Source organism: Manis javanica, chromosome 6, assembly GCF_040802235.1.
Source record: "Manis javanica isolate MJ-LG chromosome 6, MJ_LKY, whole genome shotgun sequence".
NCBI lineage: Eukaryota > Metazoa > Chordata > Mammalia > Pholidota > Manidae > Manis > Manis javanica.
The window spans coordinates 26,351,042-26,472,937 of record NC_133161.1 but is presented as its reverse complement, the minus strand read 5'-3'; the positions used below and the strand labels follow the sequence as shown (position 1 = coordinate 26,472,937).

At 36.4% G+C, this 121,896-nt stretch overlaps 1 protein-coding gene across 4 annotated transcripts; it reads right to left on the bottom strand.

Moving 5' to 3' along the window:
- Positions 1-8,530: 8,530 nt before the first annotated feature.
- Positions 8,531-76,508, bottom strand: WASL (WASP like actin nucleation promoting factor). 4 transcript variants are annotated; one of them, XM_073238496.1, is made up of 14 exons: positions 76,116-76,377; positions 69,895-69,930; positions 69,682-69,759; positions 42,974-43,108; positions 41,102-41,188; positions 39,786-39,882; positions 36,020-36,043; positions 29,664-29,832; positions 28,601-28,643; positions 27,375-27,528; positions 19,529-19,546; positions 15,807-16,327; positions 12,224-12,332; positions 8,531-11,162 (listed from the first exon to the last, which is right to left on the bottom strand). In XM_073238496.1, exons 3-14 carry the CDS (start codon positions 69,688-69,690, stop codon positions 11,101-11,103), a joined length of 1,428 nt encoding a protein of 475 aa, XP_073094597.1. In that variant the 5' UTR covers positions 69,691-69,759; positions 69,895-69,930; positions 76,116-76,377; the 3' UTR covers positions 8,531-11,100. The 4 variants fall into 4 exon arrangements, with proteins under 4 accessions (XP_073094597.1, XP_073094598.1, XP_073094596.1 ...); XM_073238497.1 differs by lacking the exon at positions 69,682-69,759; XM_073238495.1 differs by lacking the exons at positions 69,682-69,759; positions 69,895-69,930 and having other exon boundaries at positions 76,116-76,508.
- Positions 76,509-121,896: the final 45,388 nt, after the last annotated feature.

Genomic DNA, 121,896 nt, shown 5'->3' with positions numbered 1-121,896 from the left:
TTGTGGTATACCCAAACTAGAAATTAGGTTTCAACCAAATTGTCATGTTTACCAAGTTTCTCTCAGCTAAATTACATGCCTGTCTGGACCACAGAGGGATGCATTTGCAAGTTGCATTTTGTAAAGTCCATACAATTTTCTGTTTCTGAATATAAAGACTGGGATGGACTGAGAGTCACAGGAGTCCATCCTGGCCAATTTAGTGTAGGCTAGAGAGATGTGGGCTAGATTAGGGAAGTCAGGGGAGCATGCAAGGATCTCAAGAGGTGGAGTCATGTCATGTTTATATAGGTTTTAAAAATATGATATGTGTAAGGGGCAAAGAATGGACTCAGTGAAGCCCAGGCTGGTGGCAAAGAGACCCGTTGGGAGATCACTGCAGTCTAAGAAGGACTTGTGATGCAGATTTGAACTGTGAGGGGGGCGATAGTATTACAGCAAACAAAAAAGACTTCATATTGAACAGCAGAGGTTACTGTTATTAGAAATCCTCTGGCTAACCCACCATCAGAGATCGTTTCTACTGGCTATTTTGTCTCACGTAACAGTCTGTGTTTTCTTGCTAGTTATCACCTCTTCTCCTCTCCGGATTGTGCCTCATTACTCTCCTCCTCCCATTACTCTTAGGAATTCCAAATTCTTTTCACTCTGTTATACACAGCAAATTCAGCTTGCCCTACCCATTTCCCAAAGAGCACCTCCAGTCTTCCTTGCATATCCAAACTGGTCAGTGTGGTGCAGCTCAGGAGAGACTTCTATTTAACAGGAGCTGCCCTCAAGTTATGCTTGTGAATAGAATTTCCCCTCTCTGGAAAATGGTATGGCCTCTCCTTGACCACAGAAACCCTCGCTGAGTCATTCACAATCTGTTATCTTGGGTGTTGCTTCTGAACTGGTTTCTTCCTGAGTCCTAGCCAGTTGCTTCGGTTTCTCTGTCTCCATTCTCACTCACTCCAATTTATCTTCAACATGCTAAGGTGATATTTTTCCGAAATGCAATTCTGATTGCGTCGGTCCTCTACTTGAAATTCTTAAGTGGTAACCCATATTCTGTAAGGTTCAAATCCCTTAGCAGGGCAAACGTGACCCTAATTACCTTTCTGCCTCATCTTTTGTCACTGGTGTTCTTGTTCCCTGTGTGGAAGCCATACTGAGCAAACTGCAGTTTGCCGAACAAGTGTTACATACCTTTTCACATACATCCTACCTGTCTGGAGTTCCTCTCCCACTCTTTACACCTGTTTGGTACCTACCTAGTTGCTTTTCAGAAGAGACTTATTGACCCAATGAGACAGGGAAAAGGGCCTGTTTTTCTCCCCACTTTCATCAGGTGACCTTGTTCAATCTTCTGTCTTTAAGTACCATGTGTACCACAATGACCCCAAATCCTTATGTGCAACACAAAGACCACCAAACCCACTTTCAAATGAACAGGCACCACAGACACAATGTATTAAAACTGGACTCATCTTCTTCCTCCAACACCTGCTCTTGTTATATTCTATATTCCAGTCTCACAGTACATTATGCCTTGTAAGATATACTATTTGTATGCATGTCTTAATCTTACTGTCCTACTGGATTATACATCCTGGAGATCAGGGACTGTGTCTTATCCTTGTGCATAATAAATAGCAAGCACTCAAAACCTCTATTTGAAAAGATATAGTCAGCTACCCAACAACAATGAAGAGATGGCATGGTAGCATCTTCTCCCTGCTCCCCCCAGGGTAGCCAACAGTGGTATGGGATTGAAAAGAATCATTAAGTCCAGGGGCAAGATTGGTCCCAGAGTCAAGGATAGGGCAGGACCTAGACATGGAGGCTAAGACCTCCAGGGAGCATATCACTAAGGGACAGCCAGTGGTAGGCATTCCATCTGTGCACCTCATAGGGCCAGAGTTCTAAGAATATTTGTATCCACTCTTGCTGGCTCTCCTCCCTCAAAGTCTCCACCCCTTGTCCATGTGTGATTTGGGGGTAGTGGTCAGGCTATGCCCATGAGCGGCTGTGCAGGCAACAGCCAGGAAAGGATTGAAACAAGCCAGACACCAACAACTGGAAAATGGATGCCCTGTTCTTTAAATGAATCATCCTGAGGTAAAATTAGCATAATCTTTAAAAACCCTAATTCTTGAGTTCATTAGACAAATGTACACTCTAAAGTGGAGGTTTTCACTTTGATACAGTATCTGTACATAAGCTATTCTGCATTAATTTTCACAGAACTAATCATTGTTCCAGATTGAAACGTCATATCTTTATTACATAAAGTTTCTTAGCCACACAAGGTATGCAAATTCATGTATTTCGAATTTCTGAAAATCAGGCATGTAAGTGAAGAGTATACCCATCTCCTCTGGCCCAAATACTGTTGCCACTAGCAAAAACTGCTAAATTCTCTCTCTTCCTGAATGACATCGCAGATGATCCATGTGAGTCATCTCTGCTCAGGTTGGGGCTGGGTGGGAGCAGTGCCCAGATTAAAACCAGTACATTCACCTGAACCAATAATCCAAGCAATAGCAACTAAGAGGAACTCTTTATACTGAAGCAAAATGGGGACAGTTAAGCTTTTTCTGACATTTAAAGCAAGAGTCACGGGGAAAATATTTACTTACACATATTTGTGAATGATTTTCTAAAAGTTATACTTTAATCTTCTGCAGCTCTTGCTTTATCAGCATGTTACCGGTGGGAGTTGACTGTGCTGGCGACCAGCCGAAAGCTGAAAATAGCACATTCAGGCGGAGCAGGTAATACTCCCCAGCGCCCTCATTTATCTCTAAACGCTGCCAAGAATTTTGGTGACTCTCTTCAGAGACACAGTTTAACAGGAATCTCGACCTGTCGGAACTTGTCAGAAGGGATAACTATGCCTTTTTTTTATCCCAGAAGCTGTCACTAATAAAAATTGTTTTTAAATAAATGCATTTTTTTAAACATAAGCAAAAAAAAAAAAAAGACAAATCCAGCTTCTCCACACATGATATTCATAAATTAAAGTCACCATTGGGGTGGTAAAAAAAACAAACTAAATGTTAAATGCTTATGGGAAGAAAACACACGGGCAGAGATTACTTGAAGTTCAAAGAGAGGACTCTGAGGTAATTCCAAATACATTCTTGTGTAATCATTTATTAAGTATTTGGGATTACTCAAACAGGCCAGTTAACCTAATCTAATATTTCAAATGGAAAAGGTATTTTTATGGCGATGGATGCGGGCATGGGCATGGGGGATGAGCAAACAAGGCCATTCCGGTCGCCGGGCACTCGGAACCCTGAGGCTGTGCGGATCTCAGCACTTGCCTTGGCTTGCTTTAGTGGCTGCTGGCTTAGCCGTAGGATTGTAACATTATATCCCTTCACACTGCATTTTCTTCCTGAAGACAGAGAATGACATTTCCCTTTGGATCTTTGCATGTGCATAAGGAGAAAAAAAACCTCCAGCCTTCTACCTTTGAAGTTAAGATATTGGAGTAATATTTAATTTTTCACCCAGACCATCATGGATGTATTAATCCATCTGGGAGGGAGGGACTATAAAGGGCAAGGGTACATCCTTTGTAATAAGAGAGACCTAAGTCTGAGGTCTGCCACTTACTAGCTACTCAGCTTTATGCAAATTACTTAGCCTACATGTCATTTGTCTTGGCTAAAAGAATGGGATAATAATTGCTTCATGTAAAACATTTCATGCAGTGCCCAGCACTTAAGAATTCTAATAAATACTGGTTAGAATTATGGCTCCTTTTAAACATGGTTTTTCTCAAAGGAAAAATATCTCAGTGATGAAAAGTCTAGTAGTAGAATAAGCATGCCATGGGAGTTTTGGGATCCCCTTTCCATGGTTTCATCATTATCATCAAAATATAGCCCTGAATGCCCACATTATAGTACCATCTGCAGAAAGGAGACAGGGCCAGGGGGTGGCCCGCTGAGGAAGTCAGAGCAGTCTACACTAGGAATTGTTGCAAACTAAGTGGGCATGTGTTGACTATGCCCTCCGGGAAAAGCATTCATTACAAAACCACTTATATGGGCTGGTAGATGTATTGTCAATACAAAGCAGGACCAACATTTGGAGTTCAAGTTATTACTTATAAGAAGTCCAAGGAATTTTTACTTCACATACCCCTTATCAACTCATGAGTTTCAAGAGCCCACAAGCAAAACTGAATCTTCTGTGCATTTTATAACCCCACCACTCTTAATTACCTGCCAATTGGCATTAATTTCTCTGGTGAGGGAGGGAAACAGAAGGGGTGACAGGAACCACAAAACCTTGTGTTTTAAGACAGGTTTGGAAGTGGCTCACAGGGCCTCCTCAGCCATCGGTACCCACACAAGTGTATCTCCAATATCGTGTCAAGGTTTTTCCAGCCCTCCTTTCCTTTTGCCATTCTTTCATAATTGGTCATGATCACACCTATTACTCTGATATAGATATGTCAGTACTAATATATGAAGATGTATTAGCACATAAAGTAATTAGAGGTCTGTTTTATCCTGGGACCTACTTCAAAATTAGAGTACAATCATCATCTCATGGTTTGGTTTAGTGCAGGACGTTAGGATGATACACTTGCACTCAAGGGTATTCACCTAGTAGCTCTGAAAATAAGATATCCGGGAATTGCGGAAGACTTGGGAACATGATATGTGGAACATTTCCTTATGTTCCTATCCCTTCTTGCTCTATTCACCAGTTCCTATTTGTATTTAAGAAACAAGTATTTGAAATTATTTAGGCATAAAAAAATTCCTTTCCAGTTTTTACAATGCCCATGCCTATCCTCAAGTTTGTGATAAATCTTATCAAGTATAACAATGATTTCCACATGTTGAAAGATATTCCAGTTGTATTAGAATGCCAAGCAGTTCATGAGTGGGGTCATTATTGCAATTCCAACTTAGCATATACAGCAAACCAAGATATGAAGACACTTCTACATGTTAACCAGTCATGCAGTGAAAATACAGCCGCATTTTTTCCTTACAAGTTATCCTACCTTTCCCAACAACTCACCAAATCCCACTTTCCAACTGTATATAATTAGATAAGTAAGCTTTATAGAATCAAAACAAAACTCAAATGCACAATGTATTTATTTCTCCCTACCTCTCCTAAGTGGATTATCAGAATAGCCAGAGGAATTGTGTGGTTTAATATTGATATAGCTGGGAAATAAAGAAATATATGACTCCCATCAAACCAGTTTTTCTAGAAAGCAAAGTGATGAAAATGCGAAATAAAAAGGAGGCTCAGGTGGTGCATAGGATTTCTCTCTGCACAGTCTAACTGGCATGAACCCCTCCAGGCTACCCCAGGCAAACTGGCTGTCGGAAGTTTTGGGCACTGGTGCAGATCTAAAACAATCTTCTGGCTCAGAATCTACTTGAACTTTATAAACATTTTTAGGTAGCAGGTCCTTATAAGTATGTTCTACAGCATCCAGACATTCAACCAGGGCCAAACCTAGGCCACTTAAATGGAATCATAAGGCGCTCTATTTGCAGGTGACTTGGAAAGAAAGTAGTTGCAGTTCTAGGACTGTGCTTATTAAATAAGACTCTCATAATTACTTAAGTATTAATGTTAACTACATCACGATCTTTGGCAAATACCCACAGCAAAGTTCAGAAGAGTTCTTACAAATAAGTTTTAAAATTTTCCAATTTTCCATTTGAATGGACTGGTGTTGACTGAGTTGAGTGTGCCCTTCTACATGTACACCTTTGCTCAATGAACAAACAAACCCAAATGTTTTATTTCATCAGCTTCTTCCTAACTGGTTATCATCCCTGAAAATGGAGATCGTAATACACTTCTTCAGTTTCACTTGCTGAGTGTTCTCCCAACCCCAATCCTAAAACAAAAATCTGCTGGCAAACACAAATCCTCCTCTTTTCTCTGCCTCCTTAGCCTCACCTCCTAGCTTTAAAAAAAAACGTCAGAAAGAAAAGGCTATTTCTTAGAAATCAGCTCAGAGGCTGATGAAAGGGTTGAGGTGTTTTACACACAACTGGATTTGAGACACGAACAGCTCTGTTTCTCTAGATTCGATGGGACATAAAGTCTTTTCCTTTCACTTGTTCTTTCAAAACCACAAACACTAGATACAAGTTTTATTGTCTGCCTCTTTTCCAATAAGGGTTAAGTACATACAACTAAATTATAATCCTTCTCCCACTAATTAGAAAACCAGGAAGTTGGATTTAAAGTGTTGTCTGTCCTCCTGCTCCTTGGAAGAACTCCCAGTCTTTGAATTGACAGTGCAGCTGTTGACTGAAAATTATACAGAAAGATTAATACATTCTCCAACTCATTTTCTGCCAGGCAAGTTGACAGTAAGGGTTTATAAAATACTTGTATTTAAATAAAGGCAATGCCCATTTATATCCATAAGAAACTAACAAAAATAATTTAGATGTAGAATGAAAACCTCAATTTTCATTTCAACTCAGTACTAAATGACACGAGTGTCCTGTGATGACCAAATGCTTGGACAATGTAGGGTGACTGCCATCATTGAGCCAAAACATGATCACATGCTTCACTGGCTCCTCAAAGCATGTTAGCTCTGCCAGGCAGACGGGAACAGGATGCTGGTGGCTTCTATCAACACCCAGATGACATGTGAGAAAGAGTGGAATTTACAGCCATAAATCTTTCAGAAACAAAGTAAATCTGCAACTTACCATAATTTAGGAAAAATAGAGAAAACATGTACAAAACAGTATTATGGTGCAAGGAAAAGAACTGAACTAGCAGTGAGATGTGGCTTCTGGTATCAGCTCCTGACCAACCTTGGGCAAGCCTTTCAACCACTCTGAACACGGGTACCCTCACCCACAGAACTAGAGTAGGCTTGACATCACTCAATGGTCTCCAACTGTCTTTCACTGGGGATTAAGTATTTTAGATTTAAGGAGGGAGGGGATTTTACTCCACTGTCATATTTTAATGCCCATTACACATTTAGTCTCTATAGCTTTTTAAATATGGTTGATACTTTGAAATCCTTGCATTTAGGCCTCAATGAAAATCCTCACACAACTAACAATAACTAATATATTTAAGACAGAAAATAATGTCGATATTCTTCAACTTCTATAATGCAAGCTGATACTGTTAAAACTGAACTTTCTCTTAAATAGAAAAAAAAAAAATCCTTGCCAAGGTATCAAAATTCGGTGGTTGTTAAGGGGTCACTACAAATCTGCTAGAAATTTCCCAATACACAAATATCTGAACTAAAAACTACCCATAAGCTATCATGTTTTATTCAAAATAATCATGTGCTATTTATATCTTGATTTGAGAATCTTTACGGTGATACACATGACCAGTTTGGATTTACACTAGAATTGTGTGAAATCTAATGCTTGTAATAGTTAAGAATGACCACTGATAAATACTAAACAACAGTTCAGCTGATTTACCTAGACGTTTGCTGTAAAGCCAAAATTTTCAATGGCTCCTTCATGTTGACAGAGTAACATGTATTACATATATAAAGGCAGTCTTAGCATTAACTGTAAAGTATGTTCCCCATCATATTCATAACAGCCAATTTATTACACCTTTTCCCAGTGGTTTCACTAAAAAGTCGAGGTTAAAAAAATAAACCACCCATGAATGAAAGACCAAGAGATTACAAGACAATACTATGTTTGAGGTAAGATGTGACCATGTCAATAAAATAAGTGTGCCAAGTAAAATTTCTCAATTTTTCCACAAAGAACTTTCTTTGTACTATAAATAGGCTTTTCTCTAAACTTATCCTTTGAAAACTCCACTCTTAAAGCAGAATAAGTTATTTCAGGAATTTTTCTTCTGATTAGAGAAATATGTGACAAGAACAATTCTGAAGCACTTTTCTCTTAAAAAGCTTTGGTTAATATATTCTTTAGTGTCCACATTTGTACACCAAAAACAAAATTTTAATATATTATTCTTGAAATATTTAAATTGGATAAAGCTCTTAGAAGGCATTTTGTAGCATCCTACACACTAGATTCCATTACTCAGTTTAATCTTTAGACACCTACTTGTGCCATGGTCTGTAGGACAGAGAATTCTATTAAAAACTGAGTTTCTTGTTTAAAGTAAGCACCATCTTTGATACTGTTTATTAAGAGCTATTTAAGTCCCACATGAACAGCTATATTTGACTTTTACTGAAACTACCAGTAAATGCCAATATCATTCTGATTTATGAAACTTCAACGTTTTTGGTATGTGAAGGAGTTCCGGTTTGACCTTGCAGTGTGAATGCTGTGTGCACCACAGCAGCGGCTTCCCGGGGAGTTGCTCAGCAGCTGTCACATTTCCCAGCAGGACAGGGTGTAACATTCCTTCCCTCACTGTGTTTATTTAACGCCACACTCTAACTCTTAGGGCATGCAGTCTGCTAAAAACTTCAACCAGTATCATTCCCTGCTGTGTACCCTGTAGTATACTCCACAGTTTAAGTATTTTTATCATTATAATCTCTTAATAACAAACAAATAAAAACACACTATTTTATGCTATTTGGGTCAAATTAATTTTATTATGCTCCATGATGAATTGCCACCAGTGCAACATCTTATTTACTATACATTTCAAAAAAATTCACATACTAAACAAAATTTCAGTTGATAAATGGAAACAAATGATTGAAAGTCTTTATGAATCTCATACATACAATATGTGGCTAGCTGATATTGTCTATCACGTAGCATCTAGATATAAAAAGCCTCATGCTAGTTTGTTAAACGCGAAGGCTGTCAGACAATCATTTAGCTGGAGCATATGTGGGAAGCTTTCAGACGGCGCACAGGTAGAGTGCTGCCCGCGGGGCAAGGCGGTGGAGGGCTGACACATGCAACCTTTACATAGAAAGTGGATTTGCTCTTCGTGCCTGGACTGAACTCACAGCTGCTGTGTTTTAACCAATAGTAATTTAGGCTTTGTGCAACAGCAACAAAAAGTCTTTTTTTCTTTAAGAAGAAAGAATAAATTCAATTACCTTTGAAAAATTTTATACCCATCTTACAGGCTTAAAATTGTGCTTCCAATTTAAAAATTATAAGTAACTCCAAGAGAACTGATGTCTCTGCTCAGAGCAAGCTCCTTGTAAATATTTATCGTACCAAAGTTAGCTGGGAAACCCTGAATTCCTTGGACAAAAGAGAGAGATCTTAAATTGGCATTACCTTAAAGACATTTCTGGGACACTTAAAGTGTTTTTATAATGTCAAAAAGAAAAAAAAAGTGAAGTGTTTAATATTACTCAAAATATAATAATGTTCTATTTACCATTTGCACAAATTCCTAACTTTATTGGCTAGTAGTTGTTCAGCCTCACCCACACCAGACTCACTTAGCTCAAGCCACAATAAAAATGGGAGTAAGCAGAAGAAGGTTTCCAGCAGCAGAGGGCACTGTTTTTGCAAGAAACAGAAAGTCTGGACTCTTTCCCATGTGCTTAAATTACTCTTGCAAGGAAGTTAACATTCTTTGAATAACTTAACTATTTTACTGCACCACTCACTGCTTTCAACAACAAAACCTTTTAAATTATTTCTTACGATAACTAGATGCATGATCACTAGAGATTATGTGCTAACTGGTTAAAAACTCAAGCCACATCTTGCAGGTCCAGCCTGTCAAGATCATGCCAATACTAGATTTTGGTCGGTATAATTCTAAAGAGCTTAATTTTTAGTTGGATATTGTGACTACAGTAATGAAATACATTTGGAACTACATTCTGCATATGACTCAATGTGAGAAAAATATGTATCTGTATTTAAATCAGATTTTTCTACCTATAATTTAAAGTAGGTAGGCATATGATAATTAGCACTATAAATATGAAACAACCACCTTTAGGCAAATTAGTGTACTGTAGAGAGGCAAGGAAACCCTAATGTCAACACATCACTTGGTATATATAACAAATGTGCAGGTTGTAAAGTTTTATTTTTAAAAAAGCTTATCATTCAGTTATGTGTTTCAAGAAACTTGATACTGGGATCACCAATCTTTTAAGAAAAACTTAACCTTTCACCTGATATTTGACAAAAACCTTGAGAAATTATCAAATTAAAAAAAAATAGATCCAGCATTATAGTATTTGTCAAGAAGATTAGATTTTATGGTTGGTATTTCTGAACACCTCAATCCACACAGATTGCAAAACTAAAATATATAATTTTAAAAAGGTTGATTTTATGATATATTTAACCAAATAGTGAAGTAACCATAATATATAGCCTGCTTCAGATCATGTAGAATGAAATTACTCTGGAGACCTCCCAAATCCCAATAACTTAAATAACTTTTCTGTTTTAGAATACCAAAAATATTTTTTTAATTTTTGCCAAAAAGAGCCTGCCACATTTGCTATAGCATAAAAATAACCTAAGTCAAGTACAGATATGCAAGGGCTCCTTATGATTCCAGCCTCCACATGCCACTTCTGTACAACAGGCAATATTGCTGTAAGAGGTGTGTTACTGACTTTCCTGACTGGCATCTCTGTAGTAATTTTATGTAGAGCATATTGCTAAAATTTGAGAAATAGCATTAATGTAGTGATGTCTAGAGAACTGTGCAATGTATCAGCTTTGACATTCATGTAGCAGTGTGTTCAAACGGAGGGGCTAAATAAACTGAGGTTTGTATCACTTAAAAAAGAATGTAGTGCTATACTAGATTTTAATAAGAAAATTTTAGGTACAGAAAAAGTAGGGTATGAAAATAGTGTTTTCCTTCTGGCATTATAACTAAATTACATTAAGGTTTTTGTCAGTCTCACATATAATATTTAAACTCCCTGTTGATGGAATGAAAAATATTCACAAATTAAGTGAGCATCCTGGTGTAAACTTGCACACAATTACAGGGAGTAAGTAGCTCTGCAGACATTATGACAAACCTTTACAGATTAAATGAGGTATTGCACAGATTAATAAAAAAAAAAGCAAAAAGGCAACAAAAATATACAGCAAATTGGTAAAACATTTACATGATAATTTTACAGAATCCATAGACAGAAAGTAGTGTTTAGTATTTCACCTTAAAAATATATATATAATATATAGATCAGTCTTCCCATTCATCATCATCCTCAAAATCTTCTTCATCGTCTTCATCCTCATCTTCATCTAGAAGAAAGTCATTGAGACAGACAAAGCACATGTATAAATAGAAGAATACCACATAATTGTTAGGCGACTCTCCAATTATTCAACTTGTGAAACAAACCATTTGATTCTTGGAGGAACTTATTTATTAAGATAGTTTAAAATAAATCTAATATACATGTAGAGAGGTGACGGTGAGCTAAAAATTAGAACAGGAGTCAGAAAACTTGGGTTCTAATCCCACAGTATCAATGTAACAAATTTCAAACTGTTTGTGTAAAATCACATTTGGGTTGGCCTCTCTGCATATAATATTCTTACACTGCAAACCCAATGAAGCCCCCTTTAATGATTTCTTTAAAGAAAAGTTGTAAGGAAGATAATCGACATACTGTTCAGCTACCAATTCCAGTTACAATTCCACTGATAGGCAGGAACCTCAGTGATGCTTAAGCCATAACAGAAAAAGAAGGCAGTCCCCAAATCCAGTCTCCTTTCTAACTTCCACTTCTCTCTTGAACCAACTGACACTGGTCGTTCCAATGACCTTTTGTTGCTAAAGCTAAAGTTCAATACCTGTTCTTGTTTTCTTGATCTATCACACATTTGATCCAGATGATCACTCCATCCTCCTTCAAACACTTCATCTGCCTTCTAAGTTACCATATTTATAACCACTTCTTTGATGATCTCATGCGATTACCTAGTTTCTCAGCCCCAACTCTCACAAATGAGGGAAACCTCCTGAATTTCTGAGATCACAAGAATGTCACAGGAATGAGTCCAGAATCCCAAGCCATTTGCCTGGTTGTTTTCCAGGCATTCTATTTGTATTTCCAGTACAGGAAACAAAACTTCCATTTTTCCCAAGTTGTTCTTCCAACTTATGGTTACAGCTATGGTGTCCTGGCATCCACTAAGCTTCAGGTAGTCTAGTCACAATGGCAACAATTATTTAAACTATGTATGAGTAAGTTATTTAACAGCAGGGAAAAAAGCTAGCCAAGTCTGAGTAATGAAATAAAGTGTAAAACTTCAAATATTCAAATTTATTAAATATACATATACACATGCAAATATACCTGAAGAATGAATGGCTTTGCTCCTTTTCTGCATCACTTCCATTAACGCACCCACAATTCCTGAAGTGGGTGCAGGTGTTGGCGGTGTAGATTCTTGGCCATCAGATACCTTAGAAAAGAAAGTTAGAAAAAGTGAGCAATACTTAACAAGAAAAAGAAAAGTATATCTAGCATATTATGCTGAAGTCTCCAAAATTCTTACTTTCTTAGAATCACTTACAATAAAAGAAAAGAGGAAGAAAAAGAAAATAAAAGGGAAAGAAATAGAGAAAGAGAAAGAAAAGGGAAAAGGAAAAAGGAAAACAAAGATAAGAAAAAAAGGCAAACAATGAAGCCCAGGACAGAATTAACTACATTAAGAAGAAATAAACTCTTGCCTTGAAAGAATTACTGAGGATTTATTTCCTCTGCTTAGTGCAGAAGCCATAGGCACATTTCCAAGTTTAGAATAACCCAACCTTCCCCTGAATAACACTTGCCCTTGTAGCTGGGTTACCTCTGTTCATGCTAATACACAACGCCTTAGCTGGTGAAACATTAAACTACTATCAAGGGACTAACTTGTAAAACTAAAGTAATATTTACTCTTAGAGTTGTTGGGTGAGAAGCACCCTTAAGATATCTAAGAGCAATGTTGTATTTAAACTTCATATGGCATAGTTATAAATAAACATAAATGATAAATATTGTAATTCAAAATGACCTTTCTCATAATATATAACTTCTCTTCAGGGAGATTAGTTGGGTAGCTTTCAAAATATACTTACTTAGAAGGCAACTAATTATCCCTAACTAACATACTTCTATCTAATACAAACTATATTTGGGGGAAACAAAATCAGTATCACAGGGTCTCATTAGAATTTAACATCTATACAAAATAGTCCCTGATTACAACACTCATTAATAAAGAGAGGATACAGGAACTCTGCAGAGATTCAGGGTTAAAAAAAATTATAAAGTTCTGCTCTTAAGTATACTTAACTAAAGTAAGCAGTCACTTACGTAAAATCTTTATTTTGTTCAGTTTGTCTCTATTCTTATATTATCCATGTAAAGGTTTAATATTACCAATATTAAAAACAAAGCAGCATAGTTGTTCTAAATAATGACACATGTATGTATATAAACCATTTCCTAAAGAAAAATTATTAGGACAAACTTTTCATTTTGGTCTTTACAACTCTTCTAATACTACCTATCTTTCTAGACATAAAGATCTTTTTTTCTTTTAGAATTATTCAAAGTAGTTCCCTACAAGATACAGACTTATTATTAGTATTTAGGTCTTAGAGACTGCATATTAACTATTAATAGTATAGAAGTGCCACAAATGAAAAAGACAAAAGAAATCATTGCAGAGCTTTGAATTTTAGCCTGAGGCTCTCAGAGAAGTTTAACAGCAGCAGGAAGAGGCTTTTGACTCGCTTTAAGCAATCCGGTAACACAAAGCTGAGAGCACTGCAGGAGCCCAACGCTGTCACAAACACGTTCCCTGAGGCTCTTGGACATAGTGCTAGCTGAGGTACAAGGGATACAGGATTCACAAGGTATGTAAGTGAATACTTACGTACTTCCTGCCAGCCTTTTAAAGTAAATCTGTCGCTTTATGTTACTCACACTCACCATTGAATAAACTGATAATTTATATAGACTATTTTAAGAAACAACTAGGAATTTCAACCAGAGAATGGTTATTTTTTTGAAATAATGGACTCAGATCACATGTATAATGTGCCAATAATTCACTGATTATGCCCTCTACAATAATACTCTGAATGCGATCCAAAAGTAAGTGATTAGCTAGAACAAAAATGACATACATTTAGAATGGAAACTATTTTTCTCTCTCAAGAAACTTACAGAACAATTTACAGGGATTTTGTTTTTGTGGGATGGACTGGGATAAGAAGTGATGATGGGGAGAGTAAATAAGAAATTTAACTCACCAATTTTTAAAATTAAGAATGCAAAAGTTAACTCATTAAAAAATAACACATTATCACTAAATCAGAGAAAGAAATAAAAGTTACTTGTGGAGAAGAGAGGAAAAGAGAAACAAATGGTAGGTTAGGAGTGGGAGGTGTGGGAATGAGTGACACAAGAGCTAGCACAGATTCTAAGGTAAGCACTGAAAGTACATGACCGCATTAAACCCGCTATTCACCTGGGCTTTGGTCATTTTGATGCTAATTCTCCATGCTAACAACTATTCAAAGTTCCTCAAATCCTCCTGAGAAATCTTTAGTCTGAACTAAACAAGCAGGAGGAGCAGAGATGATTGCTCACAAGCTATAAGTTTCATCCTGAATACGTAATCAAGAGGAAATTTAAATATATTTTAAAGATCAGAAGGTTTTTTAAACCTGTGCTGTGCTAATGTTTAAATGTTTTCATTCAATTACAGATGGATAGTGTTCTGTATCCATCCCTGTCTTCCTAGCCAAAGCTTCTGAGATTTAAAGTTAGCTCAATTCCCCACATCACAAAATTATTTTCAATTAAAATCTCATTTATTCTCCATATACTACATAGAAAAGTCATTACCTTCTGAAATTCTGCAAAGCAGAAGTTCCTCTTGGAACTGACAGACTACATATAAAGGCCCAGAAGGAGGTATGTGAATGTGAGCAGGTCAGGCTCCAGGGCAGGGGTCGGCAAACTACCGTCCACAGGCTGAATCTATCTGCCCAGTTTTTGTACAACTTTTTAAAAACTACGAATGATTTTTAAATTTTTTAATGGTTGAAGGAAAATCAAAAGAAGAAATTTTCTGACATTTCAAAATTACATGAATTCAAATTTCAGTGGCCATAAATAAAGCTTTATGGAACACAGTCACGCCCGTTCACTTACATACTGTCTATGGCTGCTGCTTTTGTGGTACTGCAGCAGAGCTGAGAAGCTGCAACAGGCACTATATGGCCTGCAAGCCTAAAGTATCTACTATTTGGTCCTTTAAAGAAAAAGGTCTGCCAACCTCTGCTCTATAAGATTAAATGATCAACTCCTTTTCCAATTCAGATTCTAAAATTATCTGCCATCACTATCAGATTTTCTGTGGAGTCTGATTGTCTATTAATCTGAATTTCAGAATACAGAAACTCTGGAATATCGTTTAGTTTTCATGAAGTTAATAGTCTGAATTTACCAAGGTAATTACAACTGGCTTCATGAAGGGCTATTTTTACTTCTCCATAGTTTTAATAAAGATTTTTCTTTAAACATACTTTTATTTAAAAAGTAGGTCTAAACCAATGAATTGCAAACATACTGTAACATTCCATTTATATGAAGTTTGAGAGTAGGCAAAACTAATCTATGGTTTCAGAAAACAGATCAGTGATTCCTTCTGAGAGGGGGACTAACTGGGAAGAGCCATGAGGGAACTTTCTGGTTGATACTGTAATCAGGCATAGGCATAAATTTGTGTATTTTATAATATGTAAAAATATCAAATTCATGGGGTTAAAAAGGTGAACAAAGAAATTAAAAATGTATATACTTTTCAAAGATGCCTTATAAGTAAGTTTCAAATTCCATTAGGACAAATAGTCTAGACTGAAAAGGACAGCTTACTTACAGATTTCAGCTGAATACCCTGCCGTATCTGGTCTAAAAGTGCATCCCTTCCAGAGCAAGACACTGGTCGACTGTTCTGTTCCACCTTTTTTAGTTGAGCACCCTCTCTAATTTGATCTAAAAGAGCTGCTTTGCTTCCGGCTGGAGCTGAAACTGGCTGGTCACCATCAGATGGGAGGCCAGGGGGAGGCGGTGGCCCTGGTGGAGGCGGAGGTGGAGGTGGGGGTGGTGGGGCCACGGAACCAGCCGCAGACAGGGGTGGTGGTGGTGGCGGAGGCCCTGAAGGTGCGGAAGAGGGAAGAGCTGGAGGTAGAGGAGGGTACATCCTATTTGGTGGAGGTGGAGGGACTCCCACGCCCGGCCGGGAAGGCGGCGGTGGTGGAGGTGCAGCGGTGGGGGCTCTGGACGGCGGCGGCGGAGGAGCGCCTCTTCCCCTGGCTGGAGGGGGAGGAGGGCCTGAGCTATGTGGAGGGGGAGGAGGAGGCGGCGGCCCTCCCCTCGACGGTGGTGGAGGTGGCGGTGCTGAAATAAAAACAAAAAAATAAAGAGTGCTTTCTACCCGACAAACATCATACTGACAAAAGCAACCCATTTCAACATGCATACAAAAAAATAATGCAAGAAAAAAAAAGACCTAATCTTTGTATTTTATTTTGCAAAGGTATCTGAGCACAGATGGTATCTCACAATTCTATTGGGGAATACTCAGCTAACAATCATTTTCCTGTTGTTCCTTTAAAATATACCAGCTAAAACTGTTGAATTTAGTTTTTCGGAATCAGTACTACTTCTGAAGGTAAGGGAATAAATACTTTCTTATATTAGTAACAAACATAACGAAGTTAAGTATTTTGGTCAATGAGCATTACTTTCCATTTTAATAAAAATTAATGGGTACTTTCCTTTAAAGAATCAAGTCTATTTAGTTGTTTTATGAAATTAATTCACATTCAGAATAAAACCAATGTAGCATAACCCTTTAAAATATATTTAAGTTAATCTGAGCTAAACCTTAATATTTTTTCTTTTAAAATGTAAACCTTCATAACCAAACTTACATTTGTACCTTATAAAGTCCTTTATTTTCTGCATATATAGAGTATCTATAATATTATATAATATGTAATATGCAACAATATATAATATCCTGTATTTGTAAAAGATGCTCAGCATTCTAGTGATGGCATTAAGGGAAGTTGGTTGCTCAGATGAAATGTTCAACTACTTATTCAGGAAATGTGAACTTACTATTAACAAAATAAAAGGTAATTTCTACATATTTTAAAATTAAACTAAACTAATAAAGTATTAACATTCTTCTGGTAATAATGATGCTGACTAATGACATTCAATATCTGAGTAATGATATTCTTTTCTACTTATGTGAAAACTTAAGATATAACAGAGCAACAAATTCAAAGTACATATGTATTATATTTCCAGAGGCATGGTTCTACCAACAGTATACACATATTTATGTAATAATGAACTTCATTTTCCCATTCAAACTGAATAGAAAAATTAACTAAAAATCCTAGAATCCCTAACAGTTATTGGTATTTACTGATACAACCGATAATATATTATTGATGGATATATTTCTAGTCTATACAAATACAAATATCTACCTTAATTATAGTTAACAGTCTTAGATGCTTAATAATGCAATGATAAGAGAAAGGGAAAAGAATTCCCACATTTCAAAGGAAATAAAACAGTATCTTCTAATTTCATTTGGGACAATCATGAGAAACATGCTATAAAATACACTATCAAATATAATCATAAACATTAGGTAAAATATGCAGAAAGGTCAATATGCATTAGGGTATTGTCTCCTGGCACAGGAACTTTTAAAGCTGGAAATAATATATGGCTGCAAACACAATAGTTATCCTACTTAGATGTAGGCTATCACAGAGGGAAGCTCCCACGATTTATACAAAAGGCATATTGGAGATATGGTGTTGGAGGTAAGGTTTGCTCAATTTTCTTACTGGATCCAAAGCAAGGAAACTTAAACTTACTAAAAGCAAAATCCTTTTCTAACATACTCATAATTTTCTAATAAGAGGGCATGGGGTATATGTATTACATATGCTCCCTTGAATAAGACAGTACATCAAATTCTTCAAGCAGAAACAAAAACTCCATTTTAAGCAGTTTTAGGTATATTTCAAATACTGATGGTATTTGTCTAAACTGGCATATTTATGATTTAGTTGTTTGTTAATCAAGAAAAAAAGGACCCATCTATTCTACTACAAAAGATAGTATAGTCAGTCCTTTCTTGTGGTTTCACTGAGGACTCTGAATCCAAAATCTTCAATGTGCAAAATGATGTATTATTTCAGTAGAAAGAATTGAAGTTCGTTTGAACTTGTAGTAAGTATACTTATTGGAATAATTTGGGGCCCAGCTAATATCCACTTAGATAGACAGTAAAGCATTGCTCAGGGAAAAGGAAAACCTTTATTTTATAGTGAAAGAACTACATTTGCATCCAGTTTCAGTACAGCAGAAATTTAGCATTTCTATTCTTTTGAAAAATGACTGGAAATGTTTCTATATTTTTGTAAAGAAAACACTTATTACCAACTTCCTATTTTTATAGTCTGTATTATATCTACATAAGAAGGGAAATATGCAAAAGACATGCCATATCCCAAGGTAAAAATGTTATTAAAGAGTTAAGACGGGAGAAGAAAGGAGAGATAACATGTTAGTTAGGTTCACATGCACAAAAGCATCTGATAAGCAGACACAAGACACTACTGTGAGGAAGTTGGATAGCCTACAGATTTTCAAAACTCGCAGAGTGATCACAAACAACAGAATCAGAATAACTAGTATTTCTTAGATCTTTAAAATAGAAATAAAGTGAAATACATGAAACAAAAGTTGTAACAAAAACTTACTAACAAAACTTAGTTAAAAAGGAAGAAAGCCTGATGCTTATAGAGAAAACCTTGTCTTGATGGTACACTATAGAGAAAAGCTGATATACCTAAAGATAATTATTACTTCAGATCAATATTAAGAGTAATTGGTAGATATTGCTCTAGGTATTCAATTTTTATCTGGAATTATAAATAGAAATTATGAAATAATTATAAGCATAAATTTTAAAATAATTATAAAATAAGAAAATACTATCAATTAAAGACATACAAACCAGTACTGAAAAGAAATACAATATTATAAAATTCAGGGAACATTAAAGAGCTGTTCCCATACACTCTCATCAAGATAAAACAAATCGAAAAATGTTATTCAACACAAATTTAAATTTATGGGAATACTGACAGATCCCTAAGAAGGCATTTTTATTTACATTTACATGCTTACATTTAGTCCTCCTCATTGCCCCAAAATCAATGTAAATATAGGCTAATGAAATGTCAAGTATGAAAAGCAATCACTAAAAAAATGTATAATAAATAATAATAAAAACAACAGTGGTGCTGTGGGTTGAGTTGTTTTTAATAATCCAGAGGATTTCAAATTATCTAAATTACAGATGAAATAGGAGCTCTAACTCACACAGAAATAAATTTTCCTTTTACTTTAGTATCTATATGCCCAAACATTGGTATAATACAGGGCAGAAAACGTTACTGGATGTTAGATCTGGAGGCAGTTACTTGTTACTTTGTCTGAAAACAAACACATCAAGCATGCAAGATTTAGGTCATCAGGTCAAACAACACCCCACATACATACCACTCCACTGTGGTGGACCTACAGAGCAGATTATGATGAGTTAATGGACTTGGAGTAATTGCACAGACACACAGAAAAAGACATATCAGAAATCCCAATTCTACTATATTTTATAAACCTGATTACATGCTTTCACAAAATGAGATTCAAGAGATTTGATTTTGTAGGTTTTACAAAACATATTTTAAAGACTTCATAAACTTCTAATTTTTTTTCACACTTCTTAACATATTATATTCTTGCCTAGAAAACATTTCCTTAAAAATCATTAACTTGTTTTCTTACTCCTCCTCTAAAAAAACTTACCTTTTATAAAATCATTCTTTAGTATATAAAAGGTTCCAAGCTGGGAGTTAGATTCTTGAGTATAAGAATTTAACTTTGTTTCCAAAGTATGTTTTTTTAATGCCTATGTATTTTTGTCTGTTATAGGTAATTCAATTGGGGAGGGACCTTGTCTAATTTGATGTTTTTAAAACAACTAGAATAAAAAAGCACTAATAATAAAGTTAAAAAACAAACCCAGAGAAGGCTTTCAAGGATTGGATTAAAGATGGCGGTGTGAGAGGAGAGACAGGGGCTTCCTCCTAAAACTGGATACAATTAGAAAATATAGTTGGCACAACTAATCGTGAGAGAGCAACAGGAAAGAGGATGGCGTCAGACTGCACACACCTGGAGAAAAGAGCAGACCTCAGTGAACGGGGTAAGGTAACAGAGCAGCAGCTCCGCGGGACCCGAGCCCTTCCACCACCCAAGCTCACTGCAGGAGGAAGAGAAACAGAGCAGGGAGGGAGTGGAGGCCTGGGACTGCTGAATACCTAGCTCTGGAGATCTGCTCGGGGAGCACAAACCTACATTTCATGGTGCTTTCATGAGACTTGCATGACTACTGGGTTGGAAAGTTGATACAGGTGGAGTTCCTGGGGAGACTGGGATTCTGGCCGCTTGTGGAAAGCAGGGATCCATATCCAGCTGCTCTGGGACAAAAACTTACACCCGTGTGACTGGCCCACTGGCTCAGGCAGTGGAGATAGGCACAGCACCCGGGAGGCGGGGAACAGCTCTTTCGTCCCCCGAGGCACCAGTACCGCTCCCCTGCGACCCCCCGACATTGCTTCAGGCGCAGAGCAGCTCCAGAATAGAGCATCTGGACACTAGAGGGCGCCATATACAAACATGAAAGGCCAAAGGAACCTTGACCAGAGTAAAATTATTAATACAACTCCCAAGGAAGATTTAAATGATATGGACCTTGTGACTATTCCTGAAAGGGAGTTCCAAATAAAAATAATCAGCATTCTAATGGAGGTACGGAAGAACATCCAAGAACATAGGAATGAATTCAGGTCGGAGATCCGATTGTTGAAGAGCACAATGGAGGATACTAAAAGCAGGCTGGATGCGGTGGAGGGGACAAAAAATGAAATAGAAACTAGAGAAGGAGAATACAAAGAAGCGGAGGCACAGAGAGAAAAAAGAATCTCTAAGAATGAAAGAATATTGAGAGAACTGTGTGACCAATCCAAGCGGAACAATACTCGCATTATAGGAATACCAGAAGAAGAAGAAGAGAGAGAAAGGGATAGAAAGTGTCTCTGAGGAGTTAGTTGCTGAAAACTTCCCCAGCCTGCGGAAGGAGATAGTCTCTCAGGACATGGAGATCCACAGATCCCCCAACACAAGGGACCCAAGGAAGACAACACCAAGACACATAGTAATTAAAATGGGAAAGGTCAAGGATAAGGACAGACTGTTAAAAGCAGCCAGAGACAGAAATAAGATCACATACAAAGGAGACCCATCAGGCTAACATCACACTTCTCAGCAGAAACCTTACAGGCCAGAAGGAAGTGGCATGATGTATTTAATGCCATGAAGCAGAAGGGCCTGGAACCAAGATGACTTTATCCGGCAAGATTATCATTTAAATTTGAAGGAGGGATTAAACAATTTCCAGATAAGCAAAAGCTGAGAGAATTTACCTCCCACAAACCATCTCTACAGTCTATTTTGGAGGGACAGCTGTAGAGGGAAGTGTTCCTAAGGTTGAATAGCTGTCACCAGAGGTAATAAAACCACAGTAAAGAAAGTAGAACAGCCAATTACGAAGCAAATGCAAATTAAATTAACTGTCCCCAAAGTCAATCAAGGGATAGACAAAAGGTACAGAATTTGATACCTAATATATAAAGAATGAAGGAGGAAGAAAAAGGAGGAGAAATAGAAAAGAATCTTTAGTTTGTGTTTGTAACAGCATACTAAGTGAGTTAAGTTAGACTCTTAGATAGTAAGGAAAGTAACCTGGAACCTCTGGTAACCACAAATCTAAAGCCTGAAATGGCAATAAGTACATACTATCGAGAATCACCCTAAATGTAAATGGACTGAATGCACCAATCAAAAGACATAGAGTCACTGAATGGATAAAAAAACAAGACCCATCTATATGCTGCTTACAAGAGACTCACCTCAAACCCAAAGACATGCACAGACTAAAAGTCAAGGTATGGAAAAAGATATTTCATGCAAACAATAGGGAGAAAAAAGCAGGTGTTGCAGTACTAGTATCAGACAAAATGGACTTCAAAACAAAGAAAGTAACAAGAGATAAAAAAGAACATTACATAATGATAAAGGGCTCAGTCCAACAAGAGGATATAACCATTATAAATATATATACACCCTACACAGGAGCACCAGAATATGTGAAACAAATACTAACAGAACTAAAGGAGGAAACAGAATGCAATACATTCATTTTGGGAGACTTCAACACACCATTCACTCCAAAGGACAGATCCACCAGACGAAAATAAGTAAGGACACAGAGACACTGAACAACACACTAGAACAGATGGACCTAATAGACATCTATAGAACTCTACACCCAAAAGCAACAGGATACACATCCTTCAAGTGCACATGGAACATTCTCCAGAAAAGACCACATACTAGGCCACAAAAAGAGCCTCAGTAAATTCAAAAAGACTGAAATTCTACCAACCAACTTTTGAGAACACACAATTATAAAACTAGAAATAAATTGTACAAAGAAAGCAAAAAGGCTCACAACATATGGAGGCTTAACAACATGCTCCTAGATAGTCAATGGATCAATGACCAAATTAAAATGGAGATCCAGCAATACATGGAAATAAATGACAACCACAACACAAAGCCCCAACTTCTGTGGGACGCAGGGAAAGTAGTCGTAAGAGGAAAGTATATAGCAACCCAAGCATATTTAAAGAAGGAAGAACAAACCCAAATGAATAGTCTAACATCACAATTATCAAAATTGGAAAAAGAAGAACAAATGAGGCCTAAAGTCAGCAGAAGGAGGGACATAATAAAGATGAGAGAGGAAATAAATAAAATTGAAAAGAATAAAAAAACAGAAAAAATAAATGAAACCAAGAGCTGGTTCTTTGAGAAAATAAACAAAATAGATAAGCCTCTAGCCAGACTTATTAGGAGAAAAAGAGAATCAACACACATCAACAGAATCAGAAATGAGAAAGGAAAAATCATAACAGACCCAACAGAAATACAAATAATTATTAGAGACTACTATGAAAACTTATATGCTAAGAAGGTGGAAAACCTAGAAGAAATGGACAACTTCCTAGAAAAATATAAACTTCCAAGAATGACCAAGAAAAAAACACAAAATCTAAACAAACCAATTACCAGCAAAGAAATTGAAGCAGTAATCAAAAAACTACCCAAGAACAAAACCCTCGGGCCAGATGGATTTACCTCGGAATTTTATCAGACATACAGAGAAGACATAATACCCATTCTCCTTAAAGTTTTCCAAAAAATAGAAGAGGAGGGAATACTCCCAAACTCATTCTATAAAGCCAACATCACCCTAATACCAAAACCAGGCAAAGGCCCCACCAAAAATGAAAATTACAGACCAATATCCCTGATGAATGTAGATGCAAAAATACTCAACAAAATATTAGTAAACCGAATTCAAAAATAGATCAAAAGGATAGTACACCATGACCAAGTGGGATTCATCCCAGGGATGGAAGGATGGTACAACATTCGAAAATCCATCAACATCATCCACCACATCAACAAAAAGAAGGACAAAAACCACATGATCATCTCCATAGATGCTGAAAAAGCATTCGACAAAATTCAACATCCATTCATGATAAAAACTCTCAGCAAAATGTGTATAGAGGGCGGTTACCTCAACATAATAAAGGCCATATATGATAAACCCACAGCCAACATCATACTGAACAGCAAGAGGCTGAAAGCTTTTCCTCTGTGATCAGGAACAAGACCGCAATGCCCACTCTCCCCACTGTTATTCAACATAGTACTGGAGGTCCTTGCCACGGCAATCAGACAAAACAAAGAAATACAAGGAATCCAGATTGGTAAAGAAGAAGTTAAACTGTCACTGTTTGCAGATGACATGATATTGTACATAAAAAACCTAAAGACTCCACTCCAAAACTACTAGAACTGATATCAGAATACAGCAAAGTTGCAGGATACAAAATTAACATACAGAAATCTGTGGCTTTCCTATACACTAACAATGAACCAATAGAAAGAGAAATCAGGTAAACAATTCCATTCACAAATGCATGAAAAAGAATAAAATACTTAGGAATAAACCTTACCAAGGAAGTGAAAGACCTGTACTCTGAAAACTGTAAGACACTCTTAAGAGAAATTAAAGAGGATACTAACAAATGGAAAGTCATCCCATGCTCTTGGCTAGGAAGAATTAATATAGTCAAAATGGCCATCCTGCCCAAAGCAATATACAGATTTGATGCAATCCCTATCAAATTACCAACATTCTTCAATGAACTAGAACAAATAGTTCAAAAATTCATATGTAAATACCAAAGACCCCGAATAGCCAAAGCAATCCTGAGAAGGAAGAATAAAGTGGGGAGGATCTCACTCCCCAAATTCAAGCTCTACTACAAAGCCACAGTTATCAAGACAGTTTGGTACAAGCACAAGAACGGAGCCACAGACCAGTGGAACAGTATAGAGACCCCAGATATTAACCTAAACATTTATGGTCAATTAACATATGATACAGGAGCCATGGACATACAATGGGGAAATGAGAGTCTCTTCAACAGATGGTGCTGGCAAAACTGGACAGCTACATGTAAGAGAATGAAACTGGATCACTGTCTAACCCCATACACAAAAGTAAATTCAAAATGGATCAAAGACTTGAATGTAAGTCATGAAACCATAAAACTCTTAGAAAAAAACAGGCAAAAATCTCTTGGACATAAACATGAGCAACTTCTTCATGAACATATCTCCCAGGGCAAGGGAAACAAAAGCAAAAATGAACAAGTGGGACTATATCAAGCTGAAAAGCTTCTGTACAGCAAAGGACACCATCAATAGAACAAAAAGTACCCTATAGTATGGGAGAATATATTCATAAATGACAGATCTGATAAAGGGTTGACATCCAAAATATATGAAGAGCTCACGCACTTCAACAAACAAAAAGCAAATCATGCAATTAAAAAATGGGCAGAGGAGCTGAACAGACGGTTCTCCAAAGAAGAAATTCAGATGGCCCACAGACACATGAAAAGATGCTTCACAACACTTGTCATCAGAGAAATGCAAATTAAAACCATAATGAGATATCACCTCACACCAGTAAGGATCACCACCATCCAAAAGACAGACAACAACAAATGTTGGCGAGGTTGTGGAGAAAGGGGAACCCTCCTACACTGCTGGTGGGAATGCAAATTAGTTCAACCATTGTGGAAAGCAGTATGGAGGTCCCTCAAAAGGCTCAAAATAGACTTACTATTTGACCCAGGAATTCCACTCCTAGGAATTTACCCTAAGAATGCAGTAGCCCAGTTAGAAAAATACATATGTACCCCTATGTTTATCGTAGCACTATTTACAATAGTCAAGAAATGGAAGCAACCTAAGTGTCCATCAGTCAATGAATGGATAAAGAAAATGTGGTACATATACACAATGGAATATTATTCAGCCATAAGAAGAAAACAAATCCTACCATTTGCAACAACATGGATGGAGCTAGAGGGTATTATGCTCAGTGAAATAAGCCAGGAGGAGAAAGGCAAGTACCAAATGATTTCACTCATACATGGAGTATAAGAACAAAGAAAAACTGAAGGAACAAAACAGCAGCAGAATCACAGAACTCAAGAATGGACTAATGGTTACCAAAGGGAAAAGGACTGGGCAGGAGGGGTGGGAAGGGAGGGATAAGGGCATGGAAAAAGAAAGGGGGCCTTACAATTAGCATGTATAATGTGGGGGGGGGCATAGGGAGGGCTGTGCAACACAGAGAAGACAAGTAGTGAGTCAACAGCATCTTACTAGGCTGATGGAGAGTGACTGTAATGGGGTTTGTGTTGGGGGGACGGTGAAGGGGGGAGTCTAGTAACCATAATGTTCTTCATGTAATTGTAGATTAATGATAATAAAATGAATATAAAAGAACAAAAACAAAAAACCCCCAATCTAATTAAATAATCAACTCTTAGCTACATGTACTCAGGTGACAGGGCATCCATGTGGATGACCTAATAAATGCCAAGAGTAATTCATTAACTTATAAATTCAGAGAGCTCAGAGAGCCCCTGAGCATCATTTGGTAGTACAAGGTGAAGGTGGGGAGTAACAGTGGAGAAAGAGAGTGTCAAGGAACGCATTAGGGTCCTCAAGACCACCCGTCATCTGCACACTAACAGTAACTGTGATGATTTACTCTGGGAACATTGAAAAACAATGGTGGTGTATCCAACATGTTTTGATTCAAAATACGAACTTGGAAATGTAATTTTTTCACAAGATAAATTAGCATCATACTAGTTTCAGTGGAATTGGCACTATGTTTCTGCAACAGCAGTTATGACCATACACTTGTTTATATATTTCCACACTAGACTAGATTTCTGAGGAGAGAAACCTTATCTCCGCATCTAAATATCCTGAGTAGAGACCTCAGTGCTAACATAATAATGTTTACCAATGAGTGAATCAATCAATGAAGAATGAAAGATCAAATTAACATCAGCAGTAAAAAAGATAGAGGTAAGTCAAATACCTACTTTACAAGGACAGTTAAGTTCTTCAGAAGAATGCTTTGACTAACTGGAGTTTTTGCTTTGCTGTAATATCTATTATGAGTATACAAAAACTAGGAAGAAAAGCAGCCCAAATGGATAAGGTGGCAAGGAGATGACATACTGGCAAATTTCAAGTTACTGTATTTGCTTTTTATTATGATAATTAAGATACAACTAAAATACAAGATCCCTTAAGTAAAATATCACATCTTCAAAGCTTGCAAAGTGTTTGTGATGTCAGGTACCAAATGACAAATTTTGTACTTTATCCAAGAAAAAAATATTTGTATTTCAAAATAGATTTTCATTACTTATATTCTGAAAATGCTTATGTATTATTGACTAGATAGTGACTGTATTTAAATTATTTCTTCTGAATTGTAATAAAACCAAGTTTAATGGTGATTTCTAAGACTCATTAAGTAATGTATCAGCAGCTATAGTACTTATTTCTAAAGTAGAACAGCCAGAAAGTTTTTTAATGGATTTTCATGAATTTAATATAAGACATTTTAATAATAAGCAAACCTTGTCAAATTTTTTAGTTATACCAGAAGAATGTTGAACATAGTACCCTTGGCCAAATTACTTCATCCATAACTTCATAGAATCTGATTAAGCAAAGTTCACATGAACGTGTGTAGCTGTTTTCCATAAAATTCACCTCAAGATTTAAAGGAAAAAACAGAACACTTAAATAGAAAAAAAAAAGTTACCTTGCCTTCGCAGTTCATTTTTAACAGCTTCAACACCTCCTGTTTTTTCAATAAAGTCATATATAACTTTTGATGTTTCTCTGTCTTTAAGTTGTGCCTCTGAGATTCCACACATATCAAAAAGATTCTTCAATTCTGGATCCAAATTATTCAACTGCAACAGATAAAGTAACTAACTATAAATCCAGCTCAAAAAATAAGCATGTTAAAATTCTTATCTGAGCCCTTTATGAAATTATCTTATGAAATCATTTAAGGTTATAAACTTTTAATATGGTTGTATTATTTATATGCTAACTAGACTTTCTTATAAAAAATAGAACAGATAAGAATAATAGATTTTATATTTTAATCATATTTTTTTTGTTCCCTGCCTTTGAAAGAACATTTCATTCATTTTTTTATTAACCCATTCATGATTCATACATCTCTAATGCTCACCTGTTCCACCTTGTTATAAATAAGATTTATGTTTAATCATAAATAAAACAAAAAAGTAAATCGATTTGAAAATTCTAGGTCAAGGCCCTCCTTGTAACCTAAGCATCCCACAGTGCGCAACCCAAAGAAGAATTCAATAAATTTTGTGGAGTTATAACACTGTAGTTATAAGAAAAAAAACAAAAGGACTTGATTCCAATCAGAAATAACATTTCTCTTCAAAATAACTTTTCCAAACCCTGATTATCTATCAAATGTGAATAACATATTACTTAGGTAACCAAAATAGATTAAATGCTAAATAAACAATTATTTTTGGCAGCAATTTCACCTACCTTGCTCACAGTGCTATAAATTAATGAATGATGAAACTGCCGAAAAGAGTTATAGAAGAAGATCTAGACAATTTAACAACTGGATATTAGAATTTGATTATACTATTTTGATTATAGTATTTTTCAGTAATTTGGAACATATTCTCCTGAAGTGATTATTTAGTATTTAGCAGAAATAATTTTCTTCTCTTGGCTTCCAAAACACAAGGATTTTACATTATAGTATATAAAGCCAAGGAGTACAAAAACTTTGTCTTTGGGGGCTTAGCCATGAATGACAGAACAAAACTATGGTTTCAAAGCTCAGTGATATATGTACATAAATTTGAGCACATTCAGATAAAATCAGAATTCACAAAAATGAATAATTAAAAATAAAAATCTAAAGAAAAGCGATAATGTTCCCACATATTTAGAGTAAAAAGGTTTATGGCTTGTGAAAACACTTACGTCAAAACCAGTATTTGGATCCCAACCAACATGTCCAATGTGCCTAAAGTTGTTGGCAGAAAAAAAAAAAGAGAGAAAGAAAAAGAAAATACATAAAGGGCATTAAAACAATATATATGAAATCTAATCCATCCAATGAATTTTTGGCCTGAATTAACAGTTCTTAAAGACATTCAGAGAAAAACTGTATGAGTATTTTGGAGATCAGGATTCTAGTCCTGATTCTGATACTAATTAAGTATTAACATTTTTGCATAATATTTCTGAGCATTCATCTTCTTAACTATCAAACTAGCATAAGAATATGAGCATCACATATGAAAGGACAGGAATTTTGTAATGAGCAAGTGAAATGATATAAGAATACTTGAATTATGCTAAAAAAACACCAAAGGTTTGACATCTGCTTACACATAATGTTCCTATGTTAAAATCTAATCCCCAATGGGATGGTATTTGGAGGTGAGGATTTGGGGAGGTAATTAGGTCATGATGGTAGATTCTTTTAAGAATGAATGACATTAGTGCCCTTAAGAAAGAGGATCCAGAAAGCTCCTTTGCCCTCTTCCAAAAGGGGAGGACACAGAGATGGTTGTCTATGAACTTGAAGTGGGACTTCACCAGACATCAAATCTTGCCTGCCTCTTCCCAGACTCCAGAACTGTGAGAAATAAATTTCAGTTGGTTATAAGCTATTTCAGTTGGTTATAAGCCATCTAGTCTATGGTACTTGGTTAAGCACCCAAACAAACTAGGACAATGCCTCCAGGCAATTTCCAAATACCATTTATAGAGAAAAGTGAGAAATCATTTTTATGTACAATAATTAGTTGAAGAAGCAATTCTGTTTTTCTTTTCTGATGGCTGGAAAAGTAAATAAACTGTTAAGATTCAGAGAAAATTACTGAGCAATAACAAAACAAAACTCCACAGCTAAACAGATATGTAAATGTAAAAGTAATAAGAGTCCTCCTAAAAATAAAAATTTCTAACAAGTTAAAAATCAAGAGCAGCAATAAGTAAACTGAAAGTAAAGAACAGAACAACAAAAGAACTGTCTTACTGGAAATTGCTTGGTGTTCCAATATCTGCCTTGGTTATCCTCTTCTTTTTAGTTTTTCCTTTTTTCTTTTCTTTGGTATGGGAGATATTGTTCACTGGTGGACCATAAAATCTATTTGTTGTGATTTCTGGATTTTTTATGTCAACTGTTGCCATGGGTAGATTAGGACCTGCAAATAAAGTCGAAGTAATATTAAAGAGAGATAATTTAAGATAACAATTCTTACAATTATAGTTTATAATTTAAATATCTTTCTCTGAGGTAGGACCACTTCATTACTATAAATTATTTACATTTTAAATTTGGATGGTAATTTTTAAATAATGGAAAAAATACAGCCTAAATTTCAAAAGCCTAAAATAAATTTTTGGATGCATTAACATAGACAGCATTATTTCAAAGCAAACTTAACATTCTTATAACATTAAATCCCATGAGGAATATGAATTTTTAACAGAAATTTAAACCTAATTGATCTGGTCTCTTAAATTCTGACTATAATAGCCTCTCAGTAAAAAGGTATATATCACATAACATGAAACAGTAAAAAAAAATGTACAAGAAGCATTTACTTTGTTTTAAATCTAAGAAAGAAATCTAGTCTTACTTTCCTGATTCAACTTTATTAGTCCATGAGGAAAAAAGTACACATTTTACTACTACTTTTTACCAAAACTAACATATTTAAACCCAGTAATATTTTCCCCAAAACATTTTCACCTTTCACAAGGTTCAACAGCAAAAATGCTTCAGATATTAACAACATCTTCAGGAATGATACAAATAGAGCATAAAATCTGTTTTATAATTCACAAAAATATTCTTGGTCTTAAAAGTATGAGAGTCTGAATGAAATGTATTCAACTTAAAAATTCTTATAAATTTAAAGGGCAACACATGTTCCATAGAGATTCCATTTTAATGTATGATTCTCTGACAAAACCTATCAGAGCAAATTTCCGAGATGCTTATGCTAATTTCAAAATGTTATATAAAATACAATCCCTATCATGCAGAAAAACAGCTAACATAGCAGGCCTGAGATGGGTACTCTTAGAAACAACTGCTTGCAAAGCTGGCCTTTAGCTGGCATCTGGGAACTACGATTTGAGAGGGTTCCCTTCATTCTCTGGTAAGATGGGCTCATTGTGCCTCAACTGTTTGTGCTAACACAATGTGGTTTATGCCAAACACCTGTTCCTTCTGGGTGTCTAGAATCTAAGTATGTGCTAGACAAAGGATGCCTACTGTCTAGCCACCCCCACCCAATAAACCTGGGGCACCTATCTCCAATGAGCTTCTCCTTTAGGCAATATTTCACACATTGTAATAATTCATTATAATTAGGCACATCCACTGTGACTCAAAAGGGGCAAGACTGGGAAGCCTGTGTATGATTTCTCTCAGACTTAACCCCATGTGTCTTTCCCTTTGCTGATTTTGCTTCCTACCCTTCACTGTAATCATATTTGCCATGAATACCACTATGTGCTTGGTCCTGAGTCCTTCCAGTGGATCACCAGCTGCAGGGGTGGTCCTGGGGAACCCCCCCAATAATTACAGAACAGCAAACAGAAATCCCAAGAAATTATAGGCTAATGTATATTAGATGATCACTTAATACTAATTTCACTTTAATTCTTCAACTGTACTGAAAACCTCAAATGTACTCTATTCATTAAAGTTATCTAAAAGAAAAATGTTTACTTATATATAACCCACTGTTCTCTCAACTCTATTAAAGATGAAATATAGCTAAAATAAAATTATGAAAGCCATCTGCCACCTTATCAGAAAAGCAATTTGAAAAGATGTGTATTCTTAGTATCAAAATTCAGTTATTTTCCCTCAACAGTCAAAGTTTACTTATATGTAAGTATAAATGCAAATGTCTAAAAGTTCTTTTTGTAATTTCATACAAAATTCCATGGGAAGTTGTTCATATTGGCAAGAAATAAAGAAATTCTTGGAAAATATGGAAGGTAGTGAATAATATGAATAAAATCATTAAAAGCTGATACAGTGTCAGGGAATAATCTGGAAATAACTGGATCAAGAATTAAAGGTTACTTAAAGCAATAGAGATGGTTTATTAAATAGATAAAGACTTTGATTTTCCAATTTGTTCAGATATCAGATTTCAGTGTTTACAGTAGTTTCATAAAATTAAGGGACCTACTAAGAATATCCAGCATTTGAGTGTTAGAGGGTTGATGGAAGGTTACACGCATACCTTCATAGACATATCTAATGATCTGTTTTTACTTCTCTTTCTTTCCTTTCTTAATATAATTTATCCTTACCAATCAATATCAGCACCACCATCCACATAAAGATGCTGCAAATTACTATTTACTCTTTTATTTTCATACTTAATAAAATTCAAGAACTAACTTTAGACAGACTTAGGACTGTCAGAGTTAGGTACTCTCTTTGTATCTAGTACCCTTCCTGAAATAGGTATTCAAATAGCTAATATAAAAGACCAACCAGATAGACCACTAAAAAAATAACAAAAGAAAATTAGCAACTATAATTAGCTTTTAGGGAAAAAACAAATACAAATATTTCTATGCTGCTTTAATTTATATAAAAGTAATCTACTATACTATGTATGTTCTAATTACAATTGGATAAAAGCAAACTTAATGGTTTAAATTACCCAAGCTAATAAATTCTTTCTGGGGAATAATAACATTAAGGTTCTTGTAAGCCTGATTTGTAACTCACTAGAGAAAACATCTCAGCCATCTCTTAAGAAATTTCAAGGATGAAGAGGACAGGAACAAAGTGTAAGTGGTATGTGGAATGAATAACCAAATTTAACTCAAACTAGTCAGACCGATTTTCTTCCTACCTTTACCCCCAAATCAGGCATAAATACAATGTTACTCATCTGCCAAGCAGTTTATAAAGTCTTTGCATTGGTATTTAGTGTCATTACACTTCAATATCATTAATTCTGGCTAAAACATTTTTTATTAAGTCAATAGAGGAAAATCCAAATGATAAGAGATATATAGAAAATTAGTATTAGCTGGGAAATTAGTTTTTTTTCTAAATCTTTTTTTTTTGATGAAAACTGTGGGCAGGAAGAGTAAGGTGATCTCTCAAGTCACACAATTAGCGACTAAGGCAAAGGTGAACTGTTACCACGGTTCCTAGTCCACTATCCTTTCAATTAACTATTGTTCCTTTTACACAAAAGTCAAAACATAAAGTGATTGACAATTACAAGTGTTATCATATATCATTCTTTACCAATTTATTAGTTCTCTGAGTTTATGATCCAACAGTTCATCATTCAATAAATATTTACTGATAACTTTCAAAATTTAGAAAATGGGTTTTTCGCATGTTCAACAGATTAGGTACCTGGTTATTTCTGTTGGCCGTATTCCTTTACTTTAGAGTTTGAAGGTGTTAGAAAGTAAGTTTAAAATGGTGTTCTAAAGTCCAAACAAATATTTGTTTCAAAAGTGACACACTAAAAATGTGATAACCTGTTCAAGGCACAGAGTCATTTTTTAATAAGTTTATGGAAGATTTGGTAGCAGAGATATTATTAATCATTTCTAATAAAGTTTAATTTAATTATTCCATTTATGAAATTACACTCATCCTAAGAACATGTACTAAGTAAATATATAATGGAGGGGATCTTTCCCCTATTTTTTCAAAAGACAGTCAAATGACAAATGACCTTCTTCTGACTATCAACTGTCAATTGAAAAGGTCTTTTAATATTCTGACAGCTTTTCTAGTAATTTTAAATCTAAAAGAACTAATTGAAGTCCTTCCCTTAATTACATATAAAGTTGAGAACTCTAACCAACGTAAAATAGTTGAGAAACAGGTGTCCCAGAGGCCTCAGATGTCAGTCATGAAGCTGAGAACAAATCCTTGGAAAAGCATCTGAGCTAAAAGATGAGATTGATCAATAAAGAAAAAAGATGTATGGATTAGGAACTAGTGAGGAAGACACTGCATTGCATTTCAGGAATATACATTACTTCTACATAATGTGCCTTTTTAATAGTTACAGTTTGAAAAGCTCTGCTAAACTGATAATCAGCACCTGCAGGGACATTGCAAGGCAGTGAAGATGCCCACTGCCACCTAGTGGTAGCACATCAAAACAGTTAAGTATTCTGCCACCTTGGAAATGGTGGTGGTGGGGGATGTCTCTGCACAGTGGGGAGCACAAACAACCCACAGCAAGAAAAAATATTATAACTTCCAGTATATCTATCTCTTTCTCTATGGCATATGTAATATGTGGATACCATACTATATATATATTTTATAATTAAGTATACAAATATTGGCAATATATGCTCATAATTTTGCCTTTTAATACTACTATTTTTTAAAAACTTTCTTTTTATTTAATGAAAAAAGCTTAGGACTACTGCACCAAAGGGTTAAAACTATACATGGAAGGATTCAGAAGCAAGAGTATCTCAGAGACAATAACTACATTTAATTATGATTTTCTTTCTTACTAGGGGTAACAAAATTGTGAGACATCACTGTCACATAAAGAACAGACAAATTCTACCTATTCACGGATTAAGTGCCTCTTCAGAAATACAATTTGTATGTGCTGAAAAGATTGAGTTAATAAAAATAAAGTATTTACATTCTTAACTTTAATTATATTATTTATACAATATGTACAGTTTAAAATCTCAGGTCACTTTCCTAAAAGTGCTACCACTAGGCAGCCTTCCCACAGGTACTCAGTATACGGCCACAGAACACAAAGTAACTTCAAAAACTCAAAAAGAGATTACAGCATTGGGCACACAATAAGGGCGACAAATTCTAAGACTGCATGCGAAGGTCACAGGTGAGTGCCTTCTGACTCAGCGGCTTCTGCTTCCTTTGCCTCTGCGCGTACTGGCTGTGTAACTCAAGACGTGTTACTCACCTCTCTAGGTCTCAGTTCTCCTTCAAATTCCTGACATAGCAGAAGCAGTTAAGAGGCCAGGCTCTGAAATCACTGGAGACTCAATTCTGCTCTACCACTTCTAGTTTTGTGACCTTGAGCAAGTTCCCTGTCTGTACCTCAGTTTGCTCATCTATAAAATGGAGATAAGAGCAGCTACTTCCTGAAGTTGCTTGACAGTAGCTGGCAGGTAATAAATGATTATTAAATAGTAACAACTATTATTATCACTGTCATTGTCTTCATTATGATAACTAATATTTATTACACACTATGCTAAAAGTTTTGATTACTTCATTTAATCTCCACAGCAGTCCTACAAAGTATTAAAATTTCCTTTTAAAAGAGCAAGTCAAAGTATACAATACTTGACACACGGTAAAGCACTATTGAAGGTAGACTTTTAAAAAATAATAAGGGAAATAATCCAAAATTAAATACAGCAATATTTGGCTCATGTTTTTATGTCAAGAAAACAAATTTAAGAACAAATCAGAAGACAATGTAAAAGAAAGGAACCCCAACAATCACCGATGGTTGTCCTATTTAAGAATTCTGTATTATGTTGTTTCCCTGATGAGACAATTAGAGATGCTTTTGAAGAGCAGGAGAGAGATTCTCCATCATAATGAAGGCTCCTGGAGCAATGGTTCTTCACCTTCATAGGGTCAGATACACCATTTAATGTGATAGAAGTCTTGGATCCTCTCTCTCCAGCAAAAAGAACAAAATACACCTAAACAATTTAGCAAACAATTTCAGGGAGGGTTTAAGGAGTCCAGGATGAAAATCTCTGCCCTAGAGATATGGGACCTTGTTCTTTATATCTTGATATTCTGCATTTATGCTCTGGTATACACTATGTTTTTAAATAAATGAATATATAATACTTAAGTGTTCACTGTCAAATTAAGGTGGGTTGTGTATACCTAACTATTAGTTTCAAACATCACAGTAAGGGACCATTCTGAAAGGGACTAGTTTCATATTATCAGTGTGAAATATTTTGAAATAAAAAAAAAGACATATTTTAGTAGGAAGCTTTAAAATGAACTTGTTAGGCAAATATTTTTGAATATGCTGGACAAAGTATTGTACATGCTAGACAAAATTTACTGACTTTAGGGAAGACATTAAGACCAGAGTGTACAGTTTTTAAACTTACACAACTGTGAATACACAATTAAGATATAAGTAAGATATATCTACCCCACATAGTCTTCCTTCATCCTAGACAAAAGCCAAAGAATAGTATATTTCTAAGTCTCATCTGTTATTTTAAAATAAGAACAGAATGATAGTTGACCACACATAAAATATTAGGTATTAATGTATGATATATGTTTCTATGAAGATAAAACTATAATCTAAAATCTTTTAAATCAATAATTATCCAAGAGCTTACCATTTGGGGGATCTCGTCTTTTTTCTGTTAGAAAACAAAAGAATATTGTTAGACATATATAATATAAAAATCAATGTAAAAAAATTAATTCACCTAAATCTGCCTTATTCCTAAATCAATAATATATAGGGAATTAAGAAAGGTTTCTCTCAGGAACTGACCTTATGCAGACATCTGAATAAAGCAAGTGAAGGAATACCACACTCGAAGGCCCTAAGGATGAAACAGCATGAACGAGCATCATGAAGACTGGACTGAGTGAGCCAGAGGAAGAGTCGAAGTTGTTGCCAGGGACTGGATCGCGTGGGGTTCCACAAGTCATAGTAAAAATATAAATTATATTCTGTGCATGACAGGAAGTCTTACAAGGTTTTGAATAGGGCAAGTGACATGATCTAATTTATGGTTTTAGAAGTTTATCCTGGCTACTCTGTTGAAAAAAGGTAGGGGACATAGAGGGAGACTAGATGGGAGCGGGGTAGCCCAGATGACAGGTCACCGTAACTTAGATTAGGGTGGTAGCAGCAGAGGTGGTGAGAAATAAAGCTGGACATGTTTTTGAAGGTAGACACAATGGGACTCAACTGGTAGTATTTGAGGGACCATGGTGAGCCAGTGACAAGGTGGAGCAATGCCTTTCATTGAGATGCGGAAGACTAGGAGAGGAGTAGAACTGGTCTGGCTGGGATTGGGAAACATGGATCAAGTGCTCTGCTCAGACATATTAAGTTTGAAGGCTATCCTGGCACCCAACTGAAGAAGACAAGTCTGAAGGTCTGGGGAGAAGTGAGTAATGTAGACAAAACTTAGGGAATCATCAGCATTTGGACAGTATTCAAAATACAGGACTGAATGAATGCACAAAGGTCATGAGCATATCCAGAGATGGTCTGAGCACTGGAGAGACCAAAATAATACTGAAAAGCTATAGCCAATTAGGTAGGAGTAAAAGCAGGATAACTTCTACATCAGTCCTTTGCATTTGTACTCTTATATACCACGTCTGACACAATTTTGACTTCAAGATAAAGTTCAAAAATGGCTGAAGAATTTTAAACAAATGTCATTTCCACAGATTTTCTAACATAAAATTTTCAAAGATTATAAGAGAAATACCCATCTATAATGATATATTAGTTTATAAACAGCCATAAACCAAAACCAACAGGGTTTAATTGGGGGACAAGTTAAAAATCCTGGCAATGGGAAATATATGTATTACTGCATCTGGTGGTCTGATAAAGTAATTTTCTGAAATATCTGAAGTAGGCAAGGTTTATCTAAGTCAATAAATATCAATCTCCAGTTTCCAAGGTAATGTTATCTCTGCATTCAGAAAGGAAAACACTTTTTAAATTGGTCATGACACAAATATGGAAATATACTGAGATAAATACAAAGTTTAGAGTGTAAATTCTGAGAAGCAATTACAGTTGACCCTTGAATATGGGTTTGAACTGTATGGATCCACTTATGCCAACTTTTTAAATAAGTATATTGGAAATTTTCTGGAGACTTGTGACAATATCAAAAAACATTTCTTTTCTCTAGCTTTATTACAAAAATACAGTCTATAGTACATATACAAAATATTGTTAATTGACTCTTTTAAGTTATTGCTAAGGCTTCCAGTCAACAGTAGGATATTAGTAATTGTTTTTGGGGAGTCAAAAGTTATATGTAGATTTTTGACTGCACAGGTCAGAACCCCTGCATTGCTCAAGGGTCAGCTGTACGTAGAAATGTGATACTATTCTTGGCTTCAGAAACATTCATGTGAAAAAAGGGAGGGTTTGGTTGAACAAAGAAGAATGGGAGATAATGGTGTGAGGTATTTCATAGAAACAGTGCTGAATCAAATCAAGAGACTTAGTATTACAGGACTAGTCAGACTACTTTTGGAGTGTTGTGTTCAAATATAGACCCCAGATTTGAAGCTGGACCATTATTTCAAACCTGGACCATTTGAAGAAGACATAAAAATCTAATGTGGATTCAGAGCACAGTACTGAGGATGATGAGTCTATAAACTACATCATGTGACAAACGAGAAACTAGAACTTGTGCAAGAAGTAAAGGCATGAGGAAGACATGATAGATGACCTCCTACATTAAATGGCTATGGGGAGGAAAAGAAAATACTCTAATTCTTTGTTGCTATAAATGTTGGACTCCATGCATCTCGGTTAAAAAGAGGTGAGGTTGGAGTTTGATGTAGCATGAAGGGCTATCCAACAATGAATCAACAGTCTCTCTATGTTATGATCTTCTGCTTCTAAAGCACTATGTATAAAAGCTTAGAAACTATATAAAACAGAATTCATTTATTCTGTTAAATGCTGAAAGACACCTATAGGTGACCTGTTTATTTCAAAGTCAATTACTCTATACTTCAAGAAGTATTTTTTTTTTTACTTTTTTATATTGAAAATGTCACATATTTTGACTAAAAGGAGCCCCAGAGAGCCCCTGGCCTAGCACAACAATGTATCCTTGAAATAGACATTGAATCATAAATTACTCCATAGCATTAAATCCTTTCCTAGGATGACATCAAATGGTAAATGACCTTGGCTCCAAAAAAGAATAAAAAACAACAGGCCCGTAATAATTCTCCTAGTCACTCATTTCAAGAGGGATATTATAAGATGGCAATAATGAGGCAACGACTTAGTTCACTTTACTTTCATTTTTACTTCACTGCCCCCTTGGAAATCCATTAAAATAACAATGTATCCATTAAAATAACATAATAAACATTATCTGTTATATAATAATAATAAATTAAGATCATTAATAACAATAATAATAAAAATCCATTAAAATAACAATGTATAAAAGAGTGTATAAAATGGAATACATGCTTTTACATTCTTGCTTCCTGGATTCAGTGTGTTCCTTCCTCACGGCTTACTCTCTTACTGGAAAAGCACATCCTGAATACAATGATCTTCAAATTGGGTAACACATACCCCTGGATGTAGAGAGACTTTTCAAGGAGTATATGGGCATGGCTAATTTCAAGGGGATCTATTTGCTGATATCAACTTCTTTATGTTATTTCTATTAAAACTGATCTGCTTAAGAAGATTATTTTGGAGAGGCTCACCTTTCTTATCACATTTCTCCCACTTTACAGAAATGCCTCATACACTGTTGTCAAACAGTTCCATACCAATGAATTTAACACTCTATACTATCCAGCATCATTCTCTAATTGTTTTATATGTATTAGAGTCTTATGCATTAAACTAAATTTCTTACATTCTTACAATATACAATATTAGGGACAAATAGAGACGAGGCAATATTAACAGATCTTGTTAGTAACTCTGCTTATTTGCTTCTGGGCTTGTCTAAAGTCTTTGTTCACAAAATATAAAATACTGTTAAAAATGTAAATTATGACAATGCCATAAAAAATGCAAATTTAGGAGTCTGTGTATATGGAATTTTATAAACAAAAAAGATTAGAATTCCTCAATGAATCTAAATAAAACTAGCTCTCAACGAAAAAAATATTTGAAGGTAAGGACTAGCAATAATTTTGTTGTTGTTAGAAATGGCCAGATAGTAAATATTTTAGGCTTTGTCATAACTATCTAACTGTACTGTGGCAAAAAGCAGCCATAGATAATATATAAATTAATGGGCCTCTATAGCTATGTTTCAATAAAACTTTAAAAAAAAATAGGCAATGGGCCAGTTTGTCCCATGAGCCATAGTTTGCCAAGTCCTGTTTAAAATAATTTTTTAAAAAATTTACCAGATTTCCTTTGTCGTCGGCCCAACAAGTCTGTAACTGCTTTTCGGAATTTTTTTGCTTCTTCTTCATTGGCAAAATTAAGAGCAACTTGACAAGTCTGAAATATTTTCATCAAAAAAGGTAAAAAACAAAAAACATAAAATTAGCTTCATTTAGTGAAAAACTTGATAACCAACAGGAGTACATATCTGAAGAAAAAAAGCTTGACTTTATTAGCAGACAAGAACTTATTTTATGACCTGAATAATTTAAGAAGGCAAAAAGCATAGAGAATATAAAGACTAAATTTAGAAAGGTTACCAGTAGACACTCAAATTTTTAAATCAAATACTTTATCTTCAACAAAAAAAACAAAATAGTAAACTGAATCTGACCTTTCATTAGAGCTCTGTAAATAATTGGATTAGAAAAGGAAAACACTGGAAAAGTTGGTCAAATGCAGGTCAACTCTTTCTTTACTAGTTCTGGTTTGTACTTTACAGCTTAATTAAAGGTATTTAAATTATAATCTTAATTCGGGTAAATTCTTTAAAATGTGGAAACGCTGACATTATGACACCATTTATTATTATGGCATTTAACGCATACTTTTATATATGTGTATGTATATTTATCTTATCAAGAAAAAGGTGAAAAATAACAGTTAGAGAAGAACATACTTCCTGAAAACATGGGTATGTCATCTAATGACACATTTTTTTTCTTTCACTGTAGAGAATTTAGGAAATACAAATATGAAAACAAAGAAAATTAAAATCACCCATAATCCAGTCACTAAGAAAATATCTGTGAGTACACTGTATAGAAATCCTTGCAAGATTTCCCCATGTATATGCAGTGCATTTAAAAAATTCTGCTTCTCTCCCACCTTTATTGTGTTTCAGCCCTCTTCTAGGTCAGGAACTATTCTTTCACAAAATAATTTTAATGGCAATATAATATTTAATATTTAAAAGTTACCATGGATTATTAGATAATTAAAACTTCATTTTCATAGATAAGAAAAGTAAAGCACAGAGAGGTTGAACTATTTGCCTAAAGTCACACAGAGGCTTATCCTATCTGTCCCAAGACAGAGTGAGGATGAAAAAAACCTCTTTTCTAATGGCAGATTACATTTACAGTACTCTTTGAAACCTTTTTTTTTGGCTCTTAAAATCTTAGCTCTTTGTTCCTACTTACCTATACCTATGAAGAAGCTTTTAAAAAAAACTCTTTATATTTTATACCATATTTACATAAAAAGCTCATAACTGCTTTCCACAAATATAAAAGCAATTATATTCAACAGGGCAATGAAGGAAAATATGACTTACATCTCCAGCAAATGTATGAAAATATCCTCTAGGACTATTATATACAAAATTATTGTATAGCTCTTGTTCCCACAACTGTTTGCCATCCTAGAAAAAAGTAAAGGTTAAAATAATAGAGTTACCAAAAAAACATAAGCTCTAGGAGTAAAATACAATAGATGGCTTGTATTAAGGGAATTGTTATTAACAATAGTTTTACATACATATATACCACATACAATATGTAACAGATGACATAATTTAATCAGTAATTTCTCAATAACATAACAGTAAATTCTGTATATTCTTTCTTTCATAAAAACTACTTATCAAGTAAGTTTAATACAGTACACTAAAATATACTGTCACTAGCCAAACATTCCCAAATACAATTATGTGGTTAGATACATAACTAGAACAAAAAACTGGATCATCAATATTAGATAAAAAGAACAGGATACTTTTTGTACAGTGCTGATTATCAATGCATAGTTCCATAAGCAATATTTAGACTGTGTGCTATCAAATATTACAGGCTTATGTCATGCTCTTTTCCTCAGTTCTGTAGATGCTGGGATGGTCAAATATACCTTGTCTGTACTGTTCATTAACTATCTTTGTATTCCTAATTTTTGCAGAGTGGTCTCCTAATTCAAGACTGGTGTAAGTAGTATCAATTATATGCAGAAAGCGACTGATGATTAAAATGCACCATGGTTAATCAATGGTTAAGAGGACCATGGATGATTGTTACATCTATGGCCATTGGGTAAGAAATATAATTAACCTTAATACCAAAGCTAATTGCAAATATTTGGCAATGGTTACCTGAAAATAAAGTAAGTGGTTAGAGAAATGTAATCACTGTCCTATTCTGAAACGTAAGGTTCTACGAACAACATAATTTAAAAATATTTACAATAAATAGTACAATACATTATAACCTTTCTTCTCAGTGGTATTATACATATATTCAATTTCAAAAGTTTCTCACTGGTGATGAGAAGTATGTGTATGCATTTATTCCCCAGCCCCCAGGATCACTGCCACAGTAAGCCACTGTTAGTAACAGGCATATGCCCCATGTCTCAGCTGTCTTGGGATATTAAGAAATGAATGTTAAAAAGCACTAATTTACAAAGTGCCAGTAACTTAAATAACAGTCTTACTACAATGTACCTGACCATAATTACCATCCAGGAGTTCAGGGTCAGTTTTAGTTTTTTTGTGATTAAAACGTTGCAATGCTTACTGACACATATAAACATTCAAGGAGGCTACCTACAGAAAAGTTTTAAAGGATAAATGGAGACTTCATCTCAGCAAAAAGATAATTACTTTTATGACATAAGAGATGAATACCTGACAAATGAAAATCTAGGACAATGGGGATTAATGTTTGAGAGTGAGGGATACAAAGCTGTGAAAACATGAACATAACCTATGTTAAGAAACAACATAAGGAAAAATGGGTAGCAGATACATTACTACAGATATTGTATAATGCTTTAAACCTATGCTGAAGTAAGTAACAGGATATATACCAAGCTAAAATACACTTAGTTCCCTGAAAGGACTACGTACTCTAGTCTGTAATGGACAGGATGGAATAAGAGTATCATTAGAAAAGGAGATAATGGGGAAAGCCCAAAACCCGAAGGCATAAAAAAAATTTTATTTTGATGTGTGGTGGCACTGGAAAAGTAAAATAGGGACTATTTGTGTTCTGGCTCAGGACATGTTCCCATTTGGTCACCATGTCCATGCTTCAATGTCTAAAACCAAGCTTCACTCTTCTAATATTTAAGTACACACAGCATAAAGAAATCTATACCAAATTATAATTGGGGTAGAAAACTAATCACCTGCAGTTTCAAGTGGAAACAAACTTACCTTGATATCAAATATTCTTAAAAAATAAGATCTTTGTGGATTGTCCTTAACAAGACAAGCAACACCACTGCACTTCTTTGACCACATACAGTTCCGATCTGCTGCATATAACTGTACTACTGCTGAAGACATAGTCTACAAAATATAAAATGTATAGCCGTTATGTTTAAATGAACACTCGGATGACCAGGGCCCCTGCTGACAGCATAACTGCAAACTCATGAGGGACACCAAACCCGAAACACCCAGCTCAGCTGCTTCTGAATTCCCGACCCACAGAAACAAGGAAATAATAAACATTTATTGTTATCTTAAGCCACTACTTTTTGAAGTAATTTCTTGTTTAAAAAAATAAGTAACACAATAACTATAACTAAACGTAATTATTCAAAGTACTTATTTGTGGGGGATGGAATTGTTAATGACAGGGCCCTGTCATTAACAATTCCATCCCCCACACTGATTGATGTTTAGTATGTGTTAGGAAAAGTGTCAAAGTATAACTCTATTTAATTTTGCTATTATAGCCTCATTTTATGTTTGAGAAACCCAAGGTGAAAGAGGATAGTTTTCCCAATATTACACAGCTAAGGGGCAGAGTTAAAATTCCAATCCAAGCTATTTGTGACTTCAGACCCTGTATTCTTACTCCCTATAATATACAGTAGTTCCCCCTTATCTATGGGGGATATGTTTCAAGACCTCCAGTGGATGCCTGAAACCACAGATAGTACTGAACCCTATATTTACTGTTTCTTCCTATATATACATACCAATGATAAAGTCTAATTTGTAAGATAGGCACAGTAAGAGAGTAACAATAATAAAAAAATACAATTATAATAGACTCATCAAAGTTATGTGGACTCACTCTCCCTCAAAATATCTTACTATATTGTACTCATCCTTCTTTTTTCTTGTGATGATAATAGATAAGAAAATGGGTGTGTGATGAGATGAGGTGAGGTAAATGATGTTGGCCTTGTGACCTAGCATTAGGCTACTACTGACCTGCTGCTGTGTCAGGAGGAGAAGCATCTGCTTCCATACCAGCTAAGTAAAACTGTGGAAAGAGGAACTGCAGATAAAGGGGGGACTACTGTACTGTTTTCCAATAAGGTGAATATTTTAGTGATGAAACAGTAGTACTATTAAAAGCTGACTTCTCTATAGCAGTTAACCACTCTAGTATAGGTACTAAGTCTAACTTGAAAGCAAGGTTTATGTTCACTAACAATAGTGCTGGACACTGAACACATTATTATTATCCCAGAAAGTAGATTCTAATATCTCCTTTTTAAAGCTGATAAAACTGAGAGAAGGAAGATGTTAAATGACTTGTGAGACTACACAGATTGAAAGCTGTTAAGATATGAAAAATGATTTGAGTGACTATTGTCCCAATTTTCCCAAGGATATACTTCAGTAGTACTCTTTTAAATGTATAAGAAAGAAGCTAATTAATTACATGCAGTGGACACCACAGAGTATTAAGGTTTTCCAGTATACCATGTTGCCACCTCTCATTACTGTATCATGAAATAATGGAAACTTTCATTTAATTCTAAATTAAGCTACTTTTATATTATAATCAAGAATACAACTATTTAATCTTAGTTACTTTAAGAGTGATACACTGGTTCAGAATTTACAAATCCTCTGAAAGCAATACTCATGGCTTCTGATCTAATAATCTCATACTAAAGTAGAATATAAGGAAATAATTTAAAATAAAATAATTCTTATTTTTAATATAAACATAAACAACAAAGTATTTATATGAATATACATTACTTAGGGTTCTTTTTAAATAGAAGGAATTCAAATAACCACAAATAGATGATTAATTATGGTACATCAGCTCAATAAATACAAAGCATTATAATAGGAAATAGACTGGGTTAAGATTTGGAGATACTATTGTTTTAGATTACTTAACCAAGCCTGGGGGAATACTCTCCTTTGATAATAAGATTCCAAAGGATTATTATACATATAAGTCTTTTAGAATAAAGTCAGAAATATAAGATCAGTTACTGCTGGGGACCAAATTTCCTAAAGGCTTTCCTAGATAACAGTACTCCATGCTGTTTTTACATTTGACAATCCAACATCATCTTTGAATTTCTGTTATGAATAGGACACAGTGCAGCAGACATGAGCCATTAAAAAAATTATGAAGATAGCTTAGAGGCATAAAAAATGTATATATTAGGACACTGAGTTTAAAAAAGGAGATTAAAGAATGTTGGGTATGCCTTTGGCCTGCTCAAAACTGTGTTCTACAAGTGCACAATGTAAGCATGACAGTCCATAGGTTCCCAGACCTCAAACCCACAGAAAAGTGGATTTTGCATATATTGTCCAAAGGTATTAGAAAAAAGGCTGAAGAATCAGAAAATCAAATGAAAAAATTTTCTAAGGAAAATTCTTATAAATGACAGCCTTTTAATATAGTGTAATCAAAATGCATTCATTCTTAAAAGAAAAGCAATCAGGAAACTAGATACCAAGAAAAAGTTCTAAAAATCCTCTTTACTTTTTAATCAGAAAACAAAAAGTAACAGCTAACCAAAGAAAAAACTGTGGTATTAAATAATCTGAAATTCCATTATGGAAATCCCCTTGCCAAAGGACTAAATTGCAAAACACTGTAAAACATTGTTTGGATGTATATGTGAACTTTAAAAAAAAGTAAAAACACACAACTAAAAATCCATATTTAAACATTTATATAAATCTAAATTCTTAAGACATCTTAAGATCTGTGAAACAAATTAGAAAAAAAAGATTTGTGAAAGTTTAATAACTTTCCACACAAACATGATTGGCATTGTAAACCTTATTCTAAAACAATTTATAAAAATTTAGTACTAAAGAATCCAAATAATTAAAAGCAATTTTCAGTAACTGGATTTTTAAAATTTTACTATAATCTTATTGTCTAACTACATGTCTATTTCAATCCTTATCTTAAACTGGCAAAGTCTGAAAATTATAGACCATAGCACTTTGTAAAGCCTTTTCTGATTAATACAGAATTATAGTGAATACAAGAGTAGCTTACACATATAATGCTTAATATATAAATCCTAGAAATACAAAAACAGTGACTATCCCTTAAACTAGACTGACAGTGGCTTAATTAAGCTTTTAAAAACATTCCTTTCATTCCTTAAAGTAATTACAGCTAATCACAACTCCATTACTTCTTGTCTTTCATAATCAAGCAGGTATTACTGGAAAACAACCTAAGGAGACAAGTGCTTAGGAAAGGACGTCTATTTCTTATTAGCCCAATGTTATGGATAAAATTTGTTGATTAAAAAGAGAAAAAGTACTGTTATCAACTTTTATAGAAATAGAGCCTATCCTATTTTATGTATTCCTGATATTGTCAGTACTGAGTTATTGCCAAGGCATATTCATCCTCAGAACTTTCATTGTGAAGGACAGAAGAAAGATGAAGGGTGAATTCTGGGAAGTGACTCCCTCTCATCCATCCTTCAGCAGGGCACTTCCAACCTTGCTGGAATTGACTCTGCATCAGAATTTCTCTGATCCCCTAATTGAAATGACTCTGCTTTTGTTTGTATTTCTACAGTATATTTTTGTCTATCTTGTGTAAATCTTGATACATCACAGATCTTAATCTAAAGTAGAATCATTTTCTGTATTGATTTACTACCCACTAAGCAGAATGTACTTCCCTTAAGCATCTAAAATACTTTTACAAGGCTAATACCTCACCTATACTTTGTCCCAAGTAAGCAAACATTTGTTAAATTAAAAATTATATATTCCAATTTTAATAGAGATACTATAATAAGTAGTAAGAGTGGCCTTGATTTTAAGATACACACCCTAAAGTATTATAAAGTGGCATGATATGGGCAACTGCCTTGAGTGATTCAGAAAATTATATATATATATCCAGAGAGACAGAGAGAGAGAACTATGATAAAATGTTACGTTTGACAAATCTGGATGAAAGATATACAAGGTTCTTCGTACATATTTGCAACTTTTCAGTATGTAATTATATTGAAATCAAAAAAATTAAATGCACAAATGTTTCATAAAAATAAAAGACTCTTAGCTCCCTGCCACAGCCATGACAGTCTTGGGAAGGTGGCTCTCTTCTCAGAGCTAATGCTACTTCTACAGACACTAGCTGCTGTTACACTGACCCAAAATAAAGGAACTGCCACTTCTTCCAACTCTCTCTGTACTTACACCATCTTTTTTAAAAGAAACTTCATCCTGAGTAAGACTTAAATAAAAAACATCCACCACTTCTATAGTTTGAATTCCTTTCACATGATCAGAGCAACCATGTTATACAACAGATCAAAATAAGAATTTTAGATCATTCACTTTATCTGGGGTGGGGGGAGTAAGACGGGAACAGGTGGTGATGGAAAACAGAGGACTGTTAGTACACCAGAGAAAAAGGACCTTTATTAAAAACATCAAACAGATTTAACTTATATGTCCTGGACACACAGGTAGATTTGCCATGAAGTCAATTAAGCTTCAGGGTCCTTTACTTGGAAGAGTACCTTATGAGGCTGGTCTCGTTCTCCTGTGGGGACACATGAGGTGGCAGCAACCCCAGCCTCCTGCCAGGTGGGGCTTCTCGGCTACCCCGAGGGTGATATTGGTATTCTCACCAAGGATGCACTATCTGGACAGTTGCTCGGGCCCAGCAAATAACCTGCCCCCTTGAACAACAAGATGTCTCCAGACCCAATCTTTAACCCCAAAGGAGAGGGTCTGAATGAGAGCTGTGCAGGTCCTTGCTGGGGGTGGCATGCTATCACAGACTCCATGGGCACTGCTGGGGGAGAGGCGTGGGCCAGCCAACTGAGATCAAACAGCTGGAGCTTTCCCCAGGCAACAAGCACCCTCTAAGCAAAGTGAAGGAAACTCTAAGTGTGCCAGTGCCAGTGCCAGTGACTGGATTCAAAACATTTCTTTCAGCTTCATTATTATCAGTAATAAAAAATAAATTTTGATCAAATGTAGTATATAGAGCAGAAGTCTTTTTCTGTAAAGTGCCAGATAAATAATTTAGGCTTTGTGGGCCATTTGGTCTCTTTCAACTGCCACTGCACTGTGCAAAAACAGCTAGAGATGATTTAGAGATGCCTATGTTCCAATAAAACTTTAAAACACAAGCAGGCTGGATTTGGTATATGGGTTATAGCTCGCCAAGCCTTTGTAAGAGGAAAGATTCTCTCAACAGAAGATATAAAATTGTCATGTGAAGAGGCTAAAAATGAATATGGTCAAAATAGGTAGGAAAACATTATCAAGAAGGTACATCAGTCAATTAATAACAGAAATAAGTTGCAAAAACAATAAGCTATTTTTATGGATTTTGTATTTATGGTATTTTTCTGTTGTGATATTTTCTCATATGAAATAATCATTCATTTTTATGATTTTGAATTCTTTTTAAAAGAGAGCACCTCTGAACTGTGCAAGCTTCAGGCCACAAGACCTGATCAGCCTTACTTGGGGTGAGAAAATTATGTACAAGTTAGAGCAACAGAATTTTTTATCTAAAGAAAATGATGTAAGCCAATCTATTCCTTTTGCCAAACCAAACTTAATGTACTATTAACTTTTTTACAATGACCTGACCCACTTAAGAAAACTGGCAGAGCAACTCTAAAAAAACCACTGAATAAAATTGGTAGGAAAGGCCAATGGGTATGGGGGGAATGGGGAACAGTGGGGGGCTATTTTAGTCAGTCTTCTGTTCAATGTAAGAATCCTTATAGCATTTTTAATAAGATTACTACATAGCATTTGCTTGAATGCTTGCTGTAATAGGGAGCTTAGAACTTGAGGGAATAAACTATTTCATTGCTGAGCAGCTTAGTTACGAGAAAATTCTTTTTCTTTGAGGGTAAAAATTTTATTTTATTGAGTTTTGTATATATGTAATCATGACATAAATACATAAATAATAAAATAAATATCACAGTACAAAAAAAGTAATCAATAATTATCTACATTAATGTATTTTTGAAAAAAATTGAAAAAACCTAGGCCTATATATTGGTTTGTAGATGCATACTACTACTTTATTTTTTTTAACTTTATTATTTTGGGAACTAATTCACTTTGACTTTTTAATTGTTTTTTTTAATTTAAGTATAGTTGGTATACAATATTACATTGGTTTCAAGTATGTAACAGAAAATTCTTTATATTGAACCTAAACCTGTTTTCCTGCAAGTCCCACTCATAGGTATTTTAATCTGTCATCACTCTTTAATATCTCTCGAGCATTTTCTATGTAATAGGCACAGTGCTAGGTACTGTAGCCACAATGACCCCAAACTGGAGATGTATACCGTTTCCACTACTGACAGCATACTTATTTCTGTGTAGTGGCAATAACATTTTCACTTTCATAGAAATGTGCCCCCAACAACCTTATTGCTAAGGTCATCTCTTTTTAAGCTAAATTTATTTTGATCACTTCTCATCTGACCTGATTTATGGTTTCCTTATCAGTCTGACTGCCCTTAACAGTCTAAAATAAAATGAAGTAGATATTTACATGTGGCCTGATCAGTACAGATTAGAAAAATTAAGGAGAAATTATTTGTTTCCAACCACAAAAAGAAATGCATGTGTAGTTTCATTCTCACCTTTCACACTATATGCTAAAAACACAGGAGAGTGTCTTTCTCAAACTCAATACCCTTTCTGAAATCCTGATCTTCCATTTTAATTCTGTGCTCGCAAGGGTGAAACAAACTCTCTCATCCTTCTTTAAAAGGACTGGGCTAACTCTGCTCACCTCTCAAACCCCAGCTCAGATGTCATCTGTTGGATCCCCTTCCTTACTCCCCAAAAATGTGGTAACACTCAACCTACTGTTTATGAGAATAAGCAAGATGATGTTGCCTAACAAGATATTTTGGTCAGCTTCAGTCATCAAAAATCAGAGGAAAGGAGTTCCTCTTTTCACTGAGCCTCATCCAGAAGATTCTCTCAAAAGCAGTCAGTGGGCTGGTTAGGTAATTAGGTCCTCTCAAACTACACAAATGGTTCGGTTAAACATTTATTAGTGGTCAGGAAATACTGAAGAATAAGATGAGATACAGAGTCAAAAAGTCAGTAAGAAGCAAATATGCTGAGAAATTTAATGTTTATTTGGAAACAAGAAGCTTAGAACAGGAAAAATCATGATCTCTGATGCAGCTAGTACAGGGGTTTCCCGTTAGTACTGGCAGATACTATTAACAACTCTCCTGGAAGGAAGCCCAACTGAGTGCTTCCTCGACAGCACAGCTGCCACAAATCCTCTGCAGTCCAGACCATGTACTCAGAAAATATAGGCAAGCATTACTCAAACAATCTTGCTTGTGTGGAATAGTGATAAATCTACAAAACACTGAGATAAAAGTTTCCAATATTAGTTGGGATGAGAAATATTACATAATCAAAGATAATATATAGTGTGAAAGAAGGGCTGTAACTGGCAATAACCCTAAAAGTTAAGTCTTGCTATGGTCAAAATGGATAATGTCAAAAGAGGTAGCATTGTTAAGACAATCTGTATCCAACAGTAACAATAAACATTAGAGCAAGGAAAGAGAGCACTGTGAAATACATGACATTCAAAATGTTCACAGATGACCTAGTTTATCACATAAGGATAAAAATAAGTTCAGTAATGTTTGTTCTAATTAACTAAACGAGAGAGTAAAGGAATAACACGTTTTACCAAGACTTCCATCAAAACCATTAAAATACTTCAAATCTTACCTTCATTAATTCAAAATTTCAGAACCTTATTATTATCCACTTACTCAGGCAACTGGAATTTTCTACGTCATCAAGAAAGATACCCACTCAACTCATTAAGTAAAGCACAGTTCAGCTATACAATGGGATACTATACAGCTGCCAGGAAAAAAAAAAAGAAGAGGCTCTTTAATGATAAAGATACTCAAGATACACTGTTAGGTGAGAAAAAAGCAAGATGTAAACTGAAGGGGGTACAGTATGCTAACATTTGTGCACAAAAACAGGAGCAAGAATAAATCATTTGTATTTGCCTAAGCATGCATAAAACTGGAGAGAGACACAAAACCCTAGTAACAGTTGCCAGCTCCTCAAGGGCTTTGTGGGTGCCCATGTGTGTTGTCAGGAAAGCAAGGACTGGACAAGGTAGGTCAATATGGAAGAGAAACTTTTTACTTTCTTTTTGTACACTTTGATTTTAAGCCATGTGAATAATTTAGGTTTTAAAAATATTAAATGTTGATTTGAAAAATACACATATAAGAGAAAGAGAACACTCAAGTCACATCATGGCATAATTTTGGGGGAAAAAAAGATCATCCTTCTGACCTAGAAATCGTAACCTAGGAAGAATTTCTACTACCTTCTAAAAGACTTCCTTTTAAAAATTAAAAGTGAATATTACTAAAAATAACATACTGAAGTGTCTAAAGGCATAAATAATAAAAATGTAAACTTTGGCTACTATAATGAGACAGCCTATGCAATAAGGGCCAAAGTCTACGATTTCTTCACAAACTTTCCCTTTGAGTATTTTGAACTCTTAAACATACTCAATCAGTATAAGCAAGTTTAAAATTCAATTGTATTTATCCTCCATATTTGTCTACATATTCTATATGCAGCAACTCATAATTATCTAAACTTTTAAAGACAGCACTGGGATGTGTATACATACAAACACATTTAATTTGCTTGACTTTCATATGTACAATCAAGGTGGGAGAAGGACATGCAAAGAGTTAACCTGAGAGTAATAGTTTAAATTCAACATTACCACCTAACAAAAAACTTAAGTACAACATTTGAGACTCTCCCATATATTAAGTATAAGAATTAGATAGAAAAAAAAAAGAAAAAAAAAAGTAGGCATGAACCTTTCTGAAACTGCTTTTAAGATTTATACTTTATTTACAATTACAGGGACTTAAAATCATAACGTTAAAAACATAACGATTTAGTGATTAATTTGAAAAAATTGTATATTCAATAAACTTAAGTTTTATATAGTTCCTCTGGAAGTTCATTGTTGCTAGTTCCAAAAGGCAATTTTTATTCAAATGCACAAATATTTCTAACCCTGGTTACTATTACTGAAATTGAATGAACACACGTAACTGGATGTTTGAGGGTAACCTCCACTAACCACAAAGGCGTAGGAAGCTGACTGTATTAAAACAAAAGGCAGATCATGTTAGTTTTTTTCTTTGAAAAGATCTTTATCATTAGTAAGTCAAGAACTTGGGGCTAGGGAGCGAGGCTTTTATGTGACACTACTCTCTAAAATTACATTATGCACAATAAAGGCAAAAACATAAGCTAATGATTTTCTCTTTAAATGAAAAGTTGACTCTTAGATCCCATGTACATATTTAATAACTTGAATGTTCTATATTATTTTTTTAAGGTGTAAATTATTTGGGAACTAATTCACTTTGACTTTTTACAAACAGATCTTTTACAATGTTATCACCCTTTCCAGGTCAGCCCCTTATCTTGGTGGCAGAACGGAAGGTGGAAGGTATGAGGGAGCTCTAAGCTTCTGTAATCTTCCTTCTGCTCTTTGGAGCTGTGCTGTCTAGTAAGGTAGTCAGTCCCTAGCCACACATAGCTATTTACATTTAAAGTTCAAAATTCAGTTCCTTGTCATATTAGCCACATTTCAAATGCTCCAACAGTCACAGGCCACCACTTATTAGATGGCACAAATGCAGAGTGTGCCCATCATCATAAAAAGTTCTATTTGACAGTACTGATCCAGAAAATACCAGAGATGAGATTTTATACAAATATTTTCTTAGAATAAGATGTGAAATTTATAAGGTCAAGGGTAGGAAAGATTTGGAATCATAAGACAAAGGAATATTTGTCATAAAAGCAATTAAAATAATTTATTTAGAAAAATGGCTAACTTAGAGACAATTTGAATAGGGTATTATATTCAATTTAACAAATATTTATATGTACTAACAATAGAAAAATAAAGGGTGGCCAAGTTGTAAATAATAATTTACTAAAGGAGTAACGTTTAAAAAATAAGTCTAATAAAGTATGCTACAGTCTAATAAACTACCAAAATGAAAGCAGAAATAAAGTGCTCTGGGAAGGCTGAGAAGGAAACCCTGAATCCTGAGGACAAGGAAGGGAGAAAGGGACAATTCTGGGGACAAAGTGAGGGCAGAGAATTAGGGATGCTCCAGGGAAGAATAGTGTGAGGACCTAAAGCACAGACTCTGGGATAGATTCTAGTATTTATTAACCATGTGATTTTAGTCAATTACTTACCTTCCCTATCCATTTCCTGATCCGTAAAATGGGATAAAAAGACTAACTTCATATTGGGTTTTAAGATTAAATTAGTTATTTATGTAAAGTGCTCTGAACAGTTCCTTCCTTATAGGGTTATTAAAATTAAATAAAATAATATGCAGAAAGTGTTTAGAAAATTGCTTGGTATTGTATGCACTTATTTGTATGTTAATTATTATGGTATTCATATTATCAGATTTATCAGCTGCTGTATTTTCAATCAGATCATTTTAAAGCTCTACTACTAGCTTATAGAAACTAGTAATTGGAGGACTAGGTATTTCCTCTGTTCTCAGCAAGTTGGTCAATTAAAGAGAACCAGGAAAAAATCCAAGCTTCCAAAAACACAAAACAGACCATTACACCTTCATTGTGCAAATCTGGATTGTCTTCATGACTAAAAAGCACCCAGAACAGTACAAAGTAAATATCTTTAACAATGGCGCCTAAGCAGGTTTAGTTCAGTGAGAGACCTTATAACCAATCATATACTGTACTTAATAGGATTCTCACTAGATTTTACACCTATCTTGAGGGCAAGGTTCTGTTCCCCACCCGCCTGTTTAATGTTAGAAACCTGTTTCTGCCTCTTTCCAGGGATAAAGCCCTGGGGCCAAAGCTCAGTCAGTAAGATTCTCTTCTGGGAATTTAGATTCCAACCTGACTCACACTACCTTACTGTGAAGAGTTTTTAAAACAAACCACCAAACTAATTACTTTCTATGTTTCACTCAGTCCTGTTTGTAGATCTACTTGCAAGGCAAGTAGATAAATTAGGGGGAAAGTCTCAACTAATAACGAATATTAATGCAACTGTCTTACTTGTTTTCTTTGAAAGGAATCATAATACTCCACTTTACAAGGGGGATACGTAAACTTGATGGCAAAGTGCATTGCTATATTCATCTTCTTAGATGATCTTCATAACAGATCAAGTATGTGAAGATAGATGGAATATAACATATATTATATATATATATATATATATATATATATATATGTACATGCACACAACACTACGTTAGGGGGACTAAAAAGATAAATAATCATCCATCCCTAGGTAATTGGTAAATCCACATAATGTATTCATTAAAAATGGTATATTTCCTAACATTAAACAATGATAAAAAATTAATGTCTGCTTGTGGGAATGTGTTTGTTGAGAATAAGTGTATGTGTACACATTTATCATTCAATAATTCATGCAAAACAAAACCCAGAAAGATAAAGACAAAAATGTTAATGAGTTATTTCTGGATGGTAAGATTTATAAGATGGTTTCCAACTTTATCATTATTACTTTGCAAAACTGCCTACATCTGCACTGTTCAACAGGAATATAATATGAATCACATAAGCAATTTCAAATTTCCTAGTAGTCATATATAAATAAAATTTATACGAAGTTCACTTAAAAAAATTTATTTCACTGAGTATATTTTTACAACTATCATTTCAAAATGAAATCAATATTAAATTCTTAATATTTTACATTCTTTTTTTTGTACTAAGTCTTGGAAATCCTAGGTGCAATTTACACTACACATCTTAATGTGAACTAATCACATTTCAATTTCTCTTACAGACACATGTTGTTAGTTACTGGCAAGTACTTATGGGACAGTGAGAATCTTAACCTTTAATAATGAGCACTATATTTTAGTGAGAAAGAAAAGTTATTTTTTAAATAAGAAGTTACTTGACTATTATCAGAGATCTTCTTCCAAAGTCTCACAGGTAGGTATTATATAATTTTTTGGATTACTTCAAACTGTTCCCTAGCATTCTGTGGAAGTTTCTTGTTTTTGGAAATGAACAGGTTGGTCTGAGCTTATGGGAGAAAGAGATACAACACAAGAACCAAATAAAAATGCAGCACTATAATGTATGCAAGGTGGATGCATGCACAACGCCAATTCCTTGATTTCCACATTTTCTAACAGTGAACTTCTGCTGGCTAAAGTAAATAATATTTACCAATTAGCTACATATTATGAGCATTATTTTGAGCTTAATTTTGAGACTAAGAGCATTCACAGTATGTTTAATCAAATAAGAGTTAAAATAACTTCTTCTCAAACTTCTGAGTCTTTCTCAAAAATGAGAGAGATCATAATCATTAGGTGTATTAAACATAGGCTCAAATAATTAAGGACTCATTCAGTATGCCTTCAAATAAACTTAAGAATTCCTCTTGGAGAAATTTTCTCTGCCTATGGCGGTGTGAGTAAAATTGTATTATTTGCAGAATATCTCGCCTGGCTTTACTGCATCTGCATATCAACAGGCATTCCTCAGGGGTGGAGGTTGTAGTTCATCTCCATATCAATGGGTAATTACCTGGGCAACTGAGGGCTTATCTGAACCTTAAAGGTTAGGGGGGAGGGCTGGTTTGCTTCTGCCAGAGCAGGAAAGAGAAACAGCCCCAGACTGCAGTTTGTAAGCAATAAATGGGTTTTAAAAACTTTCTCCTTTTGACTAATTTCGGTTTTGGAGGTTTTTTGCCCCAGGATTTCCCTTCCCCAGAGTTAGAACTGGCTATAGTCGGTAGGATCTCTGAATTTGAAATCTGTCATAATGGGTGTGACCTTTGGGAGGGCTACCCCTAGAGATGATGGGGAGGAGTGGTGCTTGTGCCGAGGGACTTGTGTTGGCACTCGTATGGTCATGGAGGCACCACCACCATTGCTAGCTGCGCCAACCCTGGCCATGGCCTGAGCCAAAGGCTGCTGCTGCTGCCGCTGCTGCTGGCTGCAGCACTGCGGGTCGACAAGACTGGGGAGAGGCCCCGAGCCCGTGGAGGAGAGTGTCTTTTGTCCTTTAAGAGAGACTTACACCGAGCTCTTCAGCAACATGGGATAATAGTTAAGGGGGCTGATAGCCCTTCTCAGATGGAAGATAGACTATACTGGCCCTCTGCCCATATCAGAAGGATATCAGTATGCCGTGACTTGTGTAGACATGGCTACTGGACTATTGGTTGCTTTTCCTGCACGTTGTGCAGATCAGCAAACCACCAAGAGGGGCCTAGAGCATCTCTTTGTAGCCTATAGCCAACTGTAGGTGATTGAGAGTGATCAAGGCACCCACTTTACTGGGCATGCATTACAAGGATGGGTGCAGCAATTAGGAATAAAGTGGAAGTTTCATGTACCATACAACCCTACCACGGCAGGCATGATAGAGAGGTACAATGGTTTGTTGAAATCTGGCCTGAAGACGGACACCAATAGTCTACGGGGTTGGTCAGTTCGCTTATAGAGAGTGCTATGGCATTTGAATGAGAAGCCCTGAAAAGGAGCCTTGAGCCCTGTGGATATGCTGATGTACCTTGCTACCTCTCCTATACAACCATATGTGCAAACCAAAGAGGAGTTATTGAAGCCAGGATATGGCCAGCAGAGGAACATCCTGTTGTCAGCTCCAACTGCATTAAACCCTGGAGACTCTGAGTTAATGTGATTTCAACACACGAACCAGTGATGACTAGCTCTTCTGGCACCTTGGGGAAAAGGCCTGGAAGCTGGCCTCCTGTGTGTTCCTGGAGTAACAGCATAGTAGCCCCCAAAGATCACGGTAGTGTACCCAAAACATCTGGGAGGTAAATGCATCTTACAGGTAAGTTTTGTTTTATCTTCATGGCCAGTGCATATATCTCCTATAGCCCTATATATTGACCCATCTGTAACTCCCACAAGGAGGGGGGTGAAGGTCTGGTATACTAGACCAGGATGAGATCCCATTCCTGCCACTGTCCTATTCACAGGACCACTCTCTTGCATGCATCCTACCTGATAGACAAGATCTGCCTATGCCGGTGTCCTTAAAATATGTATGTTATCACTCCTAAGGTTATTTTCTTCTATAGTGTTGGCAGCCGCGCTCAGAAAATAGCGCCCAATGCAGGGCAGCCGGAAGGCCCCGAACTTCCTAATGACAAATCATCCCACACCACTAAACTACATGCTAATTGCGCCTTGGCATAAGGACCAATGAGACCCACCAAATGGTTATGCTAATAAGGCATATGGAGCCGCACCAACCAGGTCAGAGCATGAGAACTATATAAGCAAGCCTCTCCTTCCCCTCTGGGTCCTGCCCAACTCATTTGTTTCACAAAGAGCTGAAGAATAAAGCTTTCTGCAGAAGAATCCTGCTGTTGTTGCATGCTGTTCTTGCCGGCGAGGACAGGGCACGCGACAAGTGGTGCCGAATCCCGGGAACCAGAACATCACCGGCACAGGGAGGACCCTTCAGACATCTGGAGAGGATTCAGAACTGCAGGTCAGAAGAAAGCCCGGAGGGGTAAGTTCCGAGAGGCCCCTGCTTTTTAGGATGATGGTTGATGGTTCTCTGTAAATAAGGAGGCACCATGGGGAATGCACCGTCATTAGTCACGGCGCTGCAGACAGCTCTCAAAGAGCGAAACTTGAAGGTCTCCAGCAAAGTCTTAGGATCTTTTGTGAAGGAGATAGACCGTGTGGCCCCCTGGTTCATTTGTTCAGGGTCCCTCTCAATCCCGAGCTGGGACAAACTGGGGAAAGATCTTGATAGAGAGGAGGAGGAGGGTAGCCTGAGGGGAGGCACCAGGCCCCTCTGGAAACTGATTAGAGCTTGTCTGCAAGATGAGAGATGTGAAAAGGTAATAAAAGAAGGTCAGAGAGCATTGACAGATATCCAAGAGAGCATGTCAGAAACGGAACGGGAAACAGAGAGAGCGCGCGGCCGAAAAAAGGCCACAAAAACGAAGGTAAAGAAACCTCAGAGTGAGGGAGAAAGCCCGCCTAGGGCAAAAGCGAAAGAGCCCCGAGAAACGAGTGACGATCGCCTCGGAGAAAATAGTAAATACCCCTGGAAAGAGTTGAGGGACCTCCAACTCTCCAATAGGGAATCTGAGGAGGAATTAATGTCCGCAGAGGAAGGGGAAGAGAATAAAACCGCAGAGTGCAGAAGTAAGGGAACCAGCAAAGTTGAAAAGCGGACCAAGGAAAAAATGAAAGCAGGGTGTCCCCCGACGCCCGTTGCCCCGCCACCTTACGTGAGTGGCGCACTCTCCTTTTGCCACCCAGATACTCTTCAGGCAATTAGACAAATGTTTCCTGTATTTGAGGATAATGGCGTACGCTCTCACCAGCCCCTGAGCCATAAACAAGTTAAGGAGTTAGCAGAATCCGTTCGGGCTTATGGAGTCAGTGCTAACTATACCATAGCACAAGTTGAGAGATTAACAGAGACAGCCATGACACCCGCAGACTGGCAATATGTAACTAAGGCATGCCTTTCTAGTATGGGGCAATACATAGAATGGAAGGCATTGTGGCATGATATCAGCATGACCCAGGCACACGCAAACGCGGCCGAAGGACAGCCTGCGTGGTCATATGATATGCTGACGGGCCAAGGACAGTGGGTAGCCAACCAGACCGCTTTCCCTTACAGGTATATGCACAAATAAACGCATGCGCCGCCAAAGCATGGAAAGCCCTCACCAACAAAGGAGAAGTATCAGGCAATTTGACAAAAATTATTCAGGGGCTGAGCGAGCCATTTTCTGACTTTGTCGCTCGTATGATGGAGGCCGCAGGCAGAATATTTGGAGATCAGGAACAAGCAATGCCCCTAGTGGAGCAATTAGTATTTGAACAATGTACCAAGGAATGCAGACAGGCGATAACACCCTGGAAACAAAAAGGGATACATGCCTGGTTGAAAGCCTGTAGAGAAATAGGAGGACCACTCACCAACGCGGGCCTAGCCGCAGCCATATTACAGAGCCACAAACAAGCCAGGATCACTAACAGAAGTATTAAATGCTTTCACTAATCTGTCACGAGGCCTGTCCCAGTATCTTTCAGGAAACTGGTCCCAGGACTTCGATGGAGCACTAGAAGAGCTGCGGCGAGAAATTATCCACATCAACTCCACCCGTCTAGATATCTCCGTAGCGGAAGGACTCTCTTCCTGGTTCCTCAGAGCTCTCTCCCACGTCAAGGAGTGGGCGGGCATGGCTGGGATGGGCGTGTTCCTGCTTGGAGGTCTCATGCTCTTACTCTGGTTGTTATGCAGACTCCGCAACCAACATAAGCAGGACAAGGTGATCCTTGCTCAAGCCCTAATGGCGATAGACGTTGGCGCCTCTCCCCAAGTGTGGCTCAACATGCTTAAGAAGGAAGCTCGGCTTTAGCTTGAGGTAGCTCTTGCACCCTGAGCCCATGTGGCACTGCACCAGGCCCGAGTACCTCAATGCTTAATCACAGCTTTCTTTAAGAAGCTCATGGTGCAAGAGGGTTGAGAAAAAGGGTCCAAACCCTTTGTACCAAGCGGTCCCAACGCCAGCCAGAGGATGCGAGGCAAAGCACTGCAAGAGGTCTTGGACCCCTCTGAGAGGCATGCCTGACTGCATAGGGGTAGATGCCCAGAACCCCTCTCCAAAAAGGGGGCATCAGGAAGTATGATGGAGGTCAGGCCTCTGTCTCCGCCTCTGCTGGCAAGTTCCGCCTTGAGCTTCTGTTAGACAAAAAAGGGGGAGATGTTGGCAGCCGCGCTCAGAAAATAGCGCCCAATGCAGGGCAGCCGGAAGGCCCCGAACTTCCTAATGACAAATCATCCCACACCACTAAACTACATGCTAATTGCGCCTTGGCATAAGGACCAATGAGACCCACCAAATGGTTATGCTAATAAGGCATATGGAGCCGCACCAACCAGGTCAGAGCATGAGAACTATATAAGCAAGCCTCTCCTTCCCCTCTGGGTCCTGCCCAACTCATTTGTTTCACGAAGAGCTGAAGAATAAAGCTTTCTGCAGAAGAATCCTGCTGTTGTTGCATGCTGTTCTTGCCGGCGAGGACAGGGCACGCGACATATAGTCCCTGTGGCCTGGACGTATCCCCTGGCTACAGCTGCTGCATGATGACTGCTATGAACTCCCTACCCATTCAGCTACTGACCACCTATGGAATAGGTGACCTATGGACTTAATCTGCATAGGCCTTTAACCTAACTGAATCTTCTCGCTTGAGGATTAACATGATTTTATTGCTTTGGTTATTGTATGTTATTAGTCTGGTTACAGTGCTCCAGTTTTCTCACACAGGGGCCATTGTGGAGATGGGGAGTGAGTAGATTGTGAGGTGAGATTTCTGGAGGGGTGGGCTGTGCGTAAAATTGCAGTATTTCCAGAATCTCTTGCCTCGACTTAGTGCACCTACATATCAACAGGTGTTTCCAAGGAGTGGAGAGAAGTAGTCCATCTCCAATATCAATAGGTGGTTACAAGGGGGAACAAGGGAATATCTGGACTGGAGAGGCAAGGTGGGGCCCCTTTTTGCAGCTGAGTCATGAGAGACATGGGAGAGCAGAAGTAGATGACTGCTTGTGAGCAGTAAATAGGTTTCTCCCACTTAATTTCTCCCTTTTACTGATTTTGGTTTCAAAGGTAATTTACCCTGGGCTTGGAACTCATTTTCCCCCCTGCAGTTACAAGTGGATATTAATCCAGTTATTCTAAATATAAATGGCCTGAATAGACCAATTATGAGACAGCAACTGTCAGTCTTTATTAAAAAATACAAAAGAATATGTTGTCTAACAAAACAACCCCCCTTTTAATTATAAATACAAATAAAAGCAAAGGGTTAGAAAAAATATACTATTTAACACTAACTGAAAGAAAGCTGGAGTAACTATGTTAATTTTGGGTAAAGCATGTTTCAGACCAAAGAAAATTATTAGGGCTAAAAGGCATTACATAATGATTAAGAGATCAATTCTCCGAGAAGATACAACAATCCTGTATGCCTATGCATTTAACAACAGAGCAACTAATTACATGAGGCAAAAGCTGATAGAAGTGCAAGAAGAAAGAGGTGAATACACTATTTAATTGGAGATTTCAACACTCCTCTATCAGCAATTGACAGATCCAGAGTTGAACTCAACAACATGCACCAATCAGCTGGTTCTAGTTCACATTTTTGGAATAATTTATTCAACAACAGCAGAAAACACATTCTTCTCAAGCTCACATGAAATAATCACCAAGACAGACCCTACTCTGAGCCATAAAACACAGCTTAACAAATTTAAAAGAGCATATAAATTATGTTCTCAGCAATGTAGAAATCAATAAAAGATAGCTGGAAATTTTCAAAATATTTGGAGATCAAACATACTTCTAAATAACACAGGGTCAAAGAAGTTTCCAAAGTAAATACTTCAAACTAAATGAAAATGAAAATCAAAATATCACTTACCAAAATTTGTGGGATGAAGCAAAAGCTGTGCTTAAGAGGGAAATGCATAGCACCGAATGTATATGTGGGAAAAATAAAAGATCTAAAATCAATAACCTCAGCATCTACTTTCACAAACCAGATAAAGAGCAAATTAAATCTAAAGTAAGCAAAAGGACAGGAAAAACAAAAACTATACCAGAATCAATGCAGCTGCAAACAGGAAATCAATAGAAAATGAAAAAAAAATTGATGAAATTGATAAATTTCTAGCCAGGTTAGCTAAGAAATAAAGAGAGAGTCACAAATTAAAAACAACAGAAATGAAAGAAAGTCATCACTACTAATCCCACAAATATTAAAAGGATATTAAAGGAATATTATGTAAACTCTATGTCCACAAATGTATTACTTAGATATAAAGGATCAAACCCTTGAAAGACACAATCTACCAAAATTCACACAAAAGATCTATCAGAACAGGCCTATATCTACTAAAGAAATGCAATCAATAATGAATAACCTTACAAATCAGAAAACTCTAGGCTCAAATGGCTTCACTGGTGAATTTTACTGAACACCGAAGGAAGCAATGATATGAATGCTCTATCATCTCTTCTAGAAAATATAAACAAAGAGAACCTACTATTCTGTGAGTCCAGAATACCCCAATACCAACATCAGACAAAGATAAAACCAGAAAGGAAAACTACAGACCAATAACTCTCATTACTCTCATTAACAGAGGCAAAAATCCTCAAGAAAATATACTAGCAAACTGAATCCAACAACATATAAAAAGAATTACTCCATGATTGAGTGTGATTTATCCCAAGTATGCAAGATTGGTTCAACATTTGAAAATCAATTAATGTAATCCATCATATCAACAGGCTATAGAAGAAAAAAAACCTTATGATCATCTAATAGATGCAGAAAAAGCACTGACAAAATCTACCACTCATTCATTACAAAAAAAACTCAGCAAACGAAGAACAGACGGGAATGTGAAGAACTACAACTACAAAACCCTACAGCTAACATCACATTTAATGGTGAAGACTAGATGTTTTCCCCCTTAAAATGAGGAACGAAGTAAAGAATCCCCTCTCACCCTTCCTACTCAACTCCATACTGGACATCCTAGCTAATGCAGTAAGACAAGACAAGGAAGAAGAGGTATACAGACTGTGAAGGAAAAAATAAAACTGGCTTTGTTTGCAGGTGACATGAGTATCTATGTAGAAAATCCCAAAGGAAACAAACAAAAACATTCCTGGAACTAATAATAAGTATAGCAAGGTTATAGGATACAGGTTAATGTAAAAAGTCAACTGCTTTCCTACATACAAGCAATGAACAAATATAATTTAAAATTTAAAAATAACACCTTCACATTAGAATAAAAAAAGGGAAAGAAATATTTAGGCAAAATCTAAAACATACATTATGTACAAGATCTATATGACCATAAAATTCAGATAAAAGAAATCAAAGAAAATATAAATATAGAGGTTATTTCATATTCACAGATAGGAAAATTCAATATTGTTACAGTATCAATTTTTTCCAACTGGATCTACAGATTCAACAGTATCCCAACAAAGTTATTTGTGGATATAAACAAACTTACTCTAAAATTTGTATGGAAAGGCAGAAGACCCAGAACAGCCAACACTACATCGATGAAAAAGAACATCAGAAGGCTGACACTATCAAACCTCAAGATTTGCTAAGCTACAGTAATCCAAGCAGTGTGGTACTGGTGTAAAAACAGACTAGAAAGCCCAGAAGTAAACCTCACAAATATATTCAACTGATCTCAGACAAAGGAGCAAAGACAATCCCATGAAGAAAGATAATCTTTTTGAAAATGGTGAAGTATTAGACATCCAAATACAAAAAAAAAAAAAAAAAATCAAGCTTGACACTAATCTTACACCTTTCGCAAAAATTAGCACAAAATTCATCACTGATCTAAACATCAAAAAGAAACAGAACTTTTGTAAGGTAACACAGGAGAAAACACAGGTGACCTTTGGTGTGACAATGACTTTCTAGAAATAACACCAAGAGTACAATCCATATATGAAAAATGATGAAGTGCAATCCATATATGAAAAATGATTAAGTAGGACTTCATTAAAATTAAAAGCTTCTGTTCTGCAAAAACATGCCAATTAAAGAATGAAAAGCCATGGACTGGGACAGAAATGTACAAAACACATACATGATAAAAAACATGTACCCAAATTAGACAAAGAAATCTTAAAACTCAACAATAAGAAACCACCAACCAACTAAAACTTCATCAAGGGATCTGGACAACTCACCAAAGAAGATATGCAGATGATCAACATCATAGTATAGCATTAGGAATTGCAAATTAAAACAACTGAGGTTGACTATATATCTATTAGAATAACTAACATCCAAAACAATGGTAACACCAAATGCTGATAAGTATGTACAATAACAGAAACTCATTTAAATATCACTGGTGGGAATGCAAAATGCAACAGCCACTACAGAAGACAGTTTAGCAGTTTCTTACAAAGCTAAACACAGGCTTACCATATGATGCAGCAATCATGTTCCTTGGTATTTCTCCAAATGAACAGAAAACTTATATCCACACAAAAACCAGCACATGAATGTTTATAGCAGCTTTACTCTATCTGCCAAAATTGGAAGCAATCAAGAGTTCTTTCAATAGGTGAATGGCTAAACAAACCATGGTACATCCATACAATATTATTCAATGATAAAAAGAAACAAGCTATCAAGCTACAAAAAGGTATGGAGGAATCTTAAATATATAGTGCTAAGTGAAAGATAAGTCTGTAAATACTATATACTGCATGACTCCAACTACATGACATTCTGTAAAAAGCAAAACTATAGAGAAAGGAAAATAATCAGTGTATCACAGAGTTAACACAGCAGGAGAGGAAAGGGATAAACAGTGGAGTATAGGGCAGTGAAATTATTCTGTGGACACTGTAAAATGATGGCCCATGACATACATTTGTGTAAACCACAACTTACAGATCTGTAAAAGGAGTTAAAGCTAGTGTAAACTATGGACTTTCGTTAAAAATAATGTATCAATATTGGTTCTTTTAATAAATGTATCACAGTAACATAAGACATTAATAATCGGAGAAACTGGGGGTAAAGGGAGGGAGACAGGGTATAGGTAAACCCTGTACAATTCTTTCTGCACAATTCTTCTGTAAACCTGAAACTCCTGTCTAAAATAGTGTACTAATTTAAAAAAAGAAAGAAAGAAATCCAAGGTGGTTAACTATATTGAAAAAGCAACACACTTCAAACACATTTTAATGAGAATTTGAAACGAGTAATCATATAATTGAGGAAACAGTAGCAAAGAAGAAAGGTACTACTTGAATATACATTGAAATTGTTTTTCAATGATGAGAAATTTAAAAAAATAAACCAGTATCTTCAGATATACGTAACTAGTTATTATTCCAACTAAAAGTGTGGGTAGAGCAGGCTGCTCTTAAAATACAGCAATTAGCAATTGCAGAAGATTTCGATAGAAAATAAAAAATAACACTCTACCACTAAAAACTCAAAGTACTGGTTTAATAGTCAGGATAAATTTCACATCTGGCATCTAGTCAAAAATTACCAAGCATGTTAAAAAGCAGAAAAATATGACCCACAGTGAAGACTACATTGAAAGAAACTGACACAGATAATAGAATTAGTAGACAAGGACATTAAAACAGTTACCATATCTGTGTTCCATATATTAAGCTATAGCAAAGACTAAACATGTTAAGTAGAAATATAGAATATATTTTTTAAACAATCCAAATTAAGCATCTAGAGATGAAAACTACAACATCTAAGACGAAAAACCAATGTCTGGAATGTATTAATGGCAGATTTGCCATTAGACAAAATATTAGTGACATTATGTGCTGCCCAGAAGAGACCTACTTTAAGTATAAAGACACAAAAGATAAAAGTAAAAGAATGCAAAAAAGACTGTATCACCAATCAAAAGAAAGCGTCAGTAGCTATATTAATATCAAAGCAGATTTCAGAGCAAAGTATATTCAGAACAAAGGGGAACATTTCATGATGGTCAATTCTTCAAGAGGACATAACAATTTTGTTTATGCACCTAATAAAGAGGTTCAAAACAAATAAAGCAAAACTGATAGAACTGCAAGGAGAAACAAATTCATAATTACAGTGGAAGGATTCAAAACTCCTCTTTTAATAATTGATAGAGCAAGTAGACAGAAAATCAGTAAGGATAAAGAATTTAAACTACATTATTGGCCAACTTGATAATTAACATTTGCTGAACACTTCACCCAACAGTGGAATCCATATTATTTCAAGTGTACGTGGAACAATTTAGACCACATTCTGGGCTTTATATAAAACACTGTCCATTAAAAGGTTTCACATTTCCCAAGAATAATGGAATAAAGTTAGAAATCAGTAACAGAGAGACATCTGAAAGATCCCTACATACTTGGTAGCTAAATTTCATACTTCTAAAAAAACCTGTGGGTCAAAGACATGAAAAGGAAAATTAGGAAGTAATTTAAATCCAATGGACATGAAAATACAACATATCCAATAATCCAATATGTAGGATGTCACTAAAGGAGGAAATGTATAGCACTAAATACCTATATTAGAAAATGAAAAAAGGTCTCAAATCAATTACCTCACTAGTTAGCATCTTAAGAAAAACTAGAAAAAGAAAACTAAACCCAAAGTAAGCAGAAATAATAAAGACTGGCAGAAATCAATACAATAGAAAACAAGAACTATAAAAATTAATTAAACCTGGGTTTTTTTTATAGAAAACTCAGTAAAATAAACTTCTAGCCAAACTGATGAGAAAAAAAAATTATATGACGTTTGGGATTTTCTTAAAAATAATACAGGAAAGGGAAAATAGATAGGGATTATAAAGCAAATACTGGCCATTAGTTGATATCCATGAAAGTTTGGTGAAGATGGCATAAAGTTTATTATGCTAATTTACTTGGCATATGTTTAAAAGTTTTCATAATAAAATTGTTTAAAAAAACACAATATGGATTCATATGTACCTCATATGAACTGCACAGAATATGACTCCTTTAAGGTAAAATGCAGACATACATATACATACATACACATGCATTTAAAAAGGATAGGAGTTAAAGCAAACCATTATAAAGAACTTTCTACAGAGCCTAATTGTATTAGGGGATGGAAGGGGTTAAGGGATATTTTAACTTTTAAATCTGTATAGTGTACTGTATGTACGCATATAATAATGTAAGAGAACTATAAAACTACAGAAGGAACTATGACTTGAATAGTTTATAAAAAACTTACTATCCAGCAGGAAGCTTCAATATGTCAAGTCTTCCTAAATTAACCTAAAAGTCCAATGCTATTCCAAACTGAAGCAAATATTTGGTGGGGGACAGGAGTGGGAGATAAGGTGTTGGAAAAGTACATAAAAACAGCCTGAAAATATTGAAAAGGAGAGTAATGAGGGACTTAACACTAATCAAACTGAATCATCATTATAAAGGTAACTAATGAAAAACTATACTGGCAAAACAAATGAAATAGATAGAAGAGAATGCAGAAATGGATCCAAGTACATCTGGTAATTAAGTAAATTAGAAAGGTAGCATTTCAAATAGGTGGAAGAAAATAAATTGCTCAATAATTGGTATTAAGAAACTAGCCATTTGTAAAAATATAAAGCTGGATTTTACTACATTTGTTTTCCAAAGTCACTTCCAGAAAGATCAAAGATAACATGTTCACAATAAAACCAAAAAGGACTAGGAAAATGTGAGTAAAAATTTTTATAGTTCTGAACTAGGACAGTATTAAATAAAAACTTGATATAAGAGAAAAATTATTTAACTACACAAAAATTTAAAACCTATGCAATGACCAAAAACACAGAAAGTACTTCTGCCAAAAGATAATGACAAAATGCCAAAAAATACTGTAATGTATAATACAACTACTATCCCTAAGGAGTTCTTCAAGTCACTAAGAAATAACAAATAACCCAACAGAAAAATGGTCTAAAGATAATTGGCAATTCACAGAAGAAAGATAAATGACCAACTGACTTGAAAAGATGTTTAACTTCACTAGAAACTACATACCAGACAATGAGATTTTTGACCAGCTGAAACTGTCAAAATCAAAAAAGTATTTTAAATCTTAGTGTTGAGAATAGTATATAGAGTTTGGTAACAGTTGTTTAATTCAGGAAGACAGTTCAGCAGTACCTATTAATATTTTTAATGCCAATGCACTCTGACTTTATTTCTTGGAAAATACTTTAGAGAAGGAATATGCATTTGAACGTTCACTATCGTACTTTCTAAAGGCATAAACTTGGAAAATAAATATACCCATTGTTGTGGATTACACTGGGTCTCCCCCAAAGATACAGTGTAGTCCTAATCCCTGTATCTGTGAATGTAACCTCATTTGGAAAGAGAGTCTTAGCAAATGGAAACACATGAAGATGAGGTCATTAGGGTTGACACTAATCCAATGACTGGTGCCCTTACAGGAGGAGAAGATGCAGGACAGTCAACTAGACAGCACCATGTGATTACACGGGTAGAGGGTAGAGTCACAAATCTATAAACCAAGGAACATCAAGGATTGCCAGTAAACTCCACAAGTCAGGAAAGAGGCATGGGATAGATGTGCTCTCTTTGTCACCATAAGCAACCAATCTTGCTGACACCTTAATTTCAAACTTCAAGCCTCCAAAAGTGTGAAAGAATAAATCTATTTTTTAAACCACCCAGTTTGCGGTACTTTGTTATGACAGTACTAGGAAACTAATACACCCTTAAATAAAGGTTAGTAAGTTACAAGAAAGTCTTAAAATACAGGATGCAGGAATAAAAAGTAAGCAATAGATATAAATGGACATGGAAATATATGAAAGATACAGTAATATAAGTAAAAAGGTTAACTTACAGAACACTACATATAATACCATTTTTCTGGTAAATTAAAGATAACATCTTTCTCCCCCTTCAGCTTATCATTGAAAATCATCCTTCTCAAATGCTGGCCAAGTCAAATATGGGCTACACTGCCTCCCTCTTGTAATCATGAACTGCACTGACACCAAACATCTAATTCCACTCTCAAGGCCTCAATAATCAACACTGAAAGGATTCCAAAAGCTCTAGTCCTACAATTTCTACCATCAAGCCATTTCTACCAGTAGGTTCTGTTGTCATCTGGAATTCACAGAGCCTACTAGACATTGCCAATGGTTTCTTCACAATGTTTCTAGAATATAGCTTTGGCACAGCAACTAGATTCCATCTATGTGAACTTGGACTGACTGGTAGTGGCTGCCTATAGGGATATGCTAAGTATCAGAGATCCACATCTGGAGCAGTAGGAAAATGCTCTGAGTGATAGGTGGTATCTGCCCTCAGCACAAAGACCATGGATTTATTATTATTCCTCATAATCTTCTTTTGTTTTAGTCTGTTACAATTCAGGTTCTTTAGTCAAGCCAGGTCAGCTGATAATGAGAGTGTTTACCAAACTTTCTCATTATGAACAGTAATTTCCAGTTTTCCCCATCTCTAGATCTTTCCTTTCTTGATACTTTTTGAATCAAACATCTTTGTGACTCCTTTCTACTTAGGGACTAAAGCTCAAACCCTAAGACTGAAATTCAAGGTCTTCTAAAATCTGGCTTCAATTTACCCTTCAAATTTATTGTTCACTATCTCCTCAAGCAAATATAATTCTCAATTCTAGCCAACCCAGTCTATTCAATATTTCCAAACACCCCATGCAAACTTCCTACTCTTAACTTGCTCAGCAAATTTCCCTATACTTCAACTGAGCCACTTCCTTGCTTCTGACACAAATTCTATAGGCCACTTAGAGTCCTCAAGTTCAAGGCCGACAATGTATCAAATCCCACAGTTTCATGTACCTCTCCAATTATTAAAACCTTTGTTTATGCTGATTTGTAAAACATCTTTTTGTGCATGACTTTTGTCTTCCCCAACTACATAATAAACAACTGAGGGATAAGGACTGGATCTTCCTTACCCCTTCCATGTATTCCAAGATATACTGGGAGGGTGTTAGGACTCAGTCAGTCCTCAGTACTTGGTGATGACGATATTTCTTTAATACAAACAGAAAAAATCACTTGGGCCTCTGATGACCTCTATGCAATGCAAACAAATAAATTAGGTCCTACGAAAATTTCTCAGGTATTTAGGCATCCAGTAATATTTTAATGGCAACAAAAGTACTCACCATAATGAAGGGAAGATTTCAGATAATTTTTCTTATCTGGAACCAAAAGTATGATAATGAACAACTTTACCTCTATTTTAATACTTAAAATTACTAGTTTTAGCTTCTCCAAATCTAATATAAAAGTTCAAATTTAAAATGAAAATAAACAAATAAATAATAAAATGAAACTTAAAAAACATTTCATTGTCCTAAGGTTACTGTATACTTGGGCTCATGATAATTTTGATCTCCTCATATCATTTTTACAGCATTTTATATTCCTGGATGTTGTATTTCCCTTTTGTTTCAATTTATCTCTTACCTAATAAGTACTTCTTTTACAGAGACAGATTCTTATAGCAAATCTTCAGGTTAAGTTATAAATAAGTTACAAAAATCACTATGGCACAGGAACCCAGGGGCCAAGGATACTGAGGAACAATTAAAGTCCACTAACCCAGTAATCAAAATATGAAGTTACTACTAATCTTTCATTTGATTCTGTTTACTAAAGGGGGCTTCTCTGGATTTGCTCAACATTACCTAATTATTTGGTCTCTTGTAAAAAGGGTCACAATTGTTCTACAACACATTAACTCTAAAGTAAAGCTCATGTTTCTAATTTCACTCTCCTATATTGATATAGTGGTGTGATTCTTTACTACTTCTAAGAATACTGATATAGATACAAGAAATTAAAACTGGATATGTTTTTGTTACACTTTATTTACGAATATACTATGAGAAATATCTCCTAATTATTAAATAATACTTAAAGATACTAGATTATTCAGTCATACACCAGTAAGAATTATATTCACAATTACCATTACATGTTATATACTGTGATAAAGAATGTATGAGCTTGTTTTGCTTGCAGAATCTTTTGGTATAAGTGAACTCTATTAATAATGCTGGGTTCTTATCTATTGTATCAAAGGGATGAATCCTAGGCAGAGTAATTTAAAACGAAATCCAACTCTTACCTGGTGTCTTAAACTATTGTAACACAGTCTCCAAAATGGCCAAGTCAGTTCACTATAACTATTGAGTCTAACACAAACTAAAAACTTAAGAACTTTTTGTTACCTTAGAAAATAAGCAGTAAAATGTAACACCCAACTATCATACAGCCAATACAATTTCATATAAGAAATAAGGTTCTAGATGGAATTGGTTAAGATAAATTATTAAAAATAACTGTGATAATTAAAAGATATAATACTTTTAATAAGCCAAAAATTATAATTATAAGGAATAATAATTCAAAATTAGTTAAGAGCTGATCATTCTATTGCTAACATACCTTTTAATAGTGAAATATCTATCAAATTGTGATGCTAAAAAAGATGAGTTACTAGCAAAGAAATGATTTGAGATTACCTACCTTTCACTTAGATATATACTATCTTTGCTCCCATTGTGCAAAATACATATGCCAAGATTAATCAAAGGGCTGTTTCTTGTTACAGAGTCTCTGGCATCTAGAATAGTTGGTGATAGAATATTAAAGCTGGAAAGTTGCATTATCCTGTTCAACCCCTCATTTTCATATTAGGAAACTGAGATTCAGGAAGGTGGACATTCTTGCTCACATTCATATCTAACTGGTGGCAAAACACGGACTAAAATCCAGGAACTGTAATATTCCTTTTTCCTCTTTGGTCTGCAACCAAAGGCTGCCCAGAAACTCCCCAAAGAGACTTGTTCCAGTTGCTGCTTAACTCTTAATTTACATACTCAATAAAAAACTGACTTTAAAACAAAATTGTTAGAATTTACCTAAATCAAAACAAATACAGACTTCAAAATGTTACTTGAAAACCTCCCTGCCAGTAACAGGAAATCTAAACCAAGTTGTGCATGGCATTAATCACATACTCCTCCAAACTCCCAGAATATAGCATTATTCTCTGAAAGCCTTGACTAAGCCCATTTTACAAATCTAGACACTAAGGCTCGTACTGGTTAAGAAATTTGTCTATATGATAGAAGAATAAGAAACAGGATTTATAACTCAGATCTACTATTTTCTTCTAAATCTCCTCCCGCGCTTATGTCCACTTGTATGACACATACTTTTGTATACACCTTTTTCCTATATACAAGACTGCCTTCTCATTTTTGTACATTCCAGATCCTGTCAATTTCAACCTTTTTTCTCCTTCCACATGAAATACATTCCCAGCCCTAATTTCCCACCAGTACTGCCTTACCAGGCCTTCATTAAGATAGTGATCCCTACAGCTCTTCCTCTAAATCTATTCAAGTATTAAACAAGAGAAACAAAATAACTGTTGGACAGCTACTGGACCACCTACCTATATATTAATTTAGTGGCAGACTAAAACCACTTTGCTCTCCTAATAAATGAAGACTTAAGTCCAGATAAAATCTGCACTAGAAAGAAGGTTTTTAACAACCTGATCAAGCAATGAGACATGCTAAATGAAGGAACAAGCTAGAAATTACAATTATTCAATTATTATTCAGTGATCTGTATGCTCAATGTTCTAAAAATTATAAAGACTATATGGGAATAAGGTCTAACTTCCCAGAATTATATACAGGATGAGAAAAAAACTGAAGAATATAAGCAAGTTAAAACAAACATAGAGGAATTCAAGGAAATGAAGACTGGTTAATAAAAACGGCTTAAGTATCACTCTACATGAAAGAAAATAGAAACAAGACCTGACCTAGAGTGTAAATAACAGTTGTATTTCCATCTAGTGAGGTATGTATGTTTCTGCATGTATGTATGTTATACCTGACTTTATCTCAATTCCCTTTCCTCAACCCCTGTATCTAAGGGGGATGAAATCCTAGTGTAGTCTTAAATGTCCCTGAATTCCCACCAGCACTGCCTTAATTCAGGCCCTCATCATATTTCACAGAGACTACTGTAGACACCTATCTGATCTTTATCTCCACTCTTGCAAATCTCAATCCATCCTCTATAGTGCCTTCACCTTCCTCCCAAACTATATAAATGTCAAATCTGATCTCCAGGTTCCCCACTAAACTAGTAAAATACTTCCTTAGCAGTCTCTTTCTCTTACATCTATGAAATACATATTGATATCTTAAGAGGTCAGAGACAAGCTTGAAAGAACTTGTTTTAACTTAATTTACCCTTAACTCACAAAACTGACACCAAAGTTTGAAGGAAAACCTATTATATTTCATTTCCAAAGTGTTTCAGAATTACTTTATCACAAACAGTGGACTTCTGCAGTGGTTCTCAAACTGTGATGTACACTAAAGTCTTCTTTTAAGCTTGCTAAAAATGGAAATACTCAAGTTCCACCTCAGACCCACTATATATGAAAATTATCCAGGAATTCAACCTAGATACATGCATTTGTATCTCCCCAATGATTCCATCACATACCTAAATTTGAGAACCCAAGCAGAAACCTTCTTTGTGCCTTAACAAACTACTAGTAGGTTCCCTAACTTTTTGAGCTGTTTCACATTGCTCATTAATCAGGGGGGTACTTATGAATCTTAAATATTTAGGTACCACTCATTCTAAAAAGCTTTTACTCATCTCTCCCACCACCCTCTCCTTTAATTCCCTAAACCTTCATAATAAACAGTAGCATTCATATTTTTACATATAGTCCACAAAACCACTCCATGGAATAGTATCCTATTTTAGAGATAAGAAAACCAATTCAAGGACAGGGAGGGAGCTTAATGGCTTAAGAAAATATGAGTTTGAACTCCAGTCTGCTGACTACAAACCCAAGAAATTTTCATTGTGACATGCAGCCTCTTACACATCACAGGTCACTCTGAAGTACTGACTTACTCATCAGTTCACACATTTGTTTCCCTTTTTAGACACAGTGAGCTCCCTGAGGGCAGGTATCAACCCTGATTGTGACCTCAACATTTAGTTACCCAGTACATATTTGTTGAGCGAAAGAAGGAATGCAGCTCCTTGAGAGCTGGGACTATAACTACTTGTTTCATTTCTTGAATTCTGAAGAGTTCTGAACATACTTCTTCTCTAACAAATTTGGTCTAAATGACCTGTGCATGTTACTGTTGGATATTTTTTATGAGACAATGTATTTATTTTAAACTACAAAAAACTGCATAATCAGTAAAGGGGAAAAAATATTGTTCCAAAAAATTAAAATATCATTCTTACTGTACTTTCTACTTGCTGAAGATGTCAAGTATTAAAGTTAATTTTAGCAACAATTTCATACCACAAGAACAGGTCATTTATAACAGTGTGGTTTTAAATGACAGAAATTCAAAAGGTAAAGTTGATTAATAATAAATGACAAAGATGTTGAGCACTGAATACTAAAAGCAGTAAGCAACACTATATCACAGTATTCTGCATCTGTCATTTTTTGAAATCAGTAAATATTATAGGCAAGCACAGAACAATTAGTCAGTATACATGTGAGTAAATGGAATATCCTTCCTAAGGTTAATCTGTCTGGTATGGAAAACAGTAAAACTACTTCCTTTCTGACACAGATTGCATAGCATATATAATTAATAAGCCAGCAGAATTTTAATTTTTATTCATTTGTAGATAATGTATCATTCAAAGTACTGGAGAATTTCCTAAAATGAAAATATGCAAAAATTACTGCTGTTTTAAGAATCTTACACTTTAATTCTACCCGTTTTTGGAGGAAAATAAAGTGATTATTCCTTTAACACCACTTTTAGAAATCTAAGTAAGAAAGTGACAAGAAAAAAACCCTTCTAAAACAACATGATGTAGTGTAACGAAAAAAGGACTAGGCTTCAGGAATCCTGGTTTAGAATTCTGTTTACAAAACTAAGGGACTGACAGACTTTGGGGCTCACTGCTCAGTTTTCTCATTTGCTAAAAAAGTGAAGGGGAAGGACTTTTATTATCTTTAAAATTCTTTCTGATTTTAAGCCACCCCTTTTATTTCATTTTTCTAATCAGTAAACTCAAAGTATGTTCTTTGAGGTCTAACTTCTGAAATATGAAACACATCTGAACTGAATGTAATGATGACTGAATCAATCTCCAACTGGATGGCATAGGATACAAAGGGTAGACTCCCATAAAGTTAACAATTAATCCAGTAACTTTCCAGAAACTGTCTAATCCTAATCTCTTAAACAGGCAGGTGTGGCTGGTTTGACATATTTAACACTACTGAGAAAATCTGTAAAATGGTACTAATCTGTGGACTGTTTCTGTAGGTATTTCCTGGGTTCCAGTGGCACACACTCTGCAGGTGCTAACAAGCAGAGGTGAGAAAGGGACCCGGAGTTTCAGCGAACTCAGCCACACTTCAAGCCGGCCACCGCCAAGATGCAGCCTGACAAGGCCTACACCACAAAGCAGAAGCTCCCCACCCCCAGAAGTGCCAGCAGCCAATGTAATGAATGCTTCCGTCAACAACACACATTCTCCTTCCCACAGCAGAGCTGCTCGCTCCCAACTGGCCATCTGGGGTTGGAACAGGCCGCACAGCACCAACCTAAAAATCATTCTCAGGCCCCCAAAGCCCAAAAACTACTAGAGATTGTGCTTCCGATGCGCATGGTTGTGGGGAGAGCGGCACCCCCTTCCATCAATGCAAAGAAAAAGAAAAAAAAATCTGGGGAGGAGTAGAAACCAGGCCTCAGCGAGATTCCTTAAGAAATAAACCGTGTTTCTCTGCGATGGGGAACTGTAGCATTTCCTGCCTTCGTTCTGAAACGATGCACTGGACTTCTTTCCCTCCTGAGATCCTCAAAGGAGGTTACAAAAACACCTTATGGTCTGCTTCATTCATATTTGGGCTTCATTCAATGGCCTACCCCCACTGCTGAAACCTCTGGCATTGTGAAAGAAAGTACCCCCGGCTTAGATCAAAAGGTATGTGAAGTGAGGGCCAGTACAGGGGTCCGGTTTCTAAAATCAAGCATCTTCGCGCAAGAAAAATTCCCTCTGGCCTGAGAGCGAAGTTTCAACCAGCAGCAAGGGCGCGGATCCGGGTCCGGCCAAGCACTCCAGGGCAGGCCTGCCGAGGCGACACTCCCCGGTCCCAGGCAGCTCCGAGAGGCGGCGTCCGGCTATCCCGACCCGCACGGCCCGCGCCCAGGGAGCGGGGCCGGCAGGAGGCCTGGCCGGCAGCCGGACCCTCCCGCGCACTCCCTCCTCCTTCCCCACTCCCTCTTTCCGGCCCTCAAGCCCGGGCCCAGAGCTAACGTCGGGGGTGGCGACGCGGATCTCGGCCACTGACCACACATTTCTTGCCAAGGAAGCTGAAGAGGGCCTCGTTCTCCTGCGGGGTGAGCAGCAGGGACCCCACGTTGGTGACCCTCCGCGGCGGCGGCGGCTGCTGCTGGCCGGAACTCATGGTGTCGCCGGCGGCGCCGGGAGTCCGGGCCGTCTCCTGCGGCAAGCGGGAGATCGCTCGTTCCCCCTCGCGGTGACAGGGGCGGGGGGAGGGCAGTCAGAGGCGCAGCATCTCGCAGCTCCTCCGGCGCGGGGAGGAGGCGACGGCCACGGGAAGGAGAAGCCCACGGCGCGCCGCGCAGAGAAAAGAACGCTCCCCGCTGCCGCCCGGCCAGGCTCCCGCCGATGGTCGCTGTCCCCGCAGTCCGGCGACTGCGCTAAACTCCCAACTCCTCCTCCACCCCTCCCACGGCGGCGGCCGCACGATCCAACATGGCAGCGGGGGCGGGCGAGCCCACAGGGCGCAGGGCGCGGGGGAGCGCGCCGGAAACGCGCGGCTGCGGGCTTGGGCCCCGGGAGGAGCCCCGCCCCCCACGCCGCGGCCGCACTCGCCGCGCCGGCCCGAAGCCCCGCCCCCGTCTGGTCGCGGCGCGGGCGGCGGGGTCGCCTCGGGGCTGCGGCCTCTGGGCACGTCCCTCGGGTGGCCGGGCCCAGCGGAAGCTGCCTGGAAGTAGCGGAGGCCGGTGTCCGCGGCCGAAACGCCGCCCGCCTCGTCTGCGGACGCACACCTTTGCGGAGCGTCAGGGACACCAAAGACCGCTCCCCAGAAGAGCTCTCATTTCTGGGGCGCGGACGGTGGTCGTTCAGGCCACAGGCCAAAAAGGTCTGGAATCTGGAGACGGGAAACCGGGAAGAAGTGACGCGCTCCGCGTGCTCCTCGATGCGCTTGGGCAGAGCCGCAGGTGCCTGGGGTTTCTCAAACTTTGTCCAAACTTCAACAATGGGAATGGAGGAACAACAGGCCTCTCCCAGCTTTGTGGAAGAGGTACCTTGCCCATGGACATTCAAAAAAAAAACGTACTTAGAAAAGATTCCTCCTGGCTTGTCACTTGAAATAAACACATTTGTAACATTTAAATTTAAGCTTTTTTTCTGAACAACCCTGAACACATTTTACCCCCGTCCTGTGAACTGGGAAATACTCCCCTTTTTTCCTCCTTCTCATGTTTCTCGTAAACCCCAAAGGACGTATTTTCTTTTTATGCAAAATGAATGAGTCCATTTTGAGATGTCACACGGAAAAATATGTTACCTGGTTTAATCCTTGAAAGTAACTCTCAGGAATTTTTAATTTGTATGCTTCAGAATATTTAAAGTTACATAAGATAACCCCCCTTTGTTCAGTAAATTAAATACTAAAGAACTGTTGTAAAATGAAGTTTTGGAATATGGAAATGATAAATAATATCCCCTGCGGTGAATTATAGAATAAGCATCGGATTATTCCATTTTATGAATTAAAACATTTATTGCATAAACTTTACCATCATGTTTGCTAATTATTAAATTTAGAAAAACAAGTTATATTAAACTTGAGACATCCATCCTATGCCAAATTTTTCTGGTAAAACTTTTGATACTAACTTCTCTCATAGCTTCCAGTACAAGTCTCAGATGTACTAAACAGATTGATAATACACTTTGAAAATACTGTAAAAATTTAAAATTAAAACTGGCCTTAATGAAATTAGCTAAGTCAAAATAAGTCTACAAAGGAAAATTAGATCACATAAATCGTGAGAGTCCTCACGTAAAACATACTTCAAAATTAAACTTGATTAATAATGTTAGGGAGACAAGTGATTTAAAAAAGCAAGCAAACTTTTATAAAGTTTAGAAAGGCAATAGTAAAAATGTAAACCTGGAGTTGCTTATGAATTAGAAAGCTAATAAGCTCAGAAGCTAAATCATTTTGTCTCATATCGAAAGTGAGGTTCCAATTAAAATCACAATGACGGTGGAAAGCACCACAAATTTGTGAGAAGTGATAGAAATTAAAGCCCTAATAATGTCAAACCTGTGAACCAGGATAGTAAAAGTACAGGCTTCAGATAGGCCTAAATGGGAGTTCTCATTCTGATACTTAGAACCTCATGGACTTTGGACAAGTTGCTTCTCTGAATCTCAGTTTTCTCATTTGTAAGATGAAAATAATTTCTATTTAATAAAGATACAGTATAAGTAAAGATAATTAAACCTACTTCAAAGTTGGGAAATTTACCAAGATACCAATATAACAAGATATGTAAAGTACCTGCTCCATAGTACTTGCTCAAATATTATTTGTCTCTCATTGATGATCCTTTTCTATGGTCTGTTCTGCCTTCCCTAAGCCGAGGGATCAAGAATTGAGTTGAAATGTGTATTTTTACCTTTGTTTTATCTAAACCTGATACTTGGACAACTATCCTTCATAGCTAGAATTCTACCTAATTCTCTAAATAGATGTGGGGCATGACTTCTTTGTTACTAGAATTTCTTATAGCCCCGAATTCAACTACAAATTGTAGACTATTAAGCTGTTTTGAAGATAGAGAAAGATACGGAAGAAGGCTGTGAAGAGAATTATGGAAGTGTAAGGGAATGGACAGCACCCATGAGCTGAAGAATCTATCCCTCACAGAGAACTATTGGGTTCCCATCATTTCACAGCCTCTTCTTAGCCTAGACTATTTACTGTTTTAATTGCTTTTCTTCTTGCAAGAAGTTTTCAATACCTTATCTAAGTGTAATTTTCTATTCTTATTCTTTATTCTTAAATGAAGATGGAAAAATCATAACTACCATAGACTTTTTTTCTCAAGCCCAAGCCATTCTTCAACTTGTCAAATTTTTAAGTATAGTATTTTGTCCACAAAGTAAAAATTTAAGTTCTTATGTTCTGCCACTTCATTATGTTTGCTTTTTTCTGGGCTTTTTCCAACTCCTTGTTCTTAAAATGTGGAAAATGTAAGCATGAACATTACATTAGAAGTATGACTTCCTTAGTCTTACAAACATGTGAACAAGCAATATTTGGGGTTTCCCCTTTGCTTTTTCCATGTTCATCCTGAGGTCAAGCAGTGCCAGCTTTATTTGTCTCAAAAGTTTTAGTGAGTCCCTTCTTCCTTTTTTGATAACATATCCTCTATTTGGCTGAACACAAGACATCTTTCTCTCCGTTGGCAAGTTATTTCTTATCTCAAATTCTTTTTACCCAGTTTGAGAGATTGGATTTGATCCAGGTAATCAGAAGGATTTCTATATTCCTGCAGCGAAGTACCTCGAGGTTTGGAAGTTAGGTCAAGACAAGTGTTGGGATTTTATCTTCACATGCATATAAAAGACATTATGTTTTGTTGAAATGTCCATGTATAACTAAAATTAAGGCAATTCTTACGTTTAATTTCTTCCATTTGATTCTCCTTGACTCAATTAGAATCTATGCTAGACCTTTATTCTTTTTTTTGCTATGATTCTTCAAGGTAAAATCCTCATTTTAACAGAAAACATTAGGGTAGCTTATTCATGGAAATAAGGGCATATTTCAGATGCATTCCCTGCTGTTATTATTGTACCTTGAACATTTCTCCTGTCCTGGTCCTTTGTTAGTCCTCTTTTCATCTTTACAAATAACATTGGTTATATACTGTTAAGTCCTCTGAAACACCCTGTTCCCTAATGTTAATAATTTAAAATGTAGTGGCACCCTTCATTGTAGGGCAATGTAGAGGTAGCTGCACACAGGGATCTATGGCATTCAGCAGGCATTGTAACCTTAATCACTAGTACTGACAAGCTGTTTTACAATGGCAGAATGAAGTTACAAAGACAGAACAACAGCAAACTTGGTTACTGTCGGGTGATGAATGTCACTTTTTCCATGCAGCCTCCAAGTGCCATGGATTTAAAATGTTCACTTTGTAAAATATCTCTGCACATATTTATGTAAATGTTCTATATAGCAATATTTAAGAGAATTTGTCCTGGTTCCTGTTCTCCCACATTAAATGTTGAATGTTTTGTTTTTCATCAACTAAAATCTTAAAAAGTAAGATAGCAAATGGTTTCCCCTTCCTCCCTTTTAAAGTCATTTTGCCTCAAACTGGACAGCTACATGCAAGAGAATGAAACTGGATTATTGTCTGTCCCCATACACAAAAGTAAACTCAAAATGGATCAAAGACCTGAATGTAAGTCATGAAACCATAAAACTCTAAGAAGAAAACATAGCCAAAAATCTCCTGAATATAAACATGAGCAACTATTTTCTGAATGCATCTCCTCGAGCAAGGCAAACAGAAGCAAAAATTAACAAATGGGACTACATCAAACCAAAAAGCTTCTGTACAGCAAAGGACACCATCAACAGAACAAAAAGGCATCCTACAGTATGGGAGAATATATTTGTAAATGACATATCCAACAAGGGGTTAACATTCAAAATACATAAAGAACTCACATGCCTCAACACCCAAAAAGCAAATAACCCTATTTAAAAAATGGGCAGAGGATATGAACAGACTATTCTCCAAAGAAGAAATTCAGATGGCCAACAGACACATGAACAGATGCCCCACATCACTAATTATCAGGGAAATGCAAATAAAAACCACAATGAAATTATCAACCCAGACCAGTTAGGAAGGCCAGTATCGAAATGTTGGCAATGTGGAGGATGTGGAGAAAGGGGTACCCTCCTACACTGCTGGTGGGAATGTAAATTAGTTCAACCATTGTGGAAAGCAGTATGGAAGTTCCTCAAAAAACTAAAAATAGAAATACCATTTGACCCGGGAATTCCACTCCTAGGAATTTACCCAAAGAATGTAATTTATCAGATTCAAAAAGACATATGCACCCCTATGTTTTTTGCAGTGCTGTTTACAATAGCCAAGATATGGAAGCAACCTAAGTGTCCATCAGTAGATCAATGGGTAAAGAAGATGTGCTACATATACACAATGGAATACTATTCAGTCATAAGAAGAAACAAATCCTACCATTTGCAACAACATGAATGGAGCTGGAGGATATTATGCTCAGTGAAATAAGCCAGGTGGAGAAAGACAAGTACAAAATGATTTCCGTCATTTGTTGGGTATAACAATGAAGCAAAACTGAAGGAGCAAAACAGCAACAGACTCACAGACTCCAAGAAGAGACTAGCGGTTGCCAAGGGGGAGGGGTGGGGAAGGGCAGGTGGGGAAGGAGGGAGAAGGGGATTGAGGGGTATTATGACTGGCACACATGGTGTGGGGGGGATCAGGGGGAAGGCAGTGTAGCACAGAGAAGGCAAATAGTGACTCTGTGGCATCTTACTATACTGTTTGGCAGTGACTGCAATCGTGTATGGGGGCAACATGATAACATGGGTGAACGTAGTAACCACATTGTTTTTTCATGTGAAACCTTCATAAAAGTATATATCAATACCTTAATTAAAAAAATAAATAATAATAAAAAAATAAAGAAATTTTGCCTCTCTGCGACTTACTTTTTAAGGAATAGATAGCTTATTTACAACCCATTCTGATTTCTCATTGATGTTAATGTTAAATTGAACTCTTATTCATGCTAGTGAATTACCAGTGAGTTACTACCTCTATAATGGCCAAGTCTCCAGATGCTTAATACAGATCTTTAATCAAGAAATTATTTGAAACGCTAAGTATGTTATAGTTCCCAGGATGCTGCTTACTGTTGTTTTGCTCTTTAACTTTAATGAATATTCCATGGCTTTCAGTTTAACTATTCCAGATAGAAGGGGAAAAACAATGGTTCTTTATTGTAATGTGTGTCAAGGTCAATCTACATTATGGGTGAGTAGGTGGCTTAGATACCTGTGATGATTTGAAGATGCCATGCATACCTGATTACATCATTGAAAGTGTTGGGGTGAAGGATATGGTCTCCTTTACCATGTAACTTCTTTTGTTGTTGTGTCTGTTGATCAAATTTATTTGTTATTTCTATTTCAATAATTTGTGTATTTATTTTTACTACTCTTCTACTTTAGGTTTTTTACTAGTTCTTTTTTCTATTTCAGAGTTGAAAATCTAGATTTATGTACTTTTTTTATTGAGATATAATTAGCATACAACATTATATTAGTTTCAGATGTACAACATAATGACTTGATATTTGTATATATTGCAAAATGCATATGACTGCTTAAAACTTATTTTGTTGCATAAAAGTGATACATTCACATAATTATGAAATAGTGCTATAAGACTTATAACAGGAAAAAGAGAAGCTTTATGCTTCCTTCTTTATCCACATGTGCTCTCCCCAGAGATATCTACTTTGAACTGTTTCTTCTGGTATTTCCATGTATTTCTAAATAATATGCTAAGCTTCAATATATTTATTGATCAATTTAAAGCATTATCTATTGACTTCCTATTATAAATGGTGAAGATTTTTCTCTCTCTCAAACTACCACAGCCCTCCCCATTTTTCATCCCCATTATAGTTACAGCACAATTTGTATTTAAATCATAATCACACAGAACAGAATAAGATAAATTAGTCTCTGATGAGTAAAGTATTGCACAATGACTATATTTACGTTCTTGTAGTGCCGTAACTTGGTTGGGTTTTTTTCCCCTCAATGATTTCCTTGAATTTTCTTATAATTTTTTTATTTCTTCCATATTCTTTAACAATGACAGAATGCCTCCTTATACTATTTTCCTTATAATCAAATGTATCAGTAATCTATTAGATGTGCTTACATTGTTTTTTGTTTGTTTTATCAGAGACCTCTTTCCTAGGGCCCTCTGCCATCCTGTGTTCTAGACTATTGACTACTTGGCTTTTCTGTGGGATTCCTTGTGCCACCTTCACTTCTTTCTATGACAGGTCCTCTGTTTCCTGAATCCTATGTTTATCTATCTTGGTTTATTCCCTTGTTTTGGTAGTGTGTATCCATCAGTGGCTTCTCTTGAAAAAATATGTAGAAGTAAAATTTTTGAGACATTGTATATCAGATAATGTCTTACTCTAATCTCACTTTCTGCTGATAGTTTAACAGGGTATATAATTTCAGATTCAAAATCAGTTTCAGAACTTGAAAAGTGTTCCACTGACTTCTAATTTTCAACATTGCTGTTGAAATATGATTTTATCTGATTCTAATCCTTTGTGTGTGACTAATGGAATTCTGAAATTTAATGATGTACCATAGTGGAGTTTTTTTATACTGATTTTACTGGGTATTCCAAAGGTCCTTCTATTTAAAAACTCTTGTCCTTCAGTACTGGAAAGTTTTCTTGTGCTACTTCCTCATAATTTTCTTCACTCGGTTTTTCTCTTCTCTTTCTGGAATGCCTATTGGTCAAATGTTAGACCTCTTATTCTCGATGCAGCTAGAAACCACACCCAGGTTTCACTCTGGAACTCCTCCAGTGAACTCTCACCGTCATATTCTCTGGACGCAGGCACCATATATAAATCCACTGCTACCACTGGGAACTTGAAACTAGACTCCCCTTTGATTCCAAAGAGCTGAATATTTCTGTTGTCACACTTGCCAGAATGATTCCTTATGCCACCTGCTTCTTTATGTGCTTTGAAATCATAGTTGCCCATGGATTCATCTGTTAGAGAAAAACCATATACCTGTGCCATCACATACTTGCAAAAGAGCTTGAGATCTGCAGATTCATGAAATCAGAAATGGCCAGCATATAGGAAGAGTAATTTATAGGTACTCAGCAGCTAGTTAATTCAGCTGGGGAGAGGATGGCAACAGACAGTTGGAACTTTTGAACACTAGATAACCAGAGAGGAGGTCTCTTTAAAGACAACGCAGTAACATAAAATACTAAATATAAATAGTACTTGCTTTCCAATTTAATGAAACTGATAGCATTTTGTGTACTATATTACATGCATACATTTAAAAAATTGGAAACCTTTGTTTCCAGGAAGTAAGGATTCTTTTTATACCATTTTTTGTCTTTAATAAGAATTAGCAATGTTTTTTTTTCTTGCACATTAGCTATGTTATTTGTCCTTGGAAAGTTAATAATGGTTGAATAGATTGGTACTGTAAGAGCATATACTTTGATATCATTAAAGAAAATTGTAGTGTGTCATTTTAATGTATCATCATATGTTGTCAAAGTCAGTGATACACAGATTTTCCATTTGGAAATAATTACTTTTTAAGTGTGTGTATCCTCCACTATTAGTCTGAAGGCTTTTCTAAGAGCTGGAGTCATCTCTTATTCATCTTGATTGAACCTATACAATATTAAGTGTATATTTGTATCTCTTCTATGTAAGTGATCTTCTATAAAGGTGATCTCTTCTGATTCAAGGAACAAAATGTGAATATTTTTCATAGTGTACAAAGATAGTTAAACATGCTCTGAAATCAAGTCAACAAAACTTGGAGTCTTGCCTGAACTCTTCCACACAAAACTATGCATATAGTATTCTGAGAGCTCCTGGAGAGAAAATACAAGACACAGAAATCTGCACACAACCTAATGGGAGCAGGGACAGGGGTTGTGGCTAACAACCAGAGACAGAAATGTCCTCTCACCTTAGGTGGCCCAGCAACTAACTCAAGTCCAGAGCAATAAGTGATTTTTATTTTTCCCTGAGCAAGCCCAGGGACCCAGGGACCCAATGTGAGAGGAGAAATGTTGGGCATATTATTAGGGATTTCTGGGAATAATATTTTTTAGCATGATGGGATTGCCAGAGCAGTGAATCAAGGCTTGACTTGGTCTGGGGAAGCAACTCTGGAAGGGAACCCACTACCCAGGAGTATATTGGGAACTGGAGTAAGAACAAGAACCAGAACAAAATGCCAATAGACTGGATGCCCCTAAGTACTCGGCTAGTAGTACTCAAAATGTAATTTCCCAGACCAGCCGCAGTGGCATCACCTGAGAATCTAGAAATGCAGATTCTCAGGCCCTTTTCTTGAATCTGAAATGCTGGGGGTAGGACTCATCAATCTATGTTTAAAAAAGCCTTCCTGGTGATTATGTTGGGCTGACTTTCACGAGATCATCCAGGGAATTAAATTTACCTCCACCAACTACCTTCCTCTCCCTCCCCCAATGTACAAGCCATAGAGCAGGTATGCAGACTGTATCTGCATCCCATCTCTTTTTTGGGAGGTAACTGTAAAAACCACTGGGATTTATTCTTGACAGTTTAAGGCCTAGATAGTGTAAAATCTATAGGCACAATATCTTCATTGTTTACATCTGGCAAAACAGCTGCTAGGACAAACAGGAATTGGCTGTGCTAATCTGAGGTCTGATACTAATTAGCCATTTAATCTTAGTAAAGTGCTTCCATTTGCTGATTTGTGAAATGAGAGGAATGAATTAATGATTGCTAAGGTCCTTTAGAGCTTAGAATTATATAATCAGTCCCAGGTTTTTTGGATTTAAAAGACATCAGCATTTTAAAAAGTAATGGATGAAAAGGCAGTGAATAAAAGAATAAAAAGGTTTTTTCGTTATTACAAATACCCTTTTGGTGGTATAAAAATGAATACATAAGCCTTATTATAAGCCTACCTCTATTGGAAGAGGGGGTGGTAAGAATTACAGTCCCCTGAGTGTATAAATCCTATTTTAATTACCTTAGCAGGAAAGAATAGGTAATTGGTGACTACAGTTTCATGGAATTATCGCTCTAATATGTATCATTTATATTCAAAACTAGATTGTATAATACTTAATAATGTTAAATCAGGCATGCCTCTTAATTCCCCATGACTGGAAGGTAATATTATTAGTTTTTTTTTAACAGGAACACTGAACATTCAAATAATTTAGCCAGTCAGTGATCAATGTAGAACAAATTCCTTATTCCTTGTTTCAGAGTCATTCAGCTCAGTATCTTTACTTTGAATCAGTGTTAGAAGTGAAGGGTAGTTCAAACTCCTCATTCACCTATGCCTAAAAATAGGAAAAACAAAAAAATAGAAGATAATATGTGGATATATTTGGTTTGTTACATAGCAACAGCTGTTGATTAAATATGTCTAAACACTTCATTAAGAGGCAGCATAATATAATGAAAATAATGTAGACATAGACAGACCTAGGCTTAAGACCTGCTCTACAGTGGTCAAATTAATTACACTGTACCCCAGTTTTCTCAACTGGGGTTGAGAAAATGCAGTTAATACCTATCAGGATTGTTGTAGAGAGTAAAATTGAGATAACATATATTATAGCATCTGCTACCAAGCCTGGCACTTAACGGTTGCTCAGTAAATGGTAGCTATTAGTACTAAATAGAACTTAAGTTTAAACATCTCCCACAAAAAAATTTTCAAGATTTTTTTCACCTCTAGCTCAAACTCAGCCATATTTACATGTACTTTAAGAACACAGAACTCTATAGAGTGTAGAACAGTTATGTTAGACTGGGACTTAGAAGAGGAAAGCTCTAATAAGCATGAAAACTGACTTGTTATGTTGACTCCGTTTCCTACATAATGATGGTATCTGCATGCATGAACATTATAATGTTCTGAAACACATAAGAAGGTGTCGCCCTGACACAATTTCCTGTTTTAGTGCAGGTCTGTACGACATCCCAGTCTTCCCCAGGCTCTCCAAGTACCATTGGATTTACCATGTCATAAGGGACAATGGGCGACCACTTTCCTTCAGCCGGACCTTACTGGACAGCCTTCTTTTCCTCTTGGCTCTCCCCAGGAAAGCAGTTTTGTGATCATTGGATAAATAGTTTGAAATAAGGCATTCAATTATATCTATTGCCATAACCCTCCAAAGAGGTCAACTAAGCTTCATTCCTAATAGAAAGATACGTTAGGAATAGCCACATGTCTTTCATGTTGAAGGAGATATTTTCACATGTGCTCCTTAAACATTGTCCCTGGAATATCAGGCTTGTGTATTGGACAGCATTCATCTCCCCCTCACATTCGTTTATCTCATGAAGGCACCTAAAACATTTGCAGCTTCGGGATCTACAGGTCATTTCCATGTGGTATTATTTAATGCAGTGAACTAGCATATCAGTTGGAAGGGAGAGCTGGCCTATGCTTGAAAAGTGAGCTAATCTGTGAGCCCCACAATATTCTTCAATAAATTCCCTGTTGCTTTAGAAATGCAGGGTCAGTTTCTGTTGCTTGCAACTGGAAACCCTAGGTGATTCTGAAATGTGTACTATAAAGGCAGCTACAGGCAACAAATCTTCAGGGAAGTTGTGTTATTTGGAATTGGCTTGCTGTGATGAGGCAAAAGCTAATGAAACTGTCAGTCATCTTCTAAGATGGGAAACTAGCAGTGAAACAGCATGACATTATTGTCTCTGGGAATTAAGATCTAGAATCTACAGAGATTCTTGAAAGCTTTAGGACAGCAGCCAGCAAACTATGGCCAGGGCTCAATCTGGCCTGTTGCCTGTTTTTGTAAATAAAAAATAAAACTTTATTGGACCACAGCCATGCTAATTCTTGTAAGTATTGTCCATGACTGCTTTCATGTTTTGATAGCAGAGCTGAGTAGTTGCAACCGAAACTGTGTGATCCACAAAGCCTCAAATATTGCCATCTGGCCCTTCACAGGAAAAGCTTGCCAACTCTTGCTCTAAGTAACTGCATATTCTTACCATCATATAATGAAGGTAAGAAGTATTCAAGAACTGAGAGCATTGGATAAATTAATCAGAATGAATGACAGACTATAAATTCCTGCCTCAAAGCACAGTCTAATACTCAGGGACATTCTGTGATAATTCGGAAAAAATCTATTCCATAGTTACAGGACTGAGACAGCCAGAAGTGAAGTACATAATTTTATCCAGGGTTGCTAAAGTAATGATTTATGCTTATACTATCTTAAATCCTTTGTAATGAGATAGGGAATGACCATTAAAATCACTTTTAATAAAAAAAATTAACTGATTGTTTTATTGTAAATTATAAGACTTCTAAATAGTAAATCTTCTAAGAATATCATTGAACTTAGGATGTTGTAAGACCCCCCCCCCTTTTTTTTTACAAAACAGCTTGAATTCTTGTCTTCAAGTGACAATAAAGGTTACTCAGCACCCAGTGGCATCTCTCTGCTCACTGAGGCATCGCATTTGGTCCTTCCTCAAGCCTTCTACTTTGCTCTATTGTACATTTCTCTCTGTAACCTTGCTGCATCAGGGATGTATTTTCTTTTCTGTATTTTAAATATTTTATTCTTCATTGGTTGTTTCTGATCAATGTATAAATACACTCAACTGTCTCTCAAATTAAAATTAAAGCTATTTTGATTTGTTACTAGCCTATATATTCTCCTCTTCACAGTCAAGCTTAGGAAAAGAGTAAAAAAATCCCTCAAAACCATCACATTAAAATAAATATCTAATGATTAAAATAAAAAACTATCATTTGCATAATGCTTAAAATGATCTCCTCTTATGTACTACCAGTGGTACCCATATCATACATTAGAAAATACTGTCCCCATTTTTCCTTTCTCTTTCACTCATTAAGCAATGTATGTTTCTACCCTCTGCATTTCAGTGACTAAGTTCACTAATGATTTAGTAATTAGTAAATTCCTCAAAACATTTATTAGTTATGTGACAGACTATAGAATTTGACATGTTTTCTTCTTTGCAGGCTCTCTGTCATCAACCAATATGGTGTCTGTCTCTCCTACTTATATGACACTCACTCTATTTTCTGTATGAGCTCTGTATCTTAAATATTGATCCACCCAGAATTTTGTCATTTTGCCTCTTTGGCCTTGACTAACATAGGAATTCTAACAAGATTTACTGAATAGGTTAATTCTAATTTGTTAATCCTATTGGTCAGAATAGTATAGACTGGTATTTACTTAGAACTTACTACATGCCAGACAGCTTTTATAGTGCTTTAGATACATTCCCCTTGAATTTAATTCTTTCTTGGCTTTTGGGAGATATTAGCACCACTTTTCAAATTTAGACGATTTATACAATGTCAGTGAGAGAACCAGATTCAAACCTGGGTCTTTTGACAGAGAGCCTTTGCCCTTAACTGTAACACTATTAATGTCCATGGCTTCTTATTGTCATTGTCATGATTCACAAATATCCTGCCAGATCCTCGCCTGGGGCCTGGATCTATAGCTCCAATAGATAAGCTCCTCAAAGTCATCATGCACAAATCTGAACTGATGATTTTTGTTCCAAGTCTTTCCTCTTCACATGTTCCCTATCATAGTAAATAATATTGCAGGTACTCTTTTCTAACCAGAAACCTCATAACCATCCTGATCTCCTTTCCCTCGCACTGTCCCTGCCCTCTAATCTCCGGGCACCATCTCCAGTCAGTGTTACTCCTATTAGCTCTCTGTCCCTCATCTCTTTTTCATCTCTTTTGCCTGTGCCCCAGCTTGGGCCATCATTGACAGCCTTGCTGGTCTCCCTGCTTTTAGCTTCACTGCCCTGCCCCCAATTCATCCTGCACTTACTGCCTGCAAACAAGTGAGAAGCTGATCCTGTTACCCTCCCTACTAAAAATTTTTCCGCATTTCCTTATTGCTTACAAGATAAGATTTAAGTTCCTCACTCTGATATACAAGGCCTTGCAACATCTGTCCCTTCCAACCTGTCCAGCCTCATGCTCTGGCAGCTCCTCCCCTGCCCCTGGCCCTTTATGTCCATTAGTACCTGCAGTTGCCCAAACAGGCCACATTTGTCACACCTTATTCCTTCTGCTTGGAATGTCCTCTCTCCTGTTTCCTTAAGCTTGTCTGTGTGGCCAGCTTTCCTTCAATAATCAGATGAAGTATTTACCACTCTTGTGAAGCCTTTTCTGAATTTCCAGGGTGAGGTGCCCCATTTTATTAGGCCCATGTTGCAACTTGCATGTGTTCCTATGACAGCTTAAAATGAATTAAACTTACTTATACATATTTGTTTCCTCATTTGACTCTAAAAATATGGATCCCGTGTTTTTGCATGCATATGTCCCCATGAATGTGTATTTTTCATCTACATGATCCCCCACTGCCTAGCACAGATTCTTAGTAGATACTTGTTGAGACTAACAGTTGAAGAAACATAAAAGGGAAGAGAGGAAAGAAAGAAAAAAAGAAAGGGAGGGAGAAACAAAAGGAGGACTGTTTAGGGTTTAGGAAATGAATCTAGATTCCTTATAGTTCTCTATCTCCTTTTCTTTTAAATAGTCTCAGCTCTCCCAGTACTAAGTATTTGAATCATGGCTAATATTGCTTTTTTCACCCATTTGGATATAAATGCTGAAATCACCCTCTGTAAGTCAGGTAAGTTCCTTCAAAACTCTGTCTTCACTGGAAGATCTTTTGCTGGGAACCAGCTTCCTCTCCAATCTTACTTCTTTTTCATTGACACTCATGATATTTAACAATCTCATAAGCAAAGAAAACACAATTTTCTTCTGAAAATGGCAATGACTCTTAATGAGAGAAATACATTCAATAATAGTACTGGATTGCCCAGGAACGATATAGTTAAATAATGTCTGAGTCGATTTCTACTGCAAAAATGCAACATTAAAGATGTAGAAGCTAATCATTTTTAACATTTTAGTCAGTATTCAAAATACACATTAATCAAAAAATTTGTCATTTTCTCAAGGAAAAAATAAGTATAATTTTTTCTGGAAGTTCTTGTATTTCTTTGGAATTAACAAAGCTATAAGTGATAAAGAAAATGAACTGTCACTTGAAGGGTGAAGAAAAATTATAACTAAATGCCAATGTTGCCTATGTAGAACAATCTTGTTTTCTGCAAGTTGGGTTGGGATGAGAAGAGGGACCATGTCAGTATCAGTACAAGTAAAGACAAAAATCGACAGTATACAATCATCAGGAGCACAGTATGTTAGAGATTTTTGCAAGTCAAGGGTTTAAAATGTAATCATTAGGTGGAGAAATCACTGTTCTTAACATATGACAGTGTTGGGTGTCTGTTAATAATCTATTAATATCTCTTAATGGGGAATATAGTAAGAAAGGGACTTACACTCTTTTTAATATTTTGCCCTGAATTCCCTTAGTTTCATAAATTTCTCAAAAGTAATATCTGCTAATGAAATGGTTTGTTCTTTAAAAATTAATCCATTAGATGCCAAATGTTTATGCAAATAACAAAAAAAAATAACTTAAATGTTTAAATTATCACCCAAAAGCTTAAAGGAATACTGTTTATATAGTTCATCCTGCCATAGTCAGCATTTCTTCGACTAATTCATCACAAACACAGTGCAGGTCTTTATCTTACTTTTCACATTTGCTTAAGCCAAGGTTATGACTGAAATTACTTCATAGCTAAAAATAACAAACAATATATTCTTCCTGCTTCCTTGGCCTAGCAGAACATTGTCCCAAGGAGGTTTATTCTCTGGATGTGTTTGGTCACTCTCTCCTGTTAAGTCAGTTTCATTTTTTATCATTTTACTCTTCCTTCAGCCATGTTAACTTCCTTCCGCAGATTTGCTTTCCAAGGCCAGCCCCTGCTGTTTCTCTCATTTGCCTGTTGCTGATGTTGCATTATATGACCTATTCTTTCTTCAACAAATAGATCGTTAGGTTTCCCACTCTCCAACTTCCATTCCTATAGTTCTAATTGAAAAGACCTACTAAATTTGGATTTCTAATAACTTATATTCTGTTCTGAGGGACATTGTGTTGCTATTTTACCTATTATGAGAAGGTTCCTAATTGTAATTCCTACAGAACTCTTTGAATTACAAAAAGCCTCTTATTTTTGTCATTAATAATAGTTGCCTTTTGTTCTCATGATTTTTCAAAGCATACGAGTCTGTCCTCAATTAGAAACCAGCTCAAAGAGTATAAACCATAATTTTCAGCTATTCAGCTACTCTCAAAACCAGTAAGAGATGTGGGATTAAAAAAATTTTTTATCAGGAATGCTCTCCATTGAAACCCGTAGGTGTCCTAACTTTTATTTTTACATTAAATAAGATCCCTGGAAGGCTACATGGTTGTACCACATTAACTTAAGCCCCTAATAGAGTCAAATGCACTAACTTATCATTTTAAAACTCTTAACCTTAATAGAAGATTGTTGTAAGAAAAAATACTATGAATTAGCTTTTATATTGATTATAAAATGATTGCTCAGTATACTTTCTTAAGTAATATAAGTTGATAGCCTCTCTATAAAAGTACTAAATGAAAAATTTATTTTGGAATTTAGTTGCAGGGAATAGGCTCTCCAGAAGCACTGGCATAATTTCTATTTTCTGATGATAATTGTAAAATAATTTTTCCACCCCCTTTCCCACCCCTTGGCCCCCACCACCTCAGGTTGCTAGGATGTTCAGAGAAAAACATGATATTCAATCATATTAATCATGTCGATGCTTTCAAAATCTCAGATATTTGCATGATATGTTCACTATGTTTGCCATACCCTCATACTTCCAGAAGAATTTATGTTCTAATTTGAATCAAATCATTTTTTTACTATAATAAATGTATTTTAATAGATTGCTTGGGTTTGGTGTGCTACTTATATTTCTAAGACACATAAAAAAATTAAACTATTAAAATAAGAAGATTATGTGCTTAATGATTAAGATCATCTGACACTCTCAGTGGTGTACATATCATACATTAGAAAACATTAAACTGTGTTAACTTTCGGGATTGGCTTGTTTTGCCCCTTCTATATTTGGTTCTGGTTTTCTATTTAATAACTTTATTGTATACGCCTTTTCTTGCCTCAAAATACCTTTGCTATTTAAAAGGGAATTTTGATTGTGGGTAGCAGAAATCTAATATGCGACCAGCTCATGTAAAAAGAAAAAGAAAAGAATTAGGTTTATTGGTCCTCATAACTGAAAAGTCCAAGATGGGCCTTCTTAAGGCTTAGCTGGATCTAGGGCTCATTGATGTCAGTAGGTATCAGCCCTTTACTCTCCACCTTTCAGCTGTATTCTTTGTAGCTACTATTCTTGGAAGGTTCTCCTCAGGTACTGGCTCCCTTCAGGCCCAGGATATATCACCTACCAGCTTAGCAATGATTTCAGGAAACAAACCAACTCTTCTTTTCTTATAACTCGGGCAAAAGGGTTAGGTCTGGTTCTTGCTGCCCTGACCAGCATCATGAGCCTTTCATTAACTAATCACTATAGCATGAAGTTTGCAGTGTTCTGATTGGTGAAGTTTAGATCGTGCACTTGGGAAAGATGGGTCAGTTCCAGCCACACTACAGGTACTAATAGTTGTGTAGACAGTTTCCAAAATGAAAGAGGGGTGTGGTTACCAGCTGTTATGGACCAAATGTTTGTGCCCCCCTCTCCCCAGTTCATATATTGAAATCCTAACCCCCAGTGTGATGGTGTTAGGAGGTGGGGCCTTTGAGAAGTAATTAGGTCATGAAGGTGGTACCTTCATGAAAGGTATTAGTGCCTTATAAAGGGTCTCCAGAGAGCTCTGCTATCCCTCTTCTGCCCCGTGAGAATAAAATGAGAAGTTGGCAGCCTGTTATTGGGAAGAGGGCCCTCACTGCCATCCAACCATGCCGGTACCCTGACATCACACAATTAGTCTCCACAATTATAGGAAACAAATTTCTGTTGCTTATAAACCACTCTGTCAGTGGTTCTTTGTTACAGCACCCTAAACTAAGACACAAGTGGTGGAGAAAATTAATGCCAGATAGGAAAAAAACATCAGGGGTACACAGAAAAGTAGGTTGCCAGATTTAGAGGAAAAGAAAAAAAGCAGGGCATCCAGTTTAAATTTAAATTTCAGATAAACAATGAGTAATTTTCAGTATAACTGTGCTCCATGTAATATTTGAGACTGCTTAAATTAAAACATTTGTTATTTATCTCAAATTCAAATTTAACTGGGCATTATGTATTTTATTTGGCAACACTACTACAAAGGTATGTAAATAAATTCGATAAAAATAACAAAGCATGTATAATTAAGATTAACTTTAGAGGAATAAGAAAATAAGATCTATGAGTTAACCATTTCATCCATTGGTAATACAAATATCACATCATTATAATAAAAATAGCATATTTATAATTATATTTTTATTATCAAAAAGAAAACAATTAAGTAATGTCTCAATAATTTAAGCAATCTGTCCTCACTTTATTTTCATAGATTTGCTGGACAAAATTTTAGTATCTATACTTTCTGTTTTCTGGCATGTTCAAAGGGAGGACCTTTCTTATGTAGATATTTCCACTTATTCAGCACCCCTGCATTTGTGAAACTGTAGGGTATTTTGGCTATATTTATTGGGCAATGGCTGCTACAATATTTCCTTGATTTATCCTGAGATTCCTGGCTTCCAGGATGTTTTTGCTTATGTCATTGACAGACCTGTGTAAGGCAGGCAGATACATTAATGCATGCTATATATCTTCACCACCCTTTCTTAGGAATAGCACTTCAGTAGTCACTTGAGGAGCTACATTTTTTCCTGTCGTATATATAATCTTGGTAGGTTGGTCAATCCAGGTGTCCAGCCACCTTTGAACAGGTAGCCATGTGACCCAAGCCAAACCAAACAATTCCTGCCTGAAATCTGAGTCTCAAGAGGAGTTACTCCAGAACCCAAAGAGCAGCTGATTCATCATCAGAAGGTGGCTAGCTGACGAGATTATCCATTAGTTCTCCTTCCTATGAGCCTGGGATGGTATTGTTTCTGTCCTGTGTAAGGTGTGTATGAGCCTCCTCATCCTTATAATTTTCTGTTTGTGTGCTAAGCTCTGTTTCTCTTTTTAGATTCATAAGCCTTTCTAAGCGGTTGTCATATAATTTTGATATTTAAAACCTTATTTATTTTCTCAGTTTATAAACCCAACATAAGAATCTACCAGACACAGTTACAGTGAAACAGAAATAGTTTATTACCTATTTATGTCTGGTCTTTTCTGAAGGAGAATGATGGGTTCCATCAAGAGAGTCTACTTTAATTAACCTCTTATCACTTCAAGTATCTATTATATTCAAGATACAGTAAGGCTTTTGGAGGATACAAAAATTAAGAAAACAGTTTGGGTTTCAAAGAGTTAATGAAGCAGGTTGGGTTCCACAGGAGGACACCTGTGAGATGGACTTTACTGTTTAGTTTATAGGAGTGTCCATGGGATCTACATCTTTTGAAAGGAGGGGAAGGGAGCAGGAGTAGGCAGGAGGAGAAAGAGAAGTTAAATTATGATGCAGACTCAACAACATTTTGGCTCATCCTAGGAAAACCTCTGGAGCCAAAATAGCCCTTCAGAGTATTCCCAAAAGGATATCAGTGAGTCATTGGATATAAGCCACCATGAAAGGGGCATCACCTCGGGTAAGGTGGCTCTCTATGCAATCCCTAGAGGGGCTGGCAGCTGAAAGCTGTCTGCCAATAGTCCTTGCAGGACCTGGGGTAGGAAGTCCTCCTGAAAGGGGGATCTGGGTGACTTGTCACAGTGTCTACCACAGATAGCCATCTAGTACAAGAGATAATGAGATGCAAACATCTGTCTACCTACTATTTTTATAGTTTGCAAAGAATCTCATGGAGTAATGATAGCTACCTCAAATCCATAAGGGAGAGAGTTGAAGGGGAAAAAAATAGACTATTTGCTAATAAGGTAAAATGTGATATGCAGATTTTTAGGTTTTATATCTTATTTCCTTTAAAATAGAGATGAAAAACATAAGGCTACTCTACCAAGTAAGTTTTTTTAAGGGTATTTTAAACTAAAAGGATGGAGATAATATTAGAATAAAATACAATTATTGAAACTAAATAACTTTAATCCATATGAAAATTCATTCCATTGTATTTATTTATATCATTTCCTCTTAGATAGGAGAAAAGTTTGTTACCAATATGTCCCAACATGGCATTTGGGAATATTTACCATAAGTGAGTTCAAAAACATTACCATAGAAAATCCCTGTGGGATATGTGGAAGACTGTAGAAAAGGTACCAGCAACTCTGGAAAGCTAGGTAGCATGGAGAGTCAAGGAGAGGCTTCAGGTTGAATGAACAACATGGGCAAAGACACGAAGATTGGGAGAGCAGGGTGTAATCACATAATAAAACATAGCAATCCCATTCAGGAGGGACACCTGGCAATGAAACTAAAGTGTATTGGGATCTGATTACTCAGTAGGCAATAAAGAAATGTTACAGGTTATTGAGGAAGGAATCTACATGATCAGATTTGCATGTTAAAAAAGTAACTTGTTGGAATGTAGGTTTTATTTATGAAATATTCTTAAAATGGATTGTATGAAAGAGATTTTGTGTCTTGTTATAAAGCTATTGGTGTAGTCTGTGAAAAGTGACAGGAATACACAGATTGGGAATGTGCCATTGAGAATGTAATGGAGGAGATGGATGTGGTAACTCTAGTAGGAGTAGAATTCTCAGAACGTGTGAATGTATTGGATATAAGGACTTAAGGAGAAGGAAGAGAAAAAGTGGTGGTTCCATAATTTAAAAAAGGAGTGAGGAGGTGGAGCCAAGATGGCGGCATGAGTAGAGCAACAGATATCTCCTCCCCAAACCACATATATTTATGAAAATATAACAAAGACAACTCTTCCTAGAATAGATACCAGAGGACACAGTACAACATCCAGACCACATCCACACCCACGAGAACCCAACGACTCATGAAGGGGGTAAGATACAAGCCCCAGCTCAGTGGGACACAAGCGCCCCTCCCCCCAGCTCCTCACAGGAGGAGAGGAGTCAGAGCAGGAGGGAGAGGGAGCCCAGGACTGCTGAACACCCAGCCCCAGCCATCCGGACAAGAGCGCAGACACAGTGCATGTGTGGGGTCTTGGATACTAGGGAAACAGGACAGCAAGACCTGTAAGCGGGTCCCTGAGGATGGCACCTGGGGACAAAGAAAGGTGAGCGGCTTTTTTTTTAAATTAATTAATTAATTATTTATTTATTTTGCGAGTGCTTTTTTGAAGTCTTAAAGGGAGAGGGAACCCAAAACTGGACGGAAGCATCCTGGAACACTTAGTCTAGGAGCAGGGAATCTGGGGATCTCTGGGCACTCTAACCCCCTGGGCAGTAGGGAGCACGGAGGCCCCTCATGGAGATAAATAGTCTCCCGGCCACTTCCCCTCCAACATGACTCCACCATATAGGAGCAGCAGCCTGAGCCAGGCCACACCCACAGCAACAGTGGAGATAAACTCCATAGCAGCCGGGCAGGAAGCAGAAGCCCTGTCTGTGCACAGCTGCCCAGCACAAGCCAGTAGAGGTTGCTATTCTCCCAGGAGAGGAAGGACACAAACCAACAAGAAGGAAAGTTCTTCCAGTCATCATTCGTGCCAGCTCTGCAAACTATCTCTATCACCATGAAAAGGCAAAATTATAGGCAGACAAAGATCACAGAGTCAACACCTGAGAGGGAGACAGACCTAACCAGTGTTTCTGAAAAAGAATTCAAAATAAAAATCATAAACATGCTGATGGAGATGCAGAGAAATATACAAGAGCTAAGGGATGAAGTTCAGAGGGAGATTACAGACACCTGGAAAGAGATTATAGAAGGGAAACAAACTCTGGAAGGATTTATGAGCAGAATGGATAAGATGCAAGAGGCCATTGAAGGAATAGAAACCAGAGAACAGGAACGTATAGAAGCTGACATAGAGAGAGATAAAAGGATCTCCAGGAACAAAACAGCACTAAGAGAACTATGTGACCAATCCAAAGGAATAATATTCGTATTATAGGGGTACCAGAAGAAGAAGAAAGAGGAAAAGGGATAGAAAGTCTTTTTGAAGAAATAATTGCTGCAAACTTCCCCAAACTGGGGGAGGAAATAATCGAACAGACCACAGAAATACACAGAACTCCCAACAGAAAGGACCCAAGGAGGACACCACCAAGACACATACTAATTAAAATGGCAAAGATCAAGGACAAGGAAAGAGTTTTAAAGGCAGCTAGAGAGAAAAAGGTCACCTATAAAGGAAAACCCATCAGGCTATCATCAGACTTCTCAACAGAAATCTTACAGGCCAGAAGAGAATGGCATGATATATTTAATCCAATGAAACAGAAGGGTCTTGAACCAAGAATACTGTATCCAGCATGATTATCACTTAAATATGATGGATGGATTAAACAATTCCCAGACAAGCAAAAGTTGAGGGAATTTGCCTCCCACAAACCAACTCTACAGGGTATTTTAGAGGGACTGTTCTAGACGGGAGCACTCCTAAAACTAAACAAATGTCACCAGAGAAAATAAAATCACAGCAAAGAAAGACCAACCAAATACTAACTAAAGGCAAAAAAATAAAATCAACTACCCACTAAAAGCAGTTAAAGGAGACACAAAAGAACACAAAATAAAACAACTAACATATAAAGAATGGAGGAGGAGGAATAAGAAGGGAGAGAAGAAAAGAATCTCCAAACAGTGTATATAACAGCTCAATAAGCGAGCTAAGTTAGGCAGTAAGATACTAAAGAGGCTAACCTTGAACTTTTGGTAACCACGAATTTAAAGCCTGCAATGGCAATAAGTACATATCTTTCAATAGTCACCCTAAATGTAAATGGACTTAATGCACCAATCAAAAGACGCAGAGTATTAGAATGGATAAAAAAGCAAGACCTATCTATATGCTGCTTAGAAGAAACTCACCTCAAAACCAAAGACATGCACAGACTAAAAGTCAAGGGATGGAAAAACATATTTCAGGCAAACAACAGAGAGAAGAAAGCAGGGGTTGCAGTACTAATATCAGACAAAATAGACTTCAAAACAAAGAGAGTAACAAGAGATAAAGAAGGACACTACATAATGATAAAGGGCTCAGTCCAACAAGAGGATATAACCATTCTAAATATAAATGCACCCAACACAGGAGCACCAGCATATGTGAAACAAATACTAACAGAACTAAAGAGGGAAATAGATTGCAATGCATTCATTTTAGGAGACTTCAACATGCCACTCACCCCAAAGGATAGATCCACTGGGCAGAAAATAAGTAAGGATATGGAAGCACTGAACAACACAGTAGAACAGATGGACCTAATAGACATCTGTGGAACTCTACATCCAAAAGCAACAGGATATACATTCTTCTCAAGTGCACATGGAACATTCTCCAGAATAGACCACATACTAGCTCACAAAAAGAGCCTCAGTAAATTCCAAAATATTGAAATTCTACCAACCAATTTTTCAGACCACAAAGGTATGAAAGTAGAAATAAATTCTACAAAGAAAAGAAAAAAGGCTCACAAACACATGGAGGCTTAACAACATGCTACTAAATAATCAATGGATCAATGAACAAATCAAAATAGAGATCAAGGAATATATAGAAACAAATGACAACAACAACACAAAGCCCCAACTTCTGTGGGACGCAGCGAAAGCAGTCTTAAGAGGAAAGTATATAGCGATCCAGGCACACTTGAAGAAGGAAGAACAATCCCAAATGAATAGTCTAACATCACAATTATCGAACTGGAAAAAGAAGAACAAATGAGGCCTAAAGTCAGCAGAAGGAGGGACATAATAAACATCGGAGAAGAAATAAACAAAATTAAGAAGAATAAAACAATAGCAAAAATCAATGAAACCAAGAGCTGGTTCTTTGAGATAATAAACAGAATAGATAAGCCTCTAGCCAAACTTACTAAGAGAAAAAGAGAATCAACATAAATCAACGGAATCAGAAATGAGAATGGAAAAATCATGACAGACTCCACAGAAATACAAAGAATTATTAAAGACTACTATGAAAACCTATATGCCAACAAGCTGGAAAACCTCAAAGAAATGGACAACTTCCTAGAAAAATACAACCTTCCAAGATTGACCAAGGAAGAAACACAAAAGTTAAACAAACCAATTATGAGCAAAGAAGTTGAAACGGTAATCAGAAAACTACTCAAGAACAAAACCCCCGGGCTGGACGGATTTACCTCGGAATTTTATCAGACACACAGAGAAGACATAATACCCATTCTCCTTAAAGTGTTCCAAAAAATAGAAAAGGAGGGAATACTCCCAAACTCATTCTATGAAGCCAACATCACCCTAATACCAAAACTAGGAAAAGACCCCACCAAAAAAGAAAATTACAGACCAATATCCCTGATGAATGTAGATGCAAAAATACTCAACAAAATATTGGCAAACCGAATTCAAAAATATATCAAACGGATAGTACACCATGACCAAGTGGGATTCATCCCAGGGATGCAAGGATGCTACAACTTTCGAAAATCCATCAACATCATCCACCACATCAACAAAAAGAAAGACAAAAACCACATGATCATCTCCATAGATGCTGAAAAAGCATTTGACAAAATTCAATATCCATTCATGATAAAAACTCTTAGCAAAATGGGTATAGAGGGCAAGTAACTCAACATAATAAAGGCCATATATGATAAACCCTCTGCCAACATCATACTGAACAGTGAGAAGCTGAAAGCTCTTCCTCTGAGATCGGGAACAAGAAAGGGATGCCCACTCTCCCCACTGTTATTTAACATAGTACTGGAGGTCCTAGCCATGGCAATCAGACAAAACAAAGAAATACAAGGAATCCAGATTGGTAAAGAAGAAGTTAAACTGTCACTATTTGCAGATGACATGATACTGTACATAAAAAACCCTAAAGACTCCACTCCAAAACTACTAGAACTGACACCGGAATACAGCAAAGTTGCAGGATACAAAATTAACACACAGAAATCTGTGACTTTTCTATACACTAACAATGAACCAATAGAGAAATCAGGAAAACAATTCCATTCACAATTGCATCAAAAAGAATAAAACACCTAGGAATAAACCTAACCAAAGAAGTGAAAGACCTATACCCTGAAAACTACAAGTCACTCTTAAGAGAAATTAAAGGGGACACTAACAAATGGAAACTCATCCCATGCTCGTGGCTAGGAAGAATTAATGTCATCAAAATGGTCATCCTGCCCAAAGCAATATACAGATTTGATGCAATCCCTAGCAAATTACCAGCAACATTCTTCAATGAACTGGAAAAAATAATTCAAAAATTCATATGGAAACACCAAAGACCCCGAATAGCCAAAGCAATCCTGAGAAAGAAGAATAAAGTAGGGGGGATCTCACTCCCCATCTTCAAGCTCTACTACAAAGCCATAGTAATCAAGACAATTTGGTACTGGCACAAGAACAGAGCCACAGACAAGTGGAACAGATTGGAGACTCCAGAAATTAACCCAAACATATACGGTCAATTAATATTTGATAAAGGAGCCATGGACATACAATGGCAAAATGACAGTCTCTTCAACAGATGGTGCTGGCAAAACTGGACAGCTACATGTAGGAGAATGAAACTGGACCATTGTCTAACCCCATATACAAAAGTAAACCCAAAATGGATCAAAGACCTGAATATAAGTCATGAAACCATTAAACTCTTGGAAAAAAACATAGGCAAAAACCTCTTAGACATAAACATGAGTGACCTCTTCTTGAACATATCTCCCTGGGCAAGGAAAACAACAGCAAAAATGAACAAGTGGGACTATATTAAGCTGAAAAGCTTCAGTACAGCAAAAGACACCATCAATAGGACAAAAAGGTACCTACAGAATGGGAGAATATATTTGTAAATGACAGATTCGATAAAGGCTCGATGTCCAAAATACATAAAGCACTCACCCACCTCAACAAACAGAAAACAAATAATCCAATTAAAAAATGGGCAGAGGAACTGAATAGACAGTTCTCCAAAAAAGAAATACAGATGGCCAACAGACACATGAAAAGATGCTCCACATCGCTAATTATCAGAGAAATGAAAATTAAAACTACAATGAGGTATCACCCCACACCAGTAAGGATCACCACCATCCAAAAGACAAACAACAACAAATGTTGGTGAGGTTGTGGAGAAAGGGGAACCCTCCTACACTGCTGGTGGGAATGTAAATTAATTCAACCATTGTGGAAAGCAGTATGGAGGTTCCTCAAAATGCTCAAAATAGACTATTTGACCCAGGAATTCCACTCCTAGGAATTTACCCTAAGAATGCAGCCCTGAAGTTTGAAAAAGACAGATGCACCCCTATGTTTATCGCAGCATTGTTTACAATAACCAAGAATTGGAAGCAACCTAAGTGACCATCAGTAGATGAATGGATAAAGAAGATGTGGTACATATACACAATGGAATACTATTCAGCTATAAGAAGAAAACAAATCCTACCATTTGCAACAAATTGGATGGAGCTAGAGGGTATTATGCTCAGTGAAATAAGCCAAGTGGGGAAGGAGAAATACCAAATGATTTCACTCATCTGGGAGTATAAGAACAAAGGAAAAACTGAAGGAACAAAACAGCAGCAGAATCACAGAACCCAAGAATGGACTAACAGGTACCAAAGGGAAAGGGACTGGGTCAGATAAGTGGGTCGGGAGGGATAAGGGGGGGAGAAGAAAGGGGGTATTATGATTAGCATGCATAATGGGGGGTGGTGAGAGAAAGGGGAGGGCTGTACAACAGAGAGAAGAGAAGTAGTGATTATGCAACATTTTGCTATGCTGATGGACAGTGACTGTATGGGGGTTTGTGGGGTGGGGGACCTGGTATAGGGGAGAGCCTAGTAAACAAAATGTTCTTCAAGTAATTGTAGATTAATGATAACAAAAAAAAAAAGAAAAGGGGGATTACTCCCTGATAGGATAAAACTAACTGCAAATCACCAATTAATGCATGCTTTAAATATCCTTAATTTTGATCATTTAAAGGGTGTCTGATGATCAGCTATGGAAGTACATTTTTCTGATACTATTCCTTTCTCTTAAAAAAAAAAAAAAGCAGTTCTTGTGTGGTGATCTCCAATAAGTTCTTCACAATGGTATAAAGGGCATATCAAAGTGTGGGCAAAGGGTTTGTTTGTGATTATACAGAGGATCAAAGCCTAATTTGGCTACCCAGAAAACGAATTAAGTTACGATATGAAGAAGAACTTCCAACGTCAACATTCTCTGGAAGAGTCATTCCAGAAGATGATCATCAAAAAACTTCAACAAAGATCCTGGTGCTGTTGCAGTTGCAGCTGCATTCATCCCACTGGTTCCTGGACTTGCCATTAGAATGAAGAAGGAGATATCTAAGCTGGCCTGTGCATACAGTAAAACAACAAATTTGACTGGTTTTATACTGTCAGAACTCAACCAAGAATTAGGAGAAGTGCAAGTTGCAGCACACCATAATCTTGCGACTATAGACTATCTACTGTTAAAAGAACATATGGGATGTGAACAGTTCCCAGGAATGTGTTGTTTTAATTTGTCTGATTTTTCTCAAAATATTCAAATTCAGTTAGACAATATCCATCATATCATTGATAAGTTTTCACAAATGCCTAGGGTGCCTAACTGGTTTACTTGGTTTCACTGGATATGGCTGGTAATTGTAGGTCTGCTTTGGTTATGTAGCTGTATTCCTATTATGTTAATGTGTGCACGCAATTTAATTAGTAATTTAAAACCTATACATGCTTATGTTACACTACAAGAAGATATGTCAAAGAAATAATCAATCTTCCCATGTTTTCTTCCATCTGCTATTTCTAGGGCCTCTCTTCTTCCTTCATAATTACAACCCCTAAGTAGAATTCGTGCCTCATATCGAAATTACCGAGTATCATAATTCTTCCAAGTGGTAAAGATACCTCAAGACAAATGCTGGGTGTAGAAGCCACAGGGCATAAATCTGCAAAGAAGTAAAAAGCTAACCTTTTCAAACAATATTGCTTCTCTCTCACTTACCAACTTTACATTTCCCTGTATGGCCCCAGAGGATGACCGGTTAGCCAGAGACGGGTAAGATTCCTCAAGGGAGGAACAACCTAAGACAAGCACGGTCGCAGGGGGGCCATCAGGTGAGAAATTGGGGATCAACAGAGGTGAGGCTTAGAACCTCACCCCCCCTGTTTTGAGAGAAATCTTCTGCATCCGTGGATGTTTTGTTGCCCTTGTCTAGCTTGGATTAATACTTAGTCTATAGGCACACACGTGATCATCTACATTTGCCCTCTTACAGCACTTAACTATGTTTTCGACCTTTATCTTGCATCTACCTACCACTTCAGCAGTTTATTAAAAATAACAATAATAATAATAAGGGAGAAATGTGGGATTCACATATAAATCAAGTATAAAAATCAAACGAATAATCATAATTGACCTGATTGTTTACAGTTCATAATGCGTGATCAAAATCGAAAGTTTCTGTGATGACTGCCCTTGCACTGTTCACCATGTAAGAACTTATTCACTATCTAAGAACTTGTTCACCATGTAAAAACTTGTTCGTTATGCTTCCGAAGATTGGAGACTGTTGAGAATTAGGTTTGGGGTGGATTAATGATTGTGCATTGAGTCCCCTATACAGAATTTTATTGTTGTTAACAACCATATGATCAATAAATATGAGAGAGGCCCTCTCAAAAAAAAAAATTGATCATGTATCCTCGAAAAAGTGATTATCATATTTACCTCACCATTCCTTGGTTTCTCATTTACAAAATAGTAAAGCTTGATTATGTTAACAAAAAAATAAATAAATAAAGGAGTGAGGAAGAGACAGATTTTGGAAAAAAGATAAAACGTCCAGTTGCAGGCACCATGAATTTAAATATTCTGCCTTAGGAAGAGGAGGTTGAGGAGCAAGTCTATCTAAAAACGCTATTTCTTGCTGCTATTATATCATGGATAGTTCAGCTTCAACCCAAAGTAAACAAAGGCAGTCCTTGCTTTGCATAGTGCCATGTAAACTGAATCTTGTTTGTATCAGAACTGTTTCCTCACTCTTCACTGGGGCGAAATCTCAGTCAAGACAGTACCATGTAAAGTAAGGGCTGCCTGTATATAGATTTCAATAACTGTGTATCAAGATTGCTGGATCTCAGCACTACTGATTTTGGACTGGATAAATCTTTGATTTGGAGGGCTGTCTTGTGTATTATAAGATGTTTAGTGACATTTCTGGCCTGTACATACTAGATGCCAGTAGTGTCCTCCACATGACTGCCAAAAATGTTCCCAGACATGGCCAAATGTCCTCCTGGAAATCGCCCCACTTGAGAACCATTGCAGTATATCTACATGTAGATAGAGATGTACAAATCTAAACTGACTTCGTAATGAGAGATGAACCTACTTATTATTGGTACATGTTTGTGATTGGTGATAAAATGCCCAGTTAATGGTATTTTGACCACTCCACCACCAACACTTCCTTTCTCATTACAACTACATGAAGACTATCCTTTGTTGTATGGCTGCTGATGAAATTTATGTAATTTATTGCTTTTAATTCTGTATCTTTCCCTCATGAAAGTTATTTTGCGCTAAAAAGGAGAGAAATCAACCTTACTGAATGTCAGGGGAATTTGTCACTTGCTACTCTAACACACAATCCTATAGCCATCACTTTCATTTGAAACTGTATTTGATTTCAGTACACCCAAGCTGTTATTCTTTTCTTTAGCTCATTATTCTCATACATTTGTAATCCTGTGTGTTTCCTCCGTATACATTCTGGTAGTAGAGCTATGCTATAGCAGTTCACCTCCCTGCTAGTATATTGGTTGCACTTTAAAACCTTTTTGTTGTTAAAATATTTTGGCATTTTTGCTATGGGTAGTTTGTACATGATACCAATTTCTTGGATTTGGAGAGAAGTCAGTTAGGCTGGAAGCAGAATCATTAGTGGAAAGAAGCCATAAGTAACAGCAATATCCATTCACAGTTTCAGTAACAGTGGGCACCAAGATTTAAAAGTGGGGCATCTCAAATGGTAGCAAAAGTATAATCAGACATCTGGTACTCTGGCATCCAGATGCTGGTACACAAATAATAGGATTTTCAGCCATTAAAATGGTGTTTCTGGTACAAAATTTCAAAACTGGAGGCTAATTTTATGTTTTAAAAAATTAGGTTCTTGCTACTTCAGTTATTTAATAATTATATTTAGGAATAATACTTTTGTTATTCTTTTTAATTATTTTCCTTCTTTCTATGGAAAATTAAGGTAAGTATAAATTGGTCACTACCTGAGATTATGTCATAATTATAAATTTCATATTAATTTGTACTAGTTCAATTTTATACTAGCTTGATAAAGGGTAACTACAGTGTATTTATGTGCTCTTGGGACAAATTTCATCACATAGAATGTTTTTACTTAGCATGCATTTCTCACACACCATATTAGATTTCAAGAACTCAATTTTACCTGTGTGTGTTTGTGTGTATTTTCTTTACAACAACTAGTAACTCATTATTTGAGTCAAATCGTTAATGTTTGCTTTACTTAAATCCCTCAGTGACTCTGAGCTCACAGAAATCTCTACCTAGTTGGGAATTTTTAATTGTTCAAATTGAGCTATCTTTCTCTTTAGCCATGTTTCCTCTTTGTTTTAGCCTCTCTCCTCAACTTCTCTTCTTTTGTAATTAATGAACTCATTTATTCAGTTAATGAATAAGCCCCCTTTCACCCATCCATTAGTCAAACATCTGTTTCATGTGGCAGCTGTCCAGGCAGTGGAGAACAAGGGTGCCTGAGACACCACCTCACAGCCAGATCCTCGCCTCTGTGCTGTGTCCTTCAGAGAGGTATGCTCGCCTGCTTTGGCCTTCAATTAGGGAGCAAATCCTGTCAATTCCACCTCTTTGTCCTCCTAAATCTGTCCCTTGCTGCTCATACCAGTCTCCACTGCTACCATCCTAGATCAGATGTCTATCTTTTGTTATTGTCGTTTGGATAAGTCCAACTGCTAATTACTAATCTCTATTTCTTTAATTCATATTCAACTCAGCTGTCACAGGATCTCCCCAACATGCAAATCAGTTCTTGTCACAAGCTACTGAAAACCCCTTCAGTATCTTCCATTCCCCTTACAAGGAAACCCAGGTCGTTAACATTCTTCAAGATTTTTTCCTGATCTCTCATGCAATATCTCACCTGCCTCATCTCTTGGCTCTTGCTCCCTGAAACTCCAGTAACCGGAATACAGGCTGTCTCGTTTGTGGACCTTCTATGGACATTCCTTTCTGATTCTTAACGTTGACATTCTTCATTCCCCACCTCCCTCCCCATCCTTTTCCTAACTAACTCCAACTCATATTAATGTCTTGGCTTCAGTCTCAGAACTACCAGGGAGTTTCTGTGGGTTAGCCATCTCTTCTATATAATCCTTTACCATAGACAATATTGAAATGACTTCTCTTCTTGTCCTTTTGTCCTTAATATCCTTACTCCTTGTTTTTATATATCTTCTTGCCTTTATAAGAGACAGGATCTTTTCCACTCTGTATATCTGGAAACTGGCTTACTGTTTGTTACACTGTACATGCTAAATAAGTACTTGTTGAATGAATCAGTGATTAACCAAGAGATAAGTCATCAAATATTCCAAATATTTTAAGAAAGTAGTTTTAAATCTTTAAAAGCCATTACAGGCCGTGTTTTATACTCTATGCTAGGACCATAAACAGAAAATAGCCAGTGACTTCGTTGTTAGTTCTCAACCACATCTGGAATGAGACAAAAAATACACACAAAAATAGAGACACTTTGCTTTCTACTATGTATAAAACACTGAATGTCATCCATTTGTGACAGGGACTTAAGATTTAGGCTTCTTAATTACAGTCTCTGGATTTCTTTTTCATTTTTCTCCCCATTAAGTGACACACTAGAAGAGTCCCTCCACCACCTTTTTAAAATTTTTCTCCATATGAATCTTTAAAAAAGCAAACTTTCCTAGGCATCTGGTTTAATGGAGAGCCCACTAAACCAGAAGTGGAAGATCTACAGCAATATGGAAAAACAGAGGAGACCTTGTTTATATTAAGTGCAGGCTAATACTAGGGCAGATATTCGTCTAGAAAATCAGAAAAATTGGATCAGAAGAGGCTCCCAACACTTACTGTTCTATAATCCATTTGAACAGGAATTAATTTACAAACTTTCAATTTATATAAAAGTTTCAGTAGACATCTACTACTATAAGGTAAGGTATATTTCCTACATACATGTCTCTGCATTTGAATGACCTTTACTTGCAATGTAAATCTTTATATGGCAGGAACCTCAGCTTCAGCCTGGACTAGGTCCACTGCCAGGACTTAGACATGACTGGGCATCTTTTTGAAAACTGGTAGGACAGGCCTACAAACCTGATTTGCATGGGTTGATGATTGTCACAAGGACTTTAGTTTTTGGGCTATAGGAAGTCTGAGGAAGTTTTGTGCACGAGAATCTGGACACCCAAAACAAATGCTATGGTGCTGTGGAGGGCAACGTGTCACTTTCCTGATCTCCTATTAAATCAGAGCCTCCCCTAAAATTAACTTCCTTTTACTTTTTAAAATGTAGCTACTAGAAAATTAAAAATTACATATGTGGCTTGCATATGTATTATATATATTTCCATTGAACAGGTTTGACTGACAATATTTGGATTCTAAATCAGAGGCCATTTATTATATTACTGTTTAATTTATGCTTGCAAAATTTTTTAGCTTGACAAAATGATAAACTCCTTGAAGAAGGTTCTATGTTTCTATTTTTTGTTTTCCAGTACTTAAAGCACCAAAAGCATGCAATAGGTTTTATTACATACTTGTTGATTTGAATTTATTTCAAAAGACTGTTAATTTTTATAAAACTGTGAGCCGATTTTAGATTGTGTCCTAGATAAGTGTATTTTTATTATAAACAGAACTTTGTATTATTATAAAAAGTATTCAGTGCTGAAAATGTGCTAATGAATAACAGAATTATTTTAATGCCATCATGAGCTCATTTTTCCATTTTCTTGCTTTATATTTCTGAAATGGAAAATTTAAGAAAGAAATTAGGACAACCTTCTTCATTAACATGTTGATTTTCTATAAGCCTTTGATAACTTAGTATAATTGGGAGAAATGTTAGCTGAATCTCTAGAATTCCAAATTATTATTTTTATTTTTAACTACTTATTTTTAAATAATTTTCCTGTAGAAGACATACAAGAATAGCATAAGAAACTCTGGTATTCCCTTCATGAGATTCATCAGTTTGTTTACATTTTTCCACATGTGTCAATTTATCATCTATTTTTTTCATGAACTGTTTGACAGATAGTTGCAGACATTATACTTCTTTATCCCCAAATACTTCAGTTATTATTTCCTAGGAATAAGGATATCTTATAAAATCATAGTAAAATAATCAAATTCATGAAATTAAACACTAATTCAATGCATGTATTTATTATAAAGTACATATTTAAATTTCACCAATAGTTTACCAATAGTTTGGTCACCAATAGTTTATGTCTCTTCTTTCCCCACTCTCCCACCTTATCCAGGTCCAATTTAGGAGCATGTATTACATTTAATTGCCATGTTTTTTTTAGTTGCCTTGAATCTAGAATAGTTTCCTGGGCTTTCTTTCTTTCTTTTTTTTGTCTTTCATGACAGTGATATTTTTAAGAGTCTGGGCTAATTGTTTTGTACTGTGTCCTTTCATGAGAGTTTCATAGTGATTAAAAGCAGGTTATGAATCTTTTGATGAAAGTACAACATAAGTAATACTGTGATCTTCTCAGGTACCACATCAGAGAAACGATGCCATTTTCTGATTTTGGTGAAATCAGCTTGGTAAAGATGGTGTCTACTAGGTTCCTCCACTGCAAAGTCACGATAGTAATTGTGAAAAATTATACTTCTTTATGAATTTGTCATTCATAAATAATTAGGTGGGAAAGACTTTATCCTATTTCTCTTCAAACTTTCACTTATATTTTTAGCCTGCATTGATGATTCATACCTGAATTAACTATGATACTTCATATTCATTAACCAAAACAATATATTGCAACAGATTTAATGCAGAAGTAGGTATGAAAATCCAGATGAATTCTATTAAGCAGACAGTAAGATTTGCACAATGCAACCTTTGCACTAGTTTACTTTTGCTTTGGAAAATAAAGTTCTTTCCATAAAAGTTTGTTATTCATGGTCATGTGCTATGGGTGGATGATTCCACCAAAAGATAAACTTAATCTGGGAACCTTCGTTTCAATTCCCCTCATTGCCACTTTACTAGGCGAGTTCTAGATTATACAGCCCTGATATGAGCATATCATTTGATCTTGAACATTTCTCAAACGTTTTGTTCTCAAGGCCCCTTTATACCCTCAAACTTGGTGAGGATCTTTCTGCTAAAAAAAATTAAATTATATATATTTGGCAGTCTTATGATCTTCCTATTGCTGTTATTATCAATGCAAATATATATATTGGGTGTGCATTAACATACATATAGTTTTATCCTTTGACCTTATTAGTTCTGGTTTTTTCTTCGAAGTGTATTCCAAGAGAAAACTAAGCCTATAAGACTAGGGAGAATACATCTCCTGGTTTGCCTGGCAAATCCCAGTTTACACCTACTGCTCTGGCATCATTAACAGCTCTTTCTTTTGCTCTCAAAAGGGTCCTAGTTTGGTCAATAAATTAAATGGTCACCCTTTGTAACACCCTCATTGATGAAAAGATTCCTTGGTCAAGTAATTTTGGGAAATGAATCACACTCCATTCCCTCTTAGAAATTTACAACACATACTAGCATTTGAGAAGTCATACCAGAAAGAAACGTGTTTAAGGTTGTTTTGACTCAATGTTTCCTATATTTATTTCACTGTGTAACTTCTTTTTTCCTGTAGTATATAGTAACACATCCCATAGAACACACTTAAAGTTAGTTTACCTGTACACAGAATTTTTTACTAATAGTTGCAAATTATTTTTTCATCATTACATAAAGAAATATAAAATCGTTCTTTAATAAACCTCTTTGCCTTTTTCTAGAGGGTAGTGGTAACATGAATAGATACCTGTTTAAGGAAATGTTTTTCTTTCTTTCATGAGTAGGATATCTGAGTTTCAGCTGTGAAATTCTGATGCAATTCAATAAATATTCATTATATGCCTTTAATACATAAAGCCCTGGCCTAATACTAAATTCAAAGATGAATCAGACATGATAGTTATTCTCAAGTCTCACGTAAGTATACAGATTGATTTGCTTACTCTATGCAGGGACTCATTCCCTATTTTTGGTTGGTTGGTTGTTCTTTATGATTGTATTTTTAATTCTTGCCACATTTCCAAGATGCTTTAAATGTTAATGGCATTAATCTAGTGGAAAGTACACATGATTATGCTAGGTGCTATAATAGATATAGTGTTATTAAAACACAGAGAGGAACTGCTCAACCCTCCCTAAGGTCACTGGGAAGGATTTCACTGAGGGGGTGCTATGTGAGTAGAGAAAATTAACATGATAACAGACACCGAGGGGGTAGAAGTGTTTCCAGGTAAAGATAATTGTTATACAAAGAAGCAATGTCAGAAAAATCCATGTTTCATGCTCCTAGAGATGTTATGGTGAGAAAGGACAAATGAAAGTTTAAATAGATAATTAGAACCAACTACGAAGGCTCTTTACATACCATGTAAGGATCTTGAAGAAATTACCTATGATTCTCTGTGGTACGTGTGACTTGATGACATGGGCAAATATACTTCCGTACTGGACAGCCAACTCTTAAAGATCCTGAAAAGGAACTTTCATAGGCATGTTAAAACTGAACAAAGAAATAAAAATATGCTGAATCACCACTGTGTGCAAAGACATTTGGTTACTCCCACTCAGTAAAATAATTATCATAAACTGTGGTTGTTTATAAGCTCATTTTATTATTTTAGCAAGAACTTCCCTCAGAAGGTACCTGGCTTCTCTGTGTATATGTGTGTGCATGTGTGCTTGTGTATGTTCATGTAATAAAGGCAGAGTATATTTGTAAAAAGGTGTTTAATTCTGTGGTCTGAATGTTGTTTACTTTATTTTCCCATCTGAATAATAAATGATTATTCTGGTATTTTAAAGTATGTTCAGTTTTGATTTTTCTCAAGTTCTTTAATTTCATTCTCTGTGTTTAAAAAGATAGAAAAGGAAAACCAAAAGAAAACACATATACACAAAATAAAATAACTAAGTTGTAGATGGATTGTGTTCAACATAGTCATAAAAAATTTAGCACAGACTTGCTGTGCACTATGTAAGAGCAATATCTTAGCAGGTTTTAGAAATTCTTCAGATGTTGGTAATTGAGAATCTTCACATTTTTTGCCAGGTAAGAAGCTGCTTAATTCAACTAAAAAGTATGATGTAAGCCCCACAATGACCTCATTTAATGACTTGCCAACTAAAATCAGAAGTTTAGAGGTTTCACAGCTGCTGACAGAGAGTCCTTGGAAAGAATTATTTTGGAATATTCTTACTGTTGCTAAAGAAGGAAATTAAAGAGGTCAGAAATAAGAAACTAGGAAGAAAATAAGCCTGTCAGCATTCAAAACTGATTACTAGGGATTACTTTGTGGTTAAAAATCCACAGTGTTTCAGCAACTTTATTTAGGAATGTTTATCCCAGAGGACTTTCATTGCATGTATTTTGCTACAAATAAATTTGCTTACCTTAACTTTGTAAAGAGCTTTACAAACCACAACTGCTTGGATTTGTATTTGCCAGTTTTCACAACAGCTACCAACTCTGTTAAAAACCAGGAATCTTCCAGGATGTGGAGGGGCTCTGGCAGTCACAGGGGCCAATTATATGGTTGTCCCTCTTGTTATTGTTCACATCTTAGAAGAGGTCAGATAATAAACTGCAGCCTTCACCATTAGCAACAAAGAGCCTATTAATTGTGTAAAGACCCCTTATTTTGGTATAAAAAAGGGAGATTTGGTATTTTTCTAACCTAAACTATTGGATAATTTACTTTCATTTTTTCATTTGCTTTAATACTTGTCGCATAAGAAATTGTTGAACAATTAAATACATTGATTTCTTTGAACAAACAAAAGAGTCTCTCACTTGGATTAGATAGCCACTGTTGTGTGGGTAGTAGACAGTACATGAATTGAGACTCATAGGGCCTATCCTCTATTTTCTGCTTATTTACTATTTGATTAGCCTAGTCTAAGGTAGATTAACTTCCTCAGTCTCAGCTTCATTACCTTTAAAATGGAGGTGATGATATATACCTCTACGATAATGATGTGGGGACCAAGAGAGGTTGTGTATGCCGAAGTCTTTCATTAAAACAGTAATTTGCTATGCTGTCTCATTCCCCATACCCGCCCCCCCTCCACCAACTCTTTGTTTCTTGAAGTTCTTTGAAATTGAATCTAGATTAAGATGTGGGCCAGTTCCATCTGGGTGCCAACCTACAATGTTGCAGAGCCCTGGATCACATTGAAAATATGTTGCCAGATAATGCAGGCTTTGACCTACCATCCTTGGCAAAGTGTAAATTTTTGGTCCTACATCAGCAAAAAGAGAGCAGAAATAAAAATACAAAACAAAACTCTCCTTGCTAGAATTAGCAATCTATATTGAGCTTTCTTGCAACCAAGCAGTTACTAACAGCCAAAATCCCAAGGTCCAAAACGCAGGTCAAAATGCTGCTTAATGGCTATGTGATTAATTTCTTTATTTTAAATTTTAATCTATGCATCATCTAAATAAGTGGTCCCATGTTTTTCAGAGCATTGACTATTGCTTTGATCAGTAGAGGTCAATTAGTAAAGGAATTTGTTCCTCTGTAAATTTTTTTATTAATAAAATTTTCCATACCCTCTAAATAAATGCTCAACAAATAGTTTTTGTATATTCATTAAAAGAGTAGCTAAATCATTTGCCTGACAATGATGCTTAGGTTTTCTTGCACTCACTGTGCTTTTCCAGATATTTCCATCTACATCATGCTGTCCTTGCTCACTTTGTTTAGTACTCATCTTTTAAATCAATTCCTCTATGATACCTTCACTTCCCTCTTAGTTCCCTACAGGGAATTATATTTTCTTGATTCTAAGGTACCAGCTTTTTTTTGAAAATCAAAGCAAAACAAATGGAATACTTAAGATATGAAATAGTTTTAAGACATGTTCCACTAGAAAAACACTAAAGTGATCAAACAAGTTTTAAAATCTAGGAAATGTCATAGTTGCTTTCTCCAGTGAGCATCTCTAGCACATAGTACATCATTCTCTATTTTAGTACTTATCACACCATATGTGCATATTAACTGTAAGGGATATGAATTTTCCCCCATGAGATTTGGGTGAAACAGAAGTTGTATTATATTACTTTGTCTTGAAAAATCAGGATAAAGCTTGCTGTGAACCCCCTTGCCAACATGTTTAATATTAATCACCAGAGAGCCCTTCCTTGGGGATGCTAATGATCCCCAGGGGGCATTATATCATCCTGTATCAACATGGAGGAAAGGGATTCTTGACTTGAGCTTATTCTAATTGCTTAGTACTCATACCTGCTACTCAAGCCCACGTAGCCTATTTGAAAGTAAGCTACTCTCTTATTTGAGTAAAACCCTTCCTCCATGATCGATTCATCCCCCGGGGCCTTCTGTAGGTCTCCTGCAAGGCCACAGTATAGAAATTGAGTCACCAGCCAGCTGGGAATTCCTTATCAGAGGTCCTGCCAATTGGGATTCTGAGTTGGGAGTAAGATCCAAGTTTCTACCCACCTTAGGGAATCACCCCTAGGTCCCAGTCACCCTCTCTTCAATTCCAAACAATAACTTCTAACCACACACCTTCTGAGACAATCTTTCTCAATTGGCTTTAGTCCCAAACAGTTAACTTTCTTTCTGAGGAGTTCTGTTCGTTTATTGAGTCAGGGAGGGGCAATTGCCATATAATCAGAGAACAGAGCTCGCTTTTTCAGGTGCAAGACAGGAAAAGAGATAATTTATGTTACCATGGTGAATTGACACCAGGGAAAACTAAAAATAACACTAAACAACAAACCAGATTTTCTAATTGGTTTGGTGTGTATGTCCCAATAACAGTGGTCTTCTTGAAGGTAGGAGCTATGTTTTCTTCATGGATGGGTCCACAGCACTCAACATAATGCTACTATATGTTACCAATCAGTAAATATTCGATGAATGGACTTAGTATATTATGGATTATTATTCTTGTCTTCTAGGGTAATTCTGGTCTCAGGAAATTTTAGATGCATTAAAATGTAAAACTAGGTGAGTAAAATTCAAGAACAAATTTCTGTTCTCTAACTTACTATTTTAATGAACTTTTCCCCAGAGGCACAGAAATATTGGTTGTCAAATATTTGCCAAATTGGAATTTTAAAATTCTGGGATTTGAAATAGATTTCAGCTCTGTTTTTTACCCCTGAGAAGTCATTCTATCTCTTTGTGCCATTGTGTCTATTCACATATGTGAAGTTAGCAAAGTGTTCCAAATTTAGATGAAAAGTACACACTGTTCATTGAGGGCACAAATATCTTTGCAAGTGAAATATTTGATGGGTACACAGATACTTGTACTTTGCTTTTGTTACATATTTAGCAGTGAATTTATATCATGGATGAATACAAGAACATTTCATGGAGACAAGGAAGTATCTTGGTTACTGAACAGTCCCTAGAGTATACTTCAAAGCCTGTGTGATTTTACTACCTCTGTTAATAAAATTCCATCATTTAAAATATCATTTTGAGCCAACTTTCAAGCATGTGGCTAAAACCCCAGGCTGCTACTTTTCATTCCTTTGCTACCTAATATTCACCACCAGATCACTGCCCATACCTTAAAGATTATAGTCACTCTGATAGAAATTTCTGATAGAACTTGTTATAGCACAGATTAGAGACAAGAGCTTAAACTGTAGAGAACATAAGGACCCACAAAGGTTTATTTATTCAGCACATATTTATCAAGACATATTAGGCAAGGAGCTATAGCAGGTTTTGATGAAAACTACCATTTATCAGTAACTGCTGCCCTCAAGATGATTGTTATTTCCAGAGGTGGAAACAACAGAAACACAAAAATAATTACCATTCATTTGCTACTTCATAAATATTCTGAAGTTGACCAACAGAAAATATGTTGAGAATAAACTAGTACTTTCTGAAGTTCCTTTGCTTTCCACATTTTTCTTGTCAAAGTAAGTTCTTCATTTAGAACAGCTGGTGTATTAGCATTCTCCAGAAAAACAGAACCAACAGGATGCATGGTGTGCGTGTGTACATATACAAATATGTACATATACACATTACACATATATGTATGTATATACACAAATATACGTATATTCATCTCCTATTGGTTGGTGAGAGGGAAATTTATTTTAAAGAATTGGCTCACACAATTGTATGAGGGCTGGCAAGTCTGATACCTGGAGAGCTGATAGGTAGGCTGGAAATTCTGGCAGGAGTTGATGTTGCAGCTTGAATTCTGAAGTCAGTATAGAGGCAAAATTTCTTTTTTTTGGTGCCCAGAAATCTTCAGTTTTTTCTCTTAAGGCCTTTCAACTAATTGGATGAAGCCCACCCACCTCATGAAGGCTAATCTGCTTTATTCAGTCTACTGACTTAAATGATAATCATATCTAAAAAATACCTTCTTGGCAACATTTAGACTGATGTTTGATGAAACAACTGGTTCTATAGCTTAGTCAAGTTGATGTATAAAATTAATTATAGTTATCATGAACCATCTAGAGATGGCATTTTTAAAAATAGGAAAACAGTATCTTTCATTTGTTTACGTAGTTCATTATAGTTCTATAAACTCTTTGTACAGAGAGTGTTAAAAAACATGTGAGGGATAAAGGGAGATTATCACCATCAATAGTTTTCAAATGACAAATCTGAGAAACAGGGAAATTAAGGGTCTTGAAGATTAAGGAGCTAGAAGTGGTACAGTTGGTATTAGAACTGGAAGTGATGTTTTCTGATTTTTAATCTAACGATCTTTCCATTGTACCACGTACTAGTGTTCGCAGGAGATTCCTATAGTATTTATTATCTGTAGTACTCTCTTAAACTTAAAGGTATCTTTATTGATATATTTTCTTCCTTTCCAACTAATTTACAGAAAATTCTATTATGTCCTATACATGACTAAATATTAAAGAGGTATTTTATTTCAGAAGAGTGAATTCTGCTATACACCCTCTTTATGCTGGTTGAAGGTTTGTTTATATAGCATGCGGTGACTGACTCCTTGAATTAGTTTTCATGGTCAGCAGGTGAAACTGTGTTGCAGTGCTTTTTATAAGGTTGGCAAATTTGAAAGGCCCAAATTCTTTGTATTAAGAAAGGCATCTGAGTTGTGTGAACATAGGCAAGTTGCTGGACTCCTTTAAGATCTAATTTCATTATCTGTAAAAAGAAGATTGTACTAGAACCTCAGTGATATGTGGTGTGTGCAGGAAGTGGGTTACCATATGTATAACAGATATGAATGGTTCCATCAACCCAGGGTGCAAGACATGTGATGGTTATTTCTAAATAAAGCCATCTCCAAGTCATGACTTATCAAGTCTAATTATTCCCAGTTATTAACCGGGGTTAGCCTCGCTAGAGCTTTCAAAATCCCTGGGGCTTACATAATCCTCAGAAGAATATGATTCTTCCTAGGGAGAAGGCCTGGTTCTTGGTCAATAGGGATGGCTACTTCCCCCCCTTGGCTCCATTCCCCTTCATTGCTGTGTACAGAGCCACTGTGTGCACAACCTTCACAAACGTGGGTGGCAGTTCAGTCTTCTAACAAAAGTTGAGCACTGCTTCTTTGCCATGAATTAGAGAGGATGATAGGGTGGGCTGACTGATATCTACTCAGCGTGTGCCTATCTGCTGACTTCTTAACCACAAACATGTTACTAAAGGTGCCCAGGATTCAGCATGGAAGGCCAGTTCTCACTTGTATGTATTCAAACATACAAGGACTTATCTCTGGAATGCTGAGTCCAGGCACTTGGAGAAATCCACAATTCTCCCTGTGCTTCAGTTGGGGAACAAGCTTAACTCCAGGGTTGGGTCCCTCCAATAGCCTCCCTTTTCATCTCCTTGGAGACTTTCCAGTTTAATCCTTTTATTGACTGAGGGTTTTGAAATGAACCCTACTAATTCTTACTGTGAGGATAAGGGAACTCGATATTTCAAGGGCATAGAGCCATAATATCATTCTTTCACTGGTGAGAACTTAGTAGAAAAAAAAACACTGATCAGTATCTCAGTAAATCACACTGCTGCTCAGACAAATCACTTAGCATACATTAAGTGCTCAATACATGCTGCTTTTTATCAATATTGCTTGGGACAACATAAATACATACTGAGCATGCTTCACTGAATCCTTTGTATCTCAAGAAGCTTTAAGTTATAGCGAAAGACCTGGGCTTTTGGAGTCAGACAGCTCTGATGTTGAGTCTTGACTCTGCTGCTTGTTGTCTCTGTGCACTTAGGTAAACTGCCTCACCCAGCCTCAGTTTTCCCTCTGTAAAATTAATCGTGCTGATTAAATGCAATCTCCCATATAGCCTTAGGCTTTACCTGCCAGAACATACAAGTATTTCATTTTTATAATAATATCCTGAATCCCAAGGCTTTGAGTCCACCCACTGCTGCTCAACTAGCAGAAAATTGTCTTCTAGTGGCAGCCTTTCCCATTGATTTATTCCATCTAGGATTCCTCAGGGAATGGGGCTTTGCCTGAAGTCACTTTCTTCTCATGTTCTCTGTTCTTATCCCTAAACTGCTGATCTTACGCTTCCTCCCTCTCTGGACAGTTGAAAAACTCCTTTAGAGTCATGTGATCAGAGATATTTGAACAGTTAGGCCCCTGGAAACAGATCTATCACTTCGGTCCCAGCCTTCTCCTTTCACAGCACACTCCCAGCTAGTGGGAAGGAGACAATGTTGGGAAGGTCAAGTGCAGCTTCCTGCTACCCCATGCACTACTTCCTCTGACATTTAAGCAAGCTACCAGCTTAGACCTGCTGTTCCATGTCTTCTCATAGGTTCTGAGGTCCCTTTCTCCAGGCCAGCCTCCTTCAGGATTTGCGGATGCTTGAAACAGTATGTGGATAAGGATAGGGTTCTCTCTGCTGATATCCTGGGCCCATGCAAAACAAATTGTGCATCTAGTCATCTGTTTCAGTCCTTAGGAGCATTCTGTGATGGTCAAAAAGCCCCTGGAACATTCTGTAACAGGAAGGTGCACTATCATGGGCTCCAGTTTTGACCTGGTCCAAAATATTCCTTAAATCAGCTAGCATATACCACATAATAAGCTCTCAGTAAATATAACTCATCTTTTGCCTTCTTAGCTTGATAACAATGTGATACATTTGCTAGACAGTTGACTAGAAAACATTTCATCTTTATGCTAAGCTGTTTTTAGAGTGATGAAATCTGAGACCCAAAGTCCTTTGGGTACTCTTGTTAAGTAGAGCATCTCAGGACTGTAAGCTTACTACCAATGTAGTCATACGGTTATAAGCATAACTGGCTTAATCAGAAATACTATTAGTAGGATGTATCATAGTTACCTGGAAAGAGTCAGGGTACTACACCATGTGGGGAGGTATTTCAGCTTGGACCCCAGCAAGTAAGGGACTCCTACCAAAAATAGAGCAAAATAAAACTAGTTCCTTGAGTGTCATGTGACAGAGACACATAGGGTAGGACACTTAGGTTAAGAGTATAAGGCTAAGCCAAAGAAACCTTCCTCACAGTTTATAAGTAAAGCAGGAAGTCAGCTGTATGTAAACTATATTGCCGGGAAATGAAGCCTCTATAAAGCTTGCATTTAGGTGAACTTTGAGCTTATGCCAGTGCAAAGAGTAAGGACTCTTTATAAATCCCTATAAGGCACTGAAGAAAAGAAGTAATTCAAACACAAAACAGTGTGGAGTTAGACATCATGGGAAAAGAGGGTAAAATGTGGAGCAAGGCCAGCACAGGATGAGGTGTCCAGATCTGACCAAACCTGAGATTATTCTTTTTGTTATTCTAGTTTAAAGATTCTAACAAATCTTTAAGGAAGAGGATCTGGGGACTTACTTAAAAAAATAAACATTTGTATGATGTCTGTAGATACATTATGAGCCTTTCATAGTAACTTGCTTAATCTTTAAAACAATCATGAGTGCTGTTGGCTCCATTTTCACCCTTGGTAATTTGTTAAGAGGCAGGATTAAAAAAATCGGATAATCTTAATTAAAGATAAAGTTATCATATGATCTAGTAATTCCATTTCAGGAGAAGTATAAGCAAATGTCTACATAAAAATTTGTACACTAATGTTCATAGCTGCATTATTCGTAACAGCCAAAAGGCAGAAATAATCCAATGTTTGTTGATGGATGAATGGATAAACAAAATGTAGTAGAGACAGAAAACTAATGGTTGATTAGAGTGAGGGGCATGGGAATTATGGGGGAGGATGATAGCTAAGGGATAATAAGACCTAAAAAAAAAAACAGATAATCTGGTTCAATTTCAACTCTCGGGGCTATGCCACTTTCTTGACAGAAGCCTACTGACAAGAATTTTTGCTGTATATGCTTGGATACAATAAAATACAAATGCTTTTGATACCGACAGGGGGAGTAATCAGTAAAAGTGTCCCTTAAAGAAGCCTGGCTTAACAAGGCTCAGTGATAAATGGATGGGTCAGATGTTGCATGAGCTTTCAATGCTTGTTTGTTATGACCAGTCTTGTACCTTCCCCTTCTTATGGAAATGATGTATCATTCTCTCATTGCTGCAGAATTTCACAGAAAAAGTTTGGGATAAACGTGTCAGGGTAGGATTCCAGAACAGGTTCATTACCTTGCTGCTTTTTAAAACAAAGTTTAACATTTCAAAAATGGCCAAATACCATAACTTTAAATTTAGTTTCTCGAGGAAGCAATCTTCAAATTGTGAAAAAAATGTCAGCTAAGTAAATGGAGCACAGATACTTGAAAGCTGAAAAGCTGGAAAATTTAATTTTTCTTTGTCAAAAAAAATCTCTCCATTAATTTCCCACACTGCCTAATAGACAGGTGTGCAGAAGCGCCCCCTGCTGGCCCTTTACTGATAAGGACTAAGTGAATTGGAGGCCTCGAGTCAGGGCCTTTGCCTAGCATGTGAAAACTTTCTAAAATTGTCAAGACACTGGGCTCTTTGATGATAATAGTCTCAGTTATGAATAATCCTCTCATTCTTACAATTAAAGAGCACTTTAATTGATCTGTGTTTCATGTGAGCAGCCATCAGTTAGAAATGGTAATGTGGAAAGTCATGCACCTTCTTGCCCTTGTTTTCTGAGAAGAGACTTTCATTCCTCAGTCTCAATTGCAAGGCTCTCAAAATGCTTTCATTTGAAAACTTGATTTCTATCCATGGCAATAACAATGTTTAAAAGTGCCCACAATTACATATTCTTCAATAAACAATTCTCGTCTTCTTTCCATTTTAGCCACCAGATGGTGCTACTTCCTTACATTTCCTAAACATAGCAACTTGAAGGAACTTAGTCCAGTAAGATTTAAGTACCCTGTGTCAATATTGAAATTGGAAAACTGTTATGTAAGACTTTGTAATGGAATAAAAACTATTATAAATAGAAACTTGTCAGTTGTAGTTGAAAAACCAGTTGTAAGGCATTTAGATGTTTGACTTTTAGTCATTCTTGTGGATTTAAACAAGAAGTAGGGAAAGCCAAGTGTTACATGCAAGCTGTGGTGATAGAGAGACCAGGCAATCTCTAGAGACTCTACCCTTCTACTTGGGTGGCGCCTTATTCCTAACAGGTAGATGAGAGTAAATGTGTTCTCATCTCTTAAACACTGCTTCATTAAAAAACAAAAAAAGATTACAATGATCTTAGAACTATAATTTAGCCTTTAA

Bases quoted from the DNA above. Each gene is read 5' to 3' on its own strand.
- WASL (XM_073238495.1), bottom strand. From the start codon at position 76,232: ATGAGTTCCGGCCAGCAGCAGCCGCCGCCGCCGCGGAGGGTCACCAAC. The intron at 39,883-41,101 runs GTAAGTCATATT...AAAATATTTCAG, and splicing joins TTCATACATTTGCTGGAGAT to ACTTGTCAAGTTGCTCTTAA. The intron at 12,333-15,806 runs GTAAGTAAGCTG...TTCTTTTCTAAG, and splicing joins AGGGTATTCAGCTGAAATCT to GTATCTGATGGCCAAGAATC.